This window comes from Antechinus flavipes, chromosome 6 (genome assembly GCF_016432865.1).
Source record: "Antechinus flavipes isolate AdamAnt ecotype Samford, QLD, Australia chromosome 6, AdamAnt_v2, whole genome shotgun sequence".
Classification (NCBI taxonomy): Eukaryota; Metazoa; Chordata; class Mammalia; order Dasyuromorphia; family Dasyuridae; genus Antechinus; species Antechinus flavipes.
The window spans coordinates 249,894,565-250,031,429 of record NC_067403.1 but is presented as its reverse complement, the minus strand read 5'-3'; the positions used below and the strand labels follow the sequence as shown (position 1 = coordinate 250,031,429).

At 40.6% G+C, this 136,865-nt stretch overlaps 3 protein-coding genes, 10 non-coding genes and 1 pseudogene across 13 annotated transcripts; 7 read left to right on the top strand and 7 right to left on the bottom strand.

The window, feature by feature from the left end:
- The first annotated feature begins 23,334 nt into the window (after positions 1-23,334).
- On the top strand, positions 23,335-62,200 carry OSBP (oxysterol binding protein). Its single transcript, XM_051967235.1, has 14 exons — positions 23,335-23,835; positions 29,226-29,434; positions 30,844-31,094; positions 38,998-39,196; positions 39,455-39,557; positions 39,866-39,920; positions 40,147-40,278; positions 42,203-42,448; positions 44,055-44,175; positions 49,021-49,124; positions 50,249-50,344; positions 55,836-56,017; positions 56,530-56,750; positions 56,835-62,200. Exons 1-14 carry the CDS (start codon positions 23,459-23,461, stop codon positions 56,975-56,977), a joined length of 2,439 nt encoding a protein of 812 aa, XP_051823195.1. The 5' UTR covers positions 23,335-23,458; the 3' UTR covers positions 56,978-62,200.
- Positions 62,201-69,628: 7,428 nt separating this feature from the next.
- Positions 69,629-69,701, top strand: TRNAK-UUU (transfer RNA lysine (anticodon UUU)). Its single transcript has one exon. It is a non-coding gene; the product is annotated as a tRNA-Lys (tRNA).
- A 482-nt stretch (positions 69,702-70,183) lies between these two features.
- TRNAR-UCU (transfer RNA arginine (anticodon UCU)) lies at positions 70,184-70,272 on the bottom strand. Its single transcript is given in 2 exon segments — positions 70,184-70,219; positions 70,236-70,272. It is a non-coding gene; the product is annotated as a tRNA-Arg (tRNA).
- Positions 70,273-70,977: 705 nt separating this feature from the next.
- Positions 70,978-71,050, bottom strand: TRNAK-UUU (transfer RNA lysine (anticodon UUU)). Its single transcript has one exon. It is a non-coding gene; the product is annotated as a tRNA-Lys (tRNA).
- A 380-nt stretch (positions 71,051-71,430) lies between these two features.
- Positions 71,431-71,503, top strand: TRNAF-GAA (transfer RNA phenylalanine (anticodon GAA)). The gene has a single exon. It is a non-coding gene; the product is annotated as a tRNA-Phe (tRNA).
- Positions 71,504-83,208: 11,705 nt separating this feature from the next.
- Positions 83,209-83,281, top strand: TRNAK-UUU (transfer RNA lysine (anticodon UUU)). Its single transcript has one exon. It is a non-coding gene; the product is annotated as a tRNA-Lys (tRNA).
- A 3,486-nt stretch (positions 83,282-86,767) lies between these two features.
- TRNAF-GAA (transfer RNA phenylalanine (anticodon GAA)) lies at positions 86,768-86,840 on the top strand. Its single transcript has one exon. It is a non-coding gene; the product is annotated as a tRNA-Phe (tRNA).
- Positions 86,841-87,234: 394 nt separating this feature from the next.
- On the top strand, positions 87,235-87,307 carry TRNAV-UAC (transfer RNA valine (anticodon UAC)). The gene has a single exon. It is a non-coding gene; the product is annotated as a tRNA-Val (tRNA).
- A 2,437-nt stretch (positions 87,308-89,744) lies between these two features.
- TRNAL-UAA (transfer RNA leucine (anticodon UAA)) lies at positions 89,745-89,827 on the bottom strand. The gene has a single exon. It is a non-coding gene; the product is annotated as a tRNA-Leu (tRNA).
- A 1,891-nt stretch (positions 89,828-91,718) lies between these two features.
- TRNAR-UCU (transfer RNA arginine (anticodon UCU)) lies at positions 91,719-91,805 on the bottom strand. The gene is given in 2 exon segments: positions 91,719-91,754; positions 91,769-91,805. It is a non-coding gene; the product is annotated as a tRNA-Arg (tRNA).
- Positions 91,806-92,297: 492 nt separating this feature from the next.
- Positions 92,298-92,370, top strand: TRNAV-UAC (transfer RNA valine (anticodon UAC)). The gene has a single exon. It is a non-coding gene; the product is annotated as a tRNA-Val (tRNA).
- A 3,448-nt stretch (positions 92,371-95,818) lies between these two features.
- Positions 95,819-96,766, bottom strand: LOC127540874 (olfactory receptor 4D11-like). The gene has a single exon (XM_051965790.1). It carries the CDS (start codon positions 96,764-96,766, stop codon positions 95,819-95,821), a length of 948 nt encoding a protein of 315 aa, XP_051821750.1.
- Positions 96,767-110,173: 13,407 nt separating this feature from the next.
- On the bottom strand, positions 110,174-111,121 carry LOC127540871 (olfactory receptor 4D11-like). Its single transcript, XM_051965788.1, has one exon. It carries the CDS (start codon positions 111,119-111,121, stop codon positions 110,174-110,176), a length of 948 nt encoding a protein of 315 aa, XP_051821748.1.
- Positions 111,122-131,194: 20,073 nt separating this feature from the next.
- LOC127540877 (olfactory receptor 4D11-like) lies at positions 131,195-132,140 on the bottom strand (annotated as a pseudogene).
- Positions 132,141-136,865: the final 4,725 nt, after the last annotated feature.

Below are 136,865 nucleotides of genomic sequence, written 5' to 3'. Positions count from 1 at the left end.
TGGCTCTGTGACCAGCTCCTTGCCAGCGTAACTTCAGCAAGCATTAAGCATCGATAATATTTAATAAACTAGGAAGATCTCTCCTGTGCACACACAGGAATAGAGAATGTTCTCCCTTTAATGGCGGAATTAAGGCTGAATGACTGGCAGGGGAAGCTTTAAACGGCACCACTAAGGTGGACGGCCCTAGGAGGTTTCTGATCCTTTTAACTGATGCTGTAAATCCCATATCCAGTTATGTGGGGATAGGAGTGAAGCAGAAGAAGATGTCATCAGCCAAAGTAATTGGCTAAATTGGCTAAAAATGGCTAAATCTTTTGGTAGTAACTGAGCTCAGTAATCCTAGTAAGGATTGTAATGCTGAAGAAATGAACAAGACAGAGATTAGAGACCAATTCAATAGTTTATTAAATGAAGAGATACTGGGACCAATGGATCCGTGGTTGGTCCCAGGGCTGGACGAGACTATCTCAAAGAGTCCAGCCCGGAGTATTGGGACAGCAAGCTTTTTTATAGGATAACAAAAACAATGACATAATGGGGGAGATACCTAGGTGGGGATAACCTAATGCGGGGAGGCCCCTAGGATGACACAATGGAGGGAGGTTACTGATATTCTAATGACATCTAAAATGGATAAACCTTTATCCTGTCAAACATTAAGAAGGAATCTCTATAACCTAAAGATATAAAACCTTTATCTCTTCAACCTTTTAAGAGGGAATCATTATAGCCTGGGTTTTGGGGGCAGAGCAACTGAGGTAGACCTTTATCTCATCAAACATTAAGAGGGAAAGGTTATAACCTGAGGCAGAATAATTAAATAGGACAATTGGAGAAACGGGGTCATGACATTAAAAGGGAACTTTGGCACAACAGATGTAGTCATACTAGCCAATTTCCCATTAAAACTGAACATGGAGCTAGGCTCTAAAATTGAGACACAAAAAATTGGATCCAAAGCAAATATGGAATCCTGCCTCAGCTGTTCTGGGAAGCCTTTTGTCTTGGGCCATAAGATCAGTTACTCTCTAAATTTCATTTCTACTTTTCCTCCTGGGTTCTGATTTTTCCACCTTTTCATCTTCATTTTGGCAATCATTTCCATGTTTTTAAATCCAAACTGCTCATAACATTCCAGTTAGTAATCTGGCTGGTTACTAACACTAAAGACTAAGTGAAATTTAACTTCTGCTCAGGCAGAAATCAAGGATTTGATTACTACTTAGGGCCACCCAAACCTGGGTCAGAAGAGTACTTGTTCTAGTGCTCCCCCTCGCTCCTCTCCCTCCCCACCAAGTTTGGTGATTCCCAGCTCATGATGACTGCATGACATCAGCTAATCCATTCATTCCACTATAAGCCCACTCACATGTCGTTCTATAGATACGTAAGAAAAAGTTTTACTTGTAAAATCAAACTCTTAGAAAGGACTTTAGAGGCAAGAAATTTTTCCTTACATTACAATTTTTATTCCCTTCTACCTGAATCAACCAGTAAAATGTTATTTCATACACTTAGAAGCTCCCAAAGTAAGAGTATGAAGAACATCGATTTTTAGTTGGAGTTTTCCATTCTGTAAAATAAACTTTCAATTTTCATCAAGACATAAGGAAGAATTGAGATATCTCTTTTCTAGAGCCCACTCTAGAAGAATACATCTGTAGTCTTATAACAGGTATCCAGGGAGAGCGATGGATAGAGACATACTAAATCTGTGATCCTGAGCAAATCACTTAAGTTGTCTACCTCAATTTCCTAATTTGTAATATGTGAATAGCACTTGCCTCACAAGGGACTATTGTGAGAATCAAACAACATAATGTTACAGGTACCTGAGGGAGCAATGGATAGAGACACATACTAGTTGTGTGATCCTGAGTGAATCACTTAAGTTCTATATACCTCAATTTCCTAATTTGTAATATATGAATAGCACTTGCCTCACAAGGGACTATTGTGAGAATCAAACAACATAATGTTACAGGTACCTGAGAAAGCAATGGATAGAGACACATATTAGATGTGTGATCCTGAGTGAATCACTTAAGCTCTACCTCAATTTCCTAATCTGTAAAATGATAAATAGCACCTGCCTCACAAGGGACTATTGTGAAAATCAAAAAACATAATCTATGTAAAGTTTTTTGTAAATCATAAAGCACTTTAGAAATACAAAATGGAGGAGAAATAAAAATCCGATGTGAAAAAGTTACATTACTTCCAAATTTCAAGGTTCCATGTAGTGGAGTATCAGAGGTAGGGGGAGGGCATAGAACATTGGTTTGGAATCAGGAAGACCACAGTTCAAAACTGGCCTCAGACATGTACTTGCTGTGTGACCCCGGGACATATCACTTCACCCTTTTTGCCTCATTTTCCTTATCTATAAAATGATCTGGAGTAGGAAATGACTAACCACCTTGGCAAAGTCAAATCCAAATGGAGTCACAGAGAGTCAAACTGGATTAAACAAGTATCAGAGAAGTGAATAATAATGACAGTTAGCTTTTATTAGCACTTTAAGGTTTAAAAATATTTTGAAAATAGTTTATTAGAATGATCCTGGGTTCTGTAATTACCCCCATTTTACAGATAGGTAAATAGTTGAGTGAGTTGCACAAGGTCACCTACCTAATAAGAATCTAAGGCTGGACTTGAACTCAGGTCTTACTGAATAGTTCAAGTACCTTATCCATTATGTACTACCTCGTTGCCTGCTGGAGGATGCTTCCTTTACTCATATATACTGAGTCGTCTCTAGGGTGGTAGATAAGTCTTCCAGGAGGAGGGCCAGAAAGATGTTATCGCCCTATGTCAAAGTCCTTTTCGAGGATAGTCTTACACCCACCCACAGACACACAGACCATGACCGGGGCCAGGTTCAACCATTATTGTTTAATAGGAGCTCATGCAGCCCAGCCACTGAGAAGTCAGTCTCCACAACAAGATGAGTGGGAGGCGGATTTTCATGGAGGAAGTGCAGGACATCATGAATAAAGATAAGTGATGCACTTCTTAGAGACAGCCGTGATAGGAAAAGTGAATTTAGCTCTCTGGTGCAGATGCATGGTTTGCTAGTTTATTAATCTGTGGACCACGGGTAGTGACTGAAATCACACCACAGATTTCCAGAAGTTTTTAATCCATTCTAGAGAAATCTTAACCAAATTATATCTTTTTTTTTTTGTCAACACCCATCCCCAACACCATTATATCTATTTCAGTTTCACTGTAGGGGTAAATGAATGTCCTAAGATCATAATGGAAGAAATGACCTTGACAACAGATGATCCAGACTTTAAGCACTGTCTGCCACCATGAGATGACCAACTTTTCTGGTGAGAATAATGATAGTTATTAGTATCACTATATCGCAATGTTATTATAAGGATCCAATGTGCCTAGCACATAGTAGGCGCTTTAAAAGAATTTGCTCCCTTCTCCTATCAAATTTTTCCATCCCTTGGTTGTCTTATTAGTGAATATAATATTAATAGAAATATTTGATATAATATATAATAAATAATTATTAAATAATTTAAATATTGAGTATTGAGATGTCCCATTGGCAGCTCAAACTCAATATGGCTGAAACAGCGAGAGCTCACAATTTTCCCTACAATTTTTGCCATTTTTCTATTTCTATTAAGGATGTCACCGTCTTTCAGTCATCCGGTACCATATCCTAGAAGTCCCTGTTGATTCCTCCTTCTCCCTCCCATAGCTAGTCATATGCCAAGGATTGTTTGTGCTACTTCCTCGGCATCTGTCCGCTTCTCTCTATTGACGCCATCTCCAGTCTTGTCAGGGCTTTCAGTACCCCTTGCCTAGACTTTTACAATAGCCTCCAGATAGACCCCCAACGTTCAGTCTCTGCCCTTTCCCATCCTCCAGCACAGCTGCCAAACGGGTACTCACGGAGTTCTTGTCTAGTCCTATCACGGCCCAAAGAGCTCCGGTGGCTCTCTGTTGCATTTAGTCTAAAACACAAACCTTTGCTTAGATTTAAAATCAAGCTAATTATACACTTCCTCTCCACGCACCCCCCTCCCCCCCAGACATTTTACATCCCAGCCAGACTTTTTCTTACATCCTATTTTGTCTCCCACCCCCATGCCTTTGCACGTTCTGTAATGTTCTTCCTTCTCACCTCTGCTTCTTGGAAAACCTAGCCTCTCCAAGTGATGTGTTCTTCAGGAGGCCATTCTTGATTCCCCAGTTATCACTAATACACTCTCCCAAATCACCATATTTTGGTTTTTTATTTGTTTATTTTTAGTTCATATCTTATATTACTTAGCTATGAAAATGTTGTATCTTCCCAAATAGGACACATTAAGCTCCTTGGAATCAAGAGACCAGTTCGCTTTTGTATTTGTTCCCCAGGGACTAACGCGGTATCTGGAATATAGTAAGTATTTAATTAAAGGTTTGTTGATTGAATGGTTGAAAGAAGCCTTCCTGAAGAGTAAGGCTATATGGATTATCTGTGCAATAACTCCTGGCTACCACCCTAAACAATATGTCTCCAGTAAGACTCATTCCATCCCGGCTGGCTCAAGCCTCGGCCAACTGGCTAGCGCCCAAATCATCCTGTCAAGCCCTGGGAAGCCAAGATGTTACCGTTACGGGCTGGGACGCAAAGAAAATACACTGAGCCGAGTGTGTCCCTGTGGCGGAGTCAGCGAAGACAGCTTGGCTGAGCAGGGAAGCAAGAAAAGACTCTTGCCAATTCCCTCTCCACAATACAATCCTGTAAGTCAACGAACTGCTGATCCTTTAAAAACTTGTTATGTTGTTAGCTAGCCAGTTTTCATCTGAGCATTAAGCGATTTCGAAAATGACTAGCACTCATAAGAGTAACAATAATAGCCAATATTTACATGGCACTTACTGTGCTAAGTGCTTTGTGATGATTATTATTTCATTTGATCCTCACTACAACACGGGATGGAGGTGCTATTATTATCCCCATTTTACAGATGGGGAAACTGAGGCTTAAGTGACTTCCCCAGTGTCACATAGCTGATAAATGTCTGAGACTGGTTTTGCACTTTATTCCTTCTGACTCCAGGTTCAGTACTCTATCCACTGTTCCACCTAGTCTCCTGATAAAGAAAGATCAGTGACAATGTGACTCCCTCAAAATCAGAAATAGTTGAGTTTTAACAGTTGTGGAGGGAAAGAAGAATGGAAGGAAGGAAGGGAGGGAAGAAGGAAGGAAGGAAGCATTTATTAAGCACCTGCTATGTTCTAGGTACTGTGTTAAATGGGTTGGTTTTTTGGTTTGTTTGGATTTTGTTTTTTTGGTTTTTGTTTTATAAATATCTCCATTTGACCCTCACAAAAATAATGGGAGGTAGGTACTATTATCATCTTCATTTTATAATTCAGGAAACTGAGGCAAATAATGTTAACTGACTTGACCCAGTTATACAGCTAGGAAGTATCTGAGGCTGGATTTGAATTCAGGTCTTCCTGACTCTAGATCTAGCACTGGCTATGGTGCCATCTAAGATGGTGATTATGTTGCAAAAGTTGTGAGAAAGATTTGACCTAAAATCAATCAACAGGTATTTATTAGGCATCTACCTATGTCCCAGGTATTAGAGATAAAAATACAAAGAATGAACAAATCCTTTCTTTTTAAAATGTTTTAATAATAGCTTTTTATTTTCAAAATATATGCAAAGATAAGATAGTTTTCAACATCCTCCCTTGCAAAACCTTGTGTTCCAAACTTTTCTACCTTTTTTTTCCCAGCCCCCTCCCCTGGACAGCAACTAATCCAATATATGTGAAATGTGTACATTTCTTCTATACATATTTATACAATTATCTTGTTGCACAAGAAAAATCAGATCTGGAAGCGGATCTCTTCGATAAAGAGAGCTAATTCAGTTTCAATTGATCAAGGATGGACAGAAGCAGCTACACCCAAAGAAAGAACACTGGGAAATGAATATAAACTGCTTGCATTTTTGTTTTTCTTCCCGGGTTATTTATACCTTCTGAATCCAATTCTTTCTGTACAACAAGAGAACTGTTTGGTTCTGCACACGTATATTGTATCTAGGATATACCGTAACCTATTTAACATGTAAAGGACTGCTTGCCATCTGGGGGAGGAGGTGGAGGGAGGGAGGGGAAAAATCGGAACAGAAATGAGTGCAAGGGATAATGTTGTAAAAAATTACCCTGCATGGGTTCTGTCAATTTTTAGTTATTTAAATATTTAGTTATTTAAAAAAGAAAAAGAAAAAGAAAAATCAGATCAAAAAGTGAAAAAAAATGAGAAAGAAAAAAAATGCAAGTGAACTACAACAAAAAAGGTGCAAATACTATGTTGTGATCCACATTCAGCACCCATAGTCCTCTTTCTGGATACAGGTGGCTCTCATTGGAATTTGCCTGAATCACCTCATTTAAAGAGCCATGTCCATCAGAATTGATCATCATATAATTTTGTTGTTGCTGTATAAAATGTTCTCTTTTCTGAAATTATCTTGCTGATCATTTCTTATAAAACAATAATATTCCATAACATTCATACACCATAACTTACTCAACCATTCTCCAACTGATGGGCATCCACTCAGTTTCTAGTCCCTTGCCACTACAAAAAGGGCTGCCACAGACATTTCTGCACATGTTGGTCCTTTTTCCTCTTTTATGATTTCTTTAGGATACAGACCCAGTAGAGACATAGCTGGATCAAAGGATACACACAGTTTGATAGCTCTTTGGACATAATTCCAAATTGCTCTCCCGAATGGTTAGCTTCAGTTCACAACTCCCCCAACAATGTATGTGTCCCGGTTTTCCCACATCTTCTCCATGTTTATTATCATCTTAACCAATCTGAGAGGTGTGAAGTGGTATCCCATCACTGTCTTAATTTGCATTTCTCTGATCAACAGTGATTTAGAACATTTTTTCATAATTAGAAGTGGCTTTAGTTTCTTCTGAAATTTGTTCGTTCATATCTTTTGGCCATTTATCAAGTGAAGAATGGACAACCCCTACTCTCAAAGAGCTTCAATTCAATGGAGACAACGAGGATATATAAAAATACATACAGCATTGATATAAAATAAATAAATAAAGGTAGTCTGAGAGAAAAGTCTTCGGAGGGACTAGCTATCTGGAAAGGAAAGAGGGATTCTGTGAGGAAAGAATCCATTCCAGGCAAAAGAGACTAACACAAAGACATGGCCATAAGAGGCACACGTGAGTCACAGATGGACAATTTGCCAGGACTGGAGAGAGCAGCAGGGAAATGGCGGCCAAAGAATCTGAAAAGATAAGCTCGGGCCAGATTGTGTAAGATTTAAAAGCTAAACACAAGAATCTGTAGTTTGTCCTAGAGGCAAGAGGAAGCACTGGAATTGGTTGAGAAGCGGAGGCATATGTGTGTGCTGAGCATACCATATGTGCCTTTATCCACACTGTTGATAAAAATGTTAAACAGCACAGGACCAAGCACAGCTCCCCGGGAACCTCCCCCTGGAGACCTCTCACCACACAGTCACTGAACCATTAATTAACATTTACTCTTTGAGTCCTGCCATCCAAACCATTCTGAATCCTTCTGATCATTTTATTGCCTACTTCTTATCTCTCAACCTTCCTGTGGAGAATAACATGAGATATCTTATCATAATCTTTGCTAAAATCTAGGTAGTCTATGCCCAGGACATTCCTTTCACCTACTAGTTTAGTAATCCTGTCAAAAAATTAATTAAGATTAATGTAGCATGTGTGTTCTTCAGGAGTCCTTCCTCCCCACTCCCCGCTGTCTAAATCATTCTTTGTTTTTTAGGTATTTGTCACTGATTTTCTCTAATGATCTGTTCTGTACTGCCCTCCCAAATCGAAGTCAAACTCTCTCTGCCCTATAGTTTGGAAAGTGTTCTTTCTTCTTGTTTTGATAATTGTAGAAATATTTGATCTTTTCCAATTTTGTAGTATTTTTTTTGTGATCCATGACCTTTTACATATCTCTGACCTTGGAAGGGTCCCCAACTTTGTTCTTTTAAGTATTTTAAACCTTTCTTCAATTAGTCTTGCTTAGACTATCAATTTGAACTCTGGTCGAAGACTTTGAACCACATGAACCATTGGTTAAAGAGGAATTCAGTTGAATGTAGCCCTCTCTAGCCATGCCGTCTCCACCCTTTACCTCCTCCCTTCAGGAACATGGAATCCAGTCCCAGAGCCACCCTGGACTTTGACTGATGAGCTTTCTCTTTATCTTGCCCTTCCCCTGGCCTCTACTTTACTTCCTGGCCATCTCCAGGCCTTATGCCTAGGGGAAAAAAAAAAAAAAAACATCCTCCCAGTTTTCCTGTTATGTGTTTTCTTTCATTTGAAGGAATATCCAAGAGGTATCATAGACTCAAATGTCTAGAACGGAACCGTCTTCTCCCTAATTTCTTTTCTCTTCCAAACTTCCCTATTTCGGTCAAAGGCACCATCGTCTTTCCAGTGTCTTCAGTTCATAATCTTGACATTATCTTGTCCTATGTGCCAGATACTTTTGGAATAAAGGCAAACATGAAATGGTCTCTGTCCCCCAGAGCTAGATTTTTTTTTTTTTAGCACAATTGGATTCTATTATATTTGTATACCCTAAGTCCAACTAGTCCCAATTGATGAACACTGTTATGCCACAGTTTTCTTTAACTGTCCTGACTCAGTTTCCCTGTTTCAGTTACCTTAACTGTTCTGTCTCTGACCCAGTAAAACTAAGGATTATTCGCTCTCGGGTTATAAATTAGCAAGATAAAAGAGTAGCTCTCCTGACTCTTTTATGGATTTACAATATTCCTTTAGAATATTCCAAGACCAACCCATGATATCTTTACTTTGTCTCTGGAATTTTTAGGTTTTATGGCTTCCCCTCCCTGATAAAAAAACTTTCCCTCCCTTTCTCTTCTTTGTCTCCAAAAATGTATTTAAGAAGTTGTTGTTCCTCCATTCATTGCTGGAGAATGGCGTCTGGCAGCTGTATGCTGGACGCTGGATTCTTTGGGTCCTCCAGCCCTGGGACCAATATGGATTCCTTGGTCCCAGTATACTTATCTCTGTCTGACTGGATAATCTGAGACGAGAGTCCTGTCCAGTCAATCTTACTCTCCCATTAATAAAAATATTAAAACTCTCTAATCTCTCTCCTGCCTCAGTTTCTCCAGCATTACAACACCTCTGTAGTTTCTAAGTCTAGAGCACTACAAAAAAAGCTGCTAGAAATGTTTTTGTATATATTTGGCCCCTTTCTTCTCCTTTGATTTCTTTGAGATGTAAGCCTAGTAAGAGTAAAGCTAGGTCAAAGGACATGCACAGTTTAATAGCTTTAGGGACATTTTTCCCAAATTACTCTCTGGAGCAGCGGATCCATTCACAGCCCCACCAACAGGACAGCAATGCTCTTTTTCCCCACAGCCCTTCCAACATGTCATTCTTTTTTTGTCAGCCTCAACAATCTGAGGATAGCTGTGATAAAGCCTGGATTTTAATTCACCCAAGTTCTCTGATTCCAGATCTATGGAGTCTAATTCAATCCTTTTACAAATGAGGAAACTGAGACCCAGAGAGAAGAAAAATTATGACTTGCTCAGTATCACAGAGACAATGGCAGAGCTAAAAATCGCTTCTCAATCTGCTGATTCCAATTTAATGTTTCCAACATACCATCCTAACTTGCTTGCAAGTCTGAGGGTATTGACTAGGAAGTGATGATGGAAGGGGTGGAAGGAGCTTTCCTTCCTGCTAAGTCAGGAGCTAATTGTTTTCTGAGGTCCCTTCTAGCTCTAACTTTCCATAATGACTATCAAAACACATAGAAGGCATGGCTCCTGACCTCTAGGATTATACTTTTTATTATTATTATTTACCTTTTATTAAATAATAAAATATTTATTTTATTAATCTGGATATTACCTTTGTTACTCCAATAACTGTCCAAAGGAACATGGATTTATTTCACTTGGAACTGTGTTAAAAAGCCTGATCCAAAGGCAGGTCCCACCTCTTCTTCCCATTCCAACTTAGTGTTCCAGTCTATTTCATAAACAAAAGAACAAGGCTAAGGGGACATTCACCATAGAAAAACTTGGCCAGAAAACCAGGAAAAAGCCGAGTGTGGGCCGTGGAAGGATTACAGGTGTAGCTCATCCCTTCTCTTCAGAAAGTTCAAATGCATCGACTTTTTTGTTCCTGACCCCAGTTTTTCCTGTCACACAAACTTGGAATCACCTTCAATGCCTCCTTCTCTTTTATCCTCCATATTCAATCAGTCACTGATTCCTGTCTGATTTTCCTATTTAATATTCCATCTCTCTCCTCCCACTGTCACCACTCTAGGCTGGGCCCTTATTGACCTTAGTCAGACTGAGACCTGTTAGAGATCTGAGCTGAAAAAGGCCGAGGTCTCCCACTGCGTCCGGGTCCTTCTCCAGTCATCCCGATCCTTATCGGGCCACTGGACCCATAGGAGGGGAAAGTGAGGCAGGTGGCCTTGCCCCGCCCTCCCTGCCTTAAATTCAATTCACTCCATGTCATGGCATCCCCTTCCCTGACGTCATGGTCCCCTTCTAGAACGAAGGACAAATGATAACAACCTGAATTACTGCAACAGCCTCCAAAGTGACCTTGCTGACTTCATTTGCTGTTTGCAATATTTGCAGAGAGCTTTACAAACATTTTAAAACGTTCTTTAAAAATGCTAGCCATTGTGGTTATCGTACTCAGGCTTAACCTGAAGTATGGAGGTGGCTCTGGGGTTAGGGTGGAGAGAGCCACATCTGGAATCAAGAAGATCTGAGTTCAGTTATGGAATATTATTGTTCTGTAAGAAATGACCAGCAGGATGAATACAGAGAGGCTTGGAGAGATCTACATGAACTGATGCTAAGTGAAATGAGCAGAACCAGGAGATCATTATATACTTCAACAACGATACTGTTTGAGGATGTATTCTGATGGAAGTGGATCTCTTCGATAAAGAGAGCTGATTCAGTTTCAATTGATCAAGGATGGACAGAAGCATTTACACCCAAAGAAAGAACACTGGGAAATGAATATAAACTGCTTGCATTTTTGTTTTTCTTCCCGGGTTATTTCTACCTTTCTGAATCCAATTCTCCCTGTGCAACAAGAGAACTGTTTGGTTCTGCATATATATATATTGTATTTAGGATATACTGTAACCTATTTAACATGTAAAGGACTGCTTGCCATCTGGGGGAGGGGGTGGAGGGAGGGAGGGGAAAAATCGGAACAGAAGCGAGTGCAAGGGATAATGCTGTAAAAAATTACCCTGGCATGGGTTCTGTCAATAAAAAGTTATTAAAAAAAAAAAAGAAGATCTGAGTTCAAATGGGACCTCAGAAACCTAGTTACATAACCCTAAACAAGTGGCTTTGTCTTTTTTTTTCAAATAATAGTTTTTTATTTTCAAAATACATATAAAGATAGCTTTTAACATTCACCCTTGCAAAATCCTGTATTCCAAAATGTTCTCCCTCCCTTCCCCTCAACCCCTCCCCTAGATAACAAGTAATTCAATTTAGGTTAAACATGTGCAATTCTTACATACGTTTCCACATTTATCATGTTGCACAAGAAAAATCTGACTTAAGTCTTTCTCAGAATGGGAAGTAAAATGAGTGATTGGAGTAGTATCTCCCTCCCTCTGTAATGAAGTACCTAGTGGGTACAGTGGATAGAAAACTGAACCTGTAGATCTGAATTCAAATCCAGCCTCAGATACTTACTGGCTTTGTGAGCCTGAGCAAGTCACTTAATTCCTGTAAATTGTCTCAGTTCCCTATCTGTAAAATGGGAACATATTAGAGAAGGAAATGGCAAACCATTCTAGTAGATGAAGAATCAGAGGCAACTGAAGAACAAATTATGATTGTCTCCTTTAACTCTCTCATGTAACTTCTGCTCAACAATCTTTCCTGGTTCTCTATTTTCTTCCACTTTCTTTACTTCTAAACTTACTGATTTTCAAAATTTTTCATAATTGATTCCATCACAGCATATCCATCATTTCCTACTACTATTCAACACAACAATGTTTTGGAAAGCATGTCACGGTTTACCAAGTATTTCCATAATACAAACACACACACACACACACACACACACACACACACACAGTATAATATATAATACTTTTAAGCATTATACTTTGTTATTTTTTTAATACTTTATAATACTACCATATGTGCCTTTATCCACACTGTTAATAAAAATGTTAAACAGCACAGGACCAAGCACAGCTCCCTGGGAACCTCCCCCTGGAGACCTCTTGCCACACATACTATATACTAAATTATAACATGAATAGCTTTAAGTATAAATAAATGAATAGCTAGATAGATGACTGAGCTTTGATGGCCTGGCCCCAAATCTCTAGGTTTGCAAGGACTAGGGTTCAATCCTGGTGACCCAGACCCAAGAGCTTCCAGTTCTCTCTTCGGCTCATGCTTTTCCCCTTTGCCCTTTCCCCTTCTATTCCACCAAGTTCCTCAAGTTCTGAGGAAATTTAAATCAAGCTTAGGTACAATTTGCATCTAAGTTCAAATGTGGATAACAGGATCCTCTCCTACAGATATATAATACAGTTATAGATTTCGGGCTTCACCCATCAGAGAAAATACGGCAGACCCCAAGGATACACAGGCCCACATGACCACAGGCAGGTAATGTGAAAAGTTTAATTTGGCAGACTCCTTAGACTCCTCCTAGAAAGTAAAGACAGGTGGGGTGGGGTAGGAGGCCCAGCACTGAACAAATAGGCTCTCTACGGCAAACCCGCACCATCAGAGCAATTCAGCGCAGAATCCTGGAGTGGGCTGAGGAAAGGAGTGGGGTACAGTGGGGAGTGTTCAGGATTTTTTTTTAATAGTTTTTTATTTACATGACATATGGGTGGGTAATTTTTCAGCATTGACCCTTGCGAAACCTTCTGCTCCAACTTTTCCCCTCCTTCCCCCACCCGTGTTCAGGGGTTTTGAGCCAGAATCCGTGGGTTCGGTTCTGAATACTGAATTCTGGCACTTTGTACTTGAGAGACTCTAGGGAATGATCTTGCCTCTGGGAGTCCCTTCCAAGTTCTAAATCTCTGATCTCTTCCATGTCAAGGTAGTGTTCTTCCTTCGCTGAGAGGTATTACCCTGTGGGGTCTATGCCTGACATTGGAGCTTAAAATATTGAGCGAGTATATTTTGCCAAGGTTGGAAATGGCCATTGTCAGGATTGATTGACTCGTGTGCAGAAAAAGAAGCAGAAAGAGTGGAAATGGAAACTCATAAACTCTCCCTTTCAGTTTCACTGAGGCTAATGGAGGCGGCTCATCTTGTCCTTCTCATGCAAGTCAGGTGTGTGTGTGTGTGTGTGTGTGTGTGTGTGTGTGTGTGTGTGTGTGTAGGGGAGCAGGAGGGCTCCCCCTTTTCCCTCCCCCCTTGTCACACTCCAGTCCGGAAGTCTAAGACAGATAAAACCCAGGAAAAGAAAGAACTGGGAGGGAATGTAGGGCTGAGGCAGTTTCCCAGTTCACTCTCACAAAGGAGAGGCAATTCCTGCTTAGAATCTGTCCTCTGTGACCCTCAGTGCCCAGTAATTTTAGGAGGTGGGGATGATCACTCGGGTGAAGTGACTTACACAGATAGTAAGTGTCCTAACCACTGCACCACTTAGCTTCCCCTCAGTCACCAGTGATTTTAAAAGAAGACCAAAAAAAAAGGATTCTTGGAATCCTCACAGCAAAGGTCTATTCCTTCCTCACCCCAACCTCTCAAAATCTCCTGCAGAGGAAAGGTCGGGCTCTGGTATTACCCCAAACCCTTGGGGAAACAGAGCAGGGGTGCCCTACTATAGATAAATTATCTAATTGCAAACCCTCTACAGGGTAAGCAGGGGAAATGTGCTTGTCTAATAATAGCTTTTATTTAAGATTTACAATATGTTTTATATATGTTAGTTCACTTGATTCCCCTGAGAGACAGGTGCTTTTATGATCCCCACTTTACAGCTGAGGAAACAGAATCTTGGAGAGGTTAAACGACTTGGCCAGAGTCTCCCAGCCAATCCCTACAAGAAGTAGGTCTTGAATCAAAGTCTCTCTGTCTCTGAGGCTGGCTCTATGTTTTATCACACTGTCTCTCTGCCTGGCACACAGGCAATAATAACAAATGACTATTGTTGAGGCTTTTCAGCCGCCAATCTTTCGACTCTTTAGGTCCAATGCTTTTCTACCAGGCTAGGCTTGGTTCTCAGATCTCTGCTGTAGCAGAAACCCATTTTCGGAAGGGCCATGTTCCTTCTTATTCTTTTGTCTTCATTTATATTCTCCACTTCCTCCCCCAAAATCTGGAATATTGTCCCTCTCTACATACATATTCATCTTTTGAATCCAAGCTCAAAACACTTCAATCTGCTTCACTCCAATTACTTAAGAGTATTAACCAGCTAGAGCTGAGAAGTTCAAATCTACCCTCAGATACTTCCTAGCTGTATAATTCTGGGCAGGCCCTTCAACCTCTGTCTGCCTCAGTTTTTTCACCTGTCTATACATAGTTCCACAATTATCATGCTGCACAAGAAAAATCAGGTCAAAAAGGGAAAAACAAAAGAGAAAACAAAATACAAGCAAACAACAACAAATAGTGAAAATACTATGTTGTAATCCATACTCAGTTCCCATAGTCCTCTTTTTCTGGGTACAGATGGCTCTCTCCCCCACAAGACCATTGGAAATGGCCTGCCTCCCCTTGTTATTAAAAAAAGCCATGTCCATCAGACTTGATCATCTTGTAATCTTGCTGTTGCCTTATACAATGTTCTCCTGATTCTACTTCATTCAGCATCAGTTCATGTAAGTCTCTCCAGGCCTCTCTGAAATCATCCTGCTGATTGTTTCTATAGAACAATACTATTCCATCATATTCATATACCAACTTATTCAGCCACTTTCCAACTGATGGGCTTCCACTCGGTTTCCAGTTCCATGCCATTCATTCTGTAGCACTTTTAAGACTTACAGGGGACTTTCTCCCTAGCAACTCATGAAGTAGATAAGATATGTATTATCATCCCCATGTTACAGATGAGAAAACTGAGGCATTGAGTTTTTAAATGACTTTCTCATGATTATACAGTAGTGTTTGATAAGGTCTATCAATCCTAGGATGCCCAGCATTGATGAAACTCCAAATAGACTTCAAATAAAAGAGGGGTTGCTTAAAGCTGGTCAGGCTCTTTTATTTTTGAAATATAATTGAAGATTTTAAAACTATACCACACTTCCCTTTTACCCTACTCCACCCTGTACCATCTCTTGTAACCACAAAATCCAGTCAAATAAAATAAAACAACTCATTGGACATGCACGTCAGAGATGTGGCTTCCTGCCACAGATAGTGAGATCTTCCAAATGCTTCCGCTTGTGGATGGCATTGTGCTAGCTACCCTGGAACCCCCATTGTCAGGCTGCCCTCTTGCTTCCTTGGGCAATCTCCTTCCTCTTATCGAATTCCAGGAAATATGGGAGGCTACTTCTGATTCAGCTAATCTAGGAAAGACAAATATAAACATTTTGCTTTCATCATCAACTCTATTGCTATCTGTTGCTCCAGTTCTGTGGAGACATCACAAGACTAGGAGGAAAGGATGTCCCACTCCAAAATGCACAAGGCTGAGGCCTCCATCACTATCTCATTTTCATCTTTCTTTGCCTCCTTAGCACTTAGAGCACTTAATAGGTGCTTAATAAATGCTCTTTGATTTCACTTGATTTTACCTGTGAAGCCATATTTACTACTGCCCAAGAAATCTTTGTTCTTTGCTAGATGATTGTAGATGTCAGGATCATGTTGCATGTGAAAGTGCCCTTCTCTAAGTCTAGAGGAGGCAAGGGTTCAAGAATATCATTGTCCTGTATACTTATTTTGTATGTAATTTATATTTTAACATATTTAACATGTATTGGTCATCCTGCCATCTAGGGGAGGGGGTGGGGAAAAGGAGGGGAAAAATTGGAACAAAAGGTTTGGCAATTGTCAATGCTGTAAAATTACCCATGCATATAACTTGCAAATAAAAGGCTATTAATAAAGGAAAAAAAAAAAGATCATTGTCCTCAAGGTCTCCTTTCAGGCTATGTATATTAGCACATGTAGCTTCTGTATGTTTCTCTGGTATGCTTTGCCTGCTGTGGCCATATCTTGGGCTGAGAAAATCCACTTTTCTGGACTTTCCACTTCAAACCTGAGGACGAAAAAATAACAGGCAAATTTTGCTCCAAGATTACCATTAGATGTTCCTAGAGAGGAGAATTTGTAAATTCACAGGTCCCAGCATGACTCTAGAATCCAGGTCTACTCTGACTTCTGAACTGAAAAAATGCAGAAAAGGGGATTCTGCTGGTTTTCTTAAAGAGTCAACGCTAAAGTATGGTAGCTGTAACAAGATCAAAGCCAACCAAATCATCATGGAGCCAGCCCCAGCCATTGAAACTCAACCCCAAAGGTGTCAAAGAGTAGCTCCAAAGTAGCCAGTTTGTCTGAGACATAATTGGGGGTTATCTTTTGGCTGGTTTCAGATAGGAGAATCTCTGGGATCAAGTTTTGCCCTTGACCCACACCAGCTGTGTAAACCTGGTCAAATTAATTTAACTTCTCAATTATCCCCCAGGTCAGGGGATCTTAAATGTTTTCTACTTATAGACCCCTTTTCTCGTGGGAAACTTTTTCATGACTCTTCCTACCACTGGACCTCTGGAATCCATTAGAATCTCCCTGGGTCATTCTGTCTCCAATAATCCTTTACCAGAAAACCGGAAAAACTAGATGCCGCAGGGATGGGAGCAACAGCAGAGCCATGTGTTCACAGGCCACATGGCAGCACCCCTGCTGGGGAGAACCTGAGACTCCCTACTTAGGAGGCCTGTTGCAGGTCCTGCTTTGAAGGTCACAGGGAAAGAGGCTCATTTGGCCAATTCGTGCATACTTTGAAGAGCAATGTCTCTCCAATCTGTGTCTTCTGGAACTTCCAGATACAAGCTCACCAATTTACATGATCCCAGAACTGGATCCTTGTGGGCCAATCTCCTGCTATATCTATTTAATTTCATCTCATTAGATTCAGTCCATTTTTCTAGACTATAAAGATCTTTTTGGATAAGAGTCTGTTGTCTAAAGTGTCAAATTATTCCCAGTTTGTTGGTGAAATGTAAGGTAGTTAAGGATGGGGAAAATATTAGTTTTTTTCTTCATGCTCCAAACAGAGAGTAGGTGAATTAATAATGTTGAATTGAATTCACATCCCACCTTTGTGGCCAAAAAATTAACAAGCATGGAATTTCTCTTTTATGTAAGTCAACTAATAAAAATGTTGATAAGCACAGGGGCAAGATCTGGGTCCCCTTCTGAATTAGTATGGATCCATTAATGATTATTTGCTAGATATTGTCGATAAGTCTCAATTCCACCTAATCAAGTCAACCAATCAAAAGGCATTTATTAAGCTCCTACTGTATGCTAATCACTTTATTAGGGATTGCAGACACAAAGACAAAAATAAAGCAGTCCCTGTCTTCAAAGGGCTTAGATTTCAACTGTGCTATCTTCTAGTGCTGTTTACAGAAACAGAGCCAATAATTCATACATAAAGATCCCTATAGATGGTGTATTGACTTTTAAAGTGTTATATTATCTACATTTTACTCTATTTTTACTTATTTGCTAAATAAGCAAAAAATAAATAAATAAATAAAACATACATTTTAATTTGGTTCAGGAGACACTCAAGATTGCTGTGGGTTTCGTGTTCCACATTTCTGTTCTAGTACATTTTATTCTGTTTTATACATGAGGATATCACAGTCATATCCTTTTTTTTTTCTCCTAAGAAATAAATTTTATTAATGTCTTTTTTTATATCATTAAAAACTTCCCCATTATTTCCCCTTCTCCCCATCCCAGAGAACCATCATATGCATGTGTGTGTGTGTGTGTGTGTGTGTGTGTGTAAATACACAGAGCAAATAAAGAAAACAAGAGAAAAACATCAGCAACGCTAAGCACACATCACAAAAGTCTGAAAATATGTGAAATATAGCACCCACATGCCTTCCCATCTCAGCAAAGGGGTGAGATTGGAGTATCTTCTCATAGCTCTTCCTTGGACCTATGTTTGTTCTTTGAATTTCACAATATTTACTTTGATTTTTTGTGTGTGGTTGTTTTTTCTGTTGACATGCTTGTCATCATGGTGGTTTTCTTGGCTCTGTTTACTTTACTCTGCACCCATTTATGTAGATCTTTCCATGTGTTCTCTCTTCAACATATCAACCATTTCTTATAGCACAATAATATTCCTATATATTCATGTGCCACAATTTGTTTGGCCATTTCCCAGTCAATAGATAGCTACTTTGTCCCAAATTCTTTATTTTCACAAGTGTTGCTATATTTTTACATATATAAGGGCTTTCTTTTTTATCAATAGCCTCCTTGGTATATAAGTCTAGTTAAAATTATTTTGATAAACTTATTAGATAAAATTATTTTGAGTAACTTATGGCTCCCTATCCCTATCCCAACATCGAAAATACAAAATCCGATTTGGCATTCAGTTTTTCAGACTCTAGACCCTTGCTACCTTTCCAGTCTTATGCCTTATCACTCATGATATGCTCTGATCCAGAGAAAAGGCATCAGTTTACTGGCTGATTAATATAAACTCCACTCTCTCTCTTGGATCTGGACATTTTCTCTAGCTATTCCCCAGGCCTGAAACACTCTCCCTTCTCAACTCCTCATGATTTCCCCAACTTGAGTCCCAACTAAAATTCTGTTTTGTACAGGAAGCCTTTCCTAGCCCTTCTTAATTCTAGTGCCTTCCCTCTATTATTTCTTATTTATCCTATAGAGAGTTTGTTTGAATATAATTGAATGCTATTTCCCCTATTAGATTGTGAGAACTTCTTGAGGGCCAGGGACTTTTACCTCTTTTTGTATCCCCAGCACTTAGCACACAGTGCCTGGTACATAGTAAGTGCTTAATAAATGTTTACTAATTAGTCTGCTTAAGGAAGTTGTAATATTATCAGGTGGGTGTCACAGCATAATATCATTCACTACAAAAACATCTGGATGACCTCACCACCCACAGAGCATCCCTCTATAACTTGGACTCTGTAATGGATCTTTTCCATCACAGTAGTGAACTTTGAAGCACAAATGTCACACTGTGCCTCTCTTACCAGTCATTTTCAGAGGGCCAATGAACAGGGTGATTTTTATTTTTACATCTTCTGAGGAATCTTAAATTTTTATGCCTGCATGTGTGGATGCGAGACACTCGTTGAACAGAACACGGTAAGAGGGGTGGGCTTTAATTAAAAGGATTGGTCAGAATTCAACAGGGGGCGGGATGGTATTATAAGTATATAGAAGAGTGTGAATAGGAACCAAAGTTCTAAGGCCCAGTGTGTTGGTCAAACCAGTCTGGCTGCACCATAGAGTGGACTGAGGGCAGGATACAGTTAGAGACACAAAAGCACGGCTGGCTCTGGGTTATAGAGAGAAGATAAAAGAGTCCCTTTATTCTGGAGGCAATAGGGAAACAGCAGATTTTTGAGCAGGGGAGTGAATGACCTCACCACATAATAGGAGATTATTCTGGCAGCACAATGAAAGATGGCCTGGAAGGGCCAGTGGGAGGAAGCAGAAAGACTTTTTGCAGCAGGGTGGGGGGAGTGTGTGATGGAGTCCTTTTCAAGAACACTAGTAAGAAGAGAGAGCAACAGGGAAATGTTGTTATTGTTTGTCTTTCATTCTCAAAAAGAATCATGACATCAGGGAGGGCATGCCATGACATCAGAGTGAATTGGATGGAAGTGAGGGTAGGGGCTATGCAAAGTCACCAGTCTCACTTTCTCTTCCAGTGCCACAGAAATAGAAGCGACAGGATGGACACTCAACCGGACATGATGCATGAGATCAGGAAGAATTAACGATAATCTGATTTATCACACAGGAAACTGGTATTGGATGGTGCCCAAATTAGTAGTCAGAAAGAGAAAGTAGTTTAGGACTGGAGGATAAAAAGCTTAATTCAAGATAACTTGAAGTATCCATAGAACATCAAGATAGAGTTGTCATGGGATTATCTGGGCAGAATTGGGATACACAAGGTGGTGAGCTGTCCTGACGTCCCAAAGGAGTTGTATAAACCTGACCTATAATTATGGAGAGTGTCCTATTCCAAAGTATGTATCTAATAAACATCTGTTGAATGAGTGCCCATCAGAATTTACAAGATTGTAAGATCTTTGAAGGTGGTAGTTATTCTGTCTGATTTCATCTTTCTAATCACAATAACTCACAATTCTATAAGGCTTTAAAGTTTACAAAGGACTTACATTATGGTGAAGCAGGAATTATTAAGACTTTTATCTTCATTTAGCAGACGGGCAAACTCAAGTTTGGGCAAGATTAATTAACTTGGTTATTCAAGAGCATATGTGAAGAGCTGGCCATGGCAGACAGATTTTTTTTTGATAAATCACAACTATAATTCACACTACGGGAAATTCAGTTGGAAGGGTTGGGGAGTCCCAAAGGTTAGGTATATAGTTCCACCAGAAAATTCCCCTAGAAGTAGACAGGTAAGGATAACAATGGAGAGCAGGGATGGGACAGAACAAGGAGATAAAAGAAGGAAAGTCCCCTCATTATAGAATATAGACCCTGTAGAGGAACAAGATTCTGGGGCTAGCTGGAAGTGGGAGAGAACGAAGTGGCCCTTTGGCAAAATGAGGATTTCTGCTCCCAGGTCAAGGCCTTTTGACTACTTCAGGTTACCATTATATCTCTAGAACCTAACACAATATTCTGGTTTTAGTGCTCACAGTCGTGGCCTTTTGGTTCATTTTAAATTAACTTTTTCTTCCGATTTTCACTCTCTCTCCTCCCTACCAATGGAAAATCAAAAAGGTATCATAGTCTGTGGTGTTCTCTTCTTTTTTATAATATATGATGGTTCTTTCTGTGAGCAGGTTTCTTAGAGAGGTTTTCTGGAGGCAGCCTTAGTTTCGGTTCAGAGTAATACTCACTCCAAATGCAGCCAGGTGTTAAAACTTCAAATCTTTTATTGTCTTTTTCAACATATCTCACTCCTTGGTTCCAAGAGCTCTTGCAGCTTGTCTTTTAGCTCTTCCAGCTTCTGCTCAACTCCGATTTGGGGTTTCTCAATCTCCAACTAACGCTCCCATCTCAATCTTTTCAACTGAACTCTCCCGACTCTTGGTTTCAGTGGAGAAGGGAAGGAGAGCCTGCATCACTGAGATAGGATGAATGAATCTGGCTCCGCCTCTGAGAGTGGGCTTCTGTCCCTGGCTCTGAGAGCTTCTTTTTTATATGCTGTACACTGAGTACACACCAATCATTATATCAAGGGGAAACCATTATTTGTTGTAGGATTAAATCAATTCTAAACTAGATTTAAACATTGTCTCCTCCATTCCACTTAGTACCTTGTTTCAAGTTCCGGCCCATAACATCTCCTTGTAGGATCAGATCAATCATGCTGAACCAGGCAAAATGAGATAATTATGGTCTCTATCAATTCTAATGACTTAACTCTTTGTAAGGATTCCAACAATAGTCAAGCAAAACAAGTATCTGGGCTGTCCATGCCCAGCAATGTTCCTTCTTTGCCCTGAGAGACGGACAGCAGATCTGCAATTTTGATTAGTCTTTGCTTTGTTGATCAGGTTCTAAAGTCTTTGAAAGTTGCTTTTCTTTACACACGGTACACTTGGTACTGGTACTGAATTCCACTATGAATCAATTCACACAAGTCTTCTCACAATTCTCTCAGGCTGTCCCTGTCATGACAATCTTTTGTTGAATGAAGGAATAAATGGCGTTTGAGTTTACACTAAAGAGCTGATTCTGTCTCCAAGAGTTGTTTAAAGGCAGGAGAAGTGGGGGAGGAGTAAGGATGGGGTCTGGGATGAGGAATCAGTCTAGGAAATGGAGAAAGGAGGGGGAAGAGAAGAGGGAATGGCAGGGAGGAAAGAGTAGAGGAGACGGAAGAAGGGAGAAAGACGAGGGGAGAGAGGAAAGAAAGGAGGAGGGGAAGGAGGAAGGTGGAGGGGAGGGGAAGGAGGAATGGGAGAGAGGAGAGGGGAAGGAGAGGGGAGAAAGAAGAAGAAGGACAAGGGAGACAGGAGAGAAGGGTGGGAGAAGGGGGAGGGGTATGAGAGCAGGGGAACAGAGGAAGGAGGGCGGGATTGGGGCGGGGCGCACACGAACTAAGGGATGTGGGCGTGAGCAAGAGGAAAGCTTTGGTCTGGGAACAGGCCCTGCCCATATCTGCGCTTTTGCATTTATCCCCGAAACCCAGGTGATGAGAAGCCCCGGCCTATATCAGAGGATTCTGGAGCCCCGAGTGGGTAGGGGCGCCTCTGAGGTTTCCACCCTAGAGAAGGCAAGAAGCAGACAAATCCATCGAGAGAAGGCCCCGCCTGCATCGCGCCTGCGCCAACCCAGGCGTCTCTTCCCCTATCCGATTCCCCCGAACCGAAGGAAATCACACCCACAACACTGTTCCCAGCTCGGATTGGCTGCTCCGGAACCAGAGCTGCTATTGGTCAGCATCAACAGACCCAATCTGTCAAGACCCCGGAGCCAGTAATCTTGGCTTCCAAGGTTCCGCCTCCTCCCTCGGGCAGGCGTCCCCTTCAGCTCTTGGGTTCCGAAATGTCTCTTTGCCGCTTAGTGAGTGGCAACAACATTCACCAATAGAAAGTGAGGATGCAAAAAACTCCTACCCACTAGGAAGTTGATTGGCTCAACGAATGTTAGAGTAAGCCGGAGCAGCAGGTGCCCACCAACCAATCAGTGAGGGCGGAAGAGGGTATGAGGAAGGAATGATGAACGGGGTGACGTGGCGGTGACGGACACATAAACTAAAACGAGTGGCGGAAACCGGGGCCAATCACTTACGCAGCTGGTTGGTCCCGTTCCCTCTTCCTCTGTGAGTATGGACTACTTCCAATGCCCAGGACCAATGAACCAGGGCTTGGGTATGATTGGCTTCCCTGCCACCCAATCCACGGAGTCTCTGGCGGAAGTGTCCCACCCAGGTGTACTTTGGGGTGGGGTCATTCGACCAGCTTGGGAAATGCGCCAATGGCGAGGAGCAACTAGTTGAGTGGCAGCTGCACGCACCAATGGGAGATCATCGGCGCTGTGGCTGGTCCCACCTTCCGGCCGCTGGACAGGCGGGGCGTGGACGTTGCGCGGCGGCGGCTGCTGCGCTCTCTGTGTGAGTGTGTGAGTGTGTGTGTGTGTGAGACAGAGAGAGAGAGGGAGTCCGGGTGTTGCCGCTGCCGCTGCTGCTGCGGGGCCGCCGGGGCCGGTGTCTGGGGGTGATGGCGGCAACTGAGCTGCGGGGAGTAGTGGGGCCCGGCCCGGCGATGGGCGCCGCGCCAGGCGGCGGAGGCTCGGGACCGGCCGCAGCTGGAGGAGGAGGACGCGGTGACTCCGGGCCCGGGTCAGGAATAGCTCCGGGCCCCGCGACGGCCGCGTCGGGAGGAGGCCCTGGAGGGCCAGGCCCCGTGGCCACGACCGGGGGAGGGTCGGCGGCCGGCCCCGCCCCGGCTCCGCCCACGGGGGGCTCGGGCGGAGGGGCTGGGGGCTCGGGCTCCGGCTCGGCCCGGGAGGGCTGGCTCTTCAAATGGACCAATTACATCAAGGGCTACCAGCGGCGCTGGTTCGTGTTGAGCAACGGGCTCCTCAGCTACTACAGGTTAGTCCGGCGCCTGAGCTCGGCGTTCAGGGCCCCTGCCGCCCGCCCCTTCCTCGGGCCCACCCCCTCCTCCTACCTCCGACCCCCCCACCCCTCGCACTGGGAGGAGAAGGGAAACTGAGGCCCCGACCGGGCCAAGGTCACTCAGACAGCAAGTGGGGGCCCGGGGGCCCCAGTCCTCCCCACCGTAGTGACTTTGACACGGCCACACGCGCACTCACACCCGCTCGGGCCGAGGCACCCCTGCTGATCTCTGGGGCACCCCGTGTTGGGTACTGCCGCCCCATAGAAACCCAAAGTGGGGCTTGGCCCGTGCCGGGAGCAGCTCAGCAAATGCTGATGGCCAAACTTTCTGCCACGAGGCAGTGACCCAGGCCAGCCACGGACCCTGTATGTGGACAGAACCCCGAGTCCTCCCGGGGTCACAGGGCCCCCCGTTCCTTCTGGGTTGAGACTCCTTGGCAGAGCTGTAGTCCCATTGAACCCCTACCCCAGACCCAAGCATCACCCAGAAGACACCCAGGCTTACCTATAGTCACCTGCCATTCATTGGTTATGTTCCGTTGTTATTCTATGACACCCGGTTTAGTTTCACTTAGGCCAGTCCACTTGACCCTACATACTGCCTGAATAACTCCAGACACACAAACACACACATGTGACCTGCCAGGAAGAATCAACACATGTATGTTCTCTTTAAACTGGTTTTATCATCTCAATAAATATGATTACTCTTTAGAAACTGAGACATTCTGTGCGACTTCAGAGAACAACAAAACATCAGAGCTAGAAAGGGCTGTAAACATCTTCCCTCTTTCCATTCCCTCCAATCCTTTGGATTTTAATTTTTCTATCCTTCTCAGTTTAATCTATCCTCCACCTCACCTTAAACAAAAAGACCTTTCCTATCAAAAATGATGTTCCTACTGCATTCAGTACTCTTCCTCACTTAAGATTTGCCAGAATTTTGCCTTCCCTCTTTTGGGATTTATGATTGGCCCAAGAAGAGGGGTCCCCTTTCACCTCTACTATTTAGTGATCAAAGTTATGGAATCTCTGGGTCCAAGGGCACCCCAGACACTATATAGTTTAACCAGGAAGCAGGATTCTTCTCCACTTCTCATTTGTCTTCAGAGCTCTCTCACTGCTCTATAGAGTCCTGTCATTCTTCACCCTGAAATTCTCTGCTTAGCTACTTGTAGGCCATTTTGTTATGATCCCACCTGTTAGTGGTTCATTGGATTAGTGGAGGTATCCAGTAGTAACGCCGGCTCTTTTACACAGTACTCTTGTCTTTTCCACAGGCCTAACAATCCAAACCTAACCCTGCAGTTCTGCACAACACATTAAGGTTACCCAACAACACACCTCCAGGAATAACTAGACCTGGAGTGGCATAGTGGAAAATCTCACTGGTGCCAGAGTCAGGAAGACCTGGGTTCAAATTTGACCTCATCGACTTACTAGTTGTGTGATTCTGAGCAAGTCCCTAACTCTGACTGCCCTAAAACAAACAAATACAAAACCTGGTAGACAGCTACCATCTAAGTGCATAATCTGGCAAATTAGTCCTTAAAAGGGACAGACACTATCCCTTCTTACCCCTCCGCGCCCCATTGCCCAGACCCTTTTTTGATGTTAGTTATATTCAGTGCAACTGAAAAAGAGGAATCCAGATAGTCTTGACTAGCTCTCCAAAGTCAAGTTTGAGTCCTAGTTCAGTTGAATGGAAGTATTCAACAGAAGACAATGGGTTAGTGACCTTTAATGATTACATTCATAAATCTTGGGTATTGAATGTACTTTAGTGGGTGGGTCATATAAATTGCTTAACAAATGTTTGTTGGATTTGAATTAGGGCCTTTTCCAAAATCCTATCCACTTCAGGGTTCAGGAAACTGGTGGCTCACTGTATTGTGGCAGTGTAGCACTAGGTAGCCAACTCTGCATTTTTGCTCCTTCCTGCTAGTCACTCGGCTAGCAGTCACATTTTTCTGCATCCTGTCATATTTCCTAAAGCAGCCTGAGTAGAGGGCAAATTTAGACTTACTTGAATTTTTTGCCTCACCTCATCTGATCCCCTTCCGCTCCAAAAAATGGCATATGAACAAGGAAGCTTTGACTTCTGTGGTGATCTTTCCTGACCTAGATTCCTGCCAATTCCATTTAGTCTGCTGGGTCTTGTACATCTCTGTAACCTTATTGTCAGAGTCCCAGAGAAGTTTGTTTCTGACTGCAAATAACAGTATAACCTAAGATATATTGAGATACAAATGTAGATCAGTGGTTCTCAAAGTATAGTCTGGGGATCTTTGTAGATCCCTGAGACTCAAGAAAGTTGTGAGGGCAAGACTAGTAATAATATAATTTTACTCAAAGGTTTTCATTTCTAGTACTGTAGACTCCAGTAGGTATCTACTTTAACAAAAGAGTAAGATGTCCAGAGACCAAAAAGGTGGAGAACTGATGCTCTAGATCAGGGGTCCTCAAACTACGGCCCGTGGGACAGATGCGGCAGCTGAGGACGTTTATCTCCCTCACCCAGGGCTATGAAGTTTCTTTATTTAAAGGCCACAAAACAAAGTTTTTGTTTTTACTATAGTCCGGCTCTCCAACAGTCTGAGGGACAATGAACTGGCCCTCTATTTAAAAAGTTTGAGGACCCCTGCTCTAGGTAGACCTTGTCCTCCAGAGAATTGTGCTCACATGCCATCTAGCTCCCAAGCTCTTCAGTTGTCATCCAGAACAGCACTTGGGGCCACATCACAGTATTGCTTCTTAGCCATGCCCTCAGCGAGATTCCCAGCTCTGTCAGCTTTCAGCTGTGAGATGTTTGACAAATCATTTACCATCTCAGGCTTTGGGGATAAGATTTGTACTGTCTCCTTCCAAGGGCAGCAGTGAGGAAAGAGTTTTGTAAAGCCCCGGATGTGTAAACTGCTTTTTAATTACATCTGCCCCTTCCAAAGTAATCGCTCGGAGGTTAGTCAGACTTTTTTACACCCATTCTTCTTGAAGTCTTGTCTTTCCTTGTTCTTGCAAGTCGGGTTCTCGGCCCTCATTCACCAACCACCAGGATGTGTCTTTTTTTTTTTTTAATTTTAATAGCTTTTTATTTACAAGTTATATGCATGGGTAATTTTACAGCATTGACAATTGCCAAACCTTTTGTTTCAATTTTTCCCCTCCATCCCCCCACCCCCTCCCCTAAGATGGCAGGATGACCAATACAAGTTAAATATATTAGAATATAAATTAAATACAAAATACGTATACATGTCCAAAACGTTATTATCGGACTCTGAAATATTGTACAGTTAGCCTGTGAAGGAAATCAAAAATGCAGGTGGGCAAAAATATAGGGATTGGGAAGAATGGGTCTTTATATGTATATATTGCAGTCTAGGGCTTGGAAATGAAGTGTCTGTTTGGATGTCTAGATTTTCAGGTGTAAATCCTCTGCCCAGGGTTCTATGATCTCAACTATATTTTTTAAGGAAAAAACTTTCAGGCTAGGAAATGCCATTTAATACCTGATTCTTTTAAGAACTCCCCAGTCTCATATGCTTCATGACTCTCCTTATTCACTAGGCATTTAGAAGCAGGCACGGGAACCCAACAGAACTGAATTGAAGGAGCCTCACTTAAGGGCCCTTGAAAACCACAATCCTCTGATGGTCAGAAAAAACTTTGTAAATACTAAGTGGTTATTTGGGGGACATCCCACTGGTACGAGAGATTCCCATGAAGTAGCTTGCGGAAGTTGCCAAACAAGGAATGTGATGGAGGGGCCAGGTGGTGCCCTTGGAAGGCTGAGCTGGGTGTCAGCTGTGGGCCCGCAATTGGGCCTGTATTATTCATGGAGTAACTGAAGCCTGCGGGGGGTGCAAATAGCCTACCGCCGGGGCTCATGTTACGTGCGGATCAGGTAGAGGGGAGGGAATGCACGGTCTGTTCAGAAGGCTCACTTTCTTTCACAGTCCGAGGGGGCAGGGGGAGGGGAAGACACCAATCCTCCCGAGCAGGAAGAGTAAGCAAACTATTTTCACCCCCCAGAGCCTTTTTTGGAGAAGGGGGTGCAGTATGTTCCCTTTTTGGCATGTAGGAATTCAGGACATTCCAGGTGTGTTTGTTCTCTTAACTGAGGAGAAAGAGCTAGGGGTTGGCCAGGGACTTTGATCTCTTGGTGTTCTTGGGCTGGACAGAGCAATCTCAGTAACCAGGGTGCTTTCTGTTGGTCGGGCCTGATCAGTGAATAGCTGGAGAGTAGAGAATTTGGCATTGGGAGCCTTGCACATTTCTGTTCCCCCGCAAATATATAGATTTAACCGAGGCTTATTATTTAATGAAACATCTCTTGCTGGTTGTTGTGTCGCCGAGCTGTGCAGTAAAGCTCCAGAAGTTAGTGCTATTAATAGAGCTGCCAGTCAGGGAGCTCAGGGGAACTTTTTATACCAACATCAGAAATGGGTCTGCAGAATCTCACCTAGCTAGGAAGAAATAAGAGTGCTTTAGGACTTCTCATCAAGAGTCTGCGGGTCTTAGGGAGGAATCTATAACAAAAAACAGTGTCTGGTACTCCCCTCTCCCCTACTGGGGGAAAAAAAATGTTTACTTCAGGCTAAGAAGCAACTTCACACTGCATTTGCCAAGCTTTATTTCAAAAAGTTCTGAGAGGCTTTTCACACCTTGCTAACACAAGCCTTGAATTGAGCATGGTATTAGAACCCAGGCTGAGAGTTTTCCACTTGTCTCCTCTTTATCTCATTGAAACTGTTGCAGAGGTTGACTAGGGGAGTGGATACTTATGCCTAACACATTATAAGTAACAAATCTATTTCATAAAACACCTTGGAAGGTGCTACATCTTAATCTTAGCCCTACAAGACATTGTGAGAAGTAACTAAAGTACTTAGGCGTTGTTACTTCTTCAATAAAAATTCTACTGCTAACCGGAGGAATGACAGTATCAGTCATTCTCTAGTGACTTGGAATTAGAATTTACAGTCATGGAAGATTACCCTCCATATCCTACCATGCATTTTAGAATCAGACAGATAAACCAAAAAACCCTTACAGGAATATGCAGGTTTGTGAGCCTACTGTCTTTTCAAATGTCTTAGACACAGGGGTCCTCATACTAGGGCGGGCCAGATGCTGCAGCTGAGGACATTTATCCCCCTCACCCAGGGCTATGAAGTTTCTTTATTTAAAGGCCACAAAACAAAGTTTTTGTTTTTACTATTGTCCGGCCCTCCAACAGTCTGAGGGACAGGGAACTGGACCCCTATTGAAAAAGTTTGAGGATCCCTGTCTTAGAGTATTGAAAGAGAATGGGATGTGATGAGGGATAGATTTTACCTGGCTTCTCTTTTCTTTTCTTGGCATAGATCAAAAGCAGAAATGCGGCACACATGCAGAGGAACCATCAACTTGGCCACAGCCAATATCACCGTAGAGGATTCTTGCAACTTCATCATCTCCAATGGTGGAGCTCAGACCTACCACCTGAAGGCCAGTTCCGAAGTGGAGCGGCAGCGCTGGGTGACAGCCCTGGAACTGGCCAAGGCAAAGGCTGTGAAGATGCTTGCAGAGTCAGGTAAGTGTGGGTAGAAAGGAAGGAGAGATGCCCTTGGGAGCTTCCTTTTTAGGCTTTGGCCCCATCGAGCTCTGCTGATTAGATCTTAAAGTTGATCTGCTGTTGCCTCGTATCCTTTAGGTACCCTTCCCTCAAGTGTCTCTCATCCCAATATCAATATTCTTCTAGATGTATTCAGCCAAGAATTTTTCTCTTTTTAATGTAAATTGTCTGATACTTTAAGAAACACTTTTGACGGATGACTTAATCTTTGAGTCACTACAAACCCACAATCTGGATCCATTAAGCATTTTCACTTATTTCTTACTTCGCTGTTGTAAGATTTGGTTTCTGAATTCGTTAATTATTCATTGCATCCTAAGTCCCATATCTCAGGCTTGATGGCATCTTCTGACTCTATTTGACTATTTGATTCCAAATCATTGGACATAATATAAATCTCAGCAGTTTCCTTAAAACAGTAATTGCAGACTTCCTGCCTGAAAGCCCCATTGCTACCTTGGTGTCTATAAAGTGAATTATATTTGTATGCTCTTGATTTTTCATCCACACAGTCCTCTAGGGAAATTGGCAAAGTACCCCACTTGGACATTAGTGATTTTAGACGAGTCGAATTGGATGGTTACTTGTAGACTAAGTTAGGATGGTTATTTATTTATAGGGCTGTTTTCTCCTCACCACCATGCCATTTTTAGGGTTCATATAGCAAAGACAGCACATTTTTGTATGTTTAGACATGTATTCATGTTTAAGATTCCATTTGAATTTGGGCTTTTCTCCCTTGTCAGAGAGACAGAGGTTTTGGGTTTTTTTTTTTTAATCACTTTTTAATGCTAACTTAAGTGAGCTGTTATGCTCCTCGGGCTGATGATCAATAAGGCTAGTGATTTTTAGAAGTAAACTTCATTTTCTATTCCTATGTAATGAGCATAGAACTACCTTATGTAATTTCCCAGGTCTCAGATGAATATCCTTTGAAATCTGACCCCTGAGCCCACCTTTGTTAGCGGTAATGTAGTTCCACTTCTGAATTTTGTGATGTGGACTTTTGTCCACAAGAAATTAGACTGAGATTCTCAACTCATTTCATACAGGGCCCACCGAACAACCAACAGATGGTAGTGGATTTTCAGTAACAGTCAGCTTGGGCTGGATTGGAACCGGCAAACTAGAGGTAAAAGGCTCTAATAACCCACTCCTGAGCTCAGGAGCTGTTGAGCTCTCCCTTCCTCATCCCTATCCTGTAATCAGGAACTCATCTAGTCTCACAAGGGCCTGTAAGTTGGTGAGAGCTCTGAACATGAAAAGCACCAGTTTTAGGTGTGTCCAGAGTTGGTGTACTCCTGGCTGGTTCCCTGGCAAACATGTCCCAGCTCGGAATCACTTCATTTGTTTTGTTTCTCCCACAGATGAATCAGGAGATGAAGAGTCGGTTTCTCAAACTGATAAGACAGAACTGCAGAATACTCTCCGGACCCTCTCCAGCAAAGTGGAAGATTTGAGTACATGCAATGACCTGATCGCCAAGCATGGCACAGCTCTCCAGCGCTCCCTCAGTGAGCTAGAGTCCCTCAAATTGCCTGCTGAGAGTAATGAAAAGATCAAACAGGTCAATGAGCGTGCTACACTCTTCAGGATCACGTCCAATGCCATGATTAATGTAAGTGTAAACCTCATACCATGTGGCCCCTTGATCCCTTTCCTGACTAGAATATAAACTCCTGCATATATGCTGAAATTGGAGCCTCCCTCGCATAGAACATCAGACTTCGCTTCACTGCTCCTGGAACTAGAATTACTAGGCTTGTTGTTTTAAAGGGGAACAGGGTGCCCAGCTGAAATGACCCTTTTATATCCTGCTCAGGTAGTCAGAAGGGCTCAGGGCACCTAAAGTAAAGCTTGCTTTCTGTCCTGCTTGTGCATTTGGCCCAGAGTGGAGTAAGCTGGTCTGGTAGATAAAGTGTTAGCGGAAACCTTAGGAAGCTTGAGGACGCTGTCCAGTTTCACTACTTGCTTTCAAAGGTAATCCAAGGTTAGGGGAAAAAAAATCCTTTCTACTTTGAGAACCCTTCTGTAAGTGGGGAGGTGGTGTTTCCTGCTGCAGATGGATCTTATTGGGAGAATCAGCAAAGTGGAGAAAATGCTTCCTCTGCTCTGTAAGGTAACAAATGCTAGGTAGCTACCAAACTGCCCTGTGGCCTTTATGACCGGCAGACGCTACGGACAAAAATACAGAGGGGCCAACGGAGAAGCTGTCTTGTTAGAGGGATCATGGACAGGAGGAAGATTTTGAGAAGAACATCATACAGGTTTTCTCCTCTTAAATGAAATGAAGCCATGATGAGGGAAAAGTCACTAGGCTTGAAGCTGGGTACCAGGTTTGAAGCTTACTCTGCTCTCTGTTGTCTCTGCCTTGGGAAAAGTTGCATCCCTACTCCAGGCCTCAGTTTCCTTATCTGTAAAAGGGGAGAGTTGGATGAAAAGACATAAAGTTCCCTTCTTTTTTGAAATTCTGTGTATCTATTTATTTCATGTTTCTAGTTTCAGGAGTATTCTTTAGAAATGTGCTTACAGTTAGTCATAACTTCTACATAACTCTGTTTTTCTTATTGGCAGGACAAATGTAAATTAAATGGTTTCAGTTATTCCCTTTATTACTGTGTGTGCCAGTAGCTTATGTTTTCATATTATTTTTCGTAAATGTTGTAAATAATGCTGTAAATGAATCTTATAAGTTAGAATGTCTTTCCAACTCTTTGGGCCTGGTGAATTTCTGCATTAAAAGGCCAATTCAGATGCCACCTTCTCTAAGAAGTTTTCCTTGATATCTCTCATCAATAATAGACTTCTTTTCCCATAATATTTTGATCATACTCTTTTATGCTGTATAAATATAGTAAGAGTTGGCACCAGGGCTTTCCAGTTAATGAGCTCATCTGATCTTCATGACAGTCCTGGGAGATGAATACTGTGAGGATTTTCTCCATTTTGTAAATGACAAAATTGAGGCTCTAAGCAGCTCAGTGACTTCCCCCAGTCCTTACCTAGCACTTTTAGGTGCATGCAGTAGGATTTTAATAACTGTTCAACTTGAGTTGAGAATTCTCTAAAGCTCAGAATCTAGTAAGAGAACTACTTGTTGGAGCTATCTGCTCAAGAGAAAGAAATGAAGAGAGATGCCTCCCTCAGTCTTTCTGACTCCCAGATTCATTGTCTTTCTTTCTCCCAAACAACTTGTTTTTTAAAAGGTATCCCCTGACTTCATTAATTCTCTTGTGACAAAGTCTTTGTAGATAAAAAAGGTAGGTGATTAAGTCAGTAGCAAATAAGCACATGTGGAACTTTTCCTAAAAGGAATGCTAAGAAGCAAGGCCAGTGATGTGGTGGTATGGGGTAGCTAGTGCTAGGCTTGGAGTCAGAGAAGAGGCGGGGGTTGCTTCCTACCTCTGCTATATTTTGGTTGTATGGCTGTGGGCGAATCTCCAAAGCTCTGAGTCTCTGTTTCCTCATCTATAAAATGGGGACAGTAACAACTGTCGTAGTTAGTGTCAAGAGGCAGTATTTTTGTTCAGGCTTTCTCTTGGCTCAAGGCCAGCATTCACTCTCTTAGGTCATGCTACCACTCTGCTGTTCTTGAGAGTTATAGCTGTACATGTATGTCAGTGCCATCAGAGTCTATCTCCCCAGTTTTTAACATGTGTTGTATGCATAGTAGGAGCTTAATTCATGACATAATCAAATGAATAATGTATATAAAGTATTTTATGAACCTGAAAATATTGTTTAAATGTTAGCTATTATTAAAGGGAGAACATCTCTACACAGATGCTATTCAAAATCTAAATGAAATTTTGCTCTCCATTCTTCAATTATCTTTTCTCTCAATAACATTCTCATTTGTGTATTGTACTCTACGGGGGTTATTATTTCTTCATTTTTTAAAGCTCTGGTAGTTAGGCGCTTGGACATCCCATCAATAGCAATATGGCAAGGCATTGTGGAAGGTACTGGGACCACAGAGATGAACAGCTGCCCAGCCTGGCTCTGAAGAAGGGCCTGTGTTCCATTGTAGGGAATGGGGCCAAGGCCTGGACACAGACCAGTGACATACAAGGTGGGGATTGATTCGGTCACTGGAGAGATCCAGAAAAGAGCTGGAGGGAAATTTTGAGGAGGGAGAAAATCCTTTGAATTGAGGGTGAGGGGATTTGTTAGGGGAAGGCTTCCGGAAGGTGGCAGCATCTAAGCTGAGACTTGAAGGGAGAAAGTAGTCATTTACTTCTGAGATGTATTCTCACCTGTCAGTTTATTTTGCTGGTTATTTTCTCTCCTTGGCCTGCCTTCATCCTTTTCTGATTTGAATACTCTGTAAAATGCATTGGGCTTATTGTCTCTATTCCCTTGATTTCCCACTTAATGATAAATTAGTCTATATATGAATAGTTCCATATTTGTAGCAATGAAATTGAGAAAAAAATATTGAATTGAGAAGCTTTGCCATATCTTTAGACCTCAGTTTTCTAAGTTTTCAAATCTTTCTGTTTTGTTTCTTTGTGGAATAAGGAACCTGGACTAATTGAATTCTGAGGTCCCTTTCAACTCTCATTTTCTTCTTCCAAATTGGTCTAACCAAGATGAAAGTGACCTGACCTCAAGAGATCACACTGAATCCTTTTGTGATCCTGACGTTGGAAGCATCACTCTTTTCTTTTTCTCTCAGTTGTACTTTTAAAATTCTCTCAAGTGAGAAGACTAGAGAAAGAATTTTATCTTAGCACTCCTTCTGGGTTATCCCCAAATCTAGAACTAGTGCTGGCCCCAAACAGCAAACCAAACCCCAAAACATGACCTACTATGGGCATATATTGCCCATTTTCAGTGAGTTTGGCCAGATAGTCTCCCCTGCTTAGTGCAGGGTTCTTCAGCCATAGCTTTTCAGCTCTCTCTGTAAAGAACTTTTTAGAATCCTTACAAAGTGATAAGTCAGTTGCCTAATTTAGCATGGTTCAGTATGATTGATCTGATTTTACAAGGAGATGTTATGGGCCAGAACTTGAAACAAGATACTAAGTGGAATTGAGGAGACAGTGTTTAAATCTCGTTTAGAATTGATTTAATCCTACAACAAATAATGGTTTCTAGTGATATAATGATTGGTATGTATTCAGTGTACAACATATAAGCAAGAAGCTCTCAGGGCCAGAGAGCACTCTCGGAGGCGAAGTCAGATTCATTCCGTCTTCCACCTTTGTGCTGGCTGGAGGCTGAAGAAAGTAGCGGCAAAGGACAAACTGCAAGAGCTCTTGGAACCAAGCAGAGAGCTAGCCCTCTACGAAAGCTAACCGGGCCCAAGGAAAGAGATAAGAAGTAAATGTTTGGATTTTATCAGCTGTCTCTATTTGGAGTGATTATTACTCTGAACTGAAACTGAGGCTGCCTCCAGAAAACCTCCCCAAGAAACCTGCTCCCACAGAGAACCATTATATTATATAAAAGAAGAGAACACCACATTTTGGCACCCTGAACGTGGGACTGACAGGACCCTGATCCAGTGGAAAAACCTCTGATCCTGAATCCAGTAGAAAAGTCTCCTCAACTCAGAAATTAGGGTGAGTACAACAAAGAAATTTTGTTAAGAGTTAAAGTAGAATTTCAGCTAAGATGGGACAGATGTTTAGAAAACAGCCTTCTGTTTCTGTTCAAGGAAAATATTTGGAAAGCATTGTCAGGGTTATGAAAAGCCAAGGTTTGATTATAATTTTGCAGCAGATCACTGAACTTTTTTTTTTAAAATAACTTTTTATTGATACGCATGCCAGGGTAATTTTTTACAGCATTATCCCTTGCATTCACTTCTGTTCCAATTTTTTCCCCTCCCTCCCTCCATCCCTTCCCCCAGATGGCAAGCAGTCCTTTACATGTTGAATGGGTTACAGTATATCCTAGATACAATATATGTGTGCAGAACCGAACAGTTCTCTTGTTGCACAGGGAGAATTGAATTCAAAAGGTAGAAATAACCTGGGAAGAAAAACAAAAATGCAAGCAGTTTATATTCATTTCCCAGTGTTCTTTCTCTGGGTGTAGCTGCTTCTGTCCATCTTTGATCAATTAAAGCTCCCTTTATCGAAGCGATCCACTTCCATCAGAATACATCCTCAAACAGTATCGTTGTTGAGGTATATAATGATCTCCTGGTTCTGCTCATTTCACTTAGCATCAGTTCATGTAAGTCCAGATCACTGAACTTTTAGAAACTGTAAAGCACATATGTCCTTTTTTCTCTACGGAAAAAGAATTGGATCTAGAGGAGTGGAAATTAGTAAGAGAGGATTTTTGTCAATTCTACAATAAAAATGGACCTGACTCAATTTCCAAAGACATACTTAATACATATAATTTAACAACTGGCTTTTGGGAATTTTATAAGTGTTAGAATAAGGAAAAAGAAGAAAGAGCAGGAGGGGGAGGTGTCAACTAAATTAGGTGAAAAGGAGGAAGAATCAGATAAGAATTAAGTATAATTTTGAGTGTGATACTTCACAGCAGGAGAAATTAGATCATTCCACATCTCATGACCCTTCCCCCTCAATTAACCCTTCATGCGTGGAGGAAGGAGGAGGGACAGAGGCAGTAATGCAGTTAGAAGCACCTATTAAGGAGAATATGACAAGATTAGAAGAGGCATTAAGTAAGTCAAAAAATGAAGGAGAAGATGTATCTGATTTTATAAATGCATTTCCTGTGATTGAAGAGCTCGACTCTTCAGGTCAAAAAGGGAGAAGATGCACTCCTTTTAATTTGGAAAAAATTAAGGATTTGAAAAAGGGTTGCACTCTTTATGGGGCTACATCCTCTTATGTTAAGATGTTACTAGATAATTTGTCTTATGAAATCTTAACCCCGAATGATTGGAAATCCAAAACTAGAACATGTTTAGAACCTGGACAAAATTTGTTGTGGCTTTCGGAGTTATGTAGGATTCAAGCCCAACACAATAGGCAAACAGGAGCTGATGTACAAATAGCTTTTGACCAACTAGCTGGTGAAGGTCAGTATGGAAAGAAATCAGAACAGATTTATTATCCCATACCAGTGTATGAGCAAATTTCTAAGGCTGCAATAAAAGCTTGGGGTTCCCTCCCAGGACAAAAAGATCTAGGGGAAGCCTTCACAAAAAGAGAGCAAGGTCCCAATAAACCTTTTGCGGATTTTTGTGGGACGTTTGCAAACAGCTGCCACAAGAACCATTGGAGAAAATGCAGCTACAGAAATAATAACCAGACATTTGGCTAAGGAAAATGCCAGTGAGGTTTGCAAAAGAATTATATGGGGACTAGACAAAGATGCTCCTTTAGAGGAGATCATAAGGCGCTGTGCCACAGTAGGCACAAATGCTTATTATATCCAAACTATGATGAACATGGAAAGACAGGGTCTTTCTTGGCAAAGGAATTCTAGAGAAACTCGTTGATGTTTTGTGGAAAAGTTGGACATTTGAGAGCCCAATGCAGATACAGAGATAGAGTGAGAGGACAGGGTGAGAGAATAAAATCCAAAACCCCATGTCCAAAATGTAACCGAGGCTTTCACTGGGCCTCAGATTGTATAACTGACACAGGGAAATGAGAGGCAGGGCCCAGCTTCAAGATATCAATCAAAAGATGGGTGGGGCATAATGGCAGCTGAGGTTACACCCAGAGAGTCTTTAGAAATTCAGGACTCTGATATGATCAACCAACAGAAAAGCAATCAGGATTACAGTTGGGGAGAATACAGGCCTTTTAACCCAACAGGGCAGTGTCCAGTGCAAACAGTTCCAATGAAATTGCCAGATGATGAGGAGAAATCCCAAAAGTGGTAAAAAGAAGGGAATTAGATAGGTTAACTGCTTGAGGAAGGAAGAGGGTTTGCTTGTATTTCTACAGATGGAGAAGGAATCAGATGGGTGCCAATGAGCCGTATTCACCTTGTCCATCAGAGAGAAACAAAAAGAGAAAAACCTCAAAACAAAGGAGAAGATTTAAGAAACATCTGACACTAAAAGAGCATGACTGACAATGAGACTGTTAAAAAGAACTTTAAAATCTTCAGCTTTCAGTTCTTGAAAACCAGCAGGAATCATTGGATTCCTTGAGATGAATTGTTGATGAGGCTATTGCAGTACTTCAGAGCTTACAGGAATTATTGGATTCTTGGCACATGAACTAATGGGCAGTGAATTCCTTTTGGACTATTTCTAGGACTTATGGACATGTATAATTCTGTATGTTGATTCATGTTATTTGTTACATCACTACTAGTCCGTGTTATATTGCTATGTGCTTATGTAATTATGTGTAATGTAATGAGATAATGTGTAATGCCATATTGATGGATTTATGTATATGTGCTTCAAGTGAGCCCTTTCAGAAACCCACTAATCTGATTTGATTTCCCATTTCCTTTGGTGTTTTCATCTCCTTTCCTGAGATGTCAGGGAGGGTGTGACCACTTTCTTTTTATGGTGTTTTCACTTCTTTTTTGAGCAGTCAGGGAAGGCGTGATCACCTTCTTTTTGGGGTTCTCATCTCCTTGAGAAGTCAGGGAGGTCATGACCACCTTATGTTCTAAATCAAAAGAAAGTGGGAGATGTTAGAATCCTTACAAAGTGATGTCAGTTGCCTAATTTAGCATGGTTCAATATGACTGATCCAATTTTACAAGGAGATGTTATGGGCCAGAACTTGAAACAAGGTAATAAGTGGAATTGAGGAGACAGTGTTTAAATCTCGTTTAGAATTGATTTAATCCTACAACAAATAATGGTTTCCCAGTGATATAATGATAGGTGTGTACTCAGTGTACAGCATATAAGCAAGAAGCTCTTAGGGCCAGAGAGCACTTTGGGAGATACAGAAGCCCACATGCCCACTCTCGGAGGCGAAGTCAGATTCATTCCGTCTTCCACCTTTGTGCTGGCTGGAGGCTGAAGAAAGCAGAGGCAAAGGACAAGCTGCAAGAGCTCTTGGAACCAAGCAGAGAGATAGGCCTCTAAGAAAGCTAGCCGGGCCCAAGGAAAGAGATAAGAAGTAAATGTTTGGATTTTATCAGCTGTCTTTATTTGGAGTGATTATTACTAAGAACTGAAACTAAGGCTGCCTCCAGAAACCTCCTCAAGAAACCTGCTCCCACAGAGAACCATCTTATATTACAAAAAGGAGGGAACACCACAAGAACTGATTACTTTTGTCATCTTTTTGTCATTTGCTATGTGGTCGCATCTGCAGGGATAGATGTCATCATTTGTGATGTCAGAAGTCCCATGGGCAGGCTTTCTATTCACTTGGTCTTTCTTTGGACCTTGTGACCACAAGAGTATTAACAAATAGAATCTCTGGCTGAAATTTCTCTTCTCCTGAATTTGACCTCGATTGTGGTGGGAAAGTGACTGTCATTGATCCTAGGGAATAGTCATCCACCACAACTGGCCAGGGTAAAGTTTCTCAGCTGAAGAGTCCTTTATTCAGTGGGGCTCTTAGGAGATCAAATGAATGACCCACATCCGTTCTGTTGCCATCCAGGCCTGTAGGGATTTCCTGATGTTGGCCCAGACGCATAGCAAGAAGTGGCAGAAGTCTCTGCAGTATGAGAGAGACCAGCGCATCCGCCTGGAGGAGACTTTGGAGCAGCTGGCCAAACAGCATAACCACCTGGAGAGGGCATTCCGAGGCGCCACAGTGCTGCCGGCAAGTGCCCCTGGCAGCGCGGGCTCCGTGAAAGGTAAGCCGTGGAGGCCCCCTGGCCTCTTGTTTCACTTGGGGGCTGCCTTCTCCTACCAGGACACAAAGCTTCCACTCCTTGGGCCCAGGGCCACTGCCCCATTCCCCTGGTTTGCCAACTCCACAGTGACCTCCAGCAGGCTGGCCTCTGCCTTTGTTTTGTTTTCTTGTACCCGCTTGCTGTGTATGGTTGGCATTTAAGAATGCTCAGGATATTGGGAAAATGAAGCTAGAGTTCAGCCTGGCCTTCCCCTTGCAGATCAGATCTGTTCTGGCAAAGGAGATATGAGTGATGAAGATGATGACAATGAATTCTTTGATGCTCCCGAGATCATTACCATGCCTGAGAACTTGGGCCACAAGTAAGTTCATCTGGGCTCTCCACCCCTGTGGGCCCCCAAACCTCTAACCTGGAGGTCAGAGGTCCGGTTCGTCTTGATGTTTGCTACCAGGAGCTGGGCCGGGTCCTTTGGTGAGTGGTGGGCTGTCTGCCAGCTCGGTGTGCAGAAGGGCATCACTGCGGCCCATTCTCTGCCCAGTACTATTATTGTTAGTCTTTAGGAGATGTCTGCAGTCCAGCAACCAATGTGCTTTTGAAAGATAATGCCCCAAAGGAGAACTTGACAGTTCTGATCTTGGTCTAATTCTCATGCTTTTTCCATTCATTCAGAAGGACTGGCAGCAATATCAGTGGGGCCAGCAGTGACATCAGCCTGGATGAACAGGTAGTTTGCCACTGTGAGAAGGGTCATTAGCAGGTGTTGGGAAGAGACACGGTTCTTGGTGGGGTTTTTTGAGAGGAACTCTAGATGGCAGCTCATTTGAAAAGAACTAGGACAAATACAGAGTTTCACCTTTGGGTTTTGTTTTGTTTTTTCCCCAGGCTAGGGAAGAGGGTTTTTGTTTGTTTGTTTTTTGGGGATAATTTCCTGGATCTTCTCTTGCCCTCAGTATAAACATCAACTGGAAGAGACAAAGAAGGAGAAAAGGACGCGAATTCCCTATAAGCCAAACTACAGCCTCAATTTATGGAGCATAATGAAGAATTGTATTGGAAAGGAACTCTCCAAGATCCCAATGCCGGTGAGGCTGTGGTGGTGCGGGTAGACAGGCCTTGGGTGGGAGGGCTTTGACCCCTGACGGTCTGGGCAGATGGCACAGTGCCAGTTCCAGCTGCAGCACTTTGGCTGAGTTGCTTGATTTCTCCAAGCCTCAGTTTTCTCCTTTAGAAAGTGGGAATAGGAATTGTTATATTAGCTCCCTAGCCAGGCTGTGGTAAAGAAAGCAATTTGTAAAGCTAAAAGGACCCTAGAAATATGAGTGCTTGTGACTGTCAGCTGAATGCAGTTCTGAGAGGCTCTTGTGTATTAGCCTGAAGGCTAGATTTGTGGGCAACAGGGACTGGTGGCAGCCTTGCTGGGGTTTCCTTTGCACGGGCAGTATCATGGATTCAGAGCTTGAAGGGCATCTAGACGGCACCCAGTCTTATCTCCTCTTTTCAGGAAGAGGTGATCGAGCCTGGGGATAAACAGGGAGTGAGAAAGAGTGGAGCAAAGGGGAGAGCCCAGGACTTCTGATGCCACATTTAGTTCTGCTTCCATTCTCTCCCTGCACAGTGAGATAGTAGAGGTGCAGGTGGCTGCTGATGGTTTTGTTGTTATTCCATTCAGAGCAGCTCAATGATTCCTTTGTGCCGAGTACTCGGTGAGGTAGGAGCTTACAGAGATGAAGCACATATTTCTTAACCTTGGGGTTTACATTCAACCTTGGGGGAGGATCAAAGGGAAAGTGTAACTGTATTTCTACAAATAAGCGCAAGACAGTATAGGGTAGCGTAATGGGGTAGATCACCTAAAATAAGGACTAGTCTTCCTTGAAAATTTTGAAATGACCTCTCCTTGGGAACAGTTGTTTTTGATCCTCCCCTCCATTCGTTCCAGAACCCTTGTTTCCATAGCCATAGAAGCAGAGGAGAAAACTCAGAGGTTTAGAGCCTGGGTTCTGTAGCAGGAGATGGGAAGAAGCTGTTCAGAAAGAAGGGACCTCCTTCTTTTCATAAGCGTGAGCAATGCTTGTGCAATTCAGTGGATCAGAGTTTGGGCTTCATCATAACTTTTCAAAGTTCTGCCATTGTGGAAGGGTTATTGGGCTCTCATTAACTAGCATTCATTTATTTTTGGTTGAGATCATCTCCAATGAGGGAATCTGAATTGGGGAGGAATCAGAGGAACATGCTGGGAGAGTGTAGAGTATGGCGAAGGAGAGTAAATGGGAGCTTTGCCTTTCCAATAGAGACTAATAAGGTAGAGTCCAAGGACTGGAAGCTAGGAAAGACCATCTATAGAGGGGGCAAGTGCAAAAAAAAAAAAGGGAGCATGCCCAAGGGAAATCCCACTTTGAAATTTTGCCCAGCACTGGCCTCGGATTAGAAACTGTATTCTTCCATGTACTTGGTGGACCATGTCATCACTTATTTCTAGCACTCAGAGCTTTGGCTAGGACTATATAGCTTAGTCACATTATGAGATTAATAGACGTTAGTCGGCCAGACTGGAAAACTAAGTTCCATTTCTAACATTGTTTCTATGAGAAAATGCAGACATCTAAAGAGCCAGCTTCTTTTAAAGCTACAGAAACAATTTAAGAGGTCCCATAATGAGCTGGGAACTTCCTGTACCTAAAATTAAGTCAATTTAGATGCTTGAAAAAAACTCCTCCTCTTCCCAAGCTCTGCAGGGGTGTTCAAGTAGAAATCTTTACCTTTCACCTGCTGTGAATCCTGGCTCCCTTCCCAGGAGAGAGGGGATATTGATTTGCAAGGCTGATCTCAGAGACGAAGCCTGGGCCAAGAGACTCCTTTATTGACTTGCTCCATCAATTTGATCAAAGTATCTTCATTTCCTACTTTATAGAAACTGCGTAGATGTTTTTGGTATTTTAGTGCCTTGGTAACAGGCTCTTATGGATGTGTTGAATAAATTTGGCATTTTGCTTCTTTTCCTGTTAGGTGAACTTTAATGAGCCCCTGTCCATGCTCCAGCGTCTCACTGAAGATTTAGAGTATCATGAACTATTAGACCGAGCTGCAAAATGTGAGAACTCTCTAGAACAGTTGTGCTACGTGGCAGCTTTCACCGTGTCCTCCTACTCCACTACTGTCTTCCGCACTAGCAAGCCATTTAACCCACTCCTGGGAGAGACCTTTGAGCTGGACCGACTTGAAGAGAATGGTTATCGATCCCTGTGTGAACAGGTAAGGAACCTCCTAGAGAAAGTTCAGGATGTTGGAGCCCTTATGGTAGCCTCTTTGTGTGGAAGAAAAAACCTTCATAGTTAGTGGAGTGACTTGCCTGCTTGTGATCCAGACTTTCAGAAATACTTGCTGTATCCTGTTGGATTTTTCCCTTTCAAATGTGATTGTTGATAGTCTCATGGCTTCATTTGTTCTCCCGGACTACAGTAATCTGTATCCAGAGATCCCTTCCAGCATGTATACTCTTTTCCCTGTTCTGATATCCTTCTAGGTTCTTGAAATTCTAATGTTCTTTATTCCAAGGTGCCATCCAACACTGATTTTTTGTCTTTGAGACTGTCTGCCTGCCCAGGGGGAACCAAGAATCCACAGGCACTTGCTGCAGTCTCCTCATTGTACCTTTCCTAGGTCTCTTTTTTTAGCATTCCTTTATGCCTTGTCTCCCCTTATTAAAATAGAAGAAATAATAAAATATTAAAATAGGGACTCTTTGTATTTGTATTCCAGAGCCTTAGTGCAGTGCCAGGTACATAGTAGATGCTTAATAATGCTAGGGACATATGCTTATAAGCATCAGGAGTAGTTTTGATGGTTGCCTTTTGGCAATCTGGTATAGTGCCCCTGGGTAGGCAGACCCTCTTAGCTGGGCTAGCAGGACCCTTGGAGTGAGACAGGAACAGCATATCCTGATCAAGTCAAATGGCCGCTACCTTATCTGCTGTCTAAAAATTCCAGACCATGAAACCAAGAATGAGCATCTCCCCCTTCCCTGCCACCTGCCCAGACCACCAGACTTGCTTCCAGTTCAGTCTCCCTCCTTTCCCTCTAGTGGGCAGTCTGGATAGGAGAAATCATTGTTGAGAAGAGACTACGTGCTAGGTGTAGCTACCACCCCTCTCCACCCCACCCCTGGCAATCCTATGTCTAGCCTAGCTCTCCAAAGAGGTGACCATCTTGGCCCCTATCTCCCATTGAACCCTGATGGAGATGGCCCAGGACCCCGTGCCCCGGAGCTTTGGCAGTGACAGTGCTAGCGGCCCAGGGCCTTCAGCTGTCAGTCTGGAAGCTGTTTCTGCTGGTTTTGCAGTCACAGTTGCTGATGATGCAGAAAAGGACATTCTTGTCATCAAATCTTTGCCCGTCAAATGGTTTGACATCAGAAACTGAAGAGATTTTATCAGTGGAACCAACTTTAAGAAAGGGACCCTGCCATCTGCTTTGCTGCTGCACGCTAAAGATCATGGAACCTTTTCCTCTGTCTGACAACTGACAGATGTGTTTTTTCACCTGAATATAACAGGAATTCATTGAGAGCATGGGCCATCTTATTTTTCTGTATCTCCAGCCTTAGCACATTGAAAGAACTTAATAAATGTTTCAATCATTCAAAGGACTTTGGACCAGGAATTAGGAGATTTGAGTTCTCATCTTGACCATTACCAACTGCTGGCTTTGTAAGCTTGGACAAAGTATTTCAGTGTCATCTCCTGAAAAAAATGATGAATTGGATTAGATGTTTTCTAAGATCCTCACAGCACGAAAATCATAAAGGGAAGTTTTCCCCCTTTCATTTCTTTTTCCATTTTAAAATCTGTCTTTTCTTAAGGTGAGCCATCATCCTCCTGCTGCTGCACACCATGCTGAATCCAAAAATGGCTGGACATTACGACAAGAAATCAAAATCACCAGCAAGTTCCGTGGCAAATATCTGTCCATCATGCCCCTTGGTAAGTACACCTCTGGAGGCATCTCAAATGAGAGAATGTATGGAAAACACTTTACAGGTGGCAAAGAACTCTATAATTGCTTCTAGAATGACTCTGGAATGCTTATTCCAAGTTTGGTCAAAGACTGAAGCGCTAAAAGTTTCAAGTCACTTTTTTTGTTAGGGGAGAGAGCCAGCTCTTCATCTGCCCCAAATAAAATCGCTTCTTGGGTAAAGAAAACAACTCTTATCATTATTAAGGTTAATACTTTTATATTATTGTCATTTTTATTTTCCAATCTTGGTAATATGTTAAGGCTCTTCAGTTTTGCTCAAAATCTTCCATTATAAAGCAGTTTCTTAGAAATGTTTATGGTAGCTAGCTTTCCACTGTTTACTCTGAACCCTAAGGCTATAGAGTAGCAAAAAAATTTCTCTCTAAGCTGATAAAGAGTTCCTAACCCCTTCTTTAGAGTGGTAACTCCCTACTACAGGCCTCCACATGAGAGTCTTCTTGAGTGCTTTACACAGGGATAGATACCTTCTGGATTCAGGTCCAAATGAACTTGAGCAGGACCTGTAACAGTTGGCCCTTAAGAGTCTGTCTTCTGGATGAGGTGAGTTTGCTCAATATCTACCATATGTAGGCTTAGTTCATTTCTGTCAGGCCCTTTAGCTTTTGTCCTCTTTGTAGCATGCTTCAGGAAAGTGGAAAAGGGGTTTTAAAAAGCTTTATTATTATATGATTGGATCTTTAACCTGTTTCTATTTTCTGAATTTTTAGAGTACTATTTGGCTCATGACTTTGTAGCATATGCCATATCTGCTCATTCAGTTTTATACAATTAATAAGCTAGGCTGTAGCTGGTTCCTGAAAGAGTTAGGTTAGAGCCCACAGCTTTCGATGTCACATCTTCTCTCCGAGGGACTGTCCCACCCCAGCCCCTGTTTCTGCCTCTCAGAGAGTTGCTGTTTAGTCCTGAAGGATGGTAGCATGGCTAGTTATGCTATCTCCAAACTTCCACGAAGACTTTTCTTTAGTGTCTTTTTCCATAGATTTGATAGTAGATTTACAAACTTGCCTTTCCATTAAAATCAACCAGATATGTATAAAGTGCCAGCTGTGTGTAAGCTACTTGTGCTGGATACTGAGAACACAAAGAAAAGAAAATCGCTCCTTTAAGGAGTTTATATTTTACTTCAGAATATTATGTGTAAATAGGTGAAAAATGGAAGAGAAGAGAGAGAAAAATAGTGACTTTGGCTGCATAGAAAAAGCTTTTTGACCCTGAAATGAGCCAAGATTAGGATTCTTGGAAGCCCAGTGGTTCGGGAGGGAGGCACATAAGGGGTGCTAGCACAGAGCTGGAGGGCTGAGTTTGGAGGACCAGAAGCCAGCATGTTTGGTGGGCCGTGGAGTGCAGGGGGAGAAGCCTTCGAAGTAAACCTGGCAAGATAGGTGGGTGCTAGACTGTGAAGGGCTCTACAGGCTGGCATGAGGAGTCTGTATTTTAACTGAGGGAACAGTAGGAAGCCAATGAAAATTTTTGAGCAGAGGAGTCTAGCTCTGTGCTTTAGAAAGATTGTTTTGGCAGCTGTGTGTAGGACAAAGGGAGAAAATGGAAACAGTGAGACTCATTAGAAGATTCTTGCAATAGTTTATGTAAGAGACGTGTATCTGAACTGGAATGATGGCAATGAAGTAGGAGAGAATGAGATGGTGCTATGAGTGTTGAATTTACCAAGCCAGTGTCAGGTGAAGGAGAGGGAAGGTGCCACAATGATTCTGAGGTGGTGTTCCTGATGACTGGAAAGTTGCTGGGTCCTTGGGAGAAAGAGAACCAGAGAAGGATATCTAGTTTTGGACACTTTGAACTGGAATTGAATATGGCGTCTTCCAGTAGAAATGCTCAGGAGGGAGTATTGATAGAAGAATCATTTGAATAGAAATGATCATTGATCTCATGGAAACTGGTGGAAACCCCTTATATGTGACTGGAGTAAAATGAAGCTTTTGAGGAGTTGAGATGCACAGATCTGGAGACTAAGATGTATATGTTTTGTTTTATTTTTAAATTAAATTGTATCTTATTTTCAAACAAGAATCTGGATTCAAATGAGAATTCTCTTTCCCATCTCTAATTGATTGTGAGTTACTTGAGAATAGGGACTGTCTTGCCTTTCTTTGTGTCCTCAGCTATGTTAGCATAGTGTTTGACACATAGTAGTTGCTTAATAAATGTATAATGAAATGCTGACATTTCAAGAAGACAATGTTTTCAAGAAAACGATAGTTTTCACTTCCCAAAATTGGAGTCGGGGAACCTGTGTTCAGATCCTAGCTCTATCACTTCATAATTTAATACCGGTGTGACCTTGGACAAATCACTTACTATCTCTAGACCTTACGTTTAAAGTGAAGGGGTCAATCAGTATGCCAAAAAAAAGTTAATATGGGTAAATTATTTAGAAATAAAGGGGAAAATGAAATAAATAAATCAGAGTAACATTGAAAATTTTATCTCAGATCTATGGATAAGAAAGAATTTGGGACCAAATGAAATAGTGAGGATCACAGGAAGTAAAATGAATAATTTTGATTACATGAAATTAAAGTTATCATATACCAGTTGTATACCAGTACAGCCAAAATTAGAAGGGAAATGGGTGGGATGGGAGTGGTTTGTAGCAGATTTTTCTGATAAAGGTTTCATTTTCCAACTGTATAGGGAACTGAGCCAAATTAATAAAAATAAGAGCAATTCCCCAAATGATAAATGGTCAAAGGATGTGAACAGGCAGTTCTCTGATGAAGAAATCAGTTATTTGTAGTCCTATGAAAAAATGCTCTAAATCACTGTTGATTAGAGAAATGCAAATTAAAACCCTTACACCTGTCAGATTGGTTAACGTGACAGAAAAAGAAAATGATGAATGCTGAAAAAGATGTGGAAAAACAAGGGCACCAATTCACTGATGGTGGAGTTGTGAACTTATCTAAGCATTTTGCTGAACAATTTGGAACTATGTCCAGAGAGGACTATAAAAATGTACATACCCTTTGACCTATCAATACCACTATTATATCTTTATCTCAAAGGGATCAAAGAAAAAGAAAAGGACCTATTGACACCAAAATATATATAAGCAGCTCTTTTAGTGATTGTAAATTGGAAATTGAGAGGATGCCCATCTGTTGGGGAGTGGTTGAACAGGTTGTATATGATTATGATGGAATACTATTGATCTAAAAGAAATGACAAAGGGATAGTTTCAGGGGAAACCTGGGAAGAATTGTATGAACTGATACAAAGTAATATGAGCAGAACCAGGAGAGCACTGTGCACTTAAAAGAATACTGTAATGAGAGGAAAGAATTTAGTTATTATGATCGACAGATTCCAAAAGACAATTCCAAAAGACCCATGATGAAAAATGTTATCTATCTCCAGAGTGAGAACTGATCAACAGATTGAAACATTTTTCTTGCTCTTTTAAAAAACAGGGCTGACGTGGAAAATGTAGAGATAGTTTATCCCTTGCCTTCTCAATGAGTGGCAGAGGGGTAGGTGGGAAAGATTCGAAATTCAAAATTAAAAAAAAAAAATGAATGTTAATAAAACAGAGGGTTGAAGTAGAGGACACCAAAGCTCTCTTTCAACTCAAATTTATCAAACTATGAATTTAGTTTTGGGACCTTGTACTTTAGAACTGGGGAAGCTAGTTGGCACAATGGATAGAGTGCCAGATCTAGAATCAGGAAGATCCATCTTGCTGCATCAGATCTGGATAGTAATTAGTTGGTTGACCTTTGGGCAAGTCACTTAACCAAGTCTGTTTACCTGAGATTCTCATCTGTAAAATGAGCTGGAGAAGGAAATGGCAAAACATTTCAGTATCTTTACCAAGAGGACCTCAAATGGGGTAATGAAGAGTTAGATACACTAAAAATGACTGAACAACAAATGTCACCCACCAGAACTGCCTCTGTAATTTAGCTACATCTTCACCAGGTGGCAGTAGTATATCTTAGCCAATTGGTCCAAGTCCAAAGATTTCACTGTATTATATGAGGAGATTAGTACTTTTCTCGTTCTCTTTTCTGCCCGGTTCTTACCTTTTCATAATATTGAAAAATAAATTTCATAGAAAATCAGAAAACTTTAGTTTTAGCTGTGTGCCTTCCATTAACAGGTTGTGTGACCAAAATCAGCCCATTCCCCCCTCTCTCTTATTTGGGAAAGGTGAAGAATGGATCAAAGTATCTTCAAAGGTCCCTTTTGGCTAGATAAGCAAAAACTTATGAAATCCAGAGGAGGAGGAAAAAGAGGAGACAGGGTGATAAATAGATGACATGTTTTGTTCGTGGTCACATGCCAATAGCAGGGCTATAATTAGAAGTCTTCTGTTATCTAAAAGTGTTGTGCTCTTTCTGCTGCTGTACACTGACTTCTTGAACTGTTGGATTTCTTCTGGCCCTTTTCAGTACTTTTGACATTCAGAAATGTCTATACGGAAGCAAAGTTGCTTAAAAAAAAAAAAGTTAGTGTGTTTTATTTAATTTCCACTTCTGTTGTGAGTAGCTTTTAGTCAAGATGTATAGATTGTCAAGAGATTTTTCAGCAGATTGTATTTCATTTAGTTAACTGGTACCTATGGTACATTTCTCATCGAGCTCCTGTTTGCATGGTTGTTAGACAAAATTCATCATAATAGCAAGATATCTGTCCATAAGATGATAATATTCTCCTAAAGAACAAATTAGAAAAGCAGAAAAGCTTGTCAGTGGCAGGAAAATGCTCAGATTTCCTTTCCATGACATTTATCTATTATTTGGCTAGTTATCTGTGTCTCCCTCTCCCTCCAGGTAGCATCCATTGTATCTTCCATGCCACTGGTCATCACTACACTTGGAAAAAAGTTACAACGACAGTGCACAACATTATTGTGGGCAAATTGTGGATAGATCAGGTAAGCTGAGATGCCCACAGAGGCCATCTGCTTAGGTGCACCTTTGCAGAGAACTAGGAAAAGTAAATAAGATTGGCCCACAAAATTTCTCTTAGTTAATTTGTTAGAGATGGCAAAGTACATAAAAACCATTGCTTCTCACTGATATGGATCAGAAATGATTCACAGCTCAGAACTGGGAAGGAAACCCTGGATCTGCATTTTGATTCAGTCACTAATTAACATAGTAATTTTAGACAAATCGTTTGATCCTTCAGTCTCTTATCTCTCTGTAAAACAAGAGGGTCTGACTTGCATGGATTTAAAATTTTTTTCAAGTCTAACCCTACTATGTACTGATAACTATGCTAGAATTCTTATTATAAAATTCATTCATTAAGCAAATATTGATTGAAAGTATATAATGTGCTAGACACAGTCCAGGAGTGCAAAGGTGTATGTATGTGACATGGGTCCTGGTCTCAGTGAGTGTCTACTCTGATTGAGGCAAGCTGTGAAGAAATGAAATTTGAATAAAAATATAAGCTAGCAGGATAGTATGTGCTGTGAGGAAATATGTGATTCAGTGTTATGTGGGAAGTTAAGCTCTCTGTGGGTTGGAATGGTCAGGGAAGACTTCTTGGAGGAATGACCAATTTCCTCAAGCTTGGCTGGAGGTGGGTAGGATTTGGGTGGGTTGATAGTCTGAGTGAGCACAGGCTATGAAGGTGGGAAATGAGTAGGATGTCTGCTGGGATCAATAAAGTCTAGTTGGATGAGGGTGTAGAGGAAGGTTAAAGGGAATGGAGAGTACATGTAGCAGAGGTGGCTACAAAATGTCATTGTTGTGAAAACAAGTTTGGAAACCTCAGATATCACCGTAATCGGGAAATCTTTGCCACAAGCTACATTATGTCACCTTTAAACTATGGATAGACAGTATAGGATGGGTATTTTGTCATATCTCCTGGCTATATAAAGGACTCCGTCTCCTCTCCAAAGTGACTTAGGTGGGAAACAGTAGTTGATTAGTTCTGGAATTTGCAGGTTGAAGAAATGAATGGGAATTAAATTTAGTATTTGACATGTGCCCCAAGAACCTGAATCTCAGTAAAAGCAAACCCTTATTTCTCCCCCCCTCATAGTCTGGCGAGATCGACATTGTGAATCACAAGACAGGAGACAAGTGCAATCTCAAGTTTGTTCCGTACAGCTACTTTTCCCGAGATGTGGCCAGGAAGGTAAGAGAAGTGAGAATCAGAATTATTCCATGAGCTCCTTTGTGTGGATAACCTTTTTTACTGGTACCTATGATACTTTGTCTTTCTGTTTTTTCTGGAAACTTCTGCATTGATCATTTTCTCTCCTGATCTTTCTCCCCAACCAGGTGTTCTTTCTTTGTTGAGACTGTTCTTTTAAAGGTCACCATTAGATTTATAATATAGTTTAGTATCAGCTACTGCTGAATCTACTTCCTTTACATCTTTTTACCCCTGATTTCTTGCAAGTTCCTGACTTTTTGTTCTTGTAAATAAACTTTATCATTTTTCTAACTTGATAAAATAAATTTTTGGTAATTTAATTGGGATGATATTGAATAGATTAGTTAGGTAAAATTGTCATTCTAAAAAATTCTATTGGCTTTACTTACTCATGAACAGTAAGTGATTATTTCACTTATTTAGATTTGAGTTTATTTGTGTAAAAAATGTTTTATGTTTCTGTTTATATTGTTCCTGTGTCTTTTTTGGCAGGTATTTACTCACGTATTTTGTACTATTTAGGTATTTTAAGTGGTCTGAAACAGTATTGAATGCTATTGCTGGCACATAGTAGAATTGCTCCGTTTTTCACTTTTGAGTAAATCAGTTTTAATTTTAATTTTGTCTGAGGTCATTATTACTATCTCTGCCTTTTTTGCATGAAGAACTCTACTCCTGCCTTTTATTTTCATTTTTTTATGTTTCCTGAAAGCAACATTGTTGAATTCAAATTTTTAATCTGCTATTTTCATTTTATGGGTAAATTCATCCCATTCACATTCTAAGCTACAATTACTTGTATATTTTCCTTCTATTTTTTTCTTCATTGTCCTCTTTACCCTATCCTTCCTCCCTTCTCTGCTTTACTTCTATTCACTACCTTGCCTTGTTGTTCCTTAATCTGCTCATTCCTCTAAGAGTCTCTCCCTTATCCTGTCCTCCCACCTTATCCCCATGCCCTCTTGTTTCTTTCTGAATTTAGAAGACTTTTATATTTTTCCAAGGTACATATATTGTTCTCTCTTTAATCCATTCCCGATGAGAGTGAAGTTCCAGTACTACCCACTCTTCTCATACTAGTTTCCTCTGAATCAATTTGTCTTTTTGTGCTTCATTTATATGAAATAAATACTCCTTTTTATCTTTTTTTTTTTTTAAGAATCACTCCATCTTACTCAGTTCAGCCCATGCCTTTCTTTCAAACTACCCAAATAATGATGACGATCATAAGAGCACTACTAATATTTTCACATATAGGAAGTAAACAATTTGTCTTGAGTCACTTACAGTTGGTCAATTTACCTTATATACTTCTTTTGGATTTTAGATATAGACTTTTCACTGGGTTTTTTTGTTACAAAAACCTGACTGTCTTTTAATTTGTTAAATGCCCTTTTAAAAAAAAATAAAATTCAGGATTATATTTTGCTGAGTAATTAACTCTTGGTCATAACTTCAGCTCTTTTGCTGTAAAGTATATAGTATTTCAAGATCTAAAGCCCTTCAACATGGTAGCTGTTAGATGCATAATCCTTATCATAGCTCCATGATATTTAAATTGTTTTTTTTTTTTCTCTTGTTTCCTTTATTTTCTTCCTGATCTGGGAGTTTTCAAACTTCCTCCTGGGTTGTCTTTCATATGGTGATGACTGAATTTTCTATTTCTACTTTGTCTTCTTGTTCTAGAACTTCAGGGCAATTTTTTTAAAATAACTTTTTATTGATAGAACGCATGCCAGGGTAATTTTTTACAGCATTATCCCTTGCACTCACTTCTGTTCTGATTTTTCCCCTCCCTCCCTCCACCCTCTCCCCTAGATGGCAAGCAGTCCTTTACATGTTGAATAGTTTACAGTATATCCTAGATATAATATATGTGTGTAGAACTGAACAGTTTTCTTGTTGCACAGGGAGGATTGGATTCAGAAAGGTAGAAATAACCCGGGAAGAAAAACAAAAATGCAAGCAGTTTATATTCATTTCCCAGTGTTCTTTCTTTGGGTGTAGCTGCTTCTGTCCATCCTTGATCAATTGAAACTGAATTAGCTTTCTTTAACAAAGAGATCCACTTCCATCAGAATACATCCTCAAACAGTATCGTTGTTGAGGTATATAATGATCTCCTGGTTCTGCTCATTTCACTTAGCATCAGTTCATGTAAGTCTCAGGGCAATTTTTCTTGGTAATTTCTTGTAATATTGTATCAGGATTCTTTTTTTAATTGTAATTTGCAAGTAGTTTGACTATTCTTATATTCTTTGTCTTTGATCTCTTTAAATTAAATTGTTTTTCTGATGAGATATTTCACTTTGGGTTGTTTTTTTTTTTCATTCTTTTGATTTTGTTTTATGATTTCTTGGTGTATTAGAAAATCATTAGCTTCCCCTTGCCCAATTCTGGGTTTCAAGAAATTATATTCCTAAATTTCTGATTCTCTGTTTCTAATTGGTTGACTTTTTTCCCATAATTTTCTTAATTTTCTTGGATTGTTCTTATATTTCTTTATTATCAACTTTGTCAATCTGATAGTACTTCAGAATTGTAATTTGCATTTCTCTAGTTCTTAGAGATTTAGAGCATTTTAATATGACTATTGATTTGGATTTCTTTCCCTAAAACTTCCTATTCAGATCCTTGCTCCATTTGTCACTTGGGTGATAGCTTTTATTATCTGAGCACTTAGCACATTATCTGATCTGGCCCATAGCAGATGCTTCATAAATGCCTACTGACTAAATTAGATTCAATTACTTATATATGTTCAGAAAAACTTATTGCAAAGATTTTTCTTGGTCAACTTCCCTTCTTAGCTTCATTGAATTTATTTGTGCAAAAGTTTTAAAATTGCATATAATCACAATTGTTTGTTTTATCTTTTTTTGATCTCCATTCTTGTCTCCTCATGAACTCTTTCTATATTCATATATTTAAGAGGTAATTTCTTCTTTCTTCCTCTGATTTAAAGTCTCCCTATTTCTAAGTATCTGCTTAACAACTTCACTGGCATGTCCCATTGGAATCTCAAGTCCAGCATGACTAAAATAAGTCACAATTTTCTTTTCAGAACTTGTTCTTTCTCCTAACTTATCTATTTCTTTAGATGATGTTTTCTTCTCAGTCACCCAGGCTTAAAAACTCAGTTGTCTGTCTTTTCTCTCCCTCATCCCTCACATCCAGTTGAGTAGGTTCTGTCATTTCACTTTGAAATACCTCTTTCAGACATCTCATTTCCTCTTTCTTACCTGACACCCTCTAAATATTTGGAAGAACTTGAAGGTCACTGGTATCACCTGAACTCAGTTCATCTTTTCTACAGCTGCCAAATTTATCTTCTCAGGATACAAGCCCAATGTTGATATTCTTCTGTTGAAAACATTTTTGTTACTTCCCACTGACTATGGTAGAAAATACAGACTCTTTAACCTTCTGTTTTCATTCCCACACAGTCTGGCTTCAGCATGCATCTCCAAATTTATTTTGTGGTACTCCGCTTCACTCAATCTACACTCCAGCAAAGCAGGACTTCCTGCTTCCCTGTCTTATTTAAATGTAAGCTTGAGGGAAGGTACTTTTTCGTGTGTCTTTATCTGTAGCACTTAACCCAGAGTCTCCAATTTAATAAATGCTTGTTGGCTTGCCTTGTCCTGCTTTCTCTTGGTGCTTTTCTGAGCGCACCTTCTATCAGGGCTGAATTAAAATAGAATTCCTCTCCCTTTCTTCAATCAGCTTTGCAATATATATGCTGATGAAATGTTCCTTCTTCTTCCACGACATCTTCCTTAACACCCTTGCACATAATCTGCCCTTTCCAGCATCTCACTGAAGCGATTACCCCCTTCTTGGTCTATCATGCTACTCTTGCCTGTGCATTTGTTATAATAATTCACCATCTTATAATTAGTCCTATATATGTCTAATCCCAAACAAGGTAAATTTTGTGAGATCTAAGGTGAAGTGATTTAAATTTATCTTTATATCCTAACTAGCAGAGTACCATATATATGGTTGATGTGAGATACATTAAGTAATTTTTAAAAATCATTTTGAAGGGGGCAGCTAGATGGTGCAGTGGCTTAGAGTACCAGCCCTGAAGTGAGGAGGACTTGAGTTCAAATCTGGCCTCAGACACTTAACACTTCCTAGGTATGGGACCCTGAGCAAGTCACTTAACCCCAATTGCTTCAGCAAAAAAAAAAAAAAAAAAAAAAAAATTCATTTGAAGATGAAAAATAAGGAATTCTTAACTTAGGACACATTAACTTAAATTTTTTTTTTTTTTGACAAAAAATAGCTGGTCTAGAATTTAGAGCAGTGGTGGGGGAAGGGTGGAGGAGAGAATTTGAATGAAGAAGCAATGATTTTCTAGACGTTAGTATTAGTTTGGTACTAGTAGAAAAATTAAAAGGTGGATGTATCTGTAGAACATACTAGATGAGGAAGAATCAAAAACAATTGGACTATTGAATAAGAGCTGGAAAAACTGGAAAAGTTTGATAGAAATTAGGCTATACCAAAATAACTGTATGGATATTGTATTTAACATAAACTTTAACATATTTAACATGTATTGGTCTACCTGCCATCTCAGGGAGGGGGTGAGGGGAAGGAGGGTAAAAGTTGGAACAGAAGATTTTACAAGGGTCAATGCTAAAAAATTACCCATACATAGATCTTGTAAATAAAAAGCTATAATAATAATATAAATATTATTTTACTAATAATATATTAATAATTATTTTATTTTATTTTTGTTTGTTATTCATTATTTCTATATTTCTATATTATATAATTATATACCAATACAAAAATATATTATTTATTAATTATATATTAATATAATAAAGTGATAATTGTATCAATAATGATGATAAATATAATAAATCATAATATAATAATTTTAAAAAGAAAAATGAAAGAAAAAGAAAAAAAAAGAAATTAGGCTATAGTAACATCTTATATTGAACTAGCTCAAAATGGATGTGCCCTGAATTAAAAATCACAGCACAAAAATAAATAAGGGAAAAGGTCGTTTACCTTTTTCAGTTATGGTCAAGGATTGAATTCTTAAGAGTTGGGAATGATCACAAGAGATAAAAGATAATTTCTATTCTATTGAAAAGTTTTTGCACAAACAAAATTGGTGCAGCTACATTAAGAGAAAGCCACATGGGGAAAAAAAATCTCTGCAGTTTATAGTAACTGCAGGATTTGATGTTTGTTGAATTAAATACCATTATGTGAAAGATTTTTGTATTAAAAAAAAATCGCCAAGCTCCATTTAACTTGACTATTACTAAGGTTATTGTGACCGAGTGATTTCAAGTCATATTCTATATTATAGAATAATTTGGATGGGGCTACCCAATTTATCATGATAGCCCTGCGGCTGTTATTCCATTTGAATTTAGAAAAAATTCAGTGATTGAAATCAAGCATGATCTCTCTGTGCCTCTCCTTTGCATCCTTGTAGGTTACAGGAGAAGTCACAGATCCATCAGGAAAAGTACACTTTGCCCTTTTGGGAACCTGGGATGAGAAAATGGATTATTTCAAAGTTCTGCCCACCAATGGGGATAATGGGGGTGACAGTCGCCAAAGAAGCCATGAATTAGAGGAAAGCAGGGTCATGCTCTGGAAGAGGAACCCCTTGCCGTGAGTATGCCCCGAGGGCTGTTCTGGCCAGGAGCCGCTGAACTGAGAGGAAAGGGCACAGTTTTGGGGCCTGCTTTCCCCCCTAGATGTCCGGGCAAAGGAGCTAAGTGAGTCAGAGGGGAGATTGCACGAAAGGCCTTCGTTTTCTGTGAATTTGTCTGGTGCCTTTCCTCAAAGAAAGTCATCGCGACTTCCTGGTCACCTCTGTGTGGGGTGGGAGCTTTATGTAGTTGGTTCAGAGGTCATCTTGGTTTGGGGAGGAGAGGTGCCTGTGGGATGGTGTGGGGCCAGAGCCCCTCGAGGAGGGAGTCACCTCACTTCAGGTACAGCAGGAGGAATTGCCCCGCCAGTCCGCGGGGAGGCCATGAACATGGCTATGGCTAGAAATAGGAGGCTGGGCCCAGTTCAGGACGAGTCTTGTGACCCCCCGGGAGCCTTCTGGGTTGGAATCTGAGTGCCCTTCGCTCTCTAATGGACGGTGCCTCCTGTCTCCTGGCCCCTTCTCGCCCTAGGAAGAACGCAGAGAACATGTACTACTTCTCCGAGCTGGCCCTCACGCTCAACGCCTGGGAGAGCGGCACGGCCCCCACCGACAGCCGCCTGCGGCCCGACCAGAGGCTGATGGAGAACGGGCGCTGGGACGAGGCCAACGCCGAGAAGCAGCGGCTGGAGGAGAAGCAGCGCCTGTCCAGGAAGAAGAGGGAGGCCGAGGCCGTGAAAGCCACCGAGGATGGTGAGAGGAGCCGCCGTCCCCGGGGGAGGGGAGGATGGCGCCCACGCCGCGTCCCGCTAACGCCGGCCTCTTCTCTCTTTGCAGGCACTCCGTATGACCCTTACAAGGCACTGTGGTTTGAGAGGAAAAAGGACCCTGTTACCAAGGAGTTAACCCATATTTATAGAGGAGGATACTGGGAAAGTAAAGAAAAACAGGACTGGAGCTCGTGCCCAGACATTTTCTGAAATTACAGGAACAAGAGGGAGGAGGATCAGAGGGGAAGAGGACGAAGGTTGGGAGAGAGAGCCAGCCATTCTGACTTCCTTACCTAGTGCTTTCCTCAAGGTTGTCTTTCTTAACCAATCATTTGTTCCAAAGCAATCACCAGGAGCAGAAGCCCTGGGGTGGTGATTGATTGGCTGCAATGCCTTACCTGATTGACCCCGACATTGACTTAATAGATACCTGCGTTTGGAAGGGAGAGGTTGGGTAGCTGGGAGTTAGCGTTATTTCTCACCTGCGGGTCTCTGTCTTTGACTCTTCCTCCCCCGTTTCACCCCACTGAAAATTACGGCACCTCTAGTCCCGTCCTAGCAACAGTATCTCACTCAGCCAAGAGACGTGTTCGTGGAGTATGTGGATTAGAGGTATCTTGGTGCTGCCAAGAGTAAGCTCTGATATTTGAAATTCCTTTTTAAACAAAAGCCAGGGAGAAGCCCCATGGATGGCATCTGTAGTGACTGCACTGGGGGGTCGGCTGCCCCTTTTTAATAAGAGTTCTCAAAGGCAGGGAAGTTTTAGAGAGCCAGGGACATGCTGACTGCAAGAGAAGAGTACCTAGTGGAAAAGCCGACTCGTAAGTAGAACGGGGGCAGCCGTGGGAGCTCCTTCACCGTTGGCAGTTTTCTTCATCCATGTAAAGCACCCCTTGACTACTCTTCGACTTTGGGGCTACACAGCAGCTGGCTGCCACTTCAGCAGGAGCAGGGCTAATCCTCAAGGATTATAATACTTGTAACTTTGGGGGCTGCTTGGACTTCTGCAGCTGAGAACTTTTCCTGAGAAGATAAGGGCCAGAGCAAGACTTCCAGCCATTCTGCTCTCCACATCACTCCTCACCCCCACCCCGATTGCCTTCTGTGCTTCAGCTTTCTCTCCTGACAGTAGGTCGCCATGGGGTCCCCATTCCAGCATGGAGCAGAACTTTGCCTGTTTGCCGACATGTTTTGGAGTGGGAGAGACAGGGAGTAAATGATCTGGAATAAGGCTTTCCACCATCTGTCTCAAGCCCCATGGACTGGAGCCACCTCTTGAATAATTTGTTAAATATCTGTATATTATATATATGTAGAGAAAATCTAATTTTTCTGTTTTGATTCTCCTCCCTTCCATTAGGAATCTTGTTTGTTTTTTTAAATCTACCCCACCCTGGGTCTCTTTGCATTGAGCACATATTATTAGCGATTTCATGTTCTATTTTCCCATCTCCGATGAGGTGGGAAAATTTTAAAGCTGGTTAGGATCATGTGTGGCCTGGTAGGGAACAGGGGAAGGTTCTCATGGCTCACTTCATGACGAACCATAATCTCTGAACACTGGTAGATACCCTTACTGCCCTACCCTCCAAATTGAAGTCCTTCACCACCCTCCCTCCCCCGCTTAGGAAGTCCTGCAGCCGTGAGGCCCCGAGAGGCACTTGTAGTTGGCCTTGACGTGGGCCCTAGGAAGAAGAGAGAGGCAGGGTCCCCAAAGCGCTCTACGGGAGTGCGAGAAGTCTGCTGCTCTTTTGGCTTGCCTGCCTTCCCCACTGTTGTATGTTGTTTGTGTCCCTTGTCTCCCCTAGAAAACCTTCTCTTCCCTCTCCCCTCCAACACCACCCACCCCTGGTTGAGGATCACACTGAGGTGCCTTCCTTGTATGCTTTTGTTGGTGTTTTTGATTCTGTTCCTTAACAAATGAGCCTCAGCCAGTAGGGGTATTGGCTGGGGAGGGTTGGGGGGAAACGTTATGTAGTTTAGGTCATTCCAGAGGAAACCACCACTCCATTGAAATGGAAGTCATGTTGGCTCAAGGGTTTCCTTGCTTCCCAGCTTTGACGGGCATAACGGAGGCTGGTTGGGGGACTTCCTCCAACATGCCCCACTCCCAGAGCAGGGAAAGGTTAATACAAAAGATGGATCAAGTAAGTGGTTTGAACAGAAGGCTTCAGAGTGGGCAGTCCTCAGCTACAGCAACCCACGGCCCACCTTCTCTTCCCCTGCTGCCTGCATTCTATTTCCAGGTTTGGTACCGAATCAGAACCCGATTCCTGCCAGTGGGAGAGACTTCGAGTCCTACAGGTGGAATAAAGGCAGATTTAAAACAAAACAAAACTATAATTATATTTTTGGGTTTTTTTGCATTATTGCTTTTTCCAAAAAAAAAAAAAACAACTAAATTAAATAATTTTTAAAAAGTCTCATTGTCTGTCTGATTCTCTTCCATCCATTTATACGTAGGAAAGATGAGGGGAGATCTGGACCTCATTTAATTCTTGGGAGTATGAGATCTATAGAGTAACTGGGAGAACTGCAGAGACATTTTTTAAAATGATAAGAGAATGAAAAAGGAAAAAAGCAATTTGAGATTTTTTTTCTATGGTAAAAGTATCGATGGGGCTCATTCTTTTGCCTCCCACTTGGCAATTCAGGGGGGAAACCTAAATTGCCTCAGAAAGTATATAGAGAATACCAAGTCAGAGAACTTAATGTATCCAGTAACTGACTTGTCCTTGGCTCGCTCTGCCTGCTGGTGCTCAAGGCTTGCAAAGCAGACCAATCTGAGCCTAATGCCTCCTCTGACACGCTCTTGTCTAGCTCATCACTAGTCATTCTGGTTATCTGAGGCCAGAAGGTGATACATAGGAAATTTAAGCAAAGCAAAATCAAAGTTCTGGGGCCAAAGCTGCTCCTTACTAATAATAATAGCAGTCTTAAGCTCTTTAAAAAAGGTTTCTCCAATTTTTCTTGTGATAAGAATTCTGTTTGGTCTAAATTGAAGCCATTACAAGGGGAAAAAAATTGCTTTTTAGGTGAGAGAAGTATATATATGGAGTACATTTTTTTTTGCGATCCCTATTCATATTTTCTAAATTTAAGTTTCTAAAAACATTAAATTGCATAGAGCTTCCACAGAGCATGTGGAATGGAGGGGGTTGAGGTGATGGCCTTTAGGACAGCTTTAGAAGCTAACCTTTGGATATTTAAGAAAAAAGGGCAGAGTTTCATTTGCCATCAGACATTTGTCCTCATTGCTCAGTTGAAAATTCATCTGTTTGCCTTTCTGTCTTTATCCTTCATTTTGCAGTGCCATTTAACAAGACTGTTTGATCCTTCCTTGTTCCTATGACGGTCACATTCATTGTTGTCTGCTTTTAAAACTTGTCTTCTAAGTGATCCTCTATACTGGGGTTCTTGAAATGTGGGTATTCCTAGAATTCTTAGCTTGCTTATTGAATGGACATTACCTCAGACAAACAGATCTGGAAAAGGCCTTAGATTTTATTTTTGTTTTATTTTCCAAAAACATGCAAAGATAACTTTCAGTACTCATCTTTGCAAAACCTTTGTCAAAAAAAATTTTTTTTTCCAAATTTCTCCTTCCCTTCCCTCCCTCCCCAAGACAGCAAGCAATCTGATACAGGTTAAACATGCAATTCTTCTAAATATTTCCATATTCATCATGCTGGGCACCCACACAAAATCGGATCCTAAGGGGAAAAAACTGCAAAAAAAGTGAAAACACTGTGCTTCCATCCACATTCAGTCTCCATAATTCTCTCTCTGGATATTAATGGCTCAATCCATCCCAAGTCTATTGGAATTACCTTGAATCACTGTATTGTTGAAAAGAGCCAAGTGCATCACAGCTGATCATCACATAATCTTGTTGCTGTATTCTCCTGTCTCTGATGCTCCTGGCTCCTGTAAGCATCAATTCATATAACTCTTTCCAGGCTTTTCTGAACTCAGCCTGCTCATCATGTCCTATAGAACAATAATATCTGTAACATTCATACGCCATAACTTTTCAGCCATCCCCGACTGATGAGCCTCCACTCCAGTTTCCAGTTCCTTGCCACTACTAAAAGGGCTGCTACAAACATTTTTGCACATGTGGATCCTTTTCCCATTTTTAAGATCTCTTTGGTGGGGCAGCTAGATAGTGCAGTAGATAGAGCACCAACCTTGAAGGTGGAGGACCCGAGTTCAAATGTGATCTCAGACACTTAACACTAATAAGGATCCTGGGCAAGTCACTTAACCCCAATTGCCTCAGGGGAAAAAAAAGTTTTGGGTTACAGGCCCAGTAGATCCACTACTGGATCAAAGGATTTGCAGTTTGATAGTCCTTTGGGCATAGTTCTGCTCTTTAGAATGATTACATTAGTTCACAATTCCACCAATAATACATTAGAGTCCCAGATTTCTCACATTTCTTCCAATATTCATCATTCCCGTTATCTTAGCCAATGCGAGAGATTGAGGCGGTACCTCTAAAAGGCCAAAGTCATCCACTGCATCCTAGACCATTGCCTGTCATCTCATCTTGCCATTGGACTCTGATGACTGGAGGAGGGAAAGGTTGATTATTTTGCAGGTTTCTGCCGCAAATCTAATTCACTAATAAGTGAAGATATCGCCCTTGTGATGTCATTGGGCCTCTTTGACAACAAAGGATGAACAACAAAAAACAACAGGTGTTCCCACTAGGTCTTATCCTGCGTCATTTATTCTATACTTTTCCCCAGTGATCTCTTCCATCCTGCTTTCAGTTACTGCCTCTAACAAAATGGCTCCCAAATTGTTACATCCAAGAGGCAATTCTTATTCTCTGCAATTTTTGTGTCTGTTCTTTCATAATTTTTCCACATAGGAATCACCCATTGTGTGAGAGGCCTCCTTTAGGTCTTTTTGTATTTGAGATACCAAGGGAGAATTCAGATTTTCCACCTGTCAATACTCTGATTTTAGCATTGACCGATTCACATCCTTTTTTGGGTCACGTGTCCCTCCTGATATCCCTCACACCACTTCTGGCACACAGGTCATTTTTGGAGGCCGGCTTTTCTGTCCACGGCTCTTCTCGGTGGCGCTCCAGGGTTTATGGTCATACACCACCAGCAGGGGAGTGCGCGCAGTTTTTGAAGAGACAAAGTAGATGTCTGTTGATTGGAGAATGGCTAAGCACGGTGTGGTAAATAAATACAATGGATTATTCTGCTGTAAGAAACAATGATTCATGAATACAGAAAAGCATGGAAAGATATGTATTAAAACAAGAGAAGTGGTGAAGCGAAGTGGTGCTCTATGGCGCACTAGCCCTGAAATCAGGAGGACCTGAGTTCAAATGTGATATCAGACCCTTAACTCATCCTAGCTGTGTGACCCTGGGCAGGTCACTTAACCCCAAGAAAAAAGCCTCGGGGGGGGGGGGGGGGAAGCACACAATGATCACAACAATGTAAATGAAAAAGACCAACTGCAATAAAATAATTGAGACTCAGGTATAGAACACCACACAATGTTTGATTTTTTTCAATGCGCTGCTTGATTTTGCTGAATCCTCCCCTGCCCCCAACTCCATTTGTAAAGTTATATTCTAAAGGATGACTCTGGGATGGGGCAAATTGAGAAATGATGGTGAAAAGTGTGTGTGTGTGTGTGTGTGTGTGTGTACTGGTTGAGCATCTTGTCACCAACTTTTTTTCCAAATGCAATCTCTCAGAATTCTTCCTCCTATTTAAATCTGGGTGCAACTCGTAGTCCACTTTTGGGATCTTTGTCACATAAATCCTATTCATATATAAATGCATAAATATGTATGCAAAAGTGGGCTGATCATCTAACATCAATATGGCATTTTCATGCATTTAGGGTTTGGGGTTTTGGGTTTTTTTTTTTTTTTTGCATAGTGTGTTAGGCCAAATCTCTGAAATAATCACAGATCTCATCGAGGGACTTGGGCTTGATGTAACTGACTGTGTACTAACACCTGAAAGAATTGTTCTTCAGAGAATCCTAAGTTCATAGAATTTCTGGTGGGCTCTGGCTGGCCAGCTAGTTAAACAGAAAAAAGAAATACCCGGAAGAACATGCCCGATAAATGGCCAGCCAGCTTTTGCTTGAAGAGCAAAGGGGAGCTTTTTTTTTTTTTTTAAATTTTTATTTAATAATTACTTTATATTGACACTCGTTTCTGTTCCGATTTTTTTTTTCCCTCCCTCCCTCCACCCCCTCCCCTAGATGGCAAGCAGTCCTTTATATGTTGGATATGTTGCAGTATATCCTAGATACAATATATGTTTGCAGAACCGAACAGTTCTCTTGTTGCATAGGGAGAATTGGATTCAGAAGGTAAAAATAACTCGGGAAGAAAAACAAAAATGCAGATAGTTCACATTCGTTTCCCAGTGTTCTTTCTTTGGGTGTAGCTGCTTTTGTCCATCGTTTATCAATTGAAACTCAGGTCTCTTTGTCAAAGAAATCCACTTCCATCAAAATATGTCCTCATACAATATCATTGTTGAAGTGTATAATGATCTCCTGGCTCTGCTTATTTCACTTAGCATCAGTTCATGTAAGTCTCTCCAGTCCTCTCTGTATTCATCCTGCTGGTCATTTCTTACAGAACAATAATATTCCATAACATTCATATACCACAATTTACCCAGCCATTCTCCAATTGATGGGCATAAAGGGGAGCTTTTGAAGGAGAGCCCCCTACCCCCTGAAAGGCCCTTCCTTTCCAATGTTGGACAGCCCTAATTGTTCAGAAGATTTTCCTGCTCTAAGCAAACTTATAACCTTTAACTTATACCTGCTGCTACTAGTTCTGCCTTTGCGCTAAACGAAAACAATTCTAAATCCTTTTCTGTCTGGACTTTATGCATGACTTCTCCTAAGACAGTGGTGTGTCTCCCTGTTTATGCCTTCTTTGGCAGTTATAATTAATCAGATGACTGTGCAGTCATTTCTGGGTTACATTTGGGTTACAGGCCCAGTAGGTCCACTACTGGATCAAAGAGTATGTACAGTTTGATAGCTCTTTGGGCATAATTGTTTTGCTCTCTAGAATGATTAGATTAGTTCACAATTCCACCAATAATGCATTAGTGTCCCAGATTTCCCACTTTTCCTCCAACATTCATCATTACATTTTCCTGTCATCTTAGCAATGTGAGAGGTGTGAGGTAGTACCTCAGCGTTGACTAAAGTTACTTTTTAAAACAATTTCTTAATTTAAAAAATTTTAAATTTAATTTAAATTTTTAAATTTTAATCAAATTCATTATTTTCAAAACCCAACACATTCCTTTTAAATCTGCCTCTTCCCCTAGCCTTGCCAGTCCCCAGATTCATAATTTAATGATCATTTTAAACTCCTCCTTTCTCTGAATCATATTTAAGATGGTTAAATATTTCTTAATTTCTTAATTTAATTTCTTAAATATTTCTTGCACCTTGGCCCTCTTCTTCATCCCAATTCAAGCCCTCATCTCTTTCATTGCAAAATCTTCCAAACCTGTCTTTCTGGGTCTAATCTATTGTCTCTCTACATTACTATTTAAATCATAAAGGATAACAAGATCTGCTCTACTAAAAACCTGAAATGGTCTTTCCTTTGCTTAATGAATAAAACGCAAATGCTTAATCCCAAGGTTCAAATGTCTTCACAAAACTGATCTGTTCAGTTGTCATGTTGTTGCCCTTCACATTGTCTCTTTCTGGCCAAATGAGATTACTCACTGCCATCTGTTCTTCCACCCTCCTCATCCTACTTGACACCTTCTTTGTGCCTTGGTTCACATTGTACGCACGCCATTTTTTTTTTTTTTTTTTGGAACCAAGTAAAAGAGGCCATTCTCTGTCTCATTTTTGTGAATAGTAGTAGGACCCACACCACTGGGGACCCAATTAGGATTTTACTACCTAGGACCAGGTCTGAAACCTAAATCTGGCTCTCTTTGATTGATGATCACTAGGTCCCAGGTTAAACAGCACATGATCATTGTTTGGATCCTGATTGGCTCAGAGTGAATGTAAATAGCAGTTATTTTGATCAGAAACTCTGAGGGTCCCTCCCACAAATATATATATATATATATAATATATATATATATATATATATACACACACACACTCATGTGTGATATACCTATATGTATGTGTGTGTTATAGAGTAGGTAAAAGAAGCCATTCTCTGGTTCATTTATTTCTTAACCTTAATCATTAATTGGTTGTTACCTTAGTTAAAGCCCTTAGCTTAGATCCAAGGCCATCTGCAGTTGTCCTGTTCTATGTCTTACTGGTGGACCCAGATGACTCTGTAGGAGAAAGTGGGGCTAGTGATTTTGACCCCAGTATCCACTCTTCCTGGTTCTCTGGATTAGGATTAAAGATGATAGTTGGGGTTTTTTTTTTTTTTTAAGATTTTAAGTATTTAAAAAAGAGTTTGAAAGATTCATACATTTCAGAGGAAAAGAGAGTAGAAAAAATGTCCACGGCATGTATGTATTCCTCTATTTACAGGCACAGGGAGACATCACAGACTCAGGGGTATCCGTGGCAACAGCTCCAGCTCTCCATCAAGGTCTTTGCAGACACAGCCCTTGGGACAACTGGTCCTGGGCAGCATAAAAGGTACCTCTTCTTGCAGGAGGCACAGCGGTAGGATTGCTGGAGCCTACACAGTGCAAGGATCACCATCTTGTAGTCCTAGTTGGGTCAAAGGCTGGCAGGTGTAGATTCTCACGACTGTTCTCATGAGAGAAGGATGATCATATCACTTCAGTCCCAGGGTTAAAGTGAGCATCAAATAAAATATTTGCAGGTGTTTAATGATGCTCATTTCCTTCCCCAATAAGAGAACACAGATTTGCCCGTTTATCTGACATCTGACACATAGCAGATACTTAATAAATGACTACCATGTGCTCAGCCAGGCACTGTGTTAAATGCTTTTACAGATGTTATCTTGACAACATCTTCCATATTAAACTCCTACAAATATTTCATTTGGCACTAATCCTGGCACTTAGGTGTTATCCCGATCTCACAGATTGGGAAACAGAGGTTACGCTCCTATAAAAATTTCATTTGGCACTAATGCTGGTGCTTCGGTGTTATCCCCAGTTTACAGATTGAGAAACGGAGGCTGTGTGACTTGTCCACAGCCACACAGCTTGTAAGTGTCTGATATCAGATTTGAACTTGGGTATACAATCCTGACTCTAAATCCAGAACCGTATCCACTGTGTGACCTAGTTGTCAATAAATAGATGCTGAAAAATGCTGGTTCCTTTTCCTTCTCTCATTCCTGGAAAAGGAAATGGCCAAGCACTCCAGTATCTCTGCCAAGAAAACTCCAAATGGGGTCATGAAGAATCAGACACGACTGAACAATAAAATTCATGTTGTAGAAACCAGAATTTGTAATATCATGGCCTCAACATCTCCAACTGTATATTAAGATAAACTCCAAATGGACATGTGACAGACAAAAATATCGTGAGCAAATTTGATGGGTGAGGAAGAAATGACTTTTTAGATGTCCCATGAATTTTCAACCAGTTTGACTAGCTAACACTAACAAATAAACGAATGAATCAGAAATAGGTTTTAGCACTCTCCGAATGTGTCATGCGCTACCAACAGGCGATGATGGACCTGTCATTCACAATTCATCAACAATATTTATATAATATAGTGAAACAAAGAAGACGAGAAATGGTTACTCACTAAAATGTAGTCGTCATTCAAAGAACAATAGCAGTCTTGTTGTTGTTAAAACGAGATAGGAAAAATGAGATGTTTTCTTAGAAGAGGGAGTTTGATTAAATCAAAGAACACTGTCATATCAAGCCAGAGAAGGAGGAAGACCTTCCGGGGACTTTGGAGTCTTCCACCTTCAGGAACTAAGTCATTTTGTGCTGAGTAGAGGAGGACAGAAGACACTAATGGACACCAGCTGCTGCAGTTGATTTTGCAAGTCCTTTGAGGGATCACAGACAGCAAAATAGCTGATACAGAAGAAAATGGCGTCATTTATGCTGTCCCCTCAATTCCCTTTCAATCCAGATCTTTAGAAAAGGGACTTCATGATCAGACAAGGAGAAAGGGGATCAGAAGACAAAAATGGACAAGTTGGATTATATAAAGTTAAAGTTTTTTGCACAAACAAAACGAATATAGTTAAAATTGGAAAGGAAATGGGTAATTAGAGGGAAAAATCTCTACAGCAAGTTTCTCTGATAACATGGTCTAATTTCCAAGATATATTAGGGAACGTTGACCCAAATTTTCTTTTTTTCATTGGTTATTTTTAATTTAATAGAAAAATAGCCAAAAAACCAAACCAAAACAAAAGCAGAACATGTGCCTAGCAGCGTATCAGGGGAGGATTCAAAATATCAATGAATTTCCAATTCCAGAAAGAATATATAATAGTAAAAGAATTTATATTCATGATCTCTGATGTGCACTTTTTTCCTTTGATCCAAATTTTAGGAAAGTATGAACTGATGCAAAGTAAAGTAGTCAGAAGAAGCAATTACAGTAACATGAATGGAAATAATAAAAATGTGAAATTACCATGAAATTATAATGACTTGGCTTTTTTTTTTTAAATAACTTTTTATTGACAGAACCCATGCCAGGGTAATTTTTTACAGCATTATCCCTTGCACTCACTTCTGTCCCATTTTTCCCCTCCCTCCCTCCACCCCCTCCCCCAGATGGCAAGCAGTCCTTTACATGTTGAATGGGTTACAGTATATCCTAGATACAATATATATATATGCAAAACCGAACAGTTTTCTTGTTGCCCAGGGAGAATTGAATTCAGAAGGTAGAAATAACCCGGGAAGAAAAACAAAAATGCAAACAGTTTATATTCATTTCCCAGTGTTCTTTCTTTGGGTGTAGCTGCTTCTGTCCATCCTTGATCAATTGAAACTGAATTAACTCTCTTTATCGAAGAGATCCACTTTCATCAGAATACATCCTCAAACAGTATCGTTGTTGAGGTATATAATGATCTCCTGGTTCTGCTCATTTCCCTCAGCATCAGTTCATGTAAGTCTCGCCAGTCCTCTCTGTATTCATCCTGCTGGTCATTCCTTACAGGACAATAATATTCCATAATGTAATGACTTGGCTTTGAAAGAGATATGAAAATATACTTTTTGCAGAGGTGGAGAACTCCATATATAATGTCAGGCTTCTTTGAGGTATTTTGCAAAACTGGTTAGGTTTTGTTTTGTTTTGTTTTGTGGTTGTTATTTAACTCCTTTTTATTCTTTAAGGATTGGTTATTTGGGGAGTAGAGATGTTGGAAAATGAAAGCGATGTAAAAATCAAAGATGGGAAATTTTAGGAAATAGAACTCATGGAGTCCAACTCTCTCTCTCTCTCTCTCTCTCTCTCTCTCTCTCTCTCTCTCTCTCTCTCTCTCTCTCTCTCTCTCTCTCTGTCTTATTATTTGTTATCCTTCTTATTTTATTTCCATTCAACAAACATTTATTAAGCCTTACTGGGGCAGTGAAGTAGCTTACTGGACAGAGCCAATCTCTAGAGTTTAAATATGATCTCACCCACCTCACTAGCTGTGTGACCCGGGGCAAGTCACTTAACCATGATTATCTCATCTGTAAAATGAACTGGAGAAGGACATGTCGTCTTTGCCTAGGAAAATCCCAAATGAAGTCACTGGACTGAAATGAGACAACCACGAAGGACCTCCAGTGTGCCAGTCTCGGGGATACAAATAGGAAAAAGAAAGACAGTATTTGCCCTCAAGGGATTCCAATCTAATGAAGGAGAAACTGAAAGGGTGAATGGGGGAAAGGAGAATTTCTAAGGAGGAGGAAAAGAAGGAAGAACTGGCTTGGATGCTCTCTTTAAATGGACATTTGCCCTCCCTCCAATCAAAGGGGCAAGGATTGAAGTATTTAACTACGGGTGTGCCAAGGCTGATGCCATCTGGCAGGATGAGGAGGTTACTGGGAGTATGATGGATAAGGTCAAAGGATAACTTTAACATCACTTCCTGATGCATTCCCTCCTCCCTCCCAAGCTCACTTTTTTTTTAATTAAAAAAAATTATTATTTTTTTCCTCCAAGCTCACTTCTAATAAAGGCAAACCAATTAGCCAACGAACCGACACACCCACACGCACATACACCCACAATCCTGCATCCGCCATTTTTCCAAGGAAAAGCTGGAATCTAAATCTTTAGGATGTTCTTGGTAAAGATACCAGAGTGGTGTCTTATTTCCTTCTCCAGTTCATTTGACAGGTGGGGAAACTGAGGCAAACAGGATTAAGTGACTTGCCTGCTAGGAAAATTGAGGCTGGATGTGGACTCAGGGCATCCCGGTCCAGCACTCTGCGCACTTATGGCGCCACCTAGCAGCCCCAGAGGAAAAGAGGGAGATGTCTCCCTATCTTTCTGGCAAAGATTGATCATCCTAATGCCATTAAGCTTTTCCTAAGCATCTGTCGGCCATTATACTAATCTAGGAAGACACCAGGATGCAACAGCTGGAATCCCGAAGGCTTTTATCTTCCATCTGGGAAACGCCACCACCAGAAGGCGGCCTACGAATAATTTGGTGGGAATGAGACCTAATAAACCCTTTTTCATTTTACTTTTGAGGGAACGGAAAGCGAAATGAGCCGCGCAAAGTCTCACAACCTTCAGAAAAAGAAGGGAATGATTGAACTGGAACGGCCTTTCTGGTCTATCGCGAGACTTTGCTAAAAAAAAAAAAAAAGAATAACAATAGAAAATAAAATCTGAAGTCAGTGTAGTTGGAGTAAACTACAGAGATCCTGCAAATAGGAAAAATCAGGAGCCCGGATAGCTCAGTCGGTAGAGCATCAGACTTTTAATCTGAGGGTCCAGGGTTCAAGTCCCTGTTCGGGCGGAACCCTCACTTTTAGATAGAAAGAAATCGAAAGTTTGTAAATAAATAAATCCGAAGTGAGAAGAACTTTATTAAAATGAACTGCTGTAATACTCAATCTTCATTCAGTGAATTTCCTGCTTATGTCTTTAAAAAAGAAAAGATTACCGACGGTCCGAGTGAGGGATCCCTTTCCCACAGTGATATTCTGTGAATGAATCCCCCTTGCACCATGGATTATCTAACAATCCCCAGCTCAGTGGGTAATTATTAAGCACCTCCTCCCTTGGACTGGGAGACGAGAGGGTAACTAACCCCAGCCCTTTCCCCTTAGGCTAAGGGAACCCATTTTACAGGATCGCTTAATACGATAGAGCAGAAATTGAAACTCAAACTCTGGCAAGGACGCTCAAACTTACTTTATTATACTCTAAAAACAAAACTAAACCAAACAACCGACAAATAAAAAGATCATCAGTAAAGTAGAAAGGCGACCAAAAACGCGACTCTGGTGGGACTCGAACCCACAACCTTTGAATGCCTCGCCAAGGCAGCTAGAAGTCCAATGCGCTATCCATTGCGCCACAGAGCCACTCGACAACTACCCTTCTTTCAAGTAGCAGATAAACGAGATGAGCTAGTTAAGTAAAGTCCTGACGTCCAATGCGCCGTCCGCTGTACCATACGGCTCTTTTCTTAAGTACACTGGCAGGAATCCAAAGCTATGGAAGGGATCATCTGTCTAAAAGTAGATTTCTTAAATTCATACTTGATTTCTGCTCAAGTAGTTTCAATGGCTCCCTATTACCCTTAAACTCAAATATAAACTCCAGTCTTCTAGGCTGATTACCGTTCTTCTTCCTCCCCCTTCTGCGTTCGAGGGAACTATCTAAGTGAAATACACTCCCTCTCCTCCGTCCCACCCCCAACTTCTTAGTCCCGAGCTCCGTCCAAAGTCGGCTCACTCACATCGTCTCCAGATCTTCCCAAGTCTTAGCGCTCCCCGATCTTTCTGTCTTTATATTCAGTTGCTATGACAGTCCTTTGTATACAGTCGGTGCTTAATGAATACTTACTGAATTGAATGAACTCGAATCGAGCACCTCCGAGATCCCGGGAGTCCGCGGGGATCTCGCAGGCAGTGCGCCCTTTCTGCCTAAAAGGAAACCAAAGCGGCTCACGCTTCTAGAGGCGGGGCGGGCTTGTTTCACTTGTATATGGGTTAGCACGGACTGGGAAAGGCCACAGGGACTTCCTAGATCCCGCTGGATAATCTGGGCTAAAAAGGTGAAGGATCCGCCCGAACAGGGACTTGAACCCTGGACCCTCAGATTAAAAGTCTGATGCTCTACCGACTGAGCTATCCGGGCTCCTTAAGAAATTGTGTTTCGTTCAAAAGGTGAAAAGGGCAAAAGGAATCGAGTTTGTGCATGAAATAGGAGACGATAGTCCCAGGGATGGGGGTGGGGCGGAGGCCGGAGAGAATGGGTCATAAAGCTTAAGACTAGGTAAGGATCCTGCAAAAATGACGGGAGAGGATGCTCCGGGAGGCAGGACGGAGGCGCCTCCTTGGGGCCATTTCCAACCCCGCCCTCCTCGACCCCCGCCTCCCACATCGCGGTGGGCGGGATAGCTCTGACAAGGGCCCTGAAGCCGCGGGCCCTGCTCCGCTCTAGTCCGGATCGCTTGGCCGCTAGGGGCTGCAAGTGCTTCACTCTAGCCAGAGCAAAAAGAAAGCGCTCTTCGTGGCGCCGAAATAGCTCAGTTGGGAGAGCGTTAGACTGAAGATCTAAAGGTCCCTGGTTCGATCCCGGGTTTCGGCAGAAATTTTAAGTCGGGGTTTCAGGTTTTAATCGGAATTCTCTCGGAAGCTGTGAAACTGATTGGGATTTGGAGCCTCTCCGGCAGCCCAGAAGTTAAAGCTGTCGGGGAATTCCCGCCAACCTCTAGCCCCTACCCCGGCTCTCTGGATACCGCTATTCGGCCCCTGTGCGACCTCCAGAAATCAGCACTACCCTGATCATGGAGCCGAGCCTCTGCAAGCCTCCCAGGGAGGAGGATCTATTTCCTTTCTCTCCCTTTAATTTTTTCGATCATTTCCTCTTTCACTTCCACCTCAATACGTCTGTCTCTCCGCCTGTCCTTTCCCCACTTCCCTTTCTCTTCCTCCTTCCTTCCTTATTCTCTTCCCTCCCTCCCTTCCATTCCTTTCTCTTCTTCCCTCCCTCCCTCCTCCCTCCCTCCCTCCCTCCCTCCTTCCTTCCATTCCTTTCTCTTCTTCCCTCCCTCCCTCCCTCCCTTCCATTCCTTTCTTTTTCCCTCCCTCCCTCCCTTCCTTCCATTCCTTTCTCTTTTTCCCTCCCTCCCTCCCTCCCTTCCATTCCTTTCTCTTCTTCCCTCCCTCCCTCCCTCCCTCCCTCCCTTCCATTCCTTTCTCTTCTTCCCTCCTCCCTCCCTCCCTTCCATTCCTTTCTCTTTTTCCCTCCCTCCCTCCCTCCCTTCCATTCCTTTCTCTTCTCCCTCCCTCCCTTCCATTCCTTTCTCTTCTTCCCTCCCTTCCTTCCATTCCTTTCTCTTTTTCCCTCCCTCCCTCCTTCCTTCCATTCCTTTCTCTTTTTCCCTCCCTCCCTCCCTTCCTTCCATTCCTTTCTCTTCTTCCCTCCCTTCCTCCCCTTTCTTTCTCTACTTCCTTCTTCCTCCTCTCTCCTCCTGTACACGGGGTAACACCCTAAGCTGCGCGCTTCATTCCACCCCCAGAACGAAAACAAATTCAGCTTAACGGTCCAATGACATCCCAGCGGGGGGAGAGGGGGAGGTAGTCTGGAAGAGATTTGGTCTGACTCTCCGGCTCTAGAAGTTCTACCATATTTCAGGGCAGACCCTGCCGTTGTGTCCCCGGGTGACCCGGATCTTGAAGACTTGCTAAATCCCACCCAAACACGGAGAATCTGCAGCCTTGGGGCCCCAGCCAGCTGTCTGAGAAGGAGCATGGAGGGAGAGTCCCTCCGGCCACCCTCTTGATGTTCGCCCCGCGGGATGGCCGGCAGTCCGCCTTCTTTGTTCGGAAGGTTTATGGGTCTCTGTTCCACGGAGAGGACGCTCTGCCGGGGACCCCTTCCTCCCAATCCGGACCCCGGCAGCTGTATTCCCGGGACAGCGGAGAGACTCGGGAGTTGGTGCTTCCCCGGACTGATGATGCTCTCATCCCTACTGGTAGTGCCATAATCCTATTAGTGTCAGAATTTCTTAGCTATTGTTGGCACAAACTGGGCATTTACCTTTTCTGTAAATCAAAAAAAAAAAAAAGTCTAGCTTCATCTTCCCAAGCGTGTCTTATTGTAGATCCGAACCGAACCACCGTCTCCTTAATCCTCCGCCTGTTGGCAACAAGAACAGGATTCGCGGTACAATATGCCGTTTCTGAAGGAGAACTTAATAAAGCGCGTGAACGAGGCGGCCCCGGGTGGGAGGGTCTGCCTTACTCCCGGGTGGCAAAGGAGTGGGCCAGTGGGACAGGACCCTGTGAAGACTGGGGTCAAAACTGCAGAACCTCTGCAACAGGTGACTGCTTGCTTACAGAACATCCCGGTAGAAAAAGGAAAAAGGAAGGGTGGAAAATTAACCCTAGTGAGATCCAAGGACCCTCTCAATTGGCAAAGTTTTTAGGGATATTTTTGGATCAAAGGCCGCTGGGAAATATTGCCCAAAGTGTGCCAGAAAATGCTGGACTTCAGTATACCTAGTAGTAAAAAGGAAGCTCAAAGATTTGGTTAAGGCAGAGCTCCTAGTCCACATTTGGGTCAAACACTGGAACTGGGTCACTAGGAAGAAATACGAATTCTCTTGGGGAGAGGAAGAAATTAAATCTTTTAAGAAGGCTAAGGCAGCCTTGGATTTATGGCCTACTCAGGACAGTTCAGAAGAGTTGCAAATATCCACCTAAGTCGGGTATGTAAATTGGAGCCTCTGATAAAAATTGGCTGGGAAAAATAATGTACCATTAGGATTCCGGTCAAGGAAGCTTCCCTCAGCCAGGGAAAATCATACCCCCTTTGAACAACAGTTACTGGCTGCTTATTGGGCAGCAGTTGAAACTCAACAGCTCACTTTAGTATGAGGCCCCAAATACCCATTATGGGATGCATAATGGGAACCCCAGCTTCCCATAAGATAGGACATGTTCAGGAATCTGGGATAATAAAGTGGAAGTGGACATACAGAATAGGGCAAATCGGGAGTCTTGGTACTGCATGAAAAAGTGTCTGAAATAGCCTCCGAGCTAATACATGGAACCAAGGCTGTGACTCTCCAAGCTCTGAACAAAAAAAGTATACTTGGTTCACTGATGGCATTGACAAATTTTGGGGACAAATTAGACATTAGAAAGCTGTGGCACCTAATCTGACTACTATAGTTATATTGGTGAGTACAGGGAAAGGAGTCAGCGGGCTGTGGTATATTAGGCCCTAAAATAAGAAAAGGAGGGGGGGGTCAATACTATATCTTTACTGAATCCTGGGCCAATGAACTTTCTACTTGGATGCCAATGTGCTATTCCAAAAACTGGGAGGTTCACGGAAAAAAGATACGGGGAAAGGAAATGTGGGTCGACATATGGGACATTTGCCCAAAATACTATCATTTCAGTTTTCCTCATAGATGTTCATGTCTTGATGAACAGCAAAGAGCATGAATGCAGTGTCCACATGGATGACCTTGCAAAAACTTCCAAGACATATAAAGAAGATTCCTTTCAGAGAGGGAACCCTAGCAGGCTGGCTCCATGTCGTTGCTGGATAGCTAGGCCCACAGGATACACCCAGATGGGCAGCAGATAGATGAGCCTCTATACCTATTTCCTTATTAAGGCAGGTGACCGACAGCTGTGAGCTGTGCCAGTTGTTCAAAGAGAAGCAGATCCAAGGATTAATGTGGAAGAGTCGTCAGGAGGAGAGATCATATATCCACTCAGATTTGGCAAACTGACTACAGTGGACCCCTCCCTATGAGTAAAGGATCTGTGTCGATATCTACTCAGGAGTATTAGTAGCTTGTCCATATAAAGGGTCACTCAATAGAATCCTTGTAGATCTTTAGATAGCATTACCTTGTACCGGGTCCCCCATGGAAATACAGAGTGATAATGGGTCGTACTTCAAAGGTAAAGAATAGATTTATACTGTACACAACATAGTATAGAATGAATATATCACATCCCTTACTATCCACAAGCTGCAGGATTGATCAAAAGAATGAATGGACTAGTAAAAGAAAAATTAAGGAAATTGGGTAACGATTCTTACCATGGTTGGAAAGACAATCTGTTTGAAGCTTTGCAACAATTACATAACAGGCTTTTGGGAGGAGGAATCCCCTTGTCTAAGAGGGTAACCCCGAATTTACAAATAAGAGCCCGAGTCACTGCCATCCGGATGATGATATAGTGGGCTCTAAACTCATGGGCCCTTGAACCATACCGAGAAACTGCTGGGCCCGTTAGATATGATTCATATACCTTGAAGGATTTATGAATTGACCCACAACAAATTAGATCTGTAATATTGGGATAGGAACAAAAACTCCCTTGGGCTACTATGGGCAATATTATCCGGATCCAGTTTAGCTGTTTTGGTGGCACATATAGAAAGAGGAGGAGTACCTTGGAGAGGTTAAAATAATTTAGCAAAATCTGGGCACTGAACCCTACCATACAACAGAAGGGAAGAGAGTTCCAATTGGTCATCATCTATTGTTTGATTCCTGAATGGGTCCTGGTCCACACATCTGAATCTTCTGAAGCCAGGAAGGGAGGATTTGCTACTGCCAATATGGCAACTGGCTCAAAGGTGTGGGTTAAAAATAAACCTACAGACCTACCTAAGGTAGTGGAAATCATAGCTGAGAGGAAAAAATATTGCCAGTGGTTTGTTTGTTACTCAGGAGATGATGTCTTATATGTCATTCCACTCATCCATGTTTTTTCACATGAATAAAGTGTTTTTCAGAGATTTGGATCATACCCTTCCTCTTAGAGTTTGTTGTTTGGACGCCCAGAGTTATGGTGAATAAAAGCCTGACTGCCACCATCCGTTGGGGATGGAGCAATTCTACCTATGATAGAACACAAGACAATTTTACCTGCCCTGCAGCCCAGCCTTGCTACTTTCTTAATCTTACATTGAATAATAATAATGCTACTTACTGGCCTGGATCCTCCCAACTATATGGAAAACAACTTGTGAAAGGAAAAAAACTTTACTATAAATGTGCAATCTGAGGTGAATGTCACCTGTTGTATCTATAATTATCCTATATTGACACCTACGTCTAATCCCCGACAAAGCATCGTGACCCTGAAAGACAAATGTATTAATGCATCCCAAGGGATGTTCCAGGGGCTAAAGTTCACAATCGACAGAACCGAGAACCAATTGTCTTTGTTTTGTTTTAATACCAAAGTGATACAGAATCGGACTTGGTGCGCCGATGACATCCGCCTAGTCACTCCTGGACACATGAAGCAGTACACATCTGCTCTCATAAAAGTGACCTAGAATCAAAAGCACCTTTTACACTTTAGGATAACTTTCCCATTCATTGAGGCACATAACAGGACAAAAAACATCTGATACGATTCCCTCCTTGGAGGAACTGGTTTGGGCACGGGAAATTCAGTAGAACTTGAGAACCTCTCCAGCGGCTTGCTCAGCGTTGAACAGGATGGAGCTCAAGCCTTGACTATAAACGCACAGTGGTTGCCCACAATGGTCCTGTCCATCAATACACTCTAAACTACCAAAGCCAATTCCTGCAAGTACTTAATGCTTCTGCATTAGCCACTTTACACCTCAGTATTAATATATCCTTATTGTTTAATTGGACACGTTCGTTACAAAATATGGATAGCCTAATATAAAAGAAAAATGGACAAAGGATGTTAATGCGGGGTGACCCACGGCTATGGCAGAATGTACTCTCAAGCAATATACCAAAGAATCATTGGATGAGTAAAGAAGCAAAGAGCCCTAAATAAAGTATTTCGTTCACCGGCACACTAACTCATTATAAAGTCACTGCCACAGTGATGTGCACTTTCTGTGTTCTCTCTTTTCTTTTACACTCTTATTTTGCTTTGCCTCATCTTAATGGACAATACGTAGATCTAAATAACATTATTCATTCTTTAGCTGATTGCACAACCTGTGATCATGGAAATGTATGTGGAATGGTTACCTAACAGATGGAGCTCTGTCTATTAAGCCATTCTGCTAATCTATGTGATCTTACTCTATATCCCATATCCAATTTCTCTGTTATATGAAGTATCTATTCCATCTATCTGTCTAGTCTCTAGTAATCAAACTGATCTGAATTCTTTAGGGCAAGTAACCCCATTTTCTGGTTATATACAAAATGTGAGTTTTCTCCATTGGTAGGCTAATGATTTCTACTTTTCCCCGACATATAACAGATGAAATTAATCTGTCTTGGATCCCCAAATTATTACTTTCTACTTTATGTATCTTTGGAACCTTTAATTTCTATTCTAAATTCTTCTGTCAAATTACAGTGAGTATTAGAGAAAAACCAAAGAGCTCTTCATGAATATTGAATACAAATTCATATAGTTGCTGGGAAATTGATAGAGTAACTTCTGATACGAACCATCATTGGTATGACTTTTTATTTAGATCACCTTCTGTGCAGAAATATTTTTCTATAATAGTTCACCCCATGTTAATTTTGACTACTGTACTTATTATATTATGCCTATGTAATTGTTATATGATTTTCCAAATGAAAAAAATATATATATCTACACACACTAAATTGGCCCCTACAGTCTCCATGGCCTACATTTTCAACAGGTCAGCACTTAAGGCTGAATGAATGGTAAATGGATCTAGAAGTTCTTCCGTATTTCAGTGCAGGCCCTGCATGTAGCCTGTGGCGTCCCTTCCCCCACCTCCTCCCGGGGTGAACCTGGATCTTGAAGATATGCTAAATCCTACACAAACAAGGAATATCTGCTGCAGTTCTCTGGGAAGGAACATTGCCTGTGAACTCCATGGTGAGGTCTGGCTGCCCGCTTGATGCAAAAATAGCCCATGGGATAGTTGGCAATTAGCCTCTTAGTTGGCAGCCAGCCTTCTTTATTTGGAAGGATTGATGATCTTTCTGTTCCAAGGAGAAATTTGGAATCTCACCCATGGAAAGGACGTTCTGCCTGGGATCCCTTCCTCCCAATCCAGACCCTGAAAGCTCTATCCTGGGATTCTGCAGCAGAGAGACTTGGTGGTTCCCTGGCTTGGTGACGGTTTCCATTACTTCTTCTATCTGTATTGGTATTGCTATAATCATATTAGCATTAGGAAGGTCCTGGCAGAGAAGTAAAGTTTCTAGCAGAGAAATTCCTACAGAGAGGTATGAAGTCTTGTTAGGGAAATAGGAGATAAAGATAAAGAGAGGGTAATGCTGAAAGAGAATATCATTTCGGTCAAAGGATATGAAGACAATTTTCAGATGATGAAATTGAAACTATTTTTATTCATATGAAAAGGTGTTCCAAATCATTATCGATCAGAGAAATGCAAATTAAGACAACTCTGAGATACCACTACACACCTGTCAGATTGGCTAAGATGACAGGAAAAAATAATGACGAATGTTGGAGGGGATGCAGGAAAACTGGGATACTGATACTGATGCGGGAAAGATTCCTTTCTAGATTCCCACCCTCTCCTAGTTAATAATGTAAATTGCCCTTTAACTCACAAATCCTGGTCCCTTTGAATTCCAATAGAAGATCTGACCTGTTCCCAGCCCCACCCGGATCTGAGCCAACTTTGGGGCTACACCCGAAAGCCCCTCGAGCTAAGTCTCCTATTATAAAAAGGCCACGCCGGGAACCCCTCTTTGCAGAGATTCCAAACATGGCTACCATGTGAGGACCCTCTATCCAGTGCCCTCCTTATCTCTACCTTCGCCTATACTTTAACTTTGCTTATCCAATAATAAACCTCTTTTATCAATCTAGCTCTCTGGGCCAATAAATGCTTTTATTGGGAACTCTACTACTAGAGTTCTGTCTACTACTAGACCACCTTGCGCCGAATCTGTACCCCAAACCTGCCACTAGACCTTAACCCTAATTTCATTTAGGTACCCCAAAGTAGACCTCAACAATACATTGTTGGTGGAGTTGTGAATCCATCCAGCCATTCTGGAGAGCCATTTGGAACTATGCTCAAAAAGTTATCAATCTGTGCATACCCTTTGACCCAGCAGTGTTTCTACTGGGCTTATACCCCAAAGAGATACTAAAGAAGGGAAAGGGACTTGTATGTGCCAAAATGTTTGTGGCAGCCCTGTTTGTAGTGGCAAGAAGCTGGAAAATGAATGGATGCCCATCCATTGGAGAATGGCTGGGTAAATTGTGGTATATGAACGTTAGAAATATTGTTCTGTAAGAAATGACCAGCAGGAGGATTTCAGAAAAGTCTGGAGAAACTTACAAGAACTGATGCTGACTGAAATGAACAGAACCAGGAGATCATTGTACACTTCAAGCACAATACTGTATGAGGATCAACTCTGATGGAAGTGACTATCTTTGACAATGAGAAGATCCAATTCAGTTCCAATTGAACAATGATGGACAGAATCAGCTACACCCAGAGAAGGAACACTGAGAAATGAGCGTGGACTGCTTGCATTTTTGTTTTTCTTCCCAGGTTATTTTTCCTTTTGAATCCAATTTTTCTTGTGCAACAAAAGAACTGTATGGATCTGTGCACATATATCTAAAATATACTTTAATATGTTTAACATGTATGAGACCTCCTGCCATCTAGGGGAGGGGGTGGAGGGAAGGAAGGGAAAAGTTGGAACAGAAGTGAGTGCAAGGGACAATGTTGAAAATTACCCATGCATATGTTCTGTCAATAAAAAGCTATAATAATAATAAAAAAAGAGAATATCATTTCAGTGGACAGAGGGTTACTGCTATGCCAGGGAGGGAGATTCCTTGGCTTATAGATCCTCTACAAAAACTGAGGTTAAAATTGCCATTTTATAAGGAAACCTGAGACAGAAGTTTCAACTGAATGAGATTCCCTCAATGCTGTCACTGCCTCCAGGCCTAGATGAGACCACTTACTGGGAGTGGTTTTGAGCTAACAATAGGGGTCAATAGAAATCTAGATCTCCGGCTAAATGGGATCACTTCAACTAGTCCCACCAAGATAAACCACTTTTATCTTGATTTCCTGGGGCGGGTCTCACAGAGTCAGGGTTCCAGGAGAATTTCTCCTTGAAGGAGTTTTCAGAGAGTCTTGGGGCCCCCCTTCAGTTTCAGGCTCCTTTTATCAAGTTCACAGATGAGAGCCTCAAATTTGGAACGAAGAGGTTTGGGAAGGGGGATGTTGTTCAAGGTAGTTAGAATCTTGAGGCAAACGGCTAGTGGCCCACTCCTAGTTATGGCTCTGGGGTATTGAAAGAACAGTTCCAAGAACAGTTCCACCAGACCTCTGGAGGTTGCACATGTACCTGTAAGCTTGCCTTCCCTACCCCTACTCATTTTAGTGAACCCCCTCCAGAGGCTGCCAATTAAGGAGCCATGCTGGCAGCTGGCACGAAACAGGCATGATGAGCACTATATGTTTGTGTAAACTGAGGCACAATCATGGCTGATATGGGAGCACAGTCCAAGATTAGAGTCCAGGCTTGCTGTCCCTAGAAATTGTATCCTTCCATTAGGTCTTGGGAGTCAGGTCCTGCCAGAAGGCACACACTCCCAGACCAGAAGGGAAACTTGCTATTTGCTTGGAATCAAGTGGGCCTCTCAACCCACTGGATGAAGGATCCGAAAGGGTCTTTCCAAATTTCTGACTGAAAATGATGTAAACTGTGTCTCCCAGATTTTTTTTGGGGGGGTGGAAACCCTAAGATCTCCAGCCCTCCCACCCTCCTGTTCTAGGGGAAGCTCCAAAGTGATCTCCACCTACAATTCAATTGTAGATCTTGCCCTGGGGCATCATCACCACCCTTTATTGAATCAAAAATTAGCTCAATCTCCTCAGCCTCAAACCATAGAAGGCTAATAAAAAACGACTCTGTACCCCAAACCTCTGCTAACTCCTAATCAGGAACAGCCCACGAGAAGCTGTTTCTCAGTGTAATACACTCATTCCCCCCACCCCACCCCACCCCAAAACCTCTCCTGCAGATCAGGACTGCAAACCTGGCCTGGGGACTCCATTGCTGTCAGGGGAATCTTTCACACGTAACAAAAACATGTCTCTTTTTCATTCCTACCATGCCATCTCTCTGGTTCATCTCTGTGTCTCCCTTCTCAAAATCATCCTATACAGGCTGTAGATTCAGTGTCAAAACTATCAGGGGCTCCTCGTGGCCTGATGAACTAAGTCCATGCTCCTTGGTCTGTTGTTCGAGGCCTTCTATTCCCTGCCTAACTTTTATTTTCTACTAATCTGTTTGCTGTCACTGAACAGTTTATTTCCAACCAGAATCAGTTGCTATGAAAGTGGGGAAGAAGCCTCTTTTTCTCTGTCAACAAAGCCAGTTCTTTTGCATTCGCCAAGTCAAAAGAGCTCCTCTTTGACTCCCCTATTTTTGTCACCACCATTCATTCTCTCTCCAGTCCATACCATTTTCCCTCTTATATAGTAATAGTTAAAAAATCCTATTCATTCTGTCTGTATCAACATTCACCTCTTGAATATTGATGAATGAATCAATCAGAAGGCATTGATTAAGTCTCAAGTCTCTGCCTCCCCCAATGTATCCATCACTCAGCCGCTAAGATGATTTTTTAAAAACTAGCTCTGATTGGGTTAAAGTCCTGGGAGAGTCAGGGCTTCCAGTCACTCCCCAATGACCTCAGGATAAACTACAAAATCCTCTCTTTGGCATTGAATGTTCTTTACAACTTGGCCTGGGGGATGATCACCACCCTTTAGCTCAATCTCCTCAGCCTCAAACCATAGAACATAAAGTAAAATAGTGAAGAAAGAGGTTTGATTTTGTTGTTTATTTCTTTTGTTCTTTTGGTTCGGAGTTCTTTGCTCTGAATCAATCTCTGTGCTTCTTGAAATCCCTCTTAAAATGCAATTTATTTTATTTGATTCCGTCATCTCCACCTTTGTGAGCATCTTGCTTCCTTAAGAATTCAATTAATTAATTAATTAATTATGGCTTCCATGCTAGAAGAAGCGCACAGAATACTTCGGAAGGACCACTGCCCAGTTTTTTAAAATCCCCAATATGGGGTGAAGCTAGAGAAAATTTGGCTCCATTCCATCAGCCAACAAACCCCACCTTCCCTGGTGGAGACTAGTGCAAAGAATACAGAACATGAGCTATGGCTGCGAAGGCCTTCCATCGGTAGAACGTGGATTTTTACCAAATACTGACTTCTATCCCAAAGCATTTCAATTGCATTTATGTTTTATAAAGGATTTTTTTCCATTTCTTAATTAATATGCTGTCTTTCTTGAGCTCTAGTTTTTATCGATCAAAATATATTATATATGTGTATATGTATATACGTATAGGTATATATAGGTGTGTGTATAGATATATATGTGTATACAGATGTATGCATATATGTGTGTATATATGTGTATGTGTATGTGTGTAGATATAGATGTATGTATATATGTGTTTATATGTATGTGTATATACAGGTGTTTATGTATATATGTGTGTATATGTGTATGTGTATGTGTGTATATACAGGTGCATGTATATATGTGTTAATATGTATGTGTATGTGTGTAGATATAGGTGTATGCATGTATATATGTGTATATATATCTATATGCATATATGTGTGTATTTAACCCAATACGTGTTTAAACACGCGTAGCAAAAGCAGACACAACGAAACAGGCTCAGTTGCCCCGTTTCCCTTCCGCTCCCACCCACAGACTTCAGACCCAGCTGGGCAGTCCTTACCTGTGGAGACACCGGCAGACGGACGGGAACACGCATTTAAAGGCACAGCTCCGGACTGCGGCTGCAGAGCTTCCCCGCCCGGGGACGGTGGGCGGCGGCGGGGGAAGGGGGCGGCGGCGCGGGAAGGGGTGGCGCCCCTCGGCTTCTCCTTTCTCCTCCGTTCCCCGTCGGGAGGGCGCGTGTCCGTGACTGCCCCAGCTCTCAGCGGAAGGGCAGGAAGAGCCAAGTTCTTCGCCCTGGGCGCGCGGGGTCTCCCCCTCCAAGCCCCGGCCCCCTGGCCCTCGCGCCTCCCCTCCCTGTGCGTCGCGGTCCCAAACGTGGTGCCGAGAGTTAGCCAGCGGGGCTGGAGGAGCCGGCTCTGCCGAGCTCCCTTTGGCTGCGGCGGGATGGATGGAGCGCGTGGGACGGGGAGGTGTTTCTCCTGGTCCCCAGCGTGGAGAGCGGGCCGAGCTGGGCCAGCTACAAAGTGGGTGAAATGAGCGCAGGTTCTCAAGCGACTCCAAAAAGAAGTTCGCGTGTTCACGTACCCAAGCACGCTTGCGCACCAAGAGCCCGGATAGCTCAGTCGGTAGAGCATCAGACTTTTAATCTGAGGGTCCAGGGTTCAAGTCCCTGTTCGGGCGCGCAACTTTTATGGAAGAAAAACTTAAAAAAAAAAAAAAACAAAACCAAAACAGCTTCAAAAATAAAGACGCAAAACCCGGCATCCCGGCACCTGCCCTGACTTTGTAGCTGGCTGTTGCTGCGAAAGCGTAGTGCGACCCGCCGGGGGCAGAGATCCGGGAAAGTCCCACTTCCGTTTTGGGGCATTAGAACTTTTAGGTGAGGAGCATTTAGGAAATGCTTAGGAAATCGCCTCGAGATACTAGTTCCTGAGCTTTGGAGACTTTAAAGAACAATATAGGTATTAGTTATTGTGTTATATTCCAATCTCTTTATTCTACAGGCGACGAAACTGAAACACAAAGAGGGGAAGTGAGAGAATCAGAATTCGAACGCAGTTCTCCGAGCCCGGTATCCCCTGGAAGTAGAACGGTTCGCCTAGGAATTGACAGACAGGCCCCAAGCATTAAGTAAGAATTTAATATGTGCCAAATCCTGTGTAAATTACTAGTACACAGGCCTGATTAAGATCTTTCTCTGTCTCTATCTCTGTCTCTATCTCTCTGTCTGTCTCTGTCTTTGTATCTCTTTGTCTCTGTCTCTGTTTCTCTGTCTGTCTCTCTCTGTCTCTGTCTCTGTTTCTGTCTGTCTCTGTCTCTGTCTCTGTCTGTCTCTCTCTGTCTCTGTCTCTGTCTCTCTCTCTCTCTCTCTCTCTTTCTATATATATATATATATATATATATATATATGGATACACACACCCACACAACCTGTCCCCAAAACCTTCTAGCTAGTCCTAAGGTTTTAAAGGGTTCCCCGAATTTGGAGTTTATTTATTTTCCTGATCTTCAAACAAAAATGGAGCATTTCTTTCAGTTATTTCAACATGATTCTGAGAAGGGCTCCACTAGGTTTCCCTAGCGCAAGGGATTCCTGGCCCAGAGAAAGGTTAAGAACTCGGTTCTAGAGGGCCAGGATGTAATTCATACACAGATAATTATATGCTCGTACATTTAATTACATGAAACATAATGCAGAGTCATTTCAAGAACCGGAGGGCATTATTAACCCGGGAGATCGGGGAAAGGAAGGGCGTCCAAGGATAGGGAGGATTGTCTGAGGGAGCTAAGCTTCTGAGCCACAGTGGGAACAGGAAATTGAAAATCTCAGAGGGTTGTATGAACTCAGCTGAATTTTGTTGAAACCTGGTTTAAATCCAGCAAAAAAGTTGCCATCGACAACTTAGAAAACAGGTGGGTTGAATCAGATCTTAATGATCTCCGGGTAAATGGAGTTTTGGCACAGAAGGCACATTTAGGGTTTGGAGAGCTGGCTTCTGAGGAGATGACTATCTTGGTTCATCATCCTTGCTTTGTAGGCCTGCTGCTGAAAGATACTATAGAAGGATTCTATCCCCAGAATCCTTTGCCTCAAGGTCTCCTGGGTGAGCTGACCCTCCAATAGGGTGATTTTTGTCTGTGTGGGACCTTATCCTTCTTCCTTCCCAAATAAACAACAAAATCGAACCTCTTCCTTCACTATTTTACTTCCAGGAAAAAGTCAGCCTTTTTTAAACTCCAGCAGCCACTGTGTTAAGTGCCTGAGTTACAGAGAAAGGCACAAACAGTTCCTGCCCTCAAGAAGCTCCAAAGTAGGAAATGACCTGCAAATGACTGTGAGTTTATCAGATATGTCCTTGGTAAGTTGATGGAAGCGCTAGCTTGGTGGGAATTGAAAGGAGGGTGGGGAATGATTGGGAAAGACTTCCTGCAAAAGGTAGAATGAAAAGAAAGCCAAGTGCATTACAGACAGGAGAGAGAAACCAATGAACCGATATGGATTGGGGAGGCAGAGAAGGCCGGGTTGGGATTGTAAAGGAGGAGAATAAGGTGTAAAAAGAATTGGAAAGGTAGGAAAGGGCCAGGGCCAGTTTATGAAGGACTTTAAAAACCAAACAGGGTTTTATATTTGATATTGGAAGTCACTGGGAGTTACTGACATTTATTGAGTAGGGGGATGTGCTTTAGGAAGGTCACTTTGACAACAGAGGGGTGTTGAAAGAACAGCTAGATAGAAGGCTCTTTCAATAATACATTGTTGAGGTAATGAAGGCCTGTCCCAGGGCGGTTGTCCTCTTGGGAGTAGACAATGGCATTGTTGCAAAGGTATCAATGGGACCTGGCAACAGATTGGGTGGGTGGGTAGGTGGGGGGCAAATGAGAGTGACAAGTCAAGGATGACACCTAGTGGGAGAGCCTGGTTCACTGGAAGCTTGGTGGCCATTTTAACAGTAGCAGAGAAGCTTTGAAGGATTTTGGTTGTCTGGGAGAGGAATAGGGGACATGGAGGGCAATCCAGGCAATATAAACAGAAGAGAGCAATAATAACTAATGAAAAAACAAGCTGCATGCAATGAACTGTGGGGGTTCTTTGGGAGAAGGCAGAATTTAAACTGATACTAATCTTTTGGCTGTGAAAAAAAAGTGATCAAATCTTTGGCTAATACTCCAAGCATTCACACGGATTATAGACAGAAAATAAATGGCAAAAATGGACAAAGAATAATTTTAGCTCCAAAGATGATTGATCAGAGAACACTTTCTTCCAGATCTTTTGTAAGGATGGGGCTTGGAGTGTGGACATGGGAAGAAGTTTTGGGTTGGGGAACATAGAATTGGAAGCTACATACATACATGTATACATGCAATTCATACATATATGTATACACATATGTGTAGATATATATACACCATATATATGTACATGTGTGTATATACACACAGATCAGCTTTGAGGAAATATTTTCAATTATCCCTCCTTTTCTTTAAAAACAAAATTCTCTAGGAGTGGGACAGATAGAGGGGAAATTTGAGGCAATCATAGTATATACTAAGTGTGTGTGTGTGTGTGTGTGTGTGTGTGTGTGTGTGTAAAATGGGGAGGTTTCTGATATCACTGAATGATTCCCTTTGTCTCCAGTCTATAATAAATGGAAAAATATGACAGGAAATGAACTTGGAAAAATAGGACTGCATGCTACTGTGAAGCTTACTTGAATGACAGGCCCAAGGATTTGAAGTGACACAAATCCTTGAGATGTGAAAAAAAGAGGATAACTGTGACCACTCTCTCAGACACTGACTTTTATCTTTTATAGGTGTCAACTTGTCATTAGTTTTTTGTTTTTTTTTTTTTGCCTCTCAAGCCACCACTTTTTCACATGATCATGGATTTATTTAAAGCTGCAAGTTAAACCAAGCCATGAAGGAATGAAGTAATTATTTCAAATCGTCATCCAGCCACTCTTGCTTTCGGATTTGTTGGGCTTCGTTGCCTCCTTGGACAAACCCACTAGTGCGCCCCCAGTTTGCTCTTTGGAATACATGGGGATGAAAGGTTATCTTTTTCTGACTTCCTTTGGTTATAAATAGAAATCACGCTGGGAAACACTTGAAAAATCAGCTCGGACTTGGGGGCTAACAAAGTCGAAGGGCGCTTCCGTGGTTGCCGAAATAGCTCAGTTGGGAGAGCGTTAGACTGAAGATCTAAAGGTCCCTGGTTCGATCCCGGGTTTCGGCAGATGGTTTTTATTTGGTGTTTTTTTTTTTTTTTTCCCTTCCACCCTCTTGATTCAATTTCAATTGAAGAGGTCACTGACAATAAAGATACAGTCCTTCTCCTTTTCCCTGCATCCGCTTTCCCGGGCGGCTTCTTCCCCCCACCCCTCCCCGGGCGCCTCTCCACCTCGCTGAGAGGTTCAGAGGAGAGTCCGGTGTAACACGAGGCGCTGCGAATGCTCAGGGCTCTGAGGCCGGACGCGATCGCGGAGCCGATCTTCTATTTCTCAGCCCCAGCTGCCCCCGGGCCACAAATTGATTCGTTAATAAAACAAACGATAGAAAATAGGGACCTGTAGGGGAGAATCTGCACCCTTTACTTAAAGGCTCGAGGCGAAGCCTGGTTCGGTATCTCTGGTTCCATAGTGTAGTGGTTATCACGTCTGCTTTACACGCAGAAGGTCCTGGGTTCGAGCCCCAGTGGAACCAGGAACTCTAGCTTTTTATTGTGCACGTGAGCGACCGACTTTTTGAGGATTCAGCAATTTGAGAGGAGGCGGGGAGAAGGGGGGCGCAGGCGCGTAGGGGCTGGATACCCGGACTTCTGGAAGCCGCGTCGGCTCGGCCTCCGGGCTGAGGTCGCCTGATGCAGCAGGTTAAAAAAAAATATCCCTTCCTTCCCCCAAATCAGCTTTCTATAGGAGTGTAGGATTCGAACCATAAACCTCCTGGTGAACATCCCCAAACCTTACCAGTTGAGCCGCCCGAAAAATTCATGGAAATCGTCTTGCAATCTGCCTGTACTGTAATCAACCAATTTGTGTGTCGCGCGCGCGTTTTAAAAAATTTGCTTTGCGGGACTTGCTGCTTAGTAAGAACTTTGTTTCTGGAGTTTTTTTTTTTTTTTTTTTCTTTTCTTTTCTTTTCTTTTCTTTTCTTTTCTTTTCTTTTCTTTTCTTTCTCTCTCTCTCTCTTTCTTTCTGTCTGTCTGTCTGTCTCTCTCTCTTTCTCTCCTTCCTTCCTTCTTCCTTCCTTCCTCCCTCCTTCCTTCCTCCCTCCTTCCTTCCTTCCTTCCTTCCTTCCTTCCTTCCTTCCTTCCTTCCTTCCTTCCTTCCTCCCTCCTTCCTTCCTCCCTCCTTCCCTTCCTTCCTTCCTTCTTATTATTATAGCTTTTTATTTACAAGTTATATGAAGGGGTAATTTTTCAGCATTGACAGGTGCAAATCCTTTTGTTCCAACTTCTTCCCTCCTTCTCCACACCCCTTCCCCCAGATGGCAGGTTGACCAATACATGTTAAATATGTTAAAGTATAAATTAAATATAATATAAGTATACATGTCCTAACAGTTATTTTGCTGTACAAAAAGAATCGGACTTGGAAATAGTGAATTAGCCTGTGAAGGAAACCAAAAATGCAGGCAGAGAAAAATAGCGGGATTGGGAATTCTATGTAGTGGTTCATAGTCGTCTCCTACAGTTCTTTCCCTGGGTGTAGCTGGTTCAGTTCATTACTGCTCTATTGGAACTAATTTGGTTCATCTCATTGCTGAAGAGGGCCACGTCCATCAGAAATGATCATCGTATAGTATTGTTGTTGAAGTATATAATGCTCTCCTGCTCCTGTTCATATTACTCAGCATCAGTTCTTGTCAGTCTCTCCAGGCCTTTCTGAATTCATCCTGCTGGTCATTTCTTACTGAACAATAATATTCCATAACATTCATATACCACAATTTATTCAGCCATTCTCCCATTGATGGGCATCCACTCAGTTTCCAGTTTCTGGCCACTACAAACAGGGCTGCCCCAAACATTCTGGCACATTTGGGGCTCCTTCCCTCCTTTAAGATCTCTTTGGGATATAAGCCCAGTAGTAACACTGCTGGGTCAAAGAGTATGCACAGATTGATAACTTTTTGAGCATAGTTCCAAATCGCTCTCCAGAATGGCTGATGTATTCACAATTCCACCCACAATGTATTAGTGTCTTGGTTTTCCCACATCCCCTCCAACATTCCGCATTATCTTTCCCTGTCACTCTAGCCAATCTGACAGGTGTATAGTGATATCTCAGAGTTGTCTTAATTTACATTTCTCTGATTAACAATGACTTGGAGCATCTTTTCATATGGCTCGAAATAGTTTCAATTTCTTCATCTGAGAATTGTCTGTTCATATCCTTTGACCATTTATCAATTGGAGAATGGCTTGATTTCTTATAAATTAGAGTCAATTCTCTATGTATTTTGGAAATGAGGCCTTTCTCAGAACCTTTGATTGTAAAAATGTTTTCCCAGTTTATTGCTTCTCTTCTAATCTTGTCTGCATTAGTTTTGTTTATACAAAAACCTTTCAATTTGATACAATCAAATGTTTCTGTTTTGTTTGGAGCTTTGTTTCTTTAAGCAGAGACTAAACGATTTCATTAGACATGTCTGTTAACGTGGGAGAGCAGCACTCCTTTCAAATCTGGGGTTTTAGGAACTGAAACACCACAGGGTTGTGCCAGCGTATCCCCACCTGGGTTTTTTATTCTTTATTGCGGCTTCTCGTTCTTAAGTCAAGTCAATAAGCGCCTACTATGTGCCAGGCTCTGTGCTGAGCGTCGGATCCGTTGAGATCCTGCAAGTAATATGGAGGAACCCCTGTATAATGGAATCATTAATGAGGTTTATTTATCCCGGGGATCATTTTATTGCTAGTGCTGCCTTGAGGCGGAAAAAGCGATCAGTAGCTTAGTATGGGAAGGGCCCTCGCCGCTATTTCTCATCTCCACCGGGAGAGGTGAGGGATGGCGATATTGTCCCGGGAAGAGGACTTTCCGGGGGAATTCAGTTTCCAGTTCTCCCCACTCCCGCCACTTCCTCCTTCATGTGAATGGTAACTAGAGAATGAATTGCTTTCGACTCAAAAATGTAAGCCTCCTACCAGAAGTGGGGTTCGAACCCACGCGGACACTTGTCCATTGGATCTTAAGTCCAACGCCTTAACCACTCGGCCATTCTGGTTGGCGATGGTTACTCATTTCTCCCTTCTCAGATGAGATCTCATCTTCCGAGTTACTCTCCCGGTGACCAACGTGGTGGCCCACACCGAAGAGCGCCAAGAGACCCAACCTCAAAGGGGAGAAAGACCAATACAGAGTGGGGCCCTCTGTCCCCCCTGACGTTCTTCTTGTCCTTCAGGCCCAGAAGGCACTGAGCGCGAGGTGAGTGACCTTTTGGCCCCGGACACTGTCCTGAATGACCATTTCCTAGTGGCCTGCTTAAATGTGTCCAGGATTCTCCACCAAGCTCTGAGCATCCTGCGAGGATCCCTGTCCCCAGGGAGTTTATGATCTACTACATTACATATCTAGCCTGCAGCGATGTGAATGAGTAGACGAGACAGCGAGACACCGTAAATCCGTAGTAATGGGGGAGGACGGCAAGGGAGCGGGCCAAAAACCCTTCCCGAGCTGTTTTTTTTTTTTTTTTTTCTCCTTCATCTTTACCTCCCTCTGTCTTCGGTACCCCAGATCCAGGGCCATCGATCTCGCTCTTCCTGGAACCCGCCCATTGCACATCCTTAACTCGGGCTATCTCCCCCGGCTGACTCGCATAGACGCATTCCAATGCTCTCTCTTCTCCCTTTCCAGCTTCTCTTCCAGTCTCACCTGAAGTCCCAATTTCTGCAAGAAACCTCTGATCTTTCATCTGAGAGTAACCCCCAATTCTCCTGGTTCGGACTTCCTGGAACCATATTTGTTTACAGGCGATCTGGGCCATTAGAACGCAAACTCCTTGAGAGGAAGCGACTGTGTATTTTTTTTTTTAAGGGGAGTGGGGCCTTATCTATCTATCTATCTATCTATCTATCTATCTATCATTTATCTATCTATCTATTCATTCATTCATTTATCTATCTATCCATCTTTTTTTCTTTCTTTTTCTTTCTTTCTTCCTTCCTTCCTTCCTTCCTTCCTTCCTTCCTTCCTTCCTTCCTTCCTTCCTTCCTTCCTTCCTTCCTTCCTTCCTTCCTTCCTTCCTTCCTTCCTTCCTTCCTTCCTTCTTCCTTCCTTTCTTTCTTTCTCTTTCTTTCTTTCTTTCTTTCTTTTCTTTCTTTCTTTCTTTTCTTTCTTTCTTTCTTTCTTTCTTTCTTTCTTTCTTTCTTTCTTTCTTTCTTTCTTTCTTTCTTTCTTTCTTTCTTTCTTTCTTTCTTTCTTTCTTATCTATCTTAATCTATATCCTCATTGCTTAGCATCGAACCTGGCACGTAGTGAGCGTTGAACCATGCTTATGGACTTGACGGAGACGTAAAGTCTCGGGGAGGAGACACCCACTAAGAAGCATTTGTTAAGCATCTTCCAAGAGCGGGGAACTCAGGATTTAGAGCTGACCATGGACAGATCCGGACCTCCGGGGGCTCCCAGAACTTCCACAAAACTCCCCCTCCGCTCTTCCCTTTTGGTACCAGTAAATCCGGGTCCCCCCAAACACCCTCCTCCTGCCCCGCGCTGCGCACTCGCCCTGCCTGGGAGAGCTTTTGACCCCAAGTGATTGCCCCGGCTTTTAGAGAGGTCATGGGGGTATTTAACCTGGTGGACTTCTATGTATTTTCTTGGGAATATTTGGAAATGGTTCCATATAATGCCAGTGCTCTTTGTTTTTCAAACAGCCACGAGAGGCTGTGTGGGTAAGTGGGTATTTCTTTTGGGAAGGGTAGGAAATGAGTTCCACGATACTCGTGTCTCCCTGGTTTTCAAAGCTGTTGACGCAAAGCGACCGTAGTCCCGGCTCTCGGAGAGGTCACGTGGGGATTATAAACGACTGGACGTCTAAGGATTTATATTTTCTTCGGGAATGTTAGGAAAGGAGTTCCACGATGCTAGTTCCTCTTTGGTTTTCATTTCTAAAATTACGACTCTGGTGGGACTCGAACCCACAACCTTTGAATTCCTTCAGCTCTACTAGAAGTCCAATGCGCTATCCATTGCGCCACAGAGCCACTGGTTTGAAGGATACTTTCTTAATCGTCTCATCTGCAGACAAAAGAAAGCTTAAGTTCCAATATATAAGAAACACTCGTGGAGTTTTCACTCGGAAGACAGCTTGAAGATCATCTCTTCAACTCCTTTGTTAGACGTGGAAAGCCCGGCTGGGACCCCTCGCGATAAGTGCGCGCGTCTTTCTAGGGACTGGCTCTTTAGCTGTGGGGGGTGGGGTGGGGGAGGAGCTGGCGAGGCCGTGCTTGTCTGAGCGGTGGCCCATCACCTCTCCCAGGCAGGGCGAGTGCGCAGCGCGGGGCAGGAGGAGGGTGTTTGCGGGGACCCGGATTTATTAACAGACGAGGGCCGACGGGACTTTGGCTTGTATATAAAATCCGCTGTCAATTTGGGGAAAGTGAGGGGAAAAAGTGGGGGGGGGGGGGAAAGAGAAAAAAAAAAGTGACAAGAAAGCGCAATTCTCTTAAAAGCCCTTAAAGAAAAGGGGCTTCAACGGTTCCATAGTGTAGCGGTTATCACGTCTGCTTTACACGCAGAAGGTCCTGGGTTCGAGCCCCAGTGGAACCAGAAATAAAAGTAACTTTTGCTCGGGATTTTAGAAAAATTTTCACCTGGAAAGAAGCAAAATCCAAATGATTTCAGTCCGTTTCCTTCACACACGGACACACACGATCAGGAAGAAAACCTTTTAAAACATTGCACCCTTTCAATGATACTATTCTCCAAATGGGAAAAAAAGGAAAAATGGAACGGCGTTCGCTAAGCCCCAAATGGCCCCAAATGAACTCATCCTCCACTTATTGACCTGCAAAGCGGGACTGGGGTTGGGAGGAGTGGGCCAGGGCTAACGGATGCTCCCTTAGGAGTTCCCCTTCCGGTAGCATCTTTGGACTCTCCCTCACATTGCTGGAGGTGCCCACGGCTGAGCCCCCTGCGGGGGCTGGGGAGACGGCCAGAGTTCCCATAAGCCTCAAGCTCGGAGGATCAGAACCTCCCACTTTGTCAGCGCCTTTGCCTCGGAGACGGGAACACTGTTCAGAGGCTTCAGAGAGGGAGTCGGACAGACGCAGGGGAGGCGGAAGTGATCTGGAGGCTTTAAGGGAGAGATCCGGGAGGCTGGTCTCAGGGGGTCTCGGGCTGAAACTAGGGGTGGAGGTTTTTCGAGATCAAGAGGTTAATAAGCATGGCCGCTAGGGGGCGCAGTGGATAGAGCACCAGCCCTGAAATCAAGAAGACCTGAATTCAAAATAGAGCTCAAACACTGAACACGGCTGTGTGACTCTGGGTAAATTACTTAACCCCAACTGCCTCAGGAAAAAAAAAAAAAGAAGTTAATAAGCATTTAGGAAGCTTTTGGTGTTTGATCTGAGTCTTGAAGGAAAAGAAAGCTTCTAGATCCACAAAGATCTCCCCCCCAGCCGTGCTCAGAACATCCTGGAAAAGACATTTCTCTTGGAGAATTATCACATGGGACCATTGACCCAGAGAATGTCTACGGAGAAATGCTCCGGGGGAGGGGGGGGGGGAGGAAAGGAGGGGAAGGGGGGAGGAGCACCCTTGTAGACTTTAGAATGCTGCGCATCCTCAGTTTCTGCTACCAGCCATCCCACATGCCCCCATTACTGATTACCGCACTACCAACCAAGGCTGCCATCAGCGGGGAGACGTCAGCAAGACGTTACCAAGAGATGCCGCCATTTGCCCCGGCTCTCAAGCTATTCCTTCAGTCTTTCCTTGTCTCTTCCTTTTACAATGACTTCAGTTTCCAGGAAGCAGTGAGGCTAAACCGCTAGCGGAGGGCCCAGACTGGCGCAAGAAGACTGGATTTCTTACCATGAATCTGGGGATCGGTCTGATCAGGGAACCTTCTATCGCCCCATTTATTCCAGAACCATCAGACCCAGGAAAAGACGCCATTAGCAGAAACAGCATTCTTCTCCTACCCACAAGTCCCGGAGCACGGGGCTATGCTGGAACCTAATTAACCATGTGTCTTCCTTAGCATTTCGAGGCTTACAGAACTCCTCCTCTGCGAGGTAGACTGTGCAAAGAGCATCCTTCTCATTTATAGATGAGAAAAGAAGAAAAGGAAATTGTAACCGAGTCACCTAGATAGTAACATTTGAGGTAACGCTTGCACTCTAGTCTTTCTCCTAGTGTTTTGACCACTCTGGATTAAATGGTGAAGCATTACTGACATTTTTTGGGTCTTGAAAGGCCTGAGCTGCAGCCTGCCAGTTATCGAAGGCAGCTCTGGGAACCAGGACCTCTTTTCTACACTTTTTAGTTCTGGAATTATAGCCTAGGGGGGGCAGGTGTCTTACAGTGACCAACAAAAGCCTGAGGTTGTCTGAAGCTGAAGGACAGAGCCCACTTAGAAAAGTCCATGGGAGCCAGTCCATATCAGCTAAGTTGGTGAGGACCCAGAAAAGGCAGTGGATGACCTGCCCCATCATGGTTGTCCTTTGAGTTGGTGACCAGTCTTTTCCTTTTCTGGATGCTGGGTGTCTTTGTGGAAGAGTGTTCCCTGATATTGGGGGAAATACTTGTGACTGCTGTTCTTATGTGCATTTGAGGAACTTAACTTTGTTAAAGAACTGAAGGATGCTCATGTCATGTTCTAGATAGGCTTGGAAGTCTGACACACGTTCCCTCCTTATTCTGACAGTTCTCTGTGGGGTCAAGAGACAACTATGGGAGACACATGAAGACCTTCATAATTGGGGAGAAAAATAAAAGGGCCAATGGGAAGAGAAGGGGAAGGGAGAATGAAAGATAGCCTAGCTTATTCTGGCAGAATTTATTATTTTTTTTTATTAAAGCTTTTTATTTTCAAAACATATGCCTGGATAATTTTCCAACATTGACCCGTGCAAAACCTTATGTTCCAAATTTTCCCCTTCTCCCCCCCCCCAACCCCCCTCTACTCTCTCCCTTAGATGGCAAATAATTCAATATATGTTAAACATGTTAAAATATATGTTAAATCCAATATATGTATACATATTTATACAATTATCTTGATGCACAAGAAAAAAAAGGAAAAAAATGAGAAAGAAAATAAAATGCAAGCAAACAACAACAAAAAGAGTGAAAATGCTATGTTGTGGTCCACACACAGCTCCCACAGTTCTCTCTCTGGATGTAGTTGATTCTCTTCATTACTCAATAATTGGAGGTGGTTTGAATCATCTCATTGTTGAAGAGACCCACGTCCATCAGAATAGATCATCGAATAATCTTGTTGTTGCCACATATAGGATCATAGGTGTCATGACTTGAAAATGGATGAGACCTCGAAGGGCATCTTGCCTAATTCCTTTGCTTTAAAATAAGGAATCGCGGCCAGTCGAGGTTGAGTGCCTTACTACATCAGTAATAAAATTATAGAGCTTGGGTTTTTGGCTGAAAAAGAAACTTTCTGGAAAGTAGACAATTCCCTCCATCCCTTCCCATTGGAGAGACACAAGGAACTTCTTGGTTGGTCCCTTCTGCGATTGGCTGACTTCAAAGAGTTTGTCAGCCCCTTCAAATAAATCAGGGGCTCCTCTGCCTAAGTCCCCATTATATAAATGAAAGCAATTATTATTTATGTAGAATGTTAGAGCCTGAAGGGACTTGAGACCAAAGGATGTTGAAGTTGTAAGAGACCTTAGAACATTTCCTCCAATCCCTACAGTCATAACATGCACAAAGGTTACTTCATTTTCCTTAGGTCACACAGATAGCTGTTAGTAGGTTCATGTCTCCTGGTTCCCAGGCCATTGGCTTTTCCATTTTTAATGTGGAATCTTTAATACAGATATTCTTGAATGGAGGGTGTCTAGTGTCTGTGCATCTTATTATGTACCTTGTTTTTTTTTGTATTTGCAATAATCTAAACTCTTTCCCTTCACTGGTTACTTAGGATAACTCCCATCACTATACCCAAGATGCAGATATTAGCAAGGATTACTTCCTGGAGTATCTGTCCCATGCAAATAACGAGCATAAAATTCAAGTCAGTTTTTCCCTGTTAGCCCAGAGCCAATTCCTTTGCAGAAGGTACAAGTCTTCTGTGTAATCTTCTCATGGATGATTTCATCTCCTGGTTTCTCAGTGTGTAAATCAAGGGATTCAAGAGAGGGGAGATGACAGTGAAGGTGACAGAGATGACCCGGTCAGAGGGAAGGGCAGTGAAAGGCCTTGCATATACATAGATACAGGGCACAAAATGTAGGGTGACCACAATGATGTGGGAGGAGCAGGTGGAGATGGCTTTCCTCCTGCCCTCTCCAGTATGAGACCTCAACATCACCATGATGACTGTGTAGGACACAGTGAGTAGAAAGAACCAAAGTACAGCGAGGAGACCATTGTTGGAGATCATTAAGATCTCCAGAGCAAAGGTATCGATGCAGGCAAGTTTGAGGACTTGGGGGACATCACAGTAGAAACTGTCGATGATATTAGGTCCAGAGAAGGGGAGTGGGAGCAACAGAGAGATCTGTACAATGGAGTGAATGAAGCCCCCCACCCAGGAGGCCGCTATGAGCCCAAGACACCTTCCGTTACTCATGAGGGTCACATAGTGAAGGGGCTTTGAGATGGCCAAATAACGATCCAAAGCCATAACAGACAGAGTAAAAATATCCACCCCACCAATGAAGTGGAAGAAAAACATCTGTGTCATGCAACCATTGAAAGAGATGGTCTTTCTTTCAGCTAAAAGATCTAACAAAACCTTTGGAGCAGTGATGGAGGAGAAGCAGATATCCAAAATAGATAGATTTCGGAGCAGGAAGTACATAGGTGTGTGGAGGCGAGACTCACAAGTCACAGTGAGCATGATAAGGAGATTTCCCAGTAGAGTTATTATGTATACTAGGAATAATGAAAGAAATAAGACAATGCTCAACTTTGGAGACTGGGTAAGTCCCACAAAAACAAATTCCTTCACCCTGGTGTGATTCCCCAGTTCCATCAGCTCATGTTTCCTCTTCTTTGGCCACCCTGGGCAAAAATAATTAAATAGTAAACAATATATACATTTATTCAGATATCCCCCTCCTTTAATTGCTCTTATCATCTGCTGATTTCACTTCTACTCATATACTGCTGAATGAAGCAAGACTAAATCATAAAATAATAGTGGCTGGACCCACTGGATTCTCATGATAGTGAAACAATGCTTTTTAAAAACCTCCCTAATTGGTTGATTCACTGTCCTACTGACCACACCATTTTCTAAAACTTTTAAGATCTCAGATTTGTCATTGTTCTTCCTTTTTCCACCTTCTCAATTGAGAACTTTACCTCATGTTTCATTTTTTAAAATGGTGACAGTCACAGAGAGTTCTTCCTTCTTTCTTCTTCCTCATCTCACATCACTCAGATGCCTCCTTAATTCCTATCTCATGTAGTGAAGTGATCCTTCCCCTTGATAAACCACTTCACATGCACAAGTAATTCCATTCCACCATGACTTATCCAGCAAATTGTCTATTCTAATATCCTAACTCTTATTTTAAAAAAAATTGATAGACTTTTATTCTCAAAATACCAAAAGACAGCTTTCAACCTTCACCCCTGAAAAATCTCGTGTTCCAAATTTTCCTTTCTCCCTTCCTCTCACCCCCTGGACCTAGACCGTAAGTAATCCAATATAGGTAAAATATGTGTAATTCTTCCAAACACATTTCCACATATATCATCCTCTATTTAAAAAAATCAGATCAAAAAGGAAAAAAAAGTAGTAAAAAACAACAAAGGTGAAAATACTATGAGGTGATCCACATTCTGTCTCCATAGTCCTCTCTCTGGATACAGATGGCTCTTTCCATCATAAGTCTATTGGAATGGTGTTGAACCACCTCATTGTTGAAAAGAACCAAATCCGTCACAATTGATCATCACACAATCTTGTTGTTGCTGTGTTCAAAGTTGTCCTGGTTCTACTCATTTCATTTAGCTTCAGTACATGCAAGTCTTTCCAGGCTTTTCTGAAATCATCTTGCTCATCATTTCTTATAGAATATAATATTCGATAACATTCTATATTATTTTATATCACAACTTATTCAGCCCTTCCCCAACTGATGGTAATCCATTTCCTTGCCACAACAAAAAGGGCTGTTACAAACATATTTGTAAATGTGGGGCCTTTTCTCTTTTTTATGATTTCTTTAGGATACAAACCCTGTAGAGACCCTGCTGGATCAAAGGGCACGCACACTTCGTTAGTCCTTTGAGCATAGTTTTAAATCGCTCTCCAGAATGGTTGGATTACTTGACAACTCCTCCAACAATATCATCCCCATTTTCACTTATTTTCTCTCTTTTCCTCTACTGGCTACTTTCCTAATGCCTATAAACATGATAAGAAGATATCCCAGTACAGTTATTATATACATGTCTCTCTCATTCTCAGAAAATCTTCACTTCTCCAGCCATCTCTGCTCTATGTTAGCCTGTATTTTTCCTCCTTTTTTTGGCTAAACACGTTAAAAAGATAGTCTACAAGAAGGTTCTTTGCTTGTTTTCCTCATGTTATCTTCTCTAAGGTCTGGCTTCCAACTTATCACTCAACTCTTTCCAAATTTCCCAATGATCTCTTTATTGCCAAACCAAATGACTTTTATATTCCCCCTTTTTCTTAACTTCCCTGTATCCGTGGATACTGCCAATCACTTATTTTCTTGTTAGTGGCTTTTATGATGCTGCTCTCTCCCGATGCTCCTCCTATCAGACTGATGCTTCCCATTCTCCTTTGCTGGATCTTTATCTGGGTATTGGCCACCGATCATGGGTGTCCTTGAGGCTTTGAATTGGACCCCATTTTGTTCTTTCTCTGGACCAGGGCTTCTTAAACTGATTCATGACCCCATATGGAGTCTCATAATTGAATGTGGGGCTTACAAAATTATGCTTTATCATCAGTAAATATTTGATGGAGATACCTCTTTTATAAACTTATATACCCAGTATTTACATAAAAATTTTTCAGTTGAAAAGAGATTATAAGTGGGAAAAATCAGAAAAGCTCTGCTCTAGACTATATCTCTTGGGGATTTCATCAACTCTCAGGGATTCAATGATATCTTTCTGAAGATTTATTTATCTAACCCTAACATCTATGCTAACCTTTATCTCACATGTCCAAGTGCCTACTGAAGACTTCAAACTGGATGAGCTATAGGCATCTTAAATTCAATATGTCCAACACAGTATTCCTTATTTCCCCCCAAACCTTCCCCTCTTCTTAACTCCCTTATTACCACTGAGGGTGCTACTATTGTCCTAGTCACTGAGACAGGTAGAGATCATTGTCAACATCTCACTTTCTCACTCCTAGAAATGATTCTTTTGCTAAATTTTCTCAACTTAACCTTTGCATGCTTTGTTATAGTTTGATCCCTTTTCTTCCTTTGACATTGCCACCAGTTTCATCTCAATTACAGCTCAATTACTTTAAAGGAGAAAGAATCCACACCTGAAGAGGTAGAAGTAGTTTATTCTAAGCATATGGAACAACTTGGGATAAGACAAAGGAAGCAGAGAGCATTTCACATGCAGAAAGCAGACAATACTTTAACTGAACCATGAAGTTCTATTAATTTAAATTATTTAGGAATATTCATTCCACAATCATATTATTAAGTTCCTAGAGTGTGTCAAGCACTTTACTAGGCACTCATGCTACAGAGATTTCCTGAAGGAAGTGACAATATATTGTGGGGGAAACATGAACAGTGATAAATTGAATTAAAATATATACATATGTATTCTATGAATAATATATAAAACAATAAATATGTAGATATATACATGGTATGTAAACAATAAAAATAAATAATACATAAATTTATAGCTGAATAAAGTAAATCCAAAATAATCAAGGGGAGTTAGTTAATGCCTGACGATTCTTGAGCCTTGAAGGAAGCAGGAGATTATAAGAGGTGGGAGTGAAGGTGAGGAGAGAACTTTTTGTAAGACTATACAAAGGTACATAAGTGAGAGATGGAATATTGTATATGGAAGAACTAAAGCACACGGGTCTATTTGCCTAGAATATGTGTTGAGTCATTTCACTCATGTCTGACTCTCTGCCATCCCATTTGGAGTTTTCTTGGTAGACACTGGAATGTTTTGTCATTTCCTTCTCTAGCTCATTTTCATATTTTTTATTTTCTTCATTTACATCTAAAACAGTTTTTACATTTGTGTTTAAAACTTTGAGTTCCAGATTCTCTCCCTTCTCTCCCTCATCTTGCCCTCCCTCCCCAATTGAAAACAATTTATTTTATAGATCAGGAGCTGAAACAAAAAGGATTAAATGACTTGACCAGGATCACACAGCTAGTAAAGTATTGGAAGCTGAATTTGAATTTAGGTCCTCCAGATTTCCAGGCAGGTGCTTTTTTTTTTTTAATGGCACCTAGCTGCCCTGCAGGGTTTACCAGATTGGAAAGGTCTTTACTTGCCACAAAGAGGATTTGTAATTTTTCCAGAATTAACAGTCAGAGGTTGGTTTAGGACCTAATTAGGGGGCAAATCTCTGGGTGAGTGGATAAGCCATAATTTCAGGGAAGGATCATAACTTAGTTCTGACAGGTTGGGGATTAAGAAGGTCGGGGAGCAGGAGACGAGTCAAGGGCAAGAGATAATGAGCAATACCCAGGCATTTGAGATAAGCCCCCTGGAGTTTTATGACTCATGGGAGTGTGAGAGTGGCCAGAGCTTCTAGGACCAGGTTCTCCAAGTCCCAATGGGGCAAAAAGGGTGGGATGGCCACAACAATTCAACTCAGGGCATTATAATTCAGGGAAACTGAGGCAGGGAAGCTGAGGCATTACAATACACTCAGGTACAAAAGGCACAATTTTTCTTGAGGATAGTGCCCATAGCCTCCTCTAGTCTTTCTGGTTGATGCTACTTTGTATTTTCATCTGAAGGAACTTGGAGAAAATTAGGATGAAACTACAGGATGAAGGCTTTGGTTTCAAGAAGGATAGGGAACAAAAAAGAAATAAAACTAAGGATTCATATGGGACCTTTGGAAGTCTTTCTCTTCTTGTTCCTCAGGCTTTTTGTAATTTTTTTCTTCCTCTTGCTTGTACCTTCAAGCAGCTGGATGCTATTAATTCAATTCAATAGGCCTTTACTAATTGCCTAGAGCCCCAGATATAGGGCAAATTAGTGACCCGACTTTCTTAGTTATGTCTAAACCTTATAGAGCTCTGAAGGCGTTTCCCTCAAGTTGTAAGTATAGAATTATGGAAATTCTGCTGAAAGTTTTCCACCTGCAACTGCACAGGTACCAAGAGCAAACTGTCCCTGCTCTTTTGTCTTCATCTCTCTGTAGCAGCTGCATGCTTTGCAGACCACCAGAGGTCCTCAGAATACTAAGGACCCTATTTCTTACAATTACAAAACTATTCTATTACTTTACATGGCCTGTCCTCTGTATCAAACCTGTATTGTGTCTGATAGTGTCTTTGTATGATATTAGTGGGCTCTTGGCACTCAATAGATAGAACTTTATATCCAGGCTAGGGATGGATACAGTTCCATTTATGAGTTTGTGTTTGATGCTGGACAAATTATTCAACCTTTCTATTCCCAGGATACTCTAATCCCCTGTTTTAGTTGGTTATTCTTGTTCTCATTTCCTCTGTCTTCTTTCTATTATTTTCCTTTTTCTCTTTTTCTCCTTCTTCCTTCTCATTTTCCTCCTCTTCCTATTTTCTCATTCCCTCTTGTTCTTTCTTATCTCCTTCCTCTTTCCTTTCTATCACCTCTTCATCTTTGTCATAACTGATATTTTTGCCATTACCTTCTTCCTTCATATCTTTTCCTTGCCCTTCTTTCATCCTCCTCCTCTTCTGTCTTTCACAATTATCTGACATTTACAAATTTCCACATTGATTTTGCATTCGTGATTTTATTCCACCTTTGTAACCACTCCAGAAAGGAGATTAGAATAAATTTTGACGTACTCTTGTTTTTACAAATGAGGAAACTTAGATGAGAAATATTAAAAACATTTTTCCAGCCAGTATTGAGAAAAGACAACCTTTTGCTCAAAGGTTAAATAGCTTCTTAATTAGTAAACCAAGACTGGCCAGAAACATTTGTGCCTTAATCTACTGTTTCTTTCCCTGTGCCTCATTTCCAGACTATATGTTGGAGATCAGACTCATATAAACATGAGTAATGAAGCCTTCTCTGGAGTCTGTATTCTTTCCTGACCAGCTGCAGAACTTTGTTTTATGCCATAAGACACATTAGTACAAATTCAAGCTTTTAGCTGGCTAAAGGTGTAAAGGTCAGGGCTCTTCTCCACATGGGTTGAATATTCTCTAGTTAGGTTCCTGATGTCATTCATATTATGTCCCCAAAATATAAGTCCTTGTCTATCCTCAAAGTACAATAGATTCTAATAAGATCTTGCTGATAGACAGTGTCTATGATCTCCCCACTTCTCTACCTCTCCTTTCTGACCAGCCTAGCTAAGTTTGTGGAAGTTTATCCCCATCCTGGCTTTTAGTAATTCATTTTATGGCCTTAATAACATTCAGAGACCATTTGTTAATTCATAGAGAGGTGATCATTTCCATGGAAGGAATATCCACTGAAATTAGGGCTACTTGAAATATTGAAGCACGTGTATGTGTGTGTATATGTTTGTATGTATCCATGTTTATACATGAAGCAGCTAGATTGCTTAATGGTTAGAGCTCTGAGCCTGGAGTTCTGTAGTTGCCTCTAACTGTAGTCAACTCCTCATGCTCTCATTTGGGGTTTTCTTGGCAAAGATACTGGAATCGTTTTCCATTTGCTTCTTTAGCTCATTTTACAGATGAGGAAACTGAGGCAAACAGGGTTAAATGATGAAGAGGAGTCTTCTTGACTCCAGGTCTGGCATTCTATCTATTGCACTCCCCGGGAGTCAAAGAGACCTGAATTCTAATGTGGCCTCAGACATTCATTGTCTGTATGACTCTGAACAAATCACCTCACCCTGTTTTCTTCAGTTTTCTCATCTTTAAAATGAACTGGAGAAGGAAATGACCAATCACTCCAGTATTTTTGCCAGAAAATCTTATACAGGATGATGAGGAGTTGGGAGTGACTGAATAACAACAATGTATATATATACATACATGTGTATATAAATATACATGTATATGTTTGTATGGAAATTATATATATATACACACATATACCTATAACTCTCTCTATATTTCAGAAAATTTCAACAAACCTTTCAGTCATTCAGATAATAATTTCCAGGGATCCCAGCCATGGAAACTACTCACGGTTGGCTGGCACACTGGCAGTGTTCCCAGACTGGTAGGAAGCTGCTAGCCCTTCTGCTGCTCAGTCCTTCTGAGTCAGGGCAGGAGGACTCCACAGTGCAGGGTCCCATGATAAGATCAAAGTCACCAGGCAATTAGAGGATGTAGGTAGCATTCCCAGAGGGCCAATGGGAGAGCTGGGACTGGGTGTAGGTCTGATAGGCAGGTTGTTAGGATTTCACACACGGGGGACCCAACAAAGGACACTTTTTTAATGACTCTTTAGAAAACAGAGAAGTGAGTGCCAAGAAATTCTGTTCTATAGCCCTTGGTGGGAGTTATTTTGTGATTAGTCAAGTTGCTTGGGTTTCAATGAAGCCTCAATTTTTCCTGATTGACTAGGAACACATTAGAGTACAATATTGAACTGCTAGTTTGTAAAAACATTGGTAATTTGTTGAAATTATAGACTCTAGAGTTGGAAGGACATCTGACATCATTTCATCCAAGGCACACCTGAGTCCACTTTAGAATTTGGCCCTAAATCCTCATCCATTTTCAGCTTAATGACCTGGTAATGGGGAACTCACTTCCTATTGATGCAGACTATTACCCTTCTGCATGGCTCTAAGGGTTAGGATATTTTTCCTTCTATTTTTTCCTCTTCTATTTCAGTAAATCATTCCTATATGGGACCAAGGACAACAAATCTAACTCCTTTCCCATATGACAGCCCTTCTGATATTGAAAAAGAGCTCTTCTGTTTTCTCCAATTTTTTTTTCTGCAGGCTAAACACTCTCATACATTCTAGTTTAAATTAATTAGTTATTACACTAAATAATTTATTCTAATTAATTCTAATTCAGATATTCTCACCTTTCTAATTTTTATGTGTGATAGAATACTATTATGCCATAAGAGCTGATGAGCAGAATACTTTTGAAAAATCCTGGAAAGACTTATATAAACTGATGCAATGAAATGAGCAGGACCAGGAGAACATCATACATACTAACAGCAATATTGTATGATCAGCAACTGTGAATGATTTAGCATTGTTTCAGCAATACAAAGAACCAAGCCAATTCTGAGGGACCTATCATGAAAAATGCTATTCACATCTAAGAGAAAAAAAGTGATGGAGTTTGAACACAAGCTGAAGCTTACTATTTTTTGTCTGTGTGTTCTCTAACAACAGGACAAATATTGAAATATGTTTTATTTGACTACACATGTAAAACCTTTATCAAATCTCTTGCCTTTTCAATGAGTGATGAGGGGAGAAAGAGTGGAAAAGAATTTGGAACTCATTAAAAATGATTAAAATAGTTTTTTATGAAATTGAAAATATTGGAATTCATAAGAAAGAAAAAATCATTTTTGTATTTTTTCTGGTTTTGTCCCTTTTTTTTATCCTATTTGTGCATTTTCATGGCAAAGATACTGGTAAGTGTAGGTGAAGGGGGAGGTCAATTCTCTGAGAACCTCCACAGCTGTGAATCATAACATTTGAAGAAGTTGCAAAGCAGCTTTTACTGACACAGGTGTTGCTTGTGGACTGGGAATGAAGGAAATTGGAGGCAAGAGGGAAGAGGAGAGAGGTCAGACAACACAACGGCCTTTCAGTCTCCTTGTACCCTTAGTATCTCCCTGTATTTCACATGAAGAGATCCATTCTGCTGAACTGAGTTGGATCTCCAGCAGCCACTGGCAGTGGCTCCCGTATCACAACAGGCAAACTTCGCCATTTCCTTCTCCAGCTCATTTTACAGATGAGGAAACTGATGGAAACAGACCTAAGTGATTTGCCCAGGCTCACACAGTAAGTATCTAAGGTTAAATATGAACTCAGGAAGATGAGTCTTCAGAACTGTAATGCCAGTGGTCTATCCACTGCACCATCCAGCTGCTCCACCTCATTCTTGCCATTCTCAAACCTTTCTCAAACACATTCTCAAAAGTGTTTTAAAACAACTATTGGCTCCTGTGTTTACATTTCAAAGTTTTTTATTCAGCTCTGATTTTCTTCAGCAATATATTGAACTGAGTCATTTGAATTTTATATTATAATCCTGTCATTAGTTATTCTTGGTTTTAAGCTTTTACCTTTGGTGTTTTGGAATAAATAATTTCAAGATCTCTTGAGTCCATTATATTGGTAACAGACAAGCTTTTGAAGTTCCTTGGGTACTGGAACTATTTCTTTGTGGCTGTCTGCAGTACCTTTTCTTTGACTTGGAAGCTGTGGATTTTGACTCCTGTATCCCTGGGAGTTTTCATTTTGGGTCTTCTTTCAGAAAGGGAGTAGAAGATTTCTTAATTTTACTTTGCCTTCTGGTGCACAGTTTTCACTTAGGATTTCTTGAAAAATTGTAAGTATGACTTTTAAAAATATTGTAATTTTCAGGAAATTTGATGATTCTGAGATTTTTTTCTGTGAATTGTTTTCTAGAAAAGTATTTTGTATTTTTATTGCATATTTATATATTTCTTTCTATTTTGATTCCTTTTTGATTTTGGTCCAACCTTTTACCTTATCTACGGCTTTATGAATTTCTGTTTATTCCCTTTAAATTTTGGGGAATTCATCTACTTGGATAGGCTTACCACCTTCAGTTTTAAGTGAGTTATTCTCCCTTGAATTTTTTTTTCTCCAGAGTTCTTATTTCATTTTTTTATTTCTTGCTTCATTTTTCCAGATATTCTTTTAGAACTCATAACTGAGATTTTTTTCTTCAAAAGTTCTGTTTATTGACATTGTAGAATTAACATGCTATGGGTTTGCCTCTCGGGCATCTCTGGATCCATAATATTAAAAATGTTTTGTACAAATGAAAACACTATAATCAAAATTAGGAGAGCAGAAAATTTGGAAAAAATTATTTATAGACAGTTATGTGAGAAAACCTGTATCTAAAAGGCTTCATATCTCAAATATTTAAAGAACTGTCAAATTTATAAGAATATGAATCATCTCCCAGTTGTTAAATGGTCAAAGATTATAAACAGGCATTATTTAGAATTTCTTATAAATGTGGAAATGTGTTTGGACATCAGACATCTGAAACCAATATTGGTCATTTTTTTATATGAATTTGCTTAGTGTTATTATTGTTTTCGTTTACATCATGATAGTTTGTGTCTATATTTTTCTTGATTCTGCCTTCTTTATTCAGCATCAGTTATGAAACACTGTTTCTTTCTTTTAAAAAATCTATTACATTTGTAATTCTGAAGAATACAATCATATTTCATTCATAAACCACCATTTGTTCAGAGTTTACCAAAGAGCATATGTTTTATTTCCATTTTTTGTCACCACAAAAAGTAAGCCTGGGAATATTTTGTTATCTATGACATTCTCTTTCCTGCCTTTGATTTTCATGGTATATTATCTTTAGTGAAAAATTTCTTTGTCAAACAGTAGAAAGAGTTCAATAATATTGCTTGCATCTTTACAACTTGCTTTCCAGAGAAGTTGGGCCATTTCCTAATTGCACTCCCAGTGCATCAATGTGATTGTCTTATAAAGCTTTTTTTTTTTTTTCCAGTATTGAGTATTTTCATCTTTTACCATCAATGCTAATTTGACGTGTCTGAGATGATATCTCAGAGTTTTATTTCATATTTTCCTTATTTTTAATATTTTGGACCATTTTCCCCATCTAGCTGTTAGTTTGTGTTTCTTCTTTTGGAAACTGTTTCTTCATACTTTGATCACTTCATTGGAAGCCTGCAAAAATTTGAGACCCGAGGAGTATGTTTTACTTTTAAAGGTCATAGGTGGTGTCATTAAAAGGATGAGAAGTTAAACTAAAATCTCCTTACTCCTAGATTATTATTCTTTGCAGTTCACATAGCCTGGTTAATCAATCACGTGTACATGTATTTGTATATAAAACTGTTCTTTATTCTCCTTTTATTTATTTATTTTTTTTATCAATAAATATTTTCTAAGGACCTACTTCCTTAGAGAATGGTTCTGACCCTAGGCTAATGGACTTGGACTTAGTCGGTGGCTTAGTATGGTGCATTAATCTGGTGGAGAGTAGTGATCCAGATAATATCTCTGTAGAAGAAGAAGGGGAGGAAGAATACTTTTGTAGCATTTAGAATGCTGTACATCTTCTGTTACCCGCCATCAGATGTGCCCCCATTACTGATTGCCACTATTAACCAATGTGGCCACCGCCAGTGAGACTTCAGCAAGACATTATCAAGAGATACTGCCATTTGCTGTAGATTCCTCCTAGCTCTCAATGTGAGAGCTTCAGTCTTCCCTTTTCTCTTACCTTCACAATGACTTCCATTTCTAGGAAGCAGTGAATCTAAACAGTTAGCAGAGGGCGCAAACAGGTGCAAGAAGACTGATCTTCAGAATGATAGTCAATAAACTCAATCTCCCTCCCTCCCTTTATTCCAGAACCATTAGACCTAGCAAAAGAGTCCATTCTTAGCAGAAACAGCATATTTTTCCTCTCCACAAGTCCAGGAACATGGAGCTATGATAGAACTTAATTAATAATGTGTTTTCCTTTAGCATTTTAACGTTTACAAAATTCTTCTTCTGTGAGGTAGATAGTGCAAAGATCATCCTTCTCATTTTATAGATCAGAAAATTCAGGTCAGAAGAAGAAAAGGAAATTGTAACAGAGTCACTTAGATAGTAATATTTGAGGTAACACTTGCATTCTAGTCTTTCTTCTAGTGTTTTGACAAGTCTGGACTAAATTGGTGAAACATTATTGACATTTTTTGGGTCTTGAAAGGCCTGAGCTGCAGCCTGCCAGTTATCAAAAGCCAGCTCTGGGAACCAGAGCCTCTTTTCCACGCTATTTAGTCATGGAATTATAGTCTAAGGGAGCAGGTATCTTACAGTAACCAACAAAAGCCTGAGGTTATCTGGGACTGAAGGACAGAGCCACTTAGAAAAGTCCAGTATTGGAGCTAGTCTGTATTAGCCGAGTTGGTGAGGACCCAGAACAGGTATTAAATGACCTGCCCCATCATGGTTGTGCTTTGAGTTGGTGACCAACCTTTTCCTTTTCTGGATGCTGGATGTGTTTATGAAAGAGTGTTCTATAGTATTGGGGGAAATGCTTGTGGCTATTGTTCTTACTGTGCATTTGAGTAATTGACTTTGTTAAAGAACTGAAGGATGCTCATGTCCTGTTCTAGAGCACTGTATTTTCCTGAAGGGTTCCTATAGGAAGCTATAAGCTCAGAAGTCTGACACACGTTCTAGCTAGAACTCAGTGTCCCTTCTTATTCTGACAGTTCTCTGTGGGGACAAGAGACAACGATGGGTGACACATGAAGACCTGAGTCATAATTGGGGGGAAAAGGGCCAATGGGAAGAGAAGGGGAAAGGAGAACGAAAGTTAACCTAGCTTATTCTGGTAGAATTTATGCTATCAAAATGCTCTGGTAGAAGTTTTGGGTTTAACATTGGAATGCAGGGAGTTCAGTCCCAGCTCTCCTCCTTATGAGCTGGGTGACACTTGACCAGTGACTCCATCTTTAAAGGCCTTAATCCCTATATGTAAAAAATGAAGGGCTCTTAACTAATGCCATGTAAAGTCCTTTTCAACCCTTAACAGTTTATGAATAATATGAAAATAGAGATAGTGAAGAGAAATATTTATGGAGTGTAGGGACTTCTTGTAATCTGGGCCATCTTATCTATTGAAAATTTTCTTACACATCTCTCCCCAGTCCAGTGGTTCCCTCCCATTGGCCATTATTCTTGAATTCTGCATTATTTGACATCCTTTTTTCTTTTGAATTTTCTTTCTGTCTCTTACTTAATCACAGTGGGCTTGGTTCCCATTATTACATAAGTTGAGAGAGATTTTCTCATTATGTAACCATGTGAGAATTTATCCATTTAAAATGCTAATGCTAAAGAGTGGAACAAGGATCAAAATGGCAGAATCATAGAATGTTAGAGATGGAAGGAATCATAGAAAACAGAATGGAGAACATCAGAGTTTAAAAGGGAATCTTTGAATGTAAAATGTTAGGCTAGAAGTGCCTTTAGACTAGTGCTCATACATATAGAACTTTAAAGTTGGAATCACACAGAGATACTGGGGTCTAATCCTGATTTGACCAAGTCAACTTTAACCTTCTGGGCTTCAGGCTTCTCATTTCAGAAGCGAGTTGGAAACTCCCCTTCCATCTCCAAGTCTGTGATCCTATGGTTCTGGATGAAGGCAGACAAATCTTGAAATGTGGAAAGTTAGAATTGGAAGAGAACATGGACTACTGAATTCTAGATCTTGGAGTAATTTTAGAATATAGAATGTTCAAGTCAGCAGCCAAGAGACCTATAGAATGTAACAGCTGGAAGGAACCTTAGAATGTAGCATATAGGATCATAGGAGACTTAGAAATGGATGAGACCTTGAAGGGTATCTTGTCTAATTCCTCTGCTTTAAAATGAATTGAGGCCAGTTGAGGTTGAATGACTTGCTACATCAGTAATAAAATTATAGGGTGTGGCCTTTGGTTGAAAAGGAAACTTTCTGGAGAAGTAGACAATTCCCTCCATCCCTTTCTATCGGAGAGACACAAGGAACTTTTTGGTGGGTCCCTTCTGTGATTGGCTGACTTCAAGGTGATTGTCAGTGTCCTTAAATAAATCAGAAGCTTTTCTGCTTAAATCCCCATTACATAAATAAAAGCCTGAAGGGACTTGATATTAAAGAATGTTAGTTGGAGGGACCTCAGAACACTTCCTCCAGTCCCTACAGTTATAACATGCAGAGAGGATACATCGTTTGCATTAGGTCACTCAGTGAGCTGGTTCTCCTGGTTCTCAGGCCATTGTCTTTTCCATTTTTTAATGTGGAATCTTTAACACAGATTTTTTTTTGAAGGGAGGCAGGTCTAGTGTGTCTGTACATCTTATTATGTACCTTGCTTTTTTGTGTCTGGAATAATCCAAACTCTTTGCCTTCACTGGTTACTTATGTAACTCCCATCACTATACCCAAGATGCAGATATTTGCAAAGATGTACCTTCTAGAGTATCTGCTCCATGCAAATAATGGGCATAAAGTTCAAGCCAGCCTTTCCCATTTCCCTGTTAGCCCAGAGTCAATTCCTTTGCAGAAGGTACAAGTCTTCTCTGTAATCTTCTCATGGCTGACTTCATCTCCTGGTTTCTCAGAGTGTAAATCAGGGGATTCAAGAGAGGGGAGATGACAGTGAAGGTGACAGAGATGACCCGGTCAGAGGGAAGGGCAGTGAAAGGCCTTGCATATACATAGATACAGGGCACAAAATGCAGGGTGACCACAGTGATGTGGGAGGAGCAGGTGGAGATGGCTTTCCTCCTGCCCTCTCCAGTATGAGACCTTAACATCACCATGATGACTGTGTAGGACACAATGAGTAGAAAGAACCAAAGAGTGGTGAGGAGACCATTGTTGGAGATCATTAGGAGCTCCAGAGCAAAGGTATCGATACAGGCAAGTTTGAGGATTTGGGGGACATCACAGTAGAAACTGTCAATGATGTTGGGGCCAGAGAAGGGGAGGGGGAGCAATAGACAGATCTGTACAATGGAGTGTATGAAGCCCCCCACCCAGGAGGCCGCTATGAGCCCAAGGCACTTTCCTTTACTCATGAGGATCACATAGTGAAGGGGCTTTGAGATGGCCAAATAACGATCCAAAGCCATTACAGATAGAGAAAAAACATCAACCCCTCCAAGGAAGTGGAAGAAAAACATCTGCGTAAAGCAGCCATTGAAAGAGATGGTCTTTCTTTCAGCTAAAAGATCTAACAAAACCCTAGGAACAGTGATGGAGGAGAAGGAGATATCCACAATGGATAGATTTCGGAGCAGCAAGTACATAGGTGTGTGGAGGCGAGACTCACAAGTCACAGTGATCATGATAAAGAGATTTCCCAGTAGAGTTGTTATGTACACCAAGAGTAATAAAAGAAATAAGACAATGCTCAACTTTGGAGACTGGGTGAGCCCCACAAAAACAAATTCCTTCACCCTGGTGTGATTCCCCAGTTCCATCAGCTCATGTTTCCTCTTCCTTGGCCACCTTGGGGAAAAAATAATTAAATAATAAACAATAGATATATTTACTCAGATATCCCCCTCCTTTAATCACACTCGTCATCTGCTGATTTCACTTGTACTCATATGCAGCTGAATGAAGCTAGACTAAATCATAAAACAGTAGTGGTTGGACCCATTATCAATTTATATGAAACAATCTGAACTGAATTCTTATGACAGTGAAGCAATCTTTTTTTAGAACTTCTCTAGTGGATTGATTCAGTGTCCTACCTGGCCATATCAGTTCTCCAAACCTTTTAATATCACCTCAGATCTCTCATAGTTCTTTTTTTCTACCTTCTCAATTGAGAACCTTGCTCCATGTTTCATTTTTAAAAATTATGACACTTACCAAGAGCTTTCTCTTTCCTCTTCCTCATCTCACATCACTCACATGACTTCTTAATTCCCTTCTCATATAGTGAGGGGTTCCTTCCCCTTGACAAGGGGAACCATTTCACATGCACAAGTAATCCCATTCTAGCATCACTTATTCAGGAAATTGTTCATTCTTTCATCCCAAGTCTCACTGTAAAAATGGATAGATTTTTATTTTCAAAATATCAAAAGATAGTTTTCAATCTTCACCCCTGAAAAACCTTGTGTTCCAAATTTTTCTTCCTTCCTTCCTCCTACTCACCTCTCCTAGACTGCAAGTAATCCAATATAGATAAAACATATGTCATTTTTCTAAACATATTTCCATATATCATAATGCATTAGAAAAATCATATAAAAAGCAAATAAACAAAAACAAAGGTGAAAAGAGTATGCTGCGATCCATACTCTGTCTCCATAGTCCTCTCTCTGAATACAGATGGCTCTTTTCATCAAAAGTCTATTGGAATTGTGTTGAATAATCTCATTGTTGAAAAGAGCCAAGTCCATCATGATTGATCATCACATAATCTTATTGTTGCTGTGTACAAAGTTCTTTTAGTTCTACTCATTTCATTTATGTTCATGCAAGTTCAGGCTTTTCTGAAATCATTTTGTTCATCATTTCTTATAGAACAATAATATTCTATAGGATTTATACCATAATTTATTCAGCCCACTCCCAACTGATGGTTATCGCCTCAGTTTCCAGTTCCTTGCCACTACAAGAAGGGCTGTTACAAACATTTTTCTAATCTAATGGCTTTTATATTCCTCATTGTTCTTAACTTTTCTGCATCTTTGGATACTGCTAATCACTTATCTTCTAAGCCACTAAGGCTTTTGTGATGCTTCCCTGTCCTGATTCTCCTCCTACCTGACTGATACTTCTCATTCTCCTTTGTTGGACCTTTAACTGGGGATTGGCCACTGATCATGGGCATCCTTGACGCTTTGAGTCGGATCCTATTTTGTTCTTTCTCTGGACCAGGGCTTCTTAAACTGATTCATGATCCCATATGGAGTCTCATAATTGAATGTGAGATTTACAAAATTATGATTTATCATAGCAAATGTCTTATGTGTATCCTCTTTTATAAATCTATATACACAATTTACATATTTACATAAAAATTTCTTAGTTGAGAAGGGATTGTGAGTGGGGAAAAATTAGAAATGCCTTGCTCTAGAGTCTAGACTATATCTCTTGGGGATTTCATAAACTCTCAGGGATTCAATGATAAATTTCTGAAGATTTATTTATCTAACCCTAACATTTATGCTAACCTTTATCTCACATCTCCAAGTGCCTACTGGATATCTCAGACTGGATGAGCTATAGGCATCTTAAATTCAAAATGTCCAACACAGAACTCATTTCCCCCCCAAACCTTTCCCTCTTCTTAACTCCCTTATTACCACTGAGGGTGCTACTATTATCCCAGTCACTGAAACTTTCAAGGATCATCCTCAACATTTCACCTTGTCATCCCTGGAAATGATATTTTTTTGCTAAATTTTCTCAACTTAACCTTTGCATGCTTTGTTATAGTTTGATCCCCTTTGTTCCTCTGACACTGCCACCAGTTTCATCTCAATTACATCTCAAGTATAAATAATTGCAATAGTCTTCTAGGGATCTACTTGTTTCAAGTCTCTCTCTACTCCAATTCATCCTTCCTTCATCTGTCAAAGTGACTTTAAAGGAGAAGAATCTACAGCTGAAGAGGTAGAAGTAGTTTATTCTAAGCATGTGGAACAACTTGGAAGAAGACAAAAGAAACAGAGCACATTTCTCATGCAGAAAGCAGATAATACTTTAATTGAACCGTGAAGTTCTATTTATTTAAATTATTTGGCAATAGTCATTCCACAATGATATTATTAAGTTCCTAGAGTATGTCAGGCACATTACTAGGCACTCATGCTACAGAGATTTCCTGAAGGAAGTGACATTCTATAAAGGGGAAAACATGAACAGTGAATTAAAAATCGAATTAAATGATATAATTTATATATCTACACATTTATTGTTTTATACATGTAAACAATAAAAGAAAACATAAATATATAGCTGAATAAAGTAAATCCAAAATACTTTTTTGGAGGACACTAATCAAAGGGAGTTAGTTAATGCCTCATGACTCTTGAGTTTAGCCCTGAAGGAAGCAGGAGATTATAAAAGGTGGGGGTGAAGAGGAGAACTTTTCCCAAGCATGGCAGTCTGTAGAAAGGCACATAGGTGAGAGAGAGAATGTTGTATGTGGAAGAACTATAGCACACTAGTCTGTTTGCCTCGAATATATGTTGAGTCATTTCACTCATGAGGATTCTGCAAAGGTGAATCCTCAATTCACGCGCAGATGATGAGTGTGATTTTTTTTCCTAGGTGACTAGAAACAAACAAGAGTAAAACATTGATAATTTGTTAAAATTGTAGGCTCTAGAGTTGGAAGGACATCTGACATCATGTCAGACTCTGCAATTTCATTTGGAATTTTCTTGGTAGATACTGGAATGGTTTGCCATTTCCTTCTCCTGCTCATTTTAACACTTTTTATTTTCCTCATTTACATCTAAAACAATTTTAATATTTGCTTTTAAAACTTTGAGTTCCAGATTCTCTCCTTTTTTTCTTGCTCATCTTGACTCTCTCTACCATTGAAAACAATTTATTTTACAGATGAAGAGCTGAAGCAAAAAAGACTAAGTGAATTGACCAGGATCAGATAACTAGTAAAGTATCTGAAGCTGAATTTGAATTTAAGTCCTGCAGATTTCAAGGCAGGTGCTGCTTTTTTTTTTTTTTTTTAAATGGACCACCTAGCTGCTCTGTAGGGTTTACCAGATTGGAAAGGTCTTTACTTGCCACAAAGAAGATTTGTAATTTTTTTTCCAGAGTCAGTCAGAGGTTGGTTTAGGATTTAGTTTGCACATTTTTTGGGGACATGTAGTGTCTAGATTTGGACTTCATGTCACCAACACATGATACATAGTAGGAGCTTAATAAATGCTCCATGACTGATTGACTGGTCAAAACTGAAACCTCCCAGGATCTCCTGAAGTCAGGGCACTTTCAGTCCAAACCGTTTCCCATTCTATCCTTCATTGCTTGTCTTGTACACGGAAAGCAGATGTTGAAGACCATGCCCCAGAAGTGCTGCATTGCCCTGACTCTCCATCACAAGAATCAGTTCTGTTCAGTGGGCTGTACTTGCTCAGGTGGTTTTCAGCAAGAATGTCAATTGGAAGAATTTTAGGACATCAGCTGGGTCAGCCAAGGACCACATCCCATTTCCCAATTCAGAAGAAAACACACACACACACACACACACACACACACACACACACACACACAGATATAGAAAGGTATAATTCTCCTTGAGGATAGTGTCCATAGCCCTCTCTAGTCTTTCTGGCTGATACTATTTGTATTTTCATTTGAAGGAACTTGGAGAAGATTGGGATGGAATTACAGAATAAAGGTTTTGCTTTTAAGAGGGATTGGGAATAAAAAAGGAGTCTGAAAGTCTCTCTTCTCTTTTTCTTAGATTTTCTGCAACCTTTTCTTCCTTTTGCTTGTATCTTCAAACAGTAGAATGCTATTTAATTACATTTAATAAGTATTTGCTAATTTCCTAGAGCCCCAAATGTAGGGCAATTAGTGATCTACCTTTATTAGTTATGTCTAAACCCTACAGAGAGCTGAAGGCATTTCCCTCAAGTTGTTAGTATAGAATTATGGAAATTCTGCTGAAAGTTTTCCACCTGCATCTGTACAGGTACCAAGAGCAAACTATCCCTGCTCTTTTGTCTTCATCTCTCTGTAGCAGCTGGATGCCTTGCAGACCACCAGAGGGCCCCAAATGCTAAGGACCCCATTTCCTACAATTATGAAAGGATTCCATTACTTTACATTGACCTTTCTTCTGTATCAAACTGTATTGTGTCTGACAGTGTCTTTGTATGATATTAGGGTGCTCTTGGCACTCAATAGATGGAACTCTGTTCACCCCTAGCCTGAATATAAAGTGCTATTTATGAGTTTGTGTTTGATGCTGGACAAATCATTCAACTTTACTGTTTCCAGGACACTCTAGTCCCCTGTTGTAGTACATTATTCTTGTTCTCATTTCCTCTGTCTTCTTTCTGTTATCTCCTATATATAAATATTTCCTTTTATATAAATAAATGTATGTTTGCATGGAAATTATATATATATATGTATACACATATCATTATTACTTTCTATATATTTCAGAAAATTTCTACAAATCTTTCAGTCATTCAGATAATAATTTCCAGGGATCCCAGCCATGGAAACTACTCACGGTTGGCTGGCACACTGGCAGTGTTCCTAGACTGGGAGGAAGCTGCTAACCCTTCTGCTGTTCAATCCTTCTGATCCAGGGCAGGAGGACTCCACAGAACAGGGTCCCATGATATGAGCAAAGCCACCAGGCAATTAGAGGATGTAGGTAGCATTCCCAGAGGGCCAATGGGCAGAGCTGAGACTAGGTGTAGGTCTGATAGGCAGGTTGTTAGGATTTCACACACAGGGGACCCAACGAAGGACACTTTTTAATGACTCTTTATAAACCAGAAATGAATGCCAAGAAATTCTCTTCTATAGAGCATGGTGGGAGTTATTTTGTGATTAGTCAAGTTGCTTAGGTTTCAGTGAAGACTCGATTTTTTTTCCTAATTGGCTAGGAACAAACAAGAGTAAAACATTATTAATTTGTTAAAATTATAGGCTCTAGAGTTGGAAGGACATCTGACATCATTTCATCCAAGCCACACCTGAGTACTATAGAATTTGGTCCTAAATCCTCATCTAGTTTCAGCTTAATGACTTGGTGATGGGGAACTCACTTCCTATTGAGGCAGGCTATTGACTCTAAGGATTAGGATATTTTTCCATATATATATATATATATATTCCTAAATATTTTCCTCATCAATTTCAGTCTATCATTTCTATATGGCACTAAGGACAACAAATCTAATTCCTTACCCATATGACAACCCTTCAGACATAGAAAAAGAGCTTTTCTTCTCCCCCAATTTTTTTCTTCTACAGGCTAAACATTCTCATACATTCTAGTTTAAATTAATTAGTTATTAAATAAAACTTAATTTATTCTAATTCAAATATTCTCACCATTCTAATTTATATGTGTGATAGAATACTATTGTGCCATAAGAATTGATGGGCAGGATGCTTTCAGAAAATCCTAGAAAGACTGATATGATACAAATGAAACGAATAGGACCAGAAGAACATCATACACACTAACAGCGATATTGTATAATGATCAACTGTGAATGACTTACTTTTTTCAGCAATATAAAGAATCAAGATAATTCTGAAGGACCTATAATGAAAAATGCTATCTATATTCAAGAGAAACTAGTGATGGAGTTTGAATATAGATTGAAGCTTACTTTTTTTAGTCTGTGTGTTCTTTGACAATGGGATTATTATTGAAAGGTTTTATTTGACTATATATGGCTAAACATTTGTCAAATTGAGAAGCAGCTACACCCAAAGAAAGAACACTGGGAAATGAATATAAACTGCTTGCATTTTTGTTTTTCTTCCCGGGTTATTTATACCTTCCGAATCCAATTCTCCCTGTGCAACAAGAGAACTGTTTGGTTCTGCACACATATATTGTATCTAAGATATATTGTAACCTATTTAACATGTAAAGGACTCCTTGCCATCTGAGGGAGGGAGTGGAGGGAGGGAGGGGAAAAATTGGAACAGAAGTGAGTGCAAGGGATAATGCTGTAAAAAATTACCCTACCATGGGTTCTGTCAATAAAAAGTTATTAAAAAAAAACAGAAAAAAAATTTGTCAAATTGACAAATTTTTTTCAATGAGTGGTGAGGGGAGAGATGGTGGAAAAGAATTTCCAATTCATCATTATAAAAAACTGAAGGTTTAAAATTGTTTTTTTATAAAATTGAAAACATATTAGAATTAATAAGAAAGGAAAAAATTCATTCTTGCTTTTGTTTTTCTGGTTATTTCACATTTTTTTTTTTACCCTATTTGGGCATTTTCATTGCAAAGATACTGTCATGCTTTGCCATTTCCTTCTCCAGCTCATTTTAAAGTTGAAGAAACTGATGGAAACAAAGCTAAGTGATTTGTCCAAGGTTACACAGTAAATGTCTGAGGTCAGATACACATTCAGGAAGATGAGTTTTCATGATTGTAGAGCCAGTGCTTTATCCACTGCACCATTTTTTTCTAGGTATTCTTTTAGAATTTGTGACTAAGATATTTTTTTCCTCAAAAGTTCTGTTTATAGATATTATAGAATTAACCTGTTCTGGGTTTGACTCTTGGGCATGTCTGGATCCATAATATTAAAATGTTTTGTACAAATGAAAACACTGTAGTCAAAATTAGGAGACCAGAAAATCTGGAAAAATTATTTATAGACAGTTTCTATCTAAAAAAGCCTTTATCTAAAAAGCTTCTTATCTCAGATATTTAAAGAACTTTGTCCAATTTATAAGAATATGAATCATCTCCCAATTGTTAAATGGTCAAAGGGTATAGAGGCAATTTTTGGAATATGGAATCAAATCTGTATATAATTATATATGAACAATGCTTTGTCATTATTGATTAGTTGAATGAAAATTAAAACTATTTTGAGATACTGTCTCACACTTGACAGATTGCTAAAATGATAGAATTAAGTGACATATGTTGGAAGGGATGTAGAAAAATTTCAACACTAATTCACTGTTGGTGGAATTGTGAACTCATCCAACCCTTTTAGAGAGCAAACTGGGATTATATTTAAAGAGTTGTGTGAATAGTCAAATCAACTACAAAGGACCTATGATGGAAAATACTATCCACCTCAGAGAAAGAACTGAATATTCAAAGTATATATGTATGGTCTGTCTCCCCGTCTCCTCCCATTGGTCTCATACAAATAAAGAATTGGCTTTCTCAAGTGTGGAATTGTGAGGAAGTTGAGGAAGACAGGTTGGAACTCAAAATGTAACAAAAAACCTCCCCAAGTAAAATAAAATAAAATAAAGAACTCCTGAACTCAAGTGATTTACTCAACCTCCCTAATAGTAGGGATCACAAAAAAAAATCCCTGTGATATTTGGCTCCTTGGCCATAGAAGGAAAGGGATGGACTTTAATGATTTCTGAGATTCTTTCCAGCTTTAAATTTATGACTCCAAAGTTCATTCTTGTGTAGTTAGGAATTTTTCTATAAACATAATCATGAAAACTGTCACTCTCTACTATCTTCTTTTTAAAATTCTGTGTGTTTTGAAAATATTTAGATCATTTAGGCATTTTGAACTTAGTACCAAATTTATGCCAAAATTACATTTAGTTTTTCTAGCAATTCATGTCAAATAAGGATTCCTCCTTTCTTCCCTTGGGAAATGTGTTCATGGGCTTGTTGAATGTTAGACTGTTGTACATACAGTTAATAATTTCTTAAGAAAGTATAAACCTCCTCCTTCAGGAGGCCACTAGGAGCCCTGACACTTTCTCTAACACATGAAGGTTGTATAGTGAAAGATTTTGAGATTGCCAAATAATGATCAAAGGCCATCATAGAGAGGACAAGACTCCACTCCCCCAAGGAAATGGAAGAAAAACATCTTTGTTATGTAGCCATGAAAAGAGATGTTTTTTCTCTCAAATGAGGAGGTCCAGCACAACCTTTGGAATTGTGATAGAAGAGAAAGAAATCTCCAAAATGGGGAGATCTCAAAGTCGGAAGTACACAAGCATGTGAAGATGAGATTTATCTGTGAAAAGTGTGTGTGTGTGTGTGTGTGTGGGGGGTGTGGAGGGGGCAGGGACACTACTGGTTGTGAGCACTTGCAGGAGGGGGAGACTCTTGGGGTTCCTGATCAGAGTGGAGAGCTAATGGGAAGTTTGAGGCACCATTCCCCCACCCCACAATTCAAAGTGCTTACACTAGTATTTCTCATTAAAAAAAAATGAACCCGTAAAAAGAAAGTGTTAGGCCCTGGAAAATTTGCCATTAACTTCCCCCTTTTTATTTGTGCAATTAGACTTGGGAAAATTGAATTTAAAAGAAAACTTTAAACCTTGAGGGTCTGACTCCCCTTCACATACCATTATGACAGAATGAAGAGAAGAAAAGAAGAAAATGAAGAAAAATAATACCTAGGTGCTCACCACTCCTACTCCATTCTTGTCCAGAATTACCATGGGAATAGCATTGATGTCAAGGACAAAGATACCAAGTTATGTTATCTCGCCTCTTGCCCTAACACACCCTAGTTATGATCTCAGTATGGCCTCTATCTACCCAAGAGTAGCCTTTGTTCCCTCGCTGACAGGGCCTGAGTTACAAATTCCCAGGTTGTTAGTGCCAACTTAACTCCCGTCTCCTCACTCTTGGAAGTAAATATAACAGGTGTGAAGTGTTAGGCTAATTGCAGTCTCAACTTCTGTATTCTGTTTGCAAACCCTAGTTGTTTAAAATCTTATATAAACTCTGTCTTAATTCCTCTGGACTTCGTGCTTTGGAAACATATTCCCATGTTGTTAGCTGCCTTATTAAACTCTCCAGTTTAAATTTAAACAATCTGTACTCGCCTCAGGTTGTCTAGTACCACATATTTGGAGGCCCCAGCGAGATACAAAGAGACTGAGATCAGATAATCGTGGGCTTCTGTGGGGAGCCTTGGGCTGGCTGGTTCTGGACTCGCTTAGGGGAAGGGGGCCCCCTGAGATGTTCCAGGACCCCAGGGGAGACTAGGCCCAGCCACAACAGACACTTACTGCTGACAGACCCATATTCGGCAACAATGGAGAACCTGGTCTGAAACCCTTTGGAGGTGAGTTTTTCTGTTCTGTCTGGGTACTAGCACATTTGGGTATATAGGAGAAGTTGGATTACGCAGCCATAGAACTCTAGGAAGTGCCAGTGGGAAGCCACACAGCACTATTTGGTCTTAGGCGCCTTTGGGCACAAATCTGGGTGCCCCTTTGGGTACAACTTGGTCTTGGGTGCCTTTGTGCACAAACCTGGCTTCCTTTTGGGGCACGATTTGGTCTTGGGTGCCTTTGGGCACAAACCTGAGTGCATTTTTGGGTATGATTTGGTCTTGTGTGCCTTGGCAAGAATTGATTGTAGGGTATTTTTTAATTTAAAGGCAAGAAGATTCTTATATGCACAGGGCTATTTGGTTTCTCTAGTTTTAATCTGGAGCTTGAGAGCCTGGTTTATTTTTGAAAAGGCTCAGTCTGGATATTTCTATTTCTGGGAGGGAGAGATTGTCGAACAGAAATGTCAGGAACCTGACCCGGTCTATATCTGTTGATATATGGTAAAGTTGTTAGTCTGAAAAAAAATTCTCTTGTGTCTATGTGGTCCATCTGTCTACCTGGTCTGTCTTTGTGTCACTTTAAGAAATTGTTACACCATAATTACTCTAAACTCCCCTTCCTCAGCTCTGGCCAAGCTGGGGGCTGCAGAAATAATATTAGCTAATAAAAATTAAAATAACAGCTGATTTTAGAAGTTTTAAGAACAATGATTGAGGAGTTTGGCAATTGTTCAGATCAAGATTGCAAAGATAGCATAAAACAAATGCCTTATGAGTGTTAAACTAATTTATTGCTTTTACTTGTAACCCATTTGCACTAACTTGGGGGAAAACAGAAAATGCTTGGCTGCTTTTAAAATTTGGCAGCAAATAGCCTAGTCCACAAGCCTGTTAGGGGGAAAAAGAGAAAAAACCTTTTCTGGGTCAGGTTATCGCTATGAATGGGGTGAAGTAAGAGAGAACAAAGAAAGCTGATGTCAATTAAACAGGCAAGAAACAATGAGGAAACCTTCTTATGGAGTTCCTCTTGAATTGTAAATCTGTTAAGCTTCTTTAAGAAAAATAACTAAATTCAGTTTGCCTGAAACATTTAATTAGGATTCAGGAAAACTTATTTAAATGGCTAATCTATTGAATTTGGGAGCTGGGTATGTTTAAATTGAAATTGTGATTCTGAAATTATGAAATTGGTACATGCTAAATTTGTTTATTCTGAATTTGTTTGAATATTGAAACATTACTACTAAAATTTTAAAGCTATATGTGATTCAGTTTAACAATAGTTTGTTAAAACAAATTTCTGATAATTTGCCTGAAGATATCACATGTTTGTATTTCCTAATTAGATGAAGTATGTTGTTTTCTAAAATGTATATCGGATAATTTGTAAAAATTATGAGTTATGCTTTAAAATTTTGTCAGATCTGCTGGACGTGTGCATAAGCTTTATGAAATTATTTACCTGTTAACATATTGTGACTCTTAAAAGTTTTGAAGAAAAAAGGTTATTTTACAAACATGGAACTAGAAAGATTGATTTGCAAAAACAATGGATAGTTTGAATGGGATATCTAGTTAGAATATCCCATGGAAAAATATTGATTTAAAAAAAAATTCTAACTGGGGTGTATGTGTGTGTGTGTGTGTGTGTGTGTGTGTGTGTGTGTGTGTGTGTTAAAATTTGAAATATCTGTAAATGACATGAGATTCCTATCCAATTTTTTGTGATATCCAAATATAACATAACTTATCATGTGTGAAATTTGCAAAACTGATAATTGTGTAGTGTTTATTGTTGTAATATTGAAACCTGAAATTGTTAAGGATTATTGGTTTGATAGGTTGTTAAAGAGAAGGGAAGATGGCATGCTGATTTTTTTTTTTTGAAGGAAAAAAAGAGATGTGAGGGCACAGAGAAGAGTAGATTGGAAAGATAGGGCAAGTTCTTCAATGGAAGGAACTTGCCCTTTGCTAGGAAAAAGAAAACACACTGGCAAGCTAAATCCTGAAAGGGACTTGGCACCCTAAAAGAGTTAACTATAAGAAGTGAGGTCAGGAAGCAAAGTGTAGTTAGGAGAGACACCCCAAAGAGTAATGTGAAATGGCTCCCTGCCAAGAGAGAACTTATAGAACTCAAAAAAAAAAAATCAAATGAGAGACATTGAGGGAAAAATAAAGAAAAAATTAAAATCATCGAAGAAAAAAAAGATTGTGAAAAAAGTCAAGCAATTATGAAAGAGGTATAGCATCTCAAAGATGAAAATAACTCTTTGTTAATTAAAATTGGGCAAGGGGAGCCAGTGAAGCCATGAGAGACCAGGAAATAACAAAACATATTATAAAGAATGAGAAAATAGAACAGAATATGAAATATATCATAAGAAAAACAACAGATCTAGAGTAGAGATCAAGAAGAGAAAATAGAGGAATAATTGGACTGCCAGAAAGTTGTGACCAAAAAGAGAACCTTGACACAATAATGCAGGAAATAATTCTAGAAAATTGTCCTCGAGTTATAAACATAAGGGGAAGGTAGAAATAGGAAAAAACCCACCTCTCACCACCTCAAAGAGATCCTTTGTGGAAAACATATAAGAATATTATTGCCATATTTTGAAACCCTCAGATCAAAGAGAAAATTTTGTAAGAAACAAGAAAAAAAAATCAAATACACTGGAGCTACATTTAGAATTGTACAAGACTTATTAGCAGTTACAATAAAAGACAACATGTCTTGGAATCATAACTACAGACAAACAAAAGTACTAGGCCTGTGGGAAAAAATATCACATTCAGTAAAATTATAATTTGCCATGAGAAAAAGACATTCAGTGAACTTGATGATTTTCAGGACTTTATATCAATCAAACCTGAAAACCAGAAAATTTAACATTTAAGAGCTAATATCAAAGAGCTTTTAAGGAACTCTACATGGACAAACTATTTAAACATATACAAATTGGTTATTTTTTTGCTTTTTTTTTTTTAACATGAGAAATGTATACATTGTGTTCAAGATTTATATCAACAATAGATTACCCAACAATAGGGTAAGCTCAAAAGAGAGACTGACACAGTAAAGGTAAAAATAGTAATCATGTTATACAAATGAAGTGAAGAAGAATAGACACAGAGGCATTGGAGTTGGGGAGGAGGGTTCATAGTTCTGAAAACCTACTCATATCAGGAATGGGTTCAATAGACAACACTACATATATACAATGAAGGGTATAGCACCATCCAAAATTTATAAAGAAATAATGGGGGAGGAATAGATGGATGGGGAAGCAAAGGATGAGAGAAGAAGACAAGGGTGGGATCTCTGGATATGGGGGGGGATAGGTTAAGTAATAATAAGCCAAGTTATAGAGCAGAATTTAACAAAAGAGTCAGTAGGGATAGGAAAAATATCTGCGTATGTAGACTATGTATATGTGTGTGTGTGTGTGTGTGTATCTATCTATCTACATCTGTATACATAAATATACCTTTTCTTACTTGGAGGTGGTGAGGGGGGATGAAAGGGAGATATCTATGTTTATGTGTATGTATGTGTATGCGTATGTATATATCTAATATATGTATATATAAATTTATCCTTTTTCAACTGTAGCCTGTTTAGGAGTTGTAGGGGGGGATGAAAAGGGAAAAAAGAATAAAGTAAATAAGGTATGTAGCAGAAAGCAAAAGAACAATTTAAAAGGAAGTAAAGAAAAGATGGATACTCATGAAAATAATTTCTTCTAATATGTATAAGTGATGACCACCTATTTTAAAATCAGCTGGAGTCAGGAATTCAGGTTAAGGGAAAATCTCTGATCTTTATTCTTTGTGGAGGTGAAGGGGGATGGTGATCGGAATATGAGTGGCCGCGACATGAACCCGGCCAGCAATCTCTCTGCCTCTTTCTCCAGCCCTCTCTCTCCACCCATCAAAATCATCTCTACGTCATTTCCTATACAATACATCAGAACTTGCACAGAGTGGGCGGGGCCATTCTTTCTCCAATCATATATTAATAGAGTATCGTCCAGTTACTATTTAGCCTCACATGATTGGGACCTCAGTGCATCAACTCGACCTTCAGCCCATTACAATATATTTTTTTTTCTCCTTAAATTGGTATTTGTTGTTACATGTTTTAAATCCTCCATTATATTCTGCTGGGGACATGAATAATGTTCTTTTGTTTTGTTTCATTTTGTTTTGTATTGCTTTTCTATTTTTCTTTTTGTTTATTCTGTTTCTTTAAATAAAACAAATTATGAAAATTAAATAAGAAAGAAAAGAGGACCATCTTTTGCCTTTATTTGTATCTTCAGCACTTAGCATAGTGTCTGGCATAGAGTAGGTGCTTAATATCATATTTGTTGACTTACTTGATTTGACACCATTGGTCCAATATTCAACTATTGCCATTATGGAATAAGAGTGGTCTTTAAACTGTAAGTCCTCAAGTGCTAGAAGGGATCTTACCAGGTTGTTTAGCATAAACATTAACCCAAGTAGGAAATTTTTCTCCAACTTTGCCAAAAATTTCCATCTAGCTTCAAATGAAAAGAATTGGTGATGGATAACTTACTACCTATTGAGATAGACCATTCTGCAAGTTTTTTTTTTTTTTTAAATTAACTCTAAGCATTAGGAATTTCCCCCTGATCTTGAATCCAAATCTGTATATCTTCAACTTCTATTTTTTTTTTGTAATTTAGTTATCCAGTGTCAAGAGAACAATTCTAATCTGTTTCTCACATAATAGCCCTTAAAATACTAGAATACAACTAGTATGTTCTTAACTCCCCCCATCTTCATTTTTTTTCCACTAATTTTTGTGACATGGATTCCAGGATATTCAAAATCCTACTCTCCCTTCTGGACCTAGTATAGATTTATGTCCACATTAAAATTTCCCACCAGCACAAGACAATATGTTTCAGATGTGATATGAGTGTGGTGAATAGAAAATAGAGAGTGCATATCATCATTTGCATTTGAAAGCCTTTACTTGTAAAACAGTCCAAGATGAAAGCTTCTTCTGCCATTTTAAACTCTTAGCTTCCTTGAAAGTCCCATTGTACCAAAGTCCTTTTCATATGAATTCTTTATGTAGGTAAATCTCCTTTCTTGCTTCCCACTTCCAACTCTATGATTATACAACTGACTCTTGAATTTAATTATGGGACTTTGAAAGTGGAGTGTTGGTCACAATAAATATAAAACCAGAAAGCTATGATGAGATAGGAGACAGTGGGCTAGAGTTGAAATGCAATGCAGTGAGATATTCTGGGATTGAAGTCCTGGCTCTGCTATTTCCTGATTTGGTGTTCTTGGGAACTCTTGATCCCTCACTTTTCTTGTCTGTCAAATGAAAGGATTGTATGTGTGATTCTGTAGTCCCTTCTAATTCCAAAGTTTGATTCAAAACTCACTGTTTAATCTTTGTTTAATAATGCATAACTGTGAAAGACTTTATGTTCCACTTTTGTAATGGGCTGAGGCTTGAGTTGATGCACTGAGGTCCCAAGCACATGAGGCTAAATAGTAATTGGACCATAATCTATTAATATATAAGCTTGGAGAAAGAATGGCCTCCGCCCACTCTTTGTGCAAGTCCTGATGTGTTGTATAGGAAATGACGATTTTGGTGGGTGGAGGCAGGGGAGTGGAAAAGGAAGGGGAAGGAGAGACTTTTGGTATTGCTTTGCGATGGTTTGCACAGGTCAGATCGCTCTCTGTTAGCTGGCTTCCTGTCGCAGCTGCCCATATTGCTATCGCAATCTTTTTTCACCTCTTCACTTGAATAAAGACTGAAGATTTTCCCCTTAACCTGAGTTCCTGACTCTGGCTGATTTTAAATACGCGATCATTACACACTTTAAAAAAATTTTGTGTCTCTTCATAATAGATTATATGTACATTTGGAATTTATTGTGGTAGAAGGTGTTAATTTAAACTAATTTGCATCACATCTCTTAATTTTTTCTAGTAGTGTATGTCAAATAAGAAGTCTTTCTCTGTAGCAGTTTGTCTTCCTTGAATACTAGACTATTAAGTGCATGATTTAATATTACTTAAGAAAGTGGAAATGTGTTTGAACATCAAACATCTGAAACCAACATTGGTCATTGTTTGTTTATCTGAATTTGGTTGATATTATTATTGTTTTCATTTATATCATGATAGCTTTTGTGTATATTGTTTCCTTTCTCTGTTTTCTTTATTCTGCATCAGTTTATACGAGATGTTCCATGTTTCTTTTTTTTTTTAATCTATCACATTTGTAGTTCTGAACAGTATCTGAATCATATTTCATTCATAAACCACCATTCGTTCAGAGTTTTCCAAAAACTATATGCTTTATTTCCAGTTTTTTTTCTGCCACAAAAAGTGAGACTATGAATATTTTATTATCTATGATATTCCCTTTCTTGCCTTTGATTTTCATGATATATTATATTTATTTAGAAATTTCTTTATCAAAGAGTAGGAGGAGTTCAGTAACATTGCTTACATATTTACAATTTGCTTTCCAGAGCAGCTGAGCCATTTCCTAATTCTACTCCCAATGCATCAAGGTGATTTTTCTTATTTTTTTTCCTAATGTGATTTTCTTATAAAGCTTTTTTTCATTATTGAGTATTTCCAACTTTTACCATTAAGCTAATTTGGTGTGAATGAAATAATACTTCAGAGCTTTATTTTACATTTTCCTTATTTTTAATATTTTAGAGCATTTTCCCCATCTAGTTATTAGTTTGTGTTTCTTCTCTTGGAAAGTGTTTATTCATATGTTGATCACTTCATTGGAAGCCTGCAAAAAATTGATACCTGAGGAGTATGGCTTACTTTAAAAAGTCATAGGTGGTATCATTAAAAGGATGAGGAGTATAAATAAAATCTCCTTACTCCTAGGCTATTGTTCATATCTTGATTATTATATAACCTGATTAATCAATCTTGGGTACATGTATTTGTATATAAAACACTTCTTTATTCTCCTTCCATCTTTTTATCAATAAGTATTTTCTAAGGACCTACTATGGACAGAGAACAGTTCTGGGCCTGTTATGGCACATTAATCTTCTAATGAAGAGTAGTGATCCATGTAATATCTTTGTAGAAGTGCTTTTGCAGGGGAGAGAGAGTACTTTTGTAAAGTTTGGAATGCTATAGAACTTCTGCTACCAGCCATCAGATGTGCCCTTATTACTGATTACTGCCACTATTAACCAATGCTGCTATTGGCATTGAGACCAGCAAGACATTATCAAAAGATACCGCCAGGTGCTGTAGATTCCTCCTAGCTCTCAATTTGAGAGCTTCCATATTTCCTCTTCTATTACCTTCACAATGATTAGTTTCCAGGAGTAGTGAGTCTCAACAGTTAGCAGAGGGCACAAACCAGTGCAAGAAGACTTGGTTTGTTGACTATTAATCTGGGGATCAGCCTGATCAAGCAACCTTCTATCCCCCCCATTTATTTCAGAACCATCAGACCCAGCAAATGACTCCATTCTTAGCCAAAACGGCATACTACTCTGTAGAGAGCCCCAGATAGTGGGAAGCCCTAGGTGAGGATAAGACCCATTAGTCCAATAAAAGGAACCCCATCAACAATGTCTGGTTTGTCTCCCCATTTCCCCCGAGGGCTCTTAGCCTTCCTGACAAATCAGGGGGCAGTGACAACTTGGGCTGTAATTAAAGCAGAGTGATACCAAGTGGCAAAGAGACATCTGTGCATGATAGCAAGTTGTTTAATGTGGTCCCACATGTGCAGTATGCTGTGGTTATATAAGGGTATTAGGGCATATAAGGCTGAGAGAATTTGGAATAAATGACTCCATGTTTGACTGTCCACATGGATCCTGCCCCTTCACTCTTCTCCTAAGATTAAGGACTCAGGCTGGTACCAAGATCCTCTAGAGAGCTAGTCTGGCTATTACACTTCTATCCACAAGTCCAGGAGCATGGGGCTACATTGAAACTTAATTAACAATGTATCTTTCTTTAGCATTTTGAGGTTTATAAAACTTTTTTTTTTGGTGAGGTAGATTATGCAAAGATCATCCTCATTTTACAGATGAGGAAATTGAGGTCAAAAAAAGATAGAGAAATTATAACAGTTACCTAAAATAGTAATATTTGAGGTAACACTTGCACTCTAGTCTTTCTTCTAGTGTTTGACAACTCTGGACTATATTGGTGAAACATTATTTACTTTTTTATGGGTCTAGAGAGGTCTGAACTGCAGCCTGCCACTTATCAAAGCCAGATCTAAGAACCTGGGCCTTTCTTCCACCCTATTTAGTTCTGGAATTATAGTCTAAATGGGAGGTTGTATCACAGTGAGACCAAAAAAAAAGTCTAAGGTTTTCTGAGGCTGAAAGATAGAGCCCACTTAAAAAAGTACAATATTGGAGGCAGTCCATATCAGTCAAGTTGGTGAGGACCCAAAAAAGACACTGAATTATTTACCCAATCATGGTTGCTCTTTTAGTGACCAATCTTTTCCTTTCCTGGACGCTGGGTGTGTTTGTGGAAGTGTTCTTTGGTATTGGGGGAAATGCTTGTGGCTGCTGTTTTTATTATTCATTTGAGGAACTTGACTTTGCTAAAGAATTGAAGGATGCTCATGTCATGTTCTAGAGCACTGTATTTTCCAGAAAGGTTCCCCTAGGAAACCATGGGCTCAGAAGTCTTACACATAAGGATTGCTTGTCATCTGGGGGAGGGGGTGGAGGGAGGGAGCGGAAAAATCGGAACAGAAGTGAATGCAAGGGATAATGTTGTAAAAAATTACCCTGGCATGAGTTCTATCAATAAAAAGTTATTAAAAAAAGAAGTCTTACACATATACTAGCATGTGTCATGACTCATTTTCTTATTCTGGCAGTTCTCTGTGGGGACAAGAGACAATTATGGATGACATATGAAGATCTGATTCATAGGGGAGAAAATAAAAGGAAGAGAAGGAGAAGGAAGAAAGAAAGCATAAATTCTGCCAGAATAAACTAGGCTAATTATCAAAATGCTATGGTAGAAGCTCTGGATTTATAATTGGAATGCAGGGAGTTCAATCCCAGCTCTCCTCCTTATAAGCTGGGTGACACTGGAAAATGGACTCAATCTTTCTAGGCCTTAATTCCTATATGTATAAAACTAAGGGCACTGGACTAAATGCTATATAAAATCCTTTTCAACACTTAACAGTTTATTAATAATATGAAAACAGAAAGCATGAAGAGAAATATTTATGGAGTGGAGGGGACTTTGCAGTGGCCTCCCAAAGCATATCGATTAGTATACCACACCATCCAACTTACTCCTTGCAATCTAGGCCATCTTATCTATTGAAAATTTTCTTACACATCCCTCCCCAGTCCAGTAGTTCCTTCCATTGGTTATTATTCTTGAAGTCTGCATTATTTGACATTCCCTTTTCTTTTGAAATCTCTTTTTGTCTCTCTCACTTAGAGTGGGCTGGGTTCCCATTATTATATAAATCGAGAGAGATTTTTTAAATGTGTAACCAAGTAAAGAATTATATCCAGTCAAAGTGCTAATGCTACATAGTGAAACAAGGATCAAAATGTCAGAATCATAGAATATTGGAGATGTAAGAGAACCTAGAAAACAGAATGGATAACATCAGAATTTAAAAGGGAATCTTTGGATGTAGATTATTAGTCTAGAAAGACTGACTAGTGCTCATGCATCTAGAACTTTAAAGTTGGAATCAGATAGAGATGCTAGGTTCACATCCTGATTTGACCAAGTCAACTTTAACCTTCTGGGCTTCAAGATCCTCATTTATGAAGTGAGTTGATAACGTCTAAATTTCCCTTCCATCATCATCTGTGATCCTATGGCTCTGGGTGAATGCAGACAAATCTTGAAATGTGGAAAGCTGGAATTGGAAAAGGACATGGACTACTGAATTTAGAACATAGAATGTTAAGTCAAAAGCCAAAAGATTTATAGAATGTAACAGCTGGAACAAACCTTAGAATGCAGCATATAGGGTCATAGGTGAGATAACTTCATAACTTGGAAATGGATGAGACATTGAAGGCCATCTTGTCTGATACCTTTACTTCAAAATGAGTAATTGAAGTCAATGAAGGTTGAGTGACTTGCTGCATCTGTAGTAAGATTATAGAGTAAGATTTTATTCTTTGATTGAAAAGGAAACTTTCTGGAAAAGTAGACAATTCTCCATTGGGGAGATACAAGGAACTTCTCTGATTGTTCTTTCTCTGATTGACTGACTTCAAAGTGATTGTCAGACTCCTCAGATAAATCAGGAGCTCTTCTGCTTAAGTCCCTGTTACATAAATGAAATCAATTATTATTTATGTAGTATATTAGAGCCTGAAGGGACTTGATACCAAAGAATGTTAGAGTTGGAAGGCACCTTAGAACGCTTCCTCCAATCCCTATAGTCATAACATGCAGAGAGGTTACATCATTTGCCTTAGGTCACACAGATAGCTGTTAGTAGGTTCATGTCTCCTGGGTCCCAGGCCATTGCCTTTTCCATTTTTAATGTGGAATCTTTAACACAGATATTCTTTGAATGGAGGTGTGTCTGGTGTGTCTGTGCATCTTATTATGTACCTTGCTTTTTTTTTTGTTCATGGAATAATCCCAACTTTTTGCCTTCACTGGTTACGTAAGTTAATTCCCATCATTATGCACAGGATGCAGATATTTGCAAAGATGTACCTTCTGAGTATCTACCTCATGGTAATAATGGGCATAAAGTTCAAGTCAGTCTTTCCCATTTCCTTGTTAGCCCAGAGCCAATTTCTTTGCAGAAGTTATAAATCTTCTGTGTAATTTTCTCATGGTTGATTTCATCTCTTGGTTTCTCAGTGTGTAAATCAGGGGATTCAAGAGAGGGGAGATGACAGAGAAGGCAACAGTGATGGCCCAGTCAGAGGGAAGGGTAGTAAAAGGCCTAGCATATACATAGATACTGGGCGCAAAATGCAATGTGATTACAGTGATGTGGGATGAGCAGGTAGAGATGGCTTTCCTCTTGCCCTCTCCTGTATAAGACCTCAACATCACCATGATGACTGTGTAGGATATAAGGAGTAGAAAGAACCAAAGAGTGGTGAGGAGGCCATTGTTGCAGATCATTAGGATCTCCAGAGCAAAGGTATCGATGCAGGCAAGTTTGAGGAGTTGGGAAATATCACAATAGAAACTATCAATAATATTGGGCCCAGAAAAGGGAAGTGGGAGCAACAGAGAGACCTGTACAGTGGAGTGTATGAAGCCTCCCACCCAGGCAGACATTATAAGCCCAAGACACTTTCCTTTACTCATGAGGGTCACATAGTGGAGGGGCTTTGAGATGGCCAAATAACGATCAAAAGCCATTGCAGATAGAGAAAAACCATCAACCCCACCAAGGAAGTGGAAGAAAAACATCTGTGTAAAGCAGCCATTGAAAGAGATTGTTTCTTTCAGCTAAAAGATCTAACAAAACCCTTGGAGCAGTGATGGAGGAGAAGCAGATATCCACAAAGGATAGATTTCGGAGCAGGAAGTACATAGGTGTGTGGAGGCGAGATTCCCAAGTCACAGTGATTATGATAAGGAGATTTCCTAATAGAGTTGTTACATACACCAGGAGTAATAAGAAAAATAAGATGATGCTCAACTTTGGAGACTGGGTAAGCCTCATAAAAACAAATTCCTTCACCCTGGTCTGATTCCCCAGATCCATTAGCTCATGTTTCTTCTTCCTTGACCATCTTGAGAAAAAAGAGTTAAATAATAAACAATATAGACATTTACTCAGCCCCATCCTTCAATTACACTCATCATCTGCTGATTTCACTTCTACTCATATATTGCTGAATGAAGCTAGACTAAATCATAAAACAATGGTGACTAGACCCACTATCATTTTATGTGACACAATCTGAACTGGAGTCTTGTGAGTGTGAAACAATCCTTTTTTAAAACCTCCCTAACTGATTGATTCATTGTCCTACCAACCCCATCACTTTTCTAAACCTTTTAATATCTCCTCAGATCTCTCATAGTTCTTCCTTTTTCTACCTTGTCAATTGAGAACCTTGCTCCATGTTTCATTTTTAAAAATTATGACACTCGCCAAAAGCTCTTCTTTCCTCTTCCTCATCTTACATCACTCAGATGCCTCCTTAATTTCTGTCTCATATAATGAAGGGGTCCTTCCCCTTGACAAGGCAAACAATTTCACATGCACAAGTAATTCCATTGCACCATGACTTATCCAGAAATTGTCCATTAGTCATACCCAGTCCCCAATTGTATAAATATTAATATATTTTCATTTTCAAAATACATGCAAATATAGTTTTCAGCATTCATCCTTGTAAAATCTTGTGTTCCAAATTTTCCTTTCTCTCTTCCCTCATCCCCTGATCCTACATCACAAATAATCCAATAGAGGTAAAATGTGTGTAATTCTTCTAAACATATTTCCACATTTTTTATGCTGCATGAGAAAAATCAAGATGAAAAAAGGAGAAAACTGAGAAAGGAAAAAAAAAACAAGCAAACAACAACAAAGGTAAAAATACTATGCTGTGATCCACATTTTGTTTCCATAGTCTTCTTTCTGCACAAGGATGGCTCTTTCCATCACAAATCTATTGAAATTGTGTTGAATCACCTCATTGTGAAAAGAATCACGTCCATCACAATTGATCATCACATAATTTTGTTTCTGTGTACAATATTCTCCTAGTTCTACTCACTTTACTTTCAATTCATGTAAGTCCCTCCAGGCTTTTCTAAAATCACTCTGCTGATTGTTTCTTATAAAATAATAATATTCCATAACACTCATATACCATAACTTATTCAGCCATTCCCCAACTGATGGACATCCACTCAGTTTCCAATTCTTTTCCACTACAAAAAAGAACTGTTATAAACATTTTTGCCTATGTGGGTACTTTTCCTTTTTTATGATCTCTTTGGGATATAGATCCAATAGAGACACTGTTGGATCAAAGGGTATGCACACTTTGTTAGCCCTTTGGGCATAGTTCCAAATTGCTCTCCAGAATGGTTGGATCACTTGAGAACTCCACAAACAATAGAATCCCCACTCTCACTTATTTTCTCTCTCCCTTTCCTTGCTACGTTCCTAATACCTAATAACACGATGAGCTGTTCTAGTATAATTGTTACATATCTTGGAAAAATTTTATTTCACAAGAGCTTCACCTGTTTCAATCATCTCTGCTCTATGTTATGCTATATCTTTCCTCCTTTTTTTTTTTTTTTTTGCTAAACTTGTTGAGACAATTTACAAGAAGATTCTTTGCTTGTTTTCCTCATGCTGGCTTCTTTACAATCTGGCTTCCAAATTCATCCTTCAACTCTTTTCAAAGTTACCAGTGATCTCTTTATTGCCAAATCTAAAGACTTTTCTATTCTTCATTCTTCTTACCTTCTCTGCATCCTTGGATACTGTCAATCACTTATCTTCTTATTAATGGCTTTTGTGATGCTTCCCTGTCCTGATTCTCCTCTTACCTGATTGATACTTCTCATTCTCCTTTGCTGGATATTTATCTGGGTATTGGCCACCGATCATGGGAGTCCTTGAAGCTCTGAATCAGAACCTATTTTGTTCTTTCTCTGGACCAGGACTTCTTAAACTGATTCATGACTCTTCATATAGTCATATAAATGAATGTGATGGTTACAAAATTATGGTTTATCATCAGTAAATGTTTGTGTGTACCTATTTTATAAAGCTATATACTCTGGGTTACATAAAAATTTCTGAGTTGAAAAGGGGTTGTGAGTGGAAAAAACTGGAAAATCACTTCTCTAGACTATCTCTTGGGGATTTCATCAGCTCCCATGGATTCAATTATCATGTTTTTGAAGATTTATTAATCAGATTTATTTATCCAACCTTAACATCTCCCTTGCCCTTTATCTCACATCTTCAAGTACTTACTGGATAGCTTCAAGGATGACTTATAGGTATTAAATTCAAAATGTCCAAAACAGAACTCATTATTTCCCCCCAACCTGACTCTATTCTTAACTTCCTTATTACCACTGAGGGAGCTACTATTGTCCCAGCCACTGAAACTTTCAAGGTAGAGGTCATCCTTCACACCTCATTTTTTCACTCCTAGAAATGATTCTTTTTCTAAAGCCTGTCAACTTTGCCTTTGCAACATTTCTTATTCCTTTCTTCCTCTGCCACTTGCACCACTTTGTGTAGGCTCTCATCAATATCATCTCAATTATATCTCAATTACAAACTACTGCAATAGCTTTCTAGAGGATCTACTTACTTCACATCTCTCCATACTCCAATTCATTCTTCCTTTAACTGTCAAAGTGACTTTAAAGGAGTAAATTTCCACAGTTGAAGACCTAGAAGTAGTTTATTCTAAGCATATGGAGAAACTTGGCATAAGACAAAGGATGCAGAGTATATTTCACATGAGCAAAGCAGAAAATACTTTAACTGAACCATGAAGTTAATAGTTACTTACTAACTGCCTAAAGTCCAACATGCAATAACTTTCTCAGTTATGTCTAACACCGAGGGAGATCTGAAGGCTTTTTCCTCAAGCTCTTACTAGTAGAATCATGTTAATTCTGCTGAAAGTTTTGTATCTGCACTTGTACAGGCACCAAGAACAAAATATCCCTCCTCTTTTCATCTCTATATAGCAGCTGGATGCTTTGCAGAGCCCCAGAGGTCCATAGAGCGCTAAGGACCCCATGTCCTTTGTATATAGAGTTTTATTAGCCCCCTTTCCCTGCATAGACATTTAGGCAATTATTCCTTTACTTTATATGATCTTTCCTCTATCAAACGTGTATTGTGCCTGACAGTATCTTTGTACGATGTGTAGTGTGCTCTTGGCACTCAAAAATTAGTACCTTATATCCAGGCTAGGGGGTGGATACAGTACCATTTATGGATTTGTTTGATGTTAGATAATTCACTTGGCATTCCTATTCTCAGGATACGCTAATATTCTGTTCTAGTTGGTTATTTTTGTTCTCATTTCTCTGTCTTCTTCCCATTATTTCTTTTCCTTTCTCTTTTTCTCCTTCTTCTTCCTCATTTTCCTCTTTTTTTCTGTTTTCTCACTCCCTTTTGCTCTTTCTTCTATCCCCTTCCAATTTCCTTTCTATTGCCTCTTCACGCCTGTCATAATAAGTGGTATTCTTGCCATCACTTTCTTTTTCCATTATCTTTTCCTTGCTCTTCTTTCACCTTCCTTCTCTTCTACTTTTCACATTTATCTGATATTTACAGGCTTCCATATTGATTTCCTACTCACGATTTATTCCACCTTTATAGCCACTCCATAAAGGAGATTAAAATAAATATTGATATACTTGTTTTCACAAATGAGGAAACTAAGATGAGAGATATTAAAAAAATTTTTTTTCTCAGCCAGAATCAAGAAAAGACAAACATTTTCTAAAAGTTTAAAGTTTCTTAATGACTAAACCAAGACTAGCCAGAAACTTTGGTGCCTTGATCTACTGTTCCTTTCCTTGAGCCTCATTTCCAGACTATATGTTGGAGATCAGACTCATATAAACATTGAATAATAATAATAAAACCTTCTCTGGAAGAATGTGGAGGAGGCTTTAATATTTCCTGACCAGTTGCACAACTTTGTTTCATGCCATAAGAAACATCAGTACATACCCAAGCTTTTAGCTGGCTGGATCAGGGTTAATAGGTGTAAAGATCAGGGTTCTTCTCCACATAGGTTGAACATTCTCTAAATAGATTCCTGGATTCATTCATATTATGTCCCCCAAATATAAGCCTTAGTCCAGACTTCCAAGTAGAATACATTCTAGTAAAGTCTTGTTGATAGACTGGACTATGTCTATCATCCCCCCTACTTGTCTGCCCCTCTTCCCGACCAGCCTAGCTAAGTTTGTGAAAGTTTATCTCCTTCCTGGCTTTTAGTAATTTATTTTATGGCCTTAACAACATTCAGAAATCCTTTAATTCAAGATGATCATTTCCATGGAGAGAATACCCACTCAAATTAGGGATACTTCAAATACTGAAGCAGCTAGGCAGCTAGATGGTTCAGTGGTTAGAGTTCTGAGCCTGGAGTTGGGAAATTCTATTTCAGTTGCTTTCAATTGTAGTCAACACTTCATGACTCCATTTGGAGTTTTCTTGGCAAAGATCCTGGAATAGTTTTTCATTTTCTTCTTTAGCTCATTTTACAGATGAATAAACTGAGGCAAACAGGTTAACTGATGACAATGAGTCTTCGAGATTTCAGGTCTGGCACCCTACTAATTGTACTGCCTAGGACTCAAGGAGACCTAAACTCTAATGTTACCCCATACATTTACTTGTATGATTCTGGACAATTAGCTTCATCCTCTTTTCCTTAGTTTCCTCATCTTTAAAGTGATCTGGAGAAGAAAATGGCATTCC

What these genes read in the sequence shown, in the direction of transcription:
- OSBP (XM_051967235.1), top strand. Translation starts at nt 23,459, where the DNA reads ATGGCGGCAACTGAGCTGCGGGGAGTAGTGGGGCCCGGCCCGGCGATG. An exon ending in CGTCCAATGCCATGATTAAT is followed by an intron (nt 31,095 to 38,997) that starts GTAAGTGTAAAC and finishes GTTGCCATCCAG; the next exon opens with GCCTGTAGGGATTTCCTGAT. An exon ending in CGTGAAAGCCACCGAGGATG is followed by an intron (nt 56,751 to 56,834) that starts GTGAGAGGAGCC and finishes CTCTCTTTGCAG; the next exon opens with GCACTCCGTATGACCCTTAC.
- LOC127540874 (XM_051965790.1), bottom strand. Translation starts at nt 96,766, where the DNA reads ATGGAACTGGGGAATCACACCAGGGTGAAGGAATTTGTTTTTGTGGGA.
- LOC127540871 (XM_051965788.1), bottom strand. Translation starts at nt 111,121, where the DNA reads ATGGAACTGGGGAATCACACCAGGGTGAAGGAATTTGTTTTTGTGGGG.